The 140,335-nt window shown below is 51.5% G+C and overlaps 8 protein-coding genes and 1 pseudogene across 8 annotated transcripts; 6 read left to right on the forward strand and 3 right to left on the reverse strand.

Annotated features, from left to right (window-relative positions):
• Window positions 1-12,772: 12,772 nt before the first annotated feature.
• Window positions 12,773-18,696, forward strand: LOC129201200 (ubiquitin carboxyl-terminal hydrolase 42-like). The gene is made up of 11 exons (XM_054812355.1): window positions 12,773-12,871; window positions 13,999-14,545; window positions 15,642-15,842; window positions 16,269-16,379; window positions 16,455-16,557; window positions 16,709-16,776; window positions 16,912-16,982; window positions 17,489-17,571; window positions 17,819-17,930; window positions 18,258-18,398; window positions 18,592-18,696. The coding sequence occupies exons 1-11, from the start codon at window positions 12,773-12,775 to the stop codon at window positions 18,694-18,696; spliced, it is 1,641 nt and encodes a 546-aa protein (XP_054668330.1).
• An 8,469-nt stretch (window positions 18,697-27,165) lies between these two features.
• Window positions 27,166-43,814, forward strand: LOC129201201 (ubiquitin carboxyl-terminal hydrolase 38-like; annotated as a pseudogene).
• A 2,300-nt stretch (window positions 43,815-46,114) lies between these two features.
• On the reverse strand, window positions 46,115-46,831 carry LOC129201202 (olfactory receptor 14J1-like; the record flags this gene model as incomplete). The annotated part of the gene is made up of 2 exons (XM_054812357.1): window positions 46,115-46,150; window positions 46,370-46,831. Coding segments are annotated over 2 exons (498 nt in total), but the record flags the coding sequence as incomplete, so codon positions are not given.
• A 13,864-nt stretch (window positions 46,832-60,695) lies between these two features.
• Window positions 60,696-77,594, forward strand: LOC129201203 (uncharacterized). The gene is given in 6 exon segments (XM_054812358.1): window positions 60,696-61,595; window positions 63,834-63,868; window positions 70,322-71,348; window positions 72,184-72,211; window positions 76,455-76,506; window positions 77,477-77,594. Coding segments are annotated over 6 exon segments (2,160 nt in total).
• A 5,670-nt stretch (window positions 77,595-83,264) lies between these two features.
• On the forward strand, window positions 83,265-84,227 carry LOC129201222 (olfactory receptor 14A16-like). The gene has a single exon (XM_054812376.1). The coding sequence runs from the start codon at window positions 83,271-83,273 to the stop codon at window positions 84,225-84,227; it is 957 nt and encodes a 318-aa protein (XP_054668351.1). The 5' UTR covers window positions 83,265-83,270.
• Window positions 84,228-97,662: 13,435 nt separating this feature from the next.
• Window positions 97,663-98,580, reverse strand: LOC129201221 (olfactory receptor 14J1-like). The gene has a single exon (XM_054812375.1). The coding sequence runs from the start codon at window positions 98,578-98,580 to the stop codon at window positions 97,663-97,665; it is 918 nt and encodes a 305-aa protein (XP_054668350.1).
• Window positions 98,581-108,213: 9,633 nt separating this feature from the next.
• LOC129201204 (olfactory receptor 10A7-like) lies at window positions 108,214-109,767 on the forward strand. Its single transcript, XM_054812359.1, has 2 exons — window positions 108,214-109,090; window positions 109,733-109,767. Exons 1-2 carry the CDS (start codon window positions 108,214-108,216, stop codon window positions 109,765-109,767), a joined length of 912 nt encoding a protein of 303 aa, XP_054668334.1.
• A 4,409-nt stretch (window positions 109,768-114,176) lies between these two features.
• Window positions 114,177-129,115, forward strand: LOC129201205 (olfactory receptor 14A16-like). The gene is made up of 2 exons (XM_054812360.1): window positions 114,177-114,429; window positions 128,139-129,115. Exons 1-2 carry the CDS (start codon window positions 114,177-114,179, stop codon window positions 129,113-129,115), a joined length of 1,230 nt encoding a protein of 409 aa, XP_054668335.1.
• Window positions 129,116-134,580: 5,465 nt separating this feature from the next.
• LOC129201206 (olfactory receptor 14C36-like) lies at window positions 134,581-135,516 on the reverse strand. Its single transcript, XM_054812361.1, has one exon. The coding sequence runs from the start codon at window positions 135,514-135,516 to the stop codon at window positions 134,581-134,583; it is 936 nt and encodes a 311-aa protein (XP_054668336.1).
• Window positions 135,517-140,335: the final 4,819 nt, after the last annotated feature.

Consider the following 140,335-nt stretch of genomic DNA (forward strand, 5'->3'; position numbering starts at 1 on the left):
CTCTGGACTCACTCCAACAGCTTCATGTTTTTCCTGTACTGGGGACCCCAGAGCTGGACACAGTACTGCCGGTGGGGTCTCACAAGAGTAGAGTAGCGGGGCCGAATCACCTCCCTTGACCTGCTGGTCACGCTGCTGGTGATGCAGCCCAGGACACGGTTGGCTTTCTGGGCTCCAAGCGCACATTGCCGGCTCATGTTGAGCTTCTCATCAATCAACACTCCCAAGTCCTTCTCCTCAGGGCTGCTCTCAATCCATTCTCCGCCCAGCCTGTAGTTGTGCTTGGAATTGCCCTGACCCACATGCAGGATCTTGCACTTGGCCTTGTTGAACTTCATGAGTTTTGCATGGGACCACCTCTCCAGCCTGTCAAGGTCCCTCTGGATGGAATCCCTTCCCTCCAGCATGTTGACCACACCACACAGCTTGGTGGTGTCGTCAAACTTGCTGAGGGTGCACTCGATCCCACTGTCCATGTCACCGACAAAGACATTCAACAGTACCAGTCCCAGTACCGACCCCTGAGGAACGCCACTTGTAGCTGATCTCCACTTGGACATTGAGCCATTGACCACAACTCTTTGAGTGCGACCGTCCAGCCAATTCCTTATCCACTGAGTGGTCCACCTGTCAAATCCGTGTCTCTCCAATTTAGAGACAAGGATGTCGTGCAGGACAGTGTCAAATGCCTTGCACAGTTCCGGGTAGATGATGTCAGTCACTCTTCCCTTATCCACCAATGCTGTAACCCCATCACAGAATGCCACCAAATCTGTCAGGCACAATTTGCCCTTAGTGAAGCCATGTTGGCTGTCACCAGTCACCTCCTTGGCAGCTCCATGATCTTGCCAGGCACAGAGGTGAGACTGACCGGCCTGTAGTTCTCTGAGTCTTCCTTTTTTCCCTTGTTAAAAATGCATTTGATGTTTCCCCTTTTTCAGTCAAATAGGTCTGAGCTCCTTATCTAAGCTGCCATGTTAATAATGGAGAGAGAGGCCAGAAGTGAACTTTTCTGATGCTAAAACCTGGTGCCATTTGAGGTGCCACAGGTGGTCCAAGGCACGTGCAGGTGGCAGCAAGCTGTAATGGAACAATTGTGAGGGACAGGGTGGCATGTGAGGGCATCACCTTGGAGGCTGTTGGGGAATTCCTTTGGCCAACAGACATGACAGCAGATGCTGACATTCAGTACAAAGAATCCTGTCCCTGATCAGTAGGTTCAGGGCAACCTATAGAGGTGTTCCTCTGACCAAATGGAGGCATGTGCCATAGGGATGGCTATGTCTCCTTCTCTTCCCCATCAGCTGTATTTCCCAGGTCTGCCCTGACTATAACGTCTCATGGTCTCCTGTCAGGGCTGCACAGCCCAGCCCTGCTTATCTCGGGCATTGGTGAGGACAGCAGGTTTTGCTGGCTCTGTGGGCACCTCATGTCAGCTACCTCATCATCTACGTCTACAGCTCATATCATCATTGACATTGCCATCTAACACATAGTCCAAGCGCGTCTCTGCTATGAACATAGCGCGTCTTTGCATATATGGGCCCTTGGGACGTCAGAGGGGCAGACTGGGGACCTTCAGGAGGGATCTCATGAGCAGCAGTACTGATAGGCAGCAGAGCCCAGCACAGCTGGTGTTTCAGGACAACCTCCTGCAAGGACAGCAGTGGTGCATACAGACAGTCAGTTGACTCTCATAAAGGAATTCAATGGCACCAAGATGAGCTGTTGCTACTGAAGTTACAGTTAAAGAAGAAAGAAAGACTACGTGGGGCCACTGCAGAATTTACCAAGGGCAAGTGTCAATATGTCTGAGGTACAATATGCTGCCTTTGGCTCTGCCTTCATCATCCCAGGCCTTTGTGCCTTGAGGTACATGGAGAACAACCTGCAGTGGGTGGGGATCAAGTCAGGGCTCACCTGAGCACACTCAGCTCTTTACCAGTCCATGGGACCAGAGGGACTCCATCCAAGGGTGCTGGCCAGGAAGTCACAGTGACACTGCTCTGTGTCACTTTGGACACGTCATCCAGGGCACCCCCTGAGGACTTGCAAAAAGCAAACATTGCATGCATCTTCCAAAAAGGCCCCAGGGATGAGCTGGGGACCTGAAGGCTTCTCACCCTCCTTTTGGTTGAGGAATGCGTCCCAGAGTGTGTCCTCTTGGATCCCATTTCTGTGTTTCTGAAGGAGAGGGTGACTGCATTTACTCAGGTACGTCATGCCTGACCATCTGCACTGCTTTCTGAGATGAAAGGATTGTCTTTCCGAGTGAAGGGACAGCAGCGGATGCCATCCAGTTCATCTTTTTTACCCTCCTCATACTCTCCAAGAAGAACAGCATCCTCTCTTAACCCTTTCCCCACTGGTTATCCAGACAAGGGCAACAATGGTGTGAGGGGCCTCTTGGGAGCTTCACACAGGGCAACAGGAAAATTACTAAAACATAGGAGTGTGTGCTGCACTGCAGCAGGACACCCAGCGTGTCTCTGTGATCCCCATCCTGGGAGGTTTTCAGCTATCCTCCCCAAAAGTGCCACCAGCCTGGCCACGGGTAGGTGGGAGCTCGTATGGTTGTATGTTTTGGATGTGCGATGAAAACAGCCTTGGCAACACAATGACGTGTTAGCGATTGCTGAACGGTGTTTATTTTCTGTTTGTCAGGCTGCCCTGCCAGTGAGTAGGCTGGGGGTGGGCGAGATGTTGGGAGGGGACACAGCCAGGACAGCTGGGGGAATCTCAACTTAACTGCTGAAAGAGAGGTTCTCTGCTGCAGATTCAAGTCTTCAGGGGTAGGATCTGAAAACAACAGCTTTGAACTAGCAAGACTTTTAGCTCCTTTTCCATGCGTTCCCTCACTCCCCTGCTTTCAGTCATTGGCACCCAGAAGCATCAACCCCTTTAATTTGCTCTCCTCTGAAATATGACCGAGGAATGGGAAGAAAGGAAGAAGAAGGAGAGAGGAGGAGGTCATTCCCACTGTTTCAGTCCATACATGGCTGGATTTCACAGGTGCAATTCAAGTCAATTTTACCCCAAAACTCGACTGTTTGAAAGTGTTTGGCCCTGGCATGCTGAGCACCTCCAGGGCCCGGCTGTACAAGCACTGCAGTGACACGGCTGTGCTGGGCCTTTGTGTATCGGCCGGAGCCTGGCACTTGAGGGACAGGGTCTTGTGCTGTTGTGCATCCATAATGGATCAAGCTGGGAAGCGAGTCTGTGAGTCAGAACCAAGGAGGTCCATGGCCAGGCACGGCTGTGCCCATGGCTGTGGCTGGAGACCAGTATGCCCACAGCGTAGCTCAGCTCAGACTGACACTGCATTTCACATCCTGGATCCACTTTTCCCTCTTTGCAGGTACCACGTGCAGGTGAGCATCACCTCTGTTGGCACACCTGGCAGCTGTGCTAAGAAGCTGGCCCCAGGAACCAGAAGAAACCTCCGGGACTGTTTGCACCCTGCGGTTTCCCCTTCCCGTGAGTGTCAGGGGGAGCCGAGTCCCCGAGGGTGATGTGGGGTCAATGGACTTCCTCACATTTCTTAAATAAGGCTTTGTCCTCTTCCTCACCTGATTCCAGGTGTTAATCTCCCACCACAATGTCTCCCTAATTGGTCTCTCCTGTGACCCCCACCCACAAGAGCTCACCCAATATGCTGCCCATCCCATGGAGGACCTCCACACATCCAGGCAGCCCCCTCACACTGAGGGCATCCCCCTCCTGATCTTTCCAACTCATCCCTTCTGAGGAGCCTGTATCCATCCATCGCAGCACCTCAAGGGTTCTGACCTGTGCCACCGCACCTCAGCAGGTATTACATCGATTTCAGGGCTCTGTGACAGCGCACAGGGCTCCAGCTCCTCCTGTCTGTGCTCCAGGCTGAGACCATTGGTGCACACTGGGGCTGCAGCCCCTCAGCTTGGTGCCACCAGGGCCAACCTCAGACTTGCCACAGCTCTGGCGTCCAAGATCCTGTGCAAGCAAAGACTTTGCTTCAGAGCAGAGACATGCTGGTGTGGATGGCAGGTGGCAATGTAAGGCTGAAATGAGGGGGCCCACAAAGAGCGCAAACCCTGTGCTCCCCAGTGCCACAGAGAAACAGGTTTGGACTGTGCGGTCCTGGCAGGAGAGGGCTTTCCCGTCTGCAGTGTCTCTGCAGCCCCCAGGGCCTGTGGTGGAGGGGGAGACGGTCTCCAAGAAGGACAAGTTGCTGCTGAACATGTCCTTGCCTATGGACATCCTGTCATCTGGGCAGTCATGTGAAAGTCATTTACCTGTTCTGTGACTGTATCATCAAGGAGGTGAACAAAGGATGGGGGTGAGAAGAACCAGCAGCATTTGAAAGTGTTGGCACAGGAGCGGAGACCCTGCCGTGGTGTGCCCCGTACTCCTGCACTGCCTCATGCATCTGCTGGGTAGACACGGGACAGACATTGCCTCACTGCAGTGCTGGCGTTCGGTAACTTGCTCAGCAGCAGCAAATCTGTCTGAGATGCCGTTAGAGGTGTCTGTTATTTACCAGCTCTGAACGGGGATCGCTGTGCGAGAGATCCTCAAACGCCCTTCTCAGCCACCCTTGTGCTGGGCAGCTTTGGCATCTGAGGTAGCACGACAGGCCTGTGCTTGGCCATAAAGCTGAGCAGCTGCCCTGGCCCTGTCTGGGTGACCGCTCTAACACCGGAACAAAAAAAGGCGATGCTGAGACCTAAGTGTGTCTCTGACAGAAAAGCCACTGCTGGAAAGAGGTGTCCTTCCCCAGCCGAGGGAGGGAACATCAGTGATTGCTTCAGCCTGTTTCTCAGCAGGTTCCCCTGGAGCCCCAGGGACATTCTCTGAGGGAGCCCAGAGGGGGCAGAGAAAGTGCTGCCTTGGGCTGGTCCTCTGCTGCTGAGCTGGGCTGGGCTCCTGGGATGGAGGGAGCTCATGGCAAGCGGGCAGCGCTGCAGAGAGACAGCTCTGCCCAGGAGCAGCTCCTCTGCAAAGCGCAGCAGGGCTGAGGGCACTGCCTGCAGGCAGCGAGGGCAGAGGAGCGAGGAGAAGAGAGGTGGAGGGCGGTCAGCAATGGCAAGATGTATAGAGCTCACTGGAGGAGAAGCCTTCACACCGCTTTACATGGTAAGTCTTTGGCTGCAGGGCAATGCACGTGGGTATTCTGGAGAGATCTCCTAGGGCTGGAATATCCCATGGCTGGTGAAAAGGAGTGGGATGTTCTCCAGAGCAGTAATTCTGTGCCAAGCCATCAGAGGGACAGGGCATGGCATCTCCAGTGTTTTGGGGATGGCTGCAGGGTGTGAAGGCTGGTGTGTCATCTCCTCCAACGCAGACCCCTTCCTCTGAGCAAGCCCCCTTGCCTCCTCTCCCACCCAGCAAAGCCTCTGCCCTCAGGGCCGTGGGCTCCAAGGCATGACCCAGCTCCTCTGCAGCCAGAGCTCAGCAGAGCCGTGGGGCAGCTCTCCAGCCACGTGCCCAGTTCCCTCTGCAGAGCACCGGGGCTGAGAGCAGCTGCCCAGCAATGTTGGTGTCTGGGAGGTGGCGTGCACAGCTGGGTCAGGGTAACGCTGTCCTGAGTGCCCGGCTGCCTCTGCCCTGGCCTCTCTGCGCCAGACCCTCCCTGTATTTTGCCTTCTTTCTCCACTTGTCTGTGTTCTTGCTGTTGTTATGCTGGTGGTGCTGTCAGACTCTCTGGGGATGGGAGGTTCAGCTGCAGAGTCACGGGCTGATCTTGTGGGTCCATTCACGCAAATGTGTCCGTGGGAACAAGTGTCCCAGCTTTCATCTCGCCTGTGGAGCTCTGCTTAATGCAGCCTGTAGAGCCCGAGTATGAGCTGACTCTTACTTACTGAGACGCCATCTTTAGGGCACTTACTTATTTAGGGCTATATATTTGAGGTGTCCTTCCAAGCTTTGAGTTGCCCTCAGGGATGCAGAGGCCCTTCTCCCACGGCACATTCAGCCAGCAGCAAGCAGAGTTCCAGCAATGGAGCTGCAGAAGTAGCTCCTAGAACACAACAAGACTGTGTGTGTTTGTCTAGCAGGGGGAGGGTGTGTGAGAAATGGCTTGGATTTTTGTTAGAGAAGAGTGCTCTAACTTGTCACTGCCTTTTCCTCCTTGAAAAGATCCCCATGCCCAGAGGAAGGAAATGTCCAACAGCAGCTCCATCATCTCTGAGTTCCTCCTCCTGGCATTCGCAGACACACGGGAGCTGCAAGTTTTGAACTTCTGGCTCTTCCTGGGCATCTACCTGGCTGCCCTCCTGGGAAACAGCCTCATCATCACCGCCATAGCCTGTGACCACCACCTCCACACCCCCATGTACTTCTTCCTCTGCAGCCTCTCCCTCCTTGACTTGGGCTGCATCTCCACCACTCTCCCCAAAGCCATGGCCAATTCCCTCTGGGACACCAGGGCCATGTCCTATGCAGGATGTGCTGCACAGCTCTTTTTCTTTCTCTTCTTTATTATAGGGGAGTATTGTCTTCTCACCATCATGGCCTACGACCGCTACGTGGCCATCTGCAAACCCCTGCACTACGGGACCCTCCTGGGCAGCAGAGCTTGTGCCCACATGGCAGCAGCTGCCTGGGGCAGTGGGTTTCTCACTGCTCTGCTGCACACGGCCAATACATTTTCCCTACCCCTCTGCCATGGCAATGCTATGGACCAGTTCTTCTGTGAAATCCCCCAGATCCTCAAGCTCTCCTGCTCAGATGCCTACCTCAGGGAAGTTGGCCTTCTTGTGGTTAGTGCCTGTTTAGCCTTTGGGTGTTTTATTTTCATTGTGGTGTCCTATGTGCAGATCTTCAGGGCCGTGCTGAGGATCCCCTCTGAGCAGGGACGGCACAAAGCCTTTTCCACGTGCCTCCCTCACCTGGCCGTGGTCTCCCTGTTTATCAGCACTGGATCTTTTGCCTACCTGAAGCCCCCCTCCAGCTCCTCCCCATTGCTAGACTCACTGGTGTCACTTCTGTACTCAGTGGTGCCTCCAGCCATGAACCCCCTCATCTACAGCATGAGGAACCGGGAGCTCAAAGATGCCCTGCAGAAGCTGATTCAATCACTTGTCTTGCAGCAGGAATAAGATGCCCGTGTCTCTTCACTATTTATTTCAAACTCATCCATGGAACTTCCTGTACTTTGGGCATATTATTTGTGACAATTCTGCTTTCCCAGGAATCCCTGCAGCCGCTCAATTTCCCCAGAAGCATGAAGCCAGCCTGTCTCCCCAGAGGCCTTTGTACAGTTTTCTTGCATGATAGTATAGCTGACCTACTGTGTCACATCTCTGTAATTAAATGGATTTCCTCACTGCCCGTGTCTGGAGGTTGGCCTCTTCTTCGAAAGCTGAGGTCAGGAACAGGATGAAGAAATTGTCCCTACAAGCATGCTGCTGTGCTTGGGCTGTCCATGGGCTCAGAGCAGGAGGGCACAGGGTGCTGTGTCAGGGAATTGGCCTTAGCTGAGCCTTCACGTGTGGGTGCCAAGTGCCAAAGGAAATGATGAATGATCCACAGGTATCTGCCTGGCACTGTCTCCCTGTGGCTTTTGGGCACCTCTGCCCTGCTGAGCAGCACCGCCAGCCCGGGGCCATGCCACGATGACATCCCTGGAGAAGAGCAGGAGACCTATTCCTGCATGCACCAGTTTGGGCAGGCTTCTCTCTTGTTGGTGCGGCAGGAGCTGCCTGGGGAGCCCCCAGGCCAGGAGTCTTGCGCTCGGCAGAGGGACGGGCACAGAGGGGCTGCCAGCAATGGTCAATAAGGATCTCTTTGAGGGAAGAGCAGGAGACACAGAGAAATGCTGTCCTCCGTCTCCTCGTGCCATGACTGGCCCCAGCCCTGGGGCTGATGGGGAGGCTGGAGCCCTCTCTGCCCCCCGGGAGCTGCTGTGCCCTTCAGAGAGGCTGTGGCTGTGGGGTGAGCGCCCAGAACTCTGCAGCACCCTGCTGTGGGCACTGCCGTGGGCCAGCCCAGACTGGGCTTCTGGGCTGAGCTGGGCTGGGCTGGGGAGGGGTAGTGGAGCTGGGAAGAGCTGGGGAGGGTCTTGTTGGGGCTGGAAAGTGCCCGGGAGAGGAAACTACCAGTGTACAGCTGGCACTGTGTGAGCACGCAGGGTGAGCACTCACACCAGGGAGGGTTGTCGTGCACAGCCAGGGCTCACGAAAGGGATCAAAGACATGAAGGTGCAGGAGGGAGGATGCCGGTTGGTGCTCTCGGTGGCATGGACAGCCTGGGAAGGTGGCCCAGGACGTTTGCCAGCTCCCAGCCTCTCTCACTGGCCATTTCCAGCAATGGCTGCTCATTTCAGGTTTACGGGTCAGTTGCTGCAAAGGCTCCTCCATCCTCCTGCTGGACTCAGTGCCAGCCCCAGAGAAAGGCTGACTGTAAAGCCCCACGTAGGACACAGCTGGGGCTGGGAAAGGGTCGGGTACTGGGGGAGGCTGCAAAAGTTATGTCATGTCATGGGGTTATGTCTTGTTGTGTTTATGGGGGGACATTGAACTGAGCACTCTCACTGGGATCATAAAGCGGGGGGAGAACTTTCTCAAGCCTTGAATGCACCAGCAAGCTGATGACTCTCAGCCCTCTTTATAAATCTAGATTTACGCAGCCATTTCTAAAATACGTTTCCTATGAACACTTTGAACGAAGAAATTGTTTCCAGGACATGTTTATATTAAAACATTGTATGTCTACATTTCATCTAAACAGAGCTGAGAGCAAGGGAGGTTGGAGAGGTTGGATAGAGCTGACTACTATTTCTTTGCTATCAAGCAATGACCACAGTTGGTAGCACTTCCCTCTTATCATCCTTTTTTTTGAACTGGCCAAATCCTTATGGGGTATACAATGGTGTAACATCATGGCCCTCCAAGTGCCAGACTGTGACTGATAGACAGAGGCCCAGAGCCCATCTGATGAAAGGAAATGTCATGCCTATCTGACAACCCAATAAACTTCTCTAATGAAATGGCTGGCTTGGTAGATGAGTAAGGCTTTCGACACTGTCTCCCATAAAATCTTCATAGAGAAGCCAGTGAAGCACGGGCTGGATGAGCAGACAGTGAGGTGGATTGAAAACTGGCTGAATGGTCAGCCCAGAGAATGGTGATCAACGGCACGAGGTCTTGCTGGAGGCCACCCACCAGTGGTACACAGCAGGAGTCAGTGCGGGGTCCAGTCCTGTGCCTTCAAACCCAGACTTCACCGTAATTTTGTGATCTTGCGATATCCTTTCTGGGAAATGTGGACATTCTGGGAAAATGTGGGCCCCCTCTGGAATGAAACGGGAGACCTGGTTACCCAGGATATGGAGAAGGCTGAGGTACTCAACAAATTTTTTGCCTCCGTCTTCAGCAGCAAGGGCTCGAACCATGCTGGCCAGGTCACACAAAGCAAAGGCAGGGACTGGGAGAATGCAGAACCACCAACTATAGGAGAACATCAGGTTCGAGAATATCTAAGGAACATGAAGGTGGACCTGATGAGATGCATCCACTGGTCCTGAGGGAACTGGCAGATGAAGTGGCTAAGCCACTCTCCATCATATTTGAGGAAGACCTGGCAGTCCAGTGACATTCCCACTGTCTGGAAAAGGGGAAAAGTAACCCCCATTTTTTGAAAGGGAAAAAAGGAAGATCTGGAGAACTATAGACTGGTCAGTCCGACCTCTGTGCCTGGCAAGATCATGGAGCAGATCCTCCTGGAGACTATGCTCAGGCACATGGAAAATAAGGAGGTGATTGGTGACAGCCAACATGGCTTCGCTAAGGGCAAATTGTGCCTGACAAATTTGGTGCCTTTCTCTGATGGGGTTACAACGTTGGTGGATAAGGGAAGAGTGACAGACGCCATCTACCTGGACTTGTGCAAGGTATTTGACACTGTCCTGCACAACATCCTTGTCTCTAAATTGGAGAGATGGATGGACCACTTGATGGACTGGAATTGGCAGGATGGTCACACTCAAAGAGTTGTGGTCAATGGCTCAATGTCCAGGTGGAGAACAGTGATGAGCGGCGTTCCTCAGGGGTTGGTATTGGGACCAGCACTGTTTAACATCTTTGTCAGCGACATGGACAGTGGGATCGAGTGCCCACTCAGCAAATTTGCTGATGACACCAAGCTGTGTGGTGTGGTCGACATGCTGGAGGGAAGGGATTCCATCCAGAGGGACCTTGACAGGCTGGAGAGGTGGTCTCATGCAAAACTCATGAAGTTCAACAAGGCCAAGTGCAAGGTCCTGCATGTGGGTCAGGGCAGTCCCAAGCACAACTACAGGCTGGGCGAGGAATGGATTGAGAGCAGCCCTGAGGAAAAGGACTTGGGAGTGTTGATTGATGAGAAGCTCAACATGAGCTGGCAATGCACATCTGAGACACAGAAAGCCAACCATATACTGCACTGCATCAAAACGAGCGTGACCAGCAGGTCAAGGGAGGTGATTCTGGCCTTCTACTCTGCTCTCGTGAGACCTCACCTGGACTACTGTGTCAAGCTCTGGGGTCCCCAGGACAAGAAGGACATGGAGCTTTTAGAGCGAGTCCAGAGGAGGCCACGAAGATGATCAGAGGGCTGGAGCACCTCTCCTGTGAAGAAAGGCTGAGAGAGCTGGGGTTGTTCAGCCTGGAGAAGAGAAGGCTCCGGGGAGATCTAATTGTGGCCTTCCGGTTCCCAAAGGGGCCTACAGGAAAGATGGAGAGGGACTGTTTATCAGGGAGTGTAGTGATGGGACGAGGGGTAATGAGTTTAAAAGAGGAGAGATTTAGATTATATCTGAGGAAAAAATTCTTCCTTGTGAGGGTGGTGAGACACTGGAACAGGTTTCCAGAGAAGCTGTGGAGGCCCCCTCCCTGGAAGTGTTGAAGGCCAGGTTGGATGGGGTTTGGGCAACCTGGTCTAGTGGAGGGTGTGCCTGCCCATGGCAGAGGGGTTGGAACTAGATGATCTTTGAGGTCCCTTCTGACCTAAATCATTCTATCATTCTATGATTCAGACTGTGTTGAGTCCCGGGCCTTGGGGTCACGTCACCCCTCTGCTGCGTCTCAGTTCCTCCCTGCCCCCTCCCCGTTCCCTCTCTTTTTTCACTTCCCTCTCTCTTCCTCTCTATCCTTGTGCTCTGCTCCCTGTCCCTCCTTTCGCTTCTCCCCAAGTCTCTCTCTTTCTCTGTCATCCTACCTCTCCATTTACTTTCCTCATCACCTCTCTTTCCTGCTCCCTCTTCCTTTTTCTTTTCTCTCTCTCTGTCCTGCAGGTGATCGTGGTTCCTGCTCTCTTCGCTGCCCAGCAAATTTTAGAGTTCAAGCACTTCTTTCTCTGCCTGTCCTTTCCTCCCTTGCTCTTCTGTAGCTCCAGTCACTGGCCTGTGCTCCACCTAAGAGAACACACGGGTGTCTTACAGCTCTTAAAACATGAGGCCTCCAAGATACACAGCCGTGCACATGCACGCACACACACATATACATACATATACACACACACAGACACACGCACACTCTCTCTCTCCCTGTCCGTAGTGTAATTTTCTTTCCTTATCCCGTCCCCACGGTGCAGGCTGCCCTGGCTGCTGAGCGTGGGGAAATGGCAGCTCCCGGCATGCCCCGGGAACCAACATGGCCGCCTGGCAGTGCCCTGCCCCAGGACTATAGCTCCCAGCATGCTGTGGGAACCAACATGGCCGCCTGGCAGTGCCCTGCCCCAGGACTACAGCTCCCGGCATGCCCTGGGAACCAACATGGCTGCCCAGCAGTGCCCTGCCCCAGGACTACAGCTCCCAGCATGCTCCAGGAACAAACATGGCCACCTGGCAGCCCCCTGCCCCAGAACTACAGCTCCCAGCATGCCCCGGGGCACTCCTTCCTGCAGTTTGACCCTGCGGGGACACCATCCCCTGGCCCGGCCCCGCCCTGGAGACTCTGTGGAGCAGGGGCGGGGGGGGGGGGAGGAGGAGGAGGAGGAAAAGGAGGAGCAGGAGGATACAGCACATAGAAATTGTAGCAATGATGACATCCAATGGCAGGGTTACCTAGCAATTAACATAATCCAATGTAATTTATTCGCTGTTCTCACCCAAAATCAAATCCCCTTGAGGTACACGTAGGACTTCCCCACCTTCCTTTAACCGCTCCCAGTACAGCCTGGGCTCTGTCCCAGTACAAACCGGATCCTGTTAACACTTCCCAGTAAGAGTGGGCCCCTTCCCACTACAACCTGGATCCCCTTACCCCTCCCAGTACAGAATGGGCCCCATCCAAGTACAAACTGGATCCCTTTCACCCTCCCAGTCCGGACTGGGCCCTGCCTCAGTACAAACTGGATCCCTTTGAACCTCCCCACTGCAGGCGGGGACCCCTCCCAGTACAAACTGCATCCCTTTAACGCCTCGCCATAAGGAGTGGGCCCTGTCCAGTATAAACTGGATCCCCTGGCCCCCTCCCAGGACAGACTGGGAGCACTGGATCCCTTTCACCCCTCCCCGTACACATTGAGCTTTCTCCCAGTACAAACCTGTTCCGTGTAACCCCTCCAACTACATCCTGGGCACCCTCCCAGGACAAACTGGTTCCCTTTCACCCCACCCAGAACAGACTGGCCCCCTTCCAGTACAAACTACATCCCCTTAACCCCCCCAGCGCAGGTTTGGCCCTGTCCCAGTGCAAACTAGATCCCTTTCACCCCTCCCAGCACAGACCTGCCCTGTCCCAGTTCACACTGGAAGCTGGGTGGCCTTGAGGGGACACGTCCCCGTGCGGCCCCGTGACACAAAGGGGCAGTGATGCGGCACCCGCCCACCACTTGTGACCTCACCGGACCAGGGCTTGCTATCCTGAAAAGCGGGCCAGCCAAAGCCACTTGGGCTGAGCTGGCCTTCGGGGTAACTCGGCTCCTTCCGTTGCCACGTGCACACCTACTGTTTTCAACCATTTCTCGTTTCCTGCCCACTGCTCCTCAGCTTCCATCCTCTTGCAAAGGTAATTCGGACTGGACTTTCAGGACAGATGATTTAACAAGGTGGAAAGGTCTCATGTCCTAGCCGCAGCTCCATGGCCGTCTCTGGATAGAAGGTGTGACATTTCGACCAGATTCCTGACGTGCCAGAAGGAAGTGGAAGCGGCTGGTGCCACAGACCAGAAGTCTGTGCTGCATCTTACAACCGTTTGGTTGAGCAGGTTAAAAAGTCTGTCGTGTGAAAGCGTCGTCAGGCACGTGGTGTTTTGCTTTCATTTCTGCTCCATGAAAAGATAAGCTGGGAGCGCTTTACAGCCAGGCTGGTTTGGGGATGTGGGTAACTGTGGAGCTTTGTGTTCCAGCTGTAGGCTTTCCTTAAGGAAAAGGAAAGGCATGTCAGCCCTGCCTCGTATAACCCAGGTGAGGCTTGTAAATGGAGGAGCATGACCAGGACACGAGTCTCAGCAGTATCCAAGTGGGGAAGGGTTCACACTCTCTCTCGAGTATGAGACAGCTTTCAGCTCTACAAAGTCAGAGGAGTAGCAGCAGTTAACGTAGTAGTCACTGCAGATGTAGAACAAACTTTGGAGCTGGGTTCCAGAGTAGTAGTGTCTGTATCCAGGCTGCTTTTAAAGCTGGACAAATACCACTCTTCTAAGGGTGTTAGAGCATATTTCCCATCTTCACTGCTGCGAAACCTTGTTGAGGGACTTGTGGTTCTTCTGGAGAACCTTGCAGTGCTGCATGCTGTCCTGCGTGTAGTACTGACCTGCAATGGTGGGGCAGGAACAAGAAGGTGAAATGGTTTGAAGTGTCAAGGTGAGGTAAGGTGAAATCGATGAGTCTAATGGTGAGAAATGTCCCGACATCCCTAGTCTGAGGTGAGGATCTTGTCCTGTACTCTGCTGGTAGAGCAGAGATGTGAATGTACAGAGCGGCTGGAAAACAAGCCTGTTCATGGGAATAGACATACCTCAAGGCATTGATGAAACTTCAGCCTTGCTGTTACCTTCCCTGTGACGATTTTCACACGGTCTCTGTTTCTCCTTCTAGAGAGAATTGCTGAGGCTCTGGAGAATGGCTTTGCACTTCTGCAAAGTCATCCCATATGCCATACCTGGAGCGCTGGCACTTCTTGGCTGCTGGTGGATCTATTCCCAGAGAAAAAAGCTTGCAAGCTGTTCTGACCAACAAGAAATAGCCGATGAAGAAGAGCAGCAGGAAGAAGTGCCAGAGAAAGATTCAACACCCGCCACAGAAGCATGTGCTCCAGCGAGAGAGGCAGTCGTCGAGGAAGAGGAATGCCCTGAGAAGGAAACCTCGACCTCCCTGCCGTCAGCAGTGTCGACGACACCCTCTCTTCTGTGCCAAACTCCTGAGAGGCTAGATCTCTCTCAGGACCTTCCAGAGCTGTCGGTAACACCACCTCCGACCAGCACCCTTGAAGCTGACAGTGAGAAACCAGAAACACCGGGATCTCAAGATGAAAGCAGTGGCCCTGCTTGTGTCTCTCCCGCTCCGATCTCGGAGTGTCACGGCAGTGCTGCAGTGAGCCTTCCACAGGATTCAGGCTCCAGTGCCGACCAAGATCAGTGTGCAGGTGGGTATGCATTTGCTCTCAGACTTCCCACCGCTGTAGGACCCAGCGTGTGCTGGGTGATCTTCAGGGTCTCTTGCAAAGGGGTGAACAGGCTGGTCCCCTTTCAGCACAAAGTGAATTCTTGCCTAAAGCTAGGCGTGGGCTTGAGTAGCCCAGTGAAATGGGCCGTGCCTGGATGTAGGCCAGGCTGTTGAAGACCTTGCTGCTTTGAGACCTGCTCGTACAAAGGGTTTCTGCTTCAGTTCAGGCAGCCTCTGCTCAGCACTGGCTGCTTCTCTGTGTTGATGGGCTGCTGCTGAATGGGAGCTGGAAGGCAGCAGGTTTGTGAGGTGCTGCTGGATGAAGCAGGGAAGTGCTCTGAGGAACTGGGATCAAACCAGTTGATTGCAGACCAATTCTCCTGAAGCCTTTTTGCTTGGAAGGGTAGGTGCCTGCCAAGAAATGCCAACAGGGAGCACTGTTCCAGGAGTTCCCCCATCTGTCTCTGTGTTGCTGTGGCCTTCTAGATCCTCCATGGTGTGTGCCTGGCAGAATGCAACGCTGTCTGAGCAAATGTTAGTTGACCTGTGTCACCTTGGAGATGGATGTTAAAATCCTTGAGAAGACCCTGTGGTGCCAACAGCCCTTAATGACAGGATGTCTTCTGTAATTGCTCCAAAGCAGTTGGAACAAAGCTGCTTGTTGCAAGACATGGGGACTGAGTTTGCCAACAATGAAGGGTTAAAGCCACCAAACATTTTCACTCGTGAGAGTAACCACAGGAAGAAAATGGTTTTGCCTTGTTGTGAAGGCTGGTGTGACAAGAAGGTACAAGAGTGTGCTGTGGAGCTTCAAGACTCTGGAGGGAAAGGAAGGTAGCCCGAGGCACAGAAATCAGTGTGGGTTTGTTGGGCTTTTGGCAAAGTAACGGAGTGTTTTCCAAAGCTGTGTCTTGAGCAGTAAATTTCCATGGCAGTGTTAGGCTTCCCCCGATGCTTCTGTCTTGGAGGTTAGAGCTGGCTGTCTCCTGGGTGCACCTGTACAGAACTTGAGGTTTAACATATGCTTTTGTGCAAGAAAATCGTGTCATCTCTTTTCAAATGTCATTTCCCTGCAGTCATTGCCGAGGGAATGGCTGCACCACAAGGGATGCTCTTCCCCCCGGAGAAGATTTGCATGGAGTGGCAGCAACGACAGGGAGCTGGAGCGGGACTCCCCAACCTGGGCAATACGTGCTTCCTCAACGCTGTCCTGCAGTGCCTGACGTACACACCCCCTCTGGCCAACTACCTGCTCTCTGGGGAGCACAGCCGGGCGTGTGAGTACTTTTATGAACATCTCCTTGGGAATCTGCTGGGCACTTGCCAGATTCCCAGAATCTGGAATGTCACTTAGGAGAAAAGCAGCCCTTCTGTGTCAACCCCCTGAGTGGGTGTTCTTTGGACACTCAAGCCTAGAAGCCGCTTGCCCTATCGAGGTCTGTGCATCTTCAGAAAGGCACCTCTTGCTGGTCCCTATTCCTGCAAGTTAAACCCTCTTGGCTTACGGCCCAGAAAACTTCTGTCCGCTAAGCATCCCTCTGAAAGAAGGAAGTTTTCTGTGCACCAGAACGTCCGGGGCTTGTTGGGACGTTGTCACCTTGGGAGGAGTGGAGGCTGTTCTTATCACTTCAAGATCTCCATTAGGTTTCCCATCACTATGGATATTTTGCTAACCTGAGAAGCTTGCTTCCCTCTCTCTTCAGGTCATCAGGAAGGCTTCTGCATGATGTGTGTAATGGAAGCGCATGTTAACAAGGTCCTGCATTCCTCAGGCTCTACCATCGAGCCTAGGGCTATCATCAGTGTCCTCACACGTAAGTCATTTCAGGGGCTTGTAGAGGTTTTCTTCCGTTCTTGTAGGAGAGAACAACTAACTTCTTCTTTCTCAGGAATAGGAGAACATTTCCAGCTTGGCATGCAGGAAGACGCCCACGAGTTCTTACGCTCCACTGTCGATGCCATGCAGAGAGCTTGTCTGAGTGGAAGCAGCGAGTAAGCACAAGCAAATTACCTTCTCGGTGTTCCTGAGCCCTTTGGACTCCTTGATGTACTCCCACCAAGGAAAACCTACGCCCTGGCCTTTCAGACAAAGCAAAACTCTTGGAGGAGGTAACTCTCTGCCGTACCATTTTTTTTTTGCCAGCTTGGACTTCTCTTTGCAAGAAACTACCATCGTCCATCAAATATTTGGGGGCTCTCTGAGATCCAGAGGTACGTTTTTCCACAAGTGTTGCTCTCCTTGGAATTGTCTGTGCCCTTCTGTCTGCCTGTGGTAGGTGTGAAGAGCATAAACCATCACAGTCACTTGACTTCCCCGATCTCTGAGCATTTTGATTTGCATTCCAGTCACGTGCTTGAGCTGCAGAGCGGTTTCTGATTCCTATGAGGCCTTCCTGGATGTCCCGTTGGATATAAAAGTAAGAGGGTTTGTGATTCAAGATGTCCCAAGGCCCCTGTAGCTTTCCAGTATCGACGCAGTTGACTTAAAAATGTCTGCTGCGAAGAGAAGAGAGCTTGGTGGTGGGTGGGAGGGGAATGGACGGTGTCCTTGTGGGGAGGCCGTGGCAGTGGGCTCCCTGTAGGTGCTGGCTTGAAGCTGAACCAGCACGCATTATCCTCGCGGCACCCTTGACGTACTCTCATCCTTCTGCCCTTTGCCCTCCCTCAACAGCCGTCTGGCTCCTGGGCTGATGGCGTGTATTTTTGTTCATTACTGATGACCCTGCACACCATCGGTAGCTGAACTGAGCGGTGCCACAGAGAGGTCGCTCTCGATCGCCCCGGGAATCCCTGGGAATGGAGGGAAACGTTCAGCATCAAACCCTCTTTCTGCCTCCTCCTGGGCACTGCTTGTCGACTCCTCCTAAGTGTTGGGGCGAGGGCATTTCCCGCAGCTCAGTGCTCTCCTTTCTCACTCCTCCAGGCAGCCTCCTCTGTCACCGCAGCTCTGGAGGACTTTGTGAAACCCGAGCAGCTGGATGGCGAAAACTGCTTTCAGTGCAGCCAGTAAGACGATTACTAACGACATAGTAATACGAGATCCTGCATGAGGATGCTGCATGTCGTCGAGCATAAGTCATCTTGTCAGATAGCTTTAATGCACAATAACGAGATGCAGCTTTTTTTAATACGGCCTTGTGGTACTAAATAGCCTCCAAACAGCGTAAGGATGTGTGAGACATGAAAGCTTGTCTGTCCTTCTGGGGGGAAGAAAGGGCTCATTTCAGCACGTGGCTCTCTGCTTGGTTTCAAGGTGTGACAAGAGGGTTGCCGCCTCCAAGGGGTTTACAATCCATGGCGCGCCCAAGGTTCTCACGCTGTGTCTGAAAAGGTTCCAAGATGTCACCGGCCGGAAGATCAGCAAGGTGTGTACACAATCGGAGTGCTGCTTCCTCTTCCTGGAGCAGGAGATTTCCCAAAGCAGTGCGCTCTTTCTTTCACAAGTTCCTGTTCCTTTCTGGGGAGAGGAGAGGAAAATTCCCGTGGGAAGACAAGCATGTCCTCTGCTCCGACAGAGCTGCTTTGGCTGGGAACAGTTTCCTGCCACCCAAACCACTGCATGTTGCTTTAGGGAAAACCCAAGTGTTCACGAGCCCAAAAGAAGTGTGTAGACATCTCTAGCATGTGGCCTTGGAAGGCTATTTCATCAAATCTGCCAGGATCATTTCGGAGCCCTCTTGGTCTCTCTGTAGGTTGTGGACTATCCCGAGTGCTTGGATCTGCAGCCATACATGTCTCAGACAGCTGGAGAACCGCTGCTCTACTCCTTGTATGCCGTCCTGGTGCATAGCGGTGGCAGCTGTCACGTCGGACACTATTTCTGCTACGCAAAGGTAAAGAGCAGCTTCCTTCCTAACAAGGCACACCTAGCAGTGTTACTGGCAGCCAAGGTTTTGGGGGAGAAGGTCTCCTTAGCGGCTTGGATTGGATTTCTTTTGGCGTACTCTTGGTTCTGCAGCTTTCTGCCTGTGTTTTTGTGGAGAAACCATGCAGTTCATCTCCAGATACCCATGCCTTTCTTTGCAGGCCAGCAATGGGCTGTGGTACGAGATGGACGACAAGTCTGTGGATCCTTGTGGCATCGACACAGTTCTCAGGCAGCAAGCCTATTTGCTCTTCTATGTCAGGTAAGAACCAGTATTAAAATGTCTTCAGCAGATGTTTCCTTTTCATGGCTTTGCTGTTTTTCTTCTCATCCTCCCGAGTGTTTCTCTTTCTGTCAGAGGAGACAATTACTACCTGCATCATTCAGTGCTGTCAAACCTGCCCTACCCCACATCAGTCCTTATCTTTCCTTGCTGGGCTTTAGGCTGCTGCCCTGGTGTAAACTGCTCCTTGCCTGCTGTCTGAAGCTGGCCTCTGTAGAGAAGAGGACGTAAAGGGGGCCTACAGGAAAGATGGGGAGAGACTCTTGATCAGGGCGTACAGTGATGGGATGAAGGGTAATGGTTTGAAAGTGAAAGAAGGGAGATTTAGATTAGATGTGAGGAAGATCCTGGTCTAGCGGAGGGTGTCCCCTGCCCATGGCAGAGGCGTTGGAACTTGGTGATCTTTGAGGTCCCTTCCAAGCCAAATCATTCTTTAATTCTATGATTCTATGAAATGGAGGCCATAGGGGGTATAAAGACAAGGTCTTGCTGCGACAGGGGCAGACGTGTTGGGAAGACCCCCATCGAATTTCCCATTTGTAGTCTTGGTGATGTCTTCTCTCTGTGATAGAATCTGCTGCAAGAAAATGACTGAGCCCCAGAGGAGGCTGCAAGAACAGCCCTAACAGGAGATCACTCTTTTTTATCTCCAGGTGCCCTGATTTGGACATTGGAGAAAGGGCTTCTTCCTCACCGGCACCATCATCTGCCCATTCCCTCCTCAGCCAGTGGGTGGCCAACAGCAAGCAGGTGGGTTCTGTGGGACCACAGGGTCTGTCTCCTAGGACTCAGGTAACTCTGGGGGGTGGCTCAGGGCACCAGATGGACAGTGGATTTCTTTCTGGGATCTTGACATTGCTCTCTTTTCCCTCTCACACTGCAGCTGACTTCACGGCCCCAAGGCTGCTCCCTGTCAGAGCATGGATTCAGCCCTTCTTCCCACTGCCAGAGGAACGGTGCCAGAAAGAGGACCCGGAGCAGATCCCCACAGTGGGGCAATGATCTTTGCGGCTCACCTATGGACACCACCAACCATGAGCCCTCAGTGGGGAGAAGGAGGGGATCGAGTGCTCCAAATCGTTCCCAAGCCCCAAGGGACAGCACAGCTCCAGGGCACTCCAGCACCAGCTCCAAGAAGGCTCCCACACGCAGGGCTGCTCGGGAGCAATCCCTGCCCGTGCAGAGGGAGCGGAGCAGATCCCCATGGTGGGGTGATGAACTGCAGAGCTGGATTATGGACACCACCAATTCTGAGCCCTCAGCAGGGAGGAGGAGAAGAACTAGTCCACCAAGGCGTGACTGCACTCCCAGGGCTGCTGCAGCTCCTGGGCCCTCCAACACCAACACCCAGTTGACTCCTGCACCCAGGGCTGCTCAGCATCACACTCTGCCCAGGCAGAGAGAGCGGAGCAGATCCCCGCGGCGGGGTGATGAGCTCATGGACACCACCAACTATGAGCCCTCAGGAGGAAGAAGGAGGAGAACAAGTCCTCCACATCGTTCCCGAGCCCCAAGGAATGATGCAGCTCCAGGGCACTCCAACGCCCGCACTCAGGTGGCTTCCATGCCCAAGACTGCTCGGGAGCAATCGCAGCTGATGCCGAGGGAGCGGAGCAGATCCCCACGGCAGGGTGATGAACTCCGTCGGTGGTTCATGGACAATAACAAAAATGACCTGTCAGCAGGCAGGAGGAGGAGAACTAGTTCTCCAAGGCATGACCGCACTCCCAGGGCTGCCGCAGCTCCCGGTCCCTCCAACACCACCTCCCAGGTGGCTCCCGCACCCAGGGCTGCTCAGCAGCAAACCGTGCTGAGGCAGAGAGAGCGCAGCAGATCCCCGCAGCGGGACTATGATCTCTGCAGCCGGTTTGTTGACACCATGGATTATGAGCCCTCAGCAGGGAGCAGGAGGGTTTCAGCGTCCCCAAGACGCATTTCAGAGAAACGCTCAGGGCGCTGCCGTGGTGATGGGGGCAGAATGTGATCCTGGGTGAAGAAGGAGAACACCATCTTTCCTCTGCTGTGCCAGACAAGAGGAGCAGGAGAAGAAAAAGGAGGAGGAAGCCAGGAAGCACCAGCACTGCCCCCAGCAAGGGGCCAAGCTGCACAAAGGACACCAGCAGCCCACCCTGGCCCTCCTCCCAGGGCTGCCTCTGGCCAGGAAGAGCTCAGACACACCTTCCAGAGACTTGGACAGCTCTGCCGGCTGGCCCACCTGCCCACAGGTCCCTTGAGGAAGAGCTTTAATCCCTGTTCATCTGTTGGGATCCCCTTGCCACAGCCAAAATTAAAAACACTTGTTGGCCTTGCCTATGTCATTCGTGGGCTGTTTTCTTCTCTGCAGGTTTTGAGGCACTTGGTGCCAATACCCAGTGTGAGAGGTTTATGACTTGGGACTTTGAAAGCAGTCTGCTTGCCTCTGCCCATCTTGCATTTTCTTCTTTTTCAATGTGGAGTTCAAGTCACTCCAACAGAAATGGGCTGGAGGAGCTGACAGCGAGTGGGACTGAAACAGGCTGAACGGCCGGGCCCAGAGGGTGCTGCTCAGTGGCACCAAGTCTAGTGCGAGGCCAGGAACGAGCGGCATCTCCCAGGGCTCAGTACTGGGTCCAATCCTGTTTAACATCTTCCTTAACTACTGGTCTGGGTGATGGGGCAGAGGGCACCCTCAGCAAGTTGGCCGATGACACCAGCCTGGGAGGAGTCTATGGGAATGCTGGTGGCTGTAGCAGGGTGGCTCTCTCCCGGCCACCTCCTGTTTACTTTGCTTGAAACAGCTTCCTAACAGCAGCAAACATTGCCACCTCCTGCCCTCTCCCTTTTCAAGTCTTCCAAGGACACACGAAGCAACGCAGGTCGTGCTGCAGGTCTGGGAGGGACCCCAGCAGGATCTGCCTTGACTGTGAGAGTCGCTCGTTATTCTGGGTGGCTGTGACGATGCAGAGAAGTGGAATCAAAGCAGCAGTTTTGGTTAGCATGAGAGATTGTGGTGAATAAGGGAAACTAATTAGCGTAGAACAATTTTAAAACAGAATATATAACTTGGCAACATTTGAGTCAGGCCCCACAAACTCAGGCTTCGCCTGTCTCATGCTCCAGTACGAAAGAAAACAATTAGTAAAATAGTTGGAATGTAGAAACAGGATAAGAGAAGCCGTAAATTAGGGAATAGTCCTTGGGTATGAACTAGAAAAAGACACAAAGTTTGAGGCATCCTGTTAAAAGGGGCCCAATATGCCAACAAGCCTGGGACCATCTGGGCAGGACGGATAACAAGTTGCTGAGCTTGCAAAACGGAGATAATGAAGAAGAGGTCACCCAACTGTGTACACTGAAGAAGAGGAGAAAGAGGAAGATTTGAGGAGGATGACCCCTGACAACCACCTGAGAAAGAAACTGCGCAGGTGTATCAGGACATTAGCATATATTCATGAGTTCCTGGAATAATAATGAATATGTATTAACTTTATCGGAAACCTAATGAATATGTAACTCTTTTGTAGTATAAATCACGTATGATTTGTTTCTCGTGGAGACGCACGTTTGTGGAAATATCCCGGTGCGACTCCCAGCGCTGCAATAAAGGATACCTGCTTAATAGTCACATTGGCTATTGAGTGAATTTTTTTTTGATTCACGCCCCAGCATAGCCTGGGCTCCCTCCCAGTATAAACTGGATTCGTTTAACACCTCCCAGTACAGACTGGTCCATGTCCCAGTAAAAACTGGATCCCCTGGTCCTCTGTCCCAGTACAAGCTGGATCACTTTAACCCCTCCCAGTCCATATTGGGCTTTCTCCCAGTACAAACTGGTTCCCTTAACCCCTTCCAGTAAGACTGAGCCTACTCCTAGTCAGACTCAATCTCTGTAACCCCACCCAGTATGGACTGGTCCACTGTCCCAGTACAAGCTGGATGCCTTGAACCACTCCCAGTAGAGACTGGTCAGTGCCCAGTACAACGTGGATCCCCTGATCCCTCCCAGTACAGACTGGCCCTGTCCCAGTATGACCTGGATCCCGTTAATGCCTCATAGAACAGACTAGGCTCTGTCCCAGTAAAAACTGGATCTCTTTCTCCTTTCCCAGTGCAGACTGGTCCCCTGTACCAGGAAAAGCTCTGTCCCCCTGATCCCTCCCAGTACAGACTGGGCCCAGTCCTTGTACAAATGGGACCCCTTGAACCCTTCCCACTACAGACTGGGTGTCATCCTAGTACAAACTGGTTCCCTTGAACAGCTCCAAGTGGAGACTGGGCTCCCTCCCAGGTCAAACTGCATCTCTTTTACACCTCCCAGTATAGACATGGGCCCTGTCCCAGGCCAAAGTGGAACCGCTGATCCCTACCTGTAAAGACTGGGCCCTTTCCCAGCACAAACGGGACCCCTTGAACCCTGCCCAGTACAGACTGCTCCTCAGTACCAGTAAAAGCTCCGTCCTCCAGACCCCTCCCACTGCAGACTGGACACCACGCCAGTGGACACTGGATCCCTTAAAACCCTCCCAGTACAGACTGGGCCCTGTCCCAGTACAAAGGGGATCCCTTTGTTACCGCTCAAACGGCCATAAAAAACCCTTTCCAAACCGAAATGCAGTTGAGAAAGCCAACATTGGTTTATTCAGCGCTGGGGTGCATGGGGGATCTCTCCTCCTAACATGCCCACCTAGCCCACAAACATACACACATTTATAGTCTCCAAACACACATAGTTACAATTCCATCACCTAGTTACATAGTTACTTCATTATGATTGGTGGAAAACTTTCTCGCTTTGCTTTTAAAGCCACAGACTTCAAGAAATTCAGAGAGCATGCCCAGTGAGGGGTGGTTGTACCTTGGAGGCGGGTAGCTTTGACAATGGAGGTGTGCTTTGGTATTGTAATTAGATTATAATGAACAAAGTTCACTCATAGGACATGATTTGGACAGAAAATGAAATATTACTTGGCTCATGTACCAACTACCATGGTACCACCAAGCTCTCAGGTTCTCGTTCTTAAAATGTTTTTATTAGTTACCTGTTAGGTTGGGGCTGTACAGGGACCATAGTAGCAAGACTGGTTCCTAACAACACAATCATTCCACCATTACCTTACTATTGCTAATAATCTCGTCACCTTGTTTACAGAGACCATCCACAACCTATCCCATCACCAGAGATAAAAAAAAGTTAAACGCATCAGTTACACCTTTAACCCCTCCCAGTGCAGACTCTGCACCATCTCAGTACAAACTGCACCCCTTTAACCACTCCCAGTACCGACTGGGACCCCTCCCAGTACAAACTGGAACCCCTGATCCTTCCCAGTACAGCCTGGAGCTGTGTCCTCCTTCCCTGCCTTCAAGCACAGACCCCCCAAGGCCTCTTCTCCAGGCCCCTCTCCCCTCCCTGCTTTCTAGGGTCCAAAGCACTAGCTGTAGCATCTTTTCCAGTGCTCAACGCTTCCTTTCCAGGGCCAAAATGCTCATTTTTGGGGCCCAAACCTGTCTTTTATTACCCACAGCCTTTTGTGAGGGCCCACAGTTTCATTCTTAGGGCTTAAACCCTCAAGGCGGAGCCAGTCCCCTGGCAATGCCCGCCCAGAAGTCTATGGGGAGTCAGCAGACCCAGGACAGCCAATCGCATTTGCATGGGAGGAGGAAGGTGGGACAGACATCCCAGACAGCCATTCAGAGAAAAGATCACCAGAGGGAAGGGCGGGCACTGTGGGGGAGTGACCCCTCAGACAGCCAATCAGTGAGAGCAGCACCACAGGGAGGGACAGGCCCTGAACCAGGGCAGAGTGACAGCCCAGGGGATCAATCCAGGGCAGCATCACCATAGCAGAGGAGACTGACAGCCCTCCCGACCTATGCCGGCCAAGGCCAGTGTGAGAGGAAGGCGGGCTCCCCTGGCAGCCAGGCCCAGCTTCACCATGGTGCCCGTGGGGCCTGTCCTGAGGCTGAGCACCCCCCATCCCAGGCCTGGGGCCCCTCTTCCCCCTTCCACCCCTCTGCCCCCGTCTCCGTCTCCCCCCCTGCCCACCCACATGTTCTGGAAGGACACAGTAGGAGGCAGTCCTATTACCTTTGACAGGAAACATTCAGCTCTTCCAAGGAAAAAGAGAAAGGTTGGATGCAGCTCATCTGAACAACCAAAATCCAATGTTTTCCTTCTCCTCAGAGGTAAATCAGTGGGTCAGTGCCCACTGACTGCTTCCATTGTCCTTCTCTTGTCAAGTCCTCACGTCAGCCAGTTCTTTTCCTATAAAAACACCTGAAGAACCCTGTAATGTGAAAGCTGTTTCAAATCCTCCGGTATAATAAAGGAAAATTTGAACATTCTTAAATGAGAGGCAATGTTTTTCCCAAAGCTTTCCAAATTGTCCAAATTCTGCTGCCGCTGAAATTAGTGGGGGTCTTTCTTCAGCGGGAGCAGAATTGAAGAAGCCGTAACGCTTCAGCAAATTCTACCCCAAGCATTTTGCATGGGGACTGTGCAAATGCAATCCTAATGTCACAAAATGGCTGAAAAATGCAGCTGTACTGCTGTATACTTTTGGAAGGGAGTCTGTCTTATCCGGAGTGGTCAACATGGATTCACCAAGGGGAAATCCTGCCTGACCAATCTGACAGCCTTTTATGATGGCACGATTGGGTAGGTGGATGAAGGGAGAGCAATGGATGTTGTCTACCTTGACTTCAGCAAGGCTTCTGACACATCTCTCATCACATCCTCATAAGCAAGGCGTCCACCACGCCTCACCCTTACAGCACTGTCCTGTTGCTGTTACCAGTGATAGTAACACTAATTCCAAAACATCCTTGAGAGCAGCTTTATTCTTCCTCGGCACCAAATCTCAGCCTGCTCAGCCCTTGAAAGGACTACCTCAAATCTCTGCCACCCAAATCTCTCCAACCTTCTGTCATCTACACTCTTTTACCCCAGGACCCTTCTCCCCATCACTTCAGCACACTGCCTCGTCCCGGTTTCTGTAGCTGGGTGAAGTCAGGGAACTCCCTGGCACAACAGCCTTCCTTACAAAACCTTTTCTCCGTGCTAATCCCACTTGTATCACCTCCTGCCATGTACAGCTCCATCCTCCTGCAGAGCTCCACTGGACGGGCAGTTTTCCTGTTTCTTTCATGCCCATTCACCTTCACAACCTTTTAGTACTGCGTGCATATCAAACACTGTCTCAAGGAACACGTGAATCCCTGGTGATCAGCACAGCCCTCCTTGGTGAGCTCAGCACCAGGACACACCTTACAAGGCCACTGTGTCCCCAGCCCTCCTTGGTGAGCTCAGCACCAGGACACGTATCTAAGGCCATACTCGCCCACCCTTGGCTCATTGCAGACGCGGTCTGCGCACCTGCGTGGTCAAGGGAGGCAGCAGCTGCTGAGAGGGAGTGGGAGCAGCGGCTCCTGGCCGAACGGCTGCACTCCAAATGGGAGCAGCAGCAGGCACGGGAGCTCCAGCGGCTGCGGGAGCTGAACCAGCGGCAGCGGGCGGCGGAGATCCGCCAGCTGCTGCACTCAAAGGAGGCTGAGCTGCGCGAGGTGCAGGGGATGCTGCAGCAGCAGTGTGGCGACACCATCCGTCAGGCACGGGACCTGCAGCAGCAGCTGGCCAAGGAGGTGGTGAGAGGAGCCTGGAGCAGCAGCCAGGCCCGCGGGAAGCTCCAGGACATCCTCGGCAAGCTGCGCTGGGACACCAATGGCGAGCAGGCTGCCCGCATCCTCCGCCTGCAAGATGAACTGCTGCGACAGAGGAGACTCTTCCAAACTTACATCTTGGAGCAGTTCGAGGGCCAGCAGCCTGCTTCCTGCAAGGAGGCCAGGGCCAAGGCTACGGCCTGCCAGCACCTGCAGACCCTCCTGGGCACTGGGACCATCGGGCCCCGCTCTTTGGAGAGCCTCACGGCATCTCCCTCCTGCCATGCTGGCCTCCAGGAGGAAGGAAGCGGCGTGGAGGTTTTGCTCGAGGCTGTGGGGCAAGACTTGGCGCCGCACAGCTTGCACTCCCTGCCACAAGGAAGTGCCGGCAGCGGGCGGTCTGTGGCAGAGGTGGGCGTTCAGACCGAATCAGAGAATCAGGAGGACTGGCTGCTTGGGAGCAGTCACAGCAGGCTGCTGGAGCAGAACGCCCGCCTCCAGAGCACCCTGAAAGACCTGCAGAGGCGGTGCCGTGCCCTTCAAGAGGAGAACTGTCTTCTGAGGAAGGGAAGCTCTCCTGAAGTGCGGGAGGAGGTGGAGAAGCTCCAGCAGAAGAGTGCTAAGCTGCGTCTCCTTAGCAAGCAGCTGCAAGAGCGAGCCAGGAAAGTGCAGAGCATCCATCAGCTGATCAATGCTCGAGTGCCACTGCACATCTAAAGCTCCCCTGAGGAACTGTGTAGGACGTCGTTCCCTCAGCAGAGAGCTGGAGAAATGGGAGAGCCTGCTGGAGCTTTGCTGGCACGGGCCAAGCAGGATGACTTCTGACAGAAGGCTGCTGAGGAGCTTCAGGCTCAAGTGGCTGCAGATGAAGAGGGCTCCTGTTCTGTGAGCACCCACTGCCCAACTTGGTCCCCTCACATCTTGCTGAAGAAGCTCGTGGAGGAGGCTGAGGCCACTAATTCAGGCCATATTGTAGTTGTTGCCAAGGAGGAGTAAAACCATTCCCGAGCCAGGGCAGCCGGGAGGCCGAGCTGCGCCTCTCCGTCTCGCAGGTGACACAGGTCAGCGGGCTGCTGCGGAGCGTCTGGAAGGCTGAGCCCGACACGCTGCTGCCCTCCCTGCAGGAACTCTTTGCTGTCATCTCCACCGCCGGTGAGTACCGCCCGCCAGGAAACGCGGCCAAGGGGTGGTGGTGGTGGTGGTGGTGGTGGTGGGAGGGGTGTAGAGTAACGTGGGGGCTTGAGGAGAGCGACAGGTTTGCCAAGAGAAAGGAAAAGTTATACTGCTAGCATCGGTCGCTTTGCAGACATTGCCTTGGAACTGTTGCTTCCTGCCCAGATACTGAAAAGCAACTTTTTGGCCATGGAGAAAGCAAAGCCTTTTCTTCTCTTCTCCCCAACCCCCCCGAGAAGAGCTACAGGGGAAATGGTGATTTATTTAGCTGCAGAGCAGCATGGTTTTTGGAAAAACTCCTGTTGCAACGCTTTAAATGATATACTGGAGCAGAGTTGGAGTGTCCTGTTAGGAAAAAGTACAATTCAATACCAAAAGCTGCTCTTCCTCTTGCTCCCTCCAGAGGGGTAGCTTAGGTCTTGGAACTGTTTAGTCTACGAAACTGGGATATATGTAAAGAAGATACAAAACGTGGGTATCATAAGAAGGATTTGCTGTCTGAGTAATGTCGATGCGATTGTAAACAGGTCCTTTCTGACCTCAAAAAAATCTGTGAAGGACTGTATTAGCTCAGATTGGAAAGCGCCTTTGCTGTTGAGGCAGCTGGGCAACTTAACGTTATAACATTATATATTGCTATAACTGGCATGGTTAGCAGGCAGTTGTTGAGATAGGATGTGGGAATTATCAGCTGCGTTGGATCCTTAACATCAAGTATGATAAACAATTGTATGGTGGTGCTTTTTAGATAAAAAAAACCCCACTTCTCAGTTCTGTTGATGACGGAGGAGGAAGTTGGCAGATTGTCACTTTCTTGCATGGATATTAGGTGAATGAAAGGAGTTTGTAATTCAGCGCCTTCATCCATTGACGCTTTTCAATTTTGTTTTGCTTTGTAATAATAGAACGTTAGATGGAGGACAGACTTGTCTCAAAACTTTACAATTATAGTGATGTTGTAGGAGAGAAGATAAAGCCTATTTTTTCTATGGGGTTTTCTTTTTAGTTTCTTACACTTTGTCATGTTCAACCATTACAGATCCTTCATTTGAACCTTCTGTTGCACTGGCAAGTCTTGTGCAGCACAGACCATTACAGATGATTACAGTTCTCATCAGGAGCCTGACTACAGATCCAAATGTGAAAGATGCAAGTATGACTCAAGCTCTGTGCAGGTCTGTAAAGGCAGGAAAAGTCTCTTTTTCTTGCCTTTTTTTGAAGCTATTTGTCGCTTAGGTGCCATTAAAAAAAACCCCCATACAAACAAAAGCCATAGGAGAAAAAAACCCTCTTCAAATGGTATTCTAAGTTGTGCTGTTTGGCATGTGAAGGTACTATGTATTTATGATGCTATGGCTGTTACTGGCATGGTTTCAGTTGAAGGTTGCTGCCTTGATCGCTGATGTGGCTTCTTCCTCATGCTTTGTTAGGGGTAGGGTGGGTGAAGAAGAGGGTGAAAGAGAAACTAAGAGGAAGCCAGCAGTGTTCCTTTTAGATGCTATGTTTAGATCTCCCACCTTATGGGAGGTGGTATAAACAGGAAACTTCATGGTGTTTACAATCAAGCTGAGAAACAAGGCCTTGTTTTCAGAAGATCCACCTTTCTGCTTTTCCAAGAGGCAGAGTGGTGCTCTCGCATGATTGTCTTACCCATCATCTGGTTAGAAATGAGTTTTACTGCTTAGTTTTGAGGGTTTTAATCTGCTTAGATATCCTTGTGGATTTTTAGTAGGATTCACAGGGAACAGCCTCTGTTTCCATCTTCTCTCAAGGCTCCGGAGGTTTGTTGGATGTTCTTTGAATAGTAGAAGAATAGGAATGATGTAAAAACAATTGCATATTATGCTTCTTGTCACTAATGGAAACGTGAGTCAACGTCGAGATAAGTTGCGCTGTTAACAGACTGTGATTCAGATTGCAATCTTGGTTAGTATCTTCAGCTATGTGAATAATAGCTGTGCAGCAAGTTGACAATGGGGGAAAGATGAAGACCTTGAAGCTCGTTGAATTATTGTTTTTAAAGCCTATGGAAGAAGCTGTTACTGAGCAGTGAAGGGTAGAAAAATGAGTGGAGCAGTTAAACAGGAGACTGTTAGAAATTTGTGTTGTTTAAAAAAAGTAACTTTAAAAAAGTCTTTCAACTAAAATAATGTCTGCTGTATTATTTTTTAACTACATCCATTTGAGTCTAGTGTAATGCTTACACATTCATGTAGCGTAGCACTTGCGTATCTTGGTGAAATACTAAGGGTTTTTTTCACAGTGAAAACATTTCTTGTGTTTACATTAAATTGAGAAGCCATATTTCATTTGAAAACATAATGAGAAGCAGCAGCATTGATATTGTAATTTGGTGTAAGACATATCCTTCGGAGACTTTAAAATCTGTTCAGTCAAGCAGATTCTTTTAACTAAGCTGTGTGCCCAGTCTAAAATTCAAAGCTGGGAAATTCAGAAGGATTTGTGCATGCTAATAATTTGCCAGTAATGTGCTGGTGATTAATTTTCATGTTAGTGTAATTGTAACATTTACATTGCGGTACCCGCTTCAACCCAATGTGATTGTCTAATTGTAGCTTTAGAATGGCTTCTCTGTGCGCCTCTGCTTAGGGAAGTAATGCAGTGCTGAGCTTTGGGTGTAATAGGAGCTGTTATTAGCCCACAAGTGCTCTTTCTTCATACTAGCTGTCTGGTGGGGTTTTTTCCTCTTCTTTTTGAAAGAGCAGTGCAATCTTACTTGCCTCGTTCATTCTTTGAAGTAATACTTGATTTTAAGAGTCTCTAGTTCTGTTCCAAGGAGCTCACTTCTTAGGTACCCCTGGTTATTTCTGTTTGTAGATACTCTCATGTCAACACTGTATCCAGTTTCTTTTTCCATCTCTGGCAACCCCTTGCAGTGATTACTCTCTTCTGGCTTAGAGGAGTCATTGTAAAGAGAATAATGCAGCTGGAATGTCTGGAGCACCAAATGACAAGTTGTCATCAGGCTTGCATCATTCCCAGGTGATGCAGAGCTCCAGGCACAGCAAGGTCTCCTGATGGGAGGAAGCTGATCTTTGGTGACTGCAAATTAGAGACCTTGTTGCACACTTCCTGAGGACAACTTTCATGACCCTGCAGAGTCTGTCTAAAGTTGACCACAGATTAGTAAATAATCTGTAATTAGACTAATAAATGGAATCTTTTCAGTCAGGGGTTATATTAGGTACAGGTTTGTATAAGAAATGGCGCTTGCTTTTTGGAATCATTGAGCTGTTCTTAATTAGCTCACGTGTTTCATGAAACCTTCCCTGAAGCATCAGTGAGGAAAAGCAGAAAATTGTCGAATCTCTTCTATGATATACGACTACGTTAAGGGTCTACTACAGAGGCCTCAGAGGAGGTTGACTGCCTGTACTCACTATCCTGACAAGTACACTGCTTACTTGCACTTTGCTAAGAAAAACTCCAGACGTGACCAGGCCCTTTGCCCTGTTGCTAAAAATGTAAAATATTGTAAAACATGTTAAATGTTTGGATGGGGATGCTTTGTAGTCTGAGGAAAGAAGTTACTGTCTGAGGTTGCACAGCTAATTTTTTTCTCTCCAGAGATATCAGAAATATTGTCCTTGTTAGGCACATATATGGATAGCAGACCTGCTCGTTTTAGGGTGACATGAGGCAGAAGGTCCTCTTGAGGTCTTGAAGGTTTTTTAATCTGGTCAAACACGAAAAACATCCTCTATGTTTTCATTCATGCTCATCACGTCCCGTATTGTTATCTGCTTTTGTATTAAAAATGCAGTCATTGATTGCAACAGAGCAGGAGAGAAGTAAATGCAATGCAGAGAGAGGATTTAGTAACCAAAAGGTCTAATCTTCAGCTACTGGATACCAGAGTAGATGTTTTTAGGCCACTCTCAAGCATGTCTGCAAGTTTACTTCTGTTTCCTCTTCTGGCTTTTGTTTCTGCTCTTCAGAGCATTGGCTCTGCTTGTAAAGAGCAGAAACAGATTTGAAGGATGGGAATTCTCTCTTTGTCAAATATACAGAGAATGGGGCTTCTCTTTACAAGGTTAATCATACTGAAATGGTAGCCATTGTCCTCTTAGTAAGAGTGTTGAATAGTTTAGTGGTTAATTATACTGACTGGAGATGACACAGGATGGCCCATCACATAACCAGAGCAATGGGATGGAACACTGGGAGCTCCGGCTCCTACCCAAAAGCACTGGGTGTCATTTGGAGTTTGTGAGTCAGTGTGGCTGAAAGTGCATGTAGTATGAAGATGGTAATCAGGTATTTCAGAAGAGTTGTTCTAATGGAGGGCTCTACAGAATACTCTTGACCTGTCTCAAAAGATAATGAAGAAAACCAAATATATTGTCATTAGGCTTGAATTAACTGTGCAGGTGTTTGTGCCACTACTGAAAAATATGAAGCCTACAAATTGGAGAGGGGCAAGGAGGAGGTTTGAAGACGATATAGTACTGTGAGGTTCAGGGCCTGTTTTTAGGTTAAGCTTAATTCTTTGCAGGGCAAAGCAGTTTTGGCCTACTTTCTTGATTCCCTGTTTTAGAAAGTATATGGAAAGGGCGCTGAGAATAAACATGTTTGAATTTAACACCTTGGGGAAATGAGAGCTTTGTGTAAATTGTGAGCAATGATTATGATGTTGCCATGTGTTTTTTGTAGTAACATGAAAGAAACCCACTAAGATCAGTGCTGGATTGTAAAAAAGGGCAGTCCTAACGATTCCTTGTTTGAGATAAACCTTTGAATGTTATATGTGCAGATAGTATGTAATTCTAAGATATTTAAATTTTACAATGCGTGTACTATACATTTTTCATATCCAAAGTATAAACTCTGTGTAAGTTTTAGGTTGTTTATGGCAATACAACATGTCCACAATGCTTGTCTGGTGTTGCTAAAGACCGTGGTTTTCTTTTTAGTTTGGAATCTGAGGATGGAAACCCTGATTTCAGTCTGTTTGGAGCTCTTTTAATCTCTCGGAAGAATGTAGGGGCTGATAGTTTTGCTTCAGATAGGCATCATTGGTGATTCTCAGTTTGTAGTGATGGTGACTGTTTATTAGAATGGTTCCTTGTAACCTATTCGGTTCTGTGCTAGAATTTAGCCTCTGAAAAGAATTAGTCTTTAGGAGGAGCTTTTTCAGAAAAGAAGTAAAGAAATATACTTCTAACTTCCTATTTTCATTGAACTGTAGAATGGAATCATAATGGTACATAGATTGAGTGGAGCCTTTGGAAATGATCTGGTCCAGTCCTTCTCGAAGGAGGGTCAGCTTCAAAGTCAGACATTGTTGCTCAGGGCTTTGTCCATTTGAGTTAACAGCTTTCTGTAGGGATGGAGGTGCCTCAGCCTTACTGCATAACTTGTTTCAATGCCTGACCCCCCTTATGGTGAAAAATTTTTCCTTCCACTTAATTAGTGGTCCCCCATCTGGTTTGAAGAAGGAGGTCTTGTGGACAATTGAATAAAATCCAAACTATTGCTAAGTAAAATCTCCGAAGAACAAAGCCTAAATGTCATGTTTGAGCTGGTACTGCCTCATGATATTGTCTGTGACTTAGAATTGCTTCAGCTAACCCACCTGTCTGCTTTAAACATCAGTGTAAATTGTCCATGAATTTAAAAGTATGGCATACCCCTCTTTTCCGTTGCTGGTATTTCACTGTATTTTCTAGGCACAGATAAAGTCCCTTCACTTTTCCTTAGCTGTAGTGAAATTCTTCCTTTTGGGGCAGATGTGGACCCCAGGCTGCTGATAGCTATTATAAGATCCTTATAACACCTGCTGCAATGGATTTAAAATGACTGGATTTTACCTTTTTAGCTGAGAGTATTTGAGTTGGGTTCCAGGCGTGTGGTTCAAAGTTGAAGAGTCTTGCTTTTCAAGTTCAAACTTAATAGTCGGCTTTGGTCTGGTTTGGGTTAAAAGGTGGAGGAGGGGAGGTTCCCGGGTACAGACACTTTTTCACTTTCAGAAGTAAGTTTTTGCCACAACATAAAAACATTAGCTTAATGTCTATAAAACCAGGGTTCATATTCTTAAATAACAAGTAACAGTTATATACATAATATATAACTTTATATGCTTATGTATTTTGAGACAGTTGTATTTACTTTTAATGTAGTAAATCACTATTAATTACAGAGTTAAGTGACTTGAAGTAGAATCAAAATTATTTTACTACTTCACATTCTTGCCTTACTTCTTGTGAGTCTCTGCATAAGTGTGTAACTATCCGCGCGATATATAGAATCTTTTTGTTGAGATTAAAATTAGTGGCGTATTGGGGTTTTGATTTGTTTTATTTTTTTAATTTTTCATTAATATTTCAGAATGATTGCCTGGTTGTCTTGGCCTCTGGCTTAGCATGTGGAAACACAGGTGATTGCACTGCTGAAAGGCCTGGCTGCAGTCCAGACATTTATCATCCTCATTGATGTTACTCTGCTTACGATTGAATTGGTACGTTGGAAAAGAACATTCAAAATTGAAGGAGAGGGAAAGGAATTTGTAATAGCTGTAAAAGAACATTCAAAATTGCAGGAGAGGGAAAGGAGTTTGTAACAACTATGCAATTGTGTAGCATCTTGTAGATCGCAACAGATATTACATTATGATTCTGCAAAGATGATGTAAATGTATCTATAGCTTTCAGCTGCATGTAACAATTCTGTCTGTTTCCAATGGTTGTGGATTTGGAGATATGTTTACATTTTTACTGAAATTCTACTTTCTAGATTTACTGAAAGGAATGTGGGTTTTTTAGGTCTTTAATCGACTTTGGTTTCCTCTAGCGAGGCCTGGTGCCCTTGCTGTCCTTTCCCACATGTTGCTTAGTTTTCAGCATTCTGCAGAAGCTTTTCATTTGGTAAGTTACTAAAGAAATGGTTTTCAGTTCTTTGAAGTGTCATTCACATGTGGTTCCTAAGTGGCTGTAAAGAGTAACAGAGTTCCTGCGCTTGGAACGTCCTCATTGTTTCAAGGTTCTAGAATCCGGTTTCTCTGGAGCACTGACCACTAGGCTTGCTAACTTCCAGGTTGAGCCACTTCACCTGTAACCGGAAGCGACCACTGCTCTTCCTGGTATGTACATCTTTCTGGCAGTAGTATCTGGGCACCTATCTTTGAGCGTAGACTTCTGGAAATCCGTTTTATGTGGTGTGAAGTCTACTGATCGAGTTGGGCTACAAGTAGGCTTTCAAGCACAACTATCTGGGGGAAACAGATAACCAGTTATCTGCTATATATAACCCAGTCACCCTGGATAGACGCACGAGACCACGAAGTACTTCACTTTAAGCAAGCCACGCTGTGTTTCAATGTACATACGGGCAAACTGAAGGATGCTATTTTTAATGGCCGCTCTTCAAAATGGGGTTGGCCAGTGAAAGCGGTAGATACTAGGGTATGACGATGACTGTATTAGTACATACAGCAAGGCGTATAGTGCCTTCCCGGTTCTGATAGTCAGTGTTTAGCTTAACGTTTCAGTGAAATATGAGTCTTTCAGACTTAGCTGTAGTAACAGCCTGGCACACTGTTTCTCTAACCTATCTCCAAAGTTCTTGTGCCCGAAGGGATCACAAACCCTTTGATTAGCGTTAGAGTAACTGCCTTATGCCTGTTACACTGGTTTTTAATGACAGAAGTCTGAAGTTTCTCTCTCCTCCCTCCACTGCCCTAATCTTGGCCTAGGATAGACATTTGAGTCACAAATGAAGGAGCCAAGTAGCTTGCATATGCTCACAATGTAAATATTTCATCTATTTGCTGTCTTGCTTTTCTTCTTTGTTCCCGAGAGAGACAAAACATTCATGAGAAAAATGTAAAACATGAGAAGACTTGTTCTAGCAATAGGCGTTTGCTTTAACAAGGCAGATTTCTGCCATAGGTTGCGTGCAGCCCTGCATAAACACCTGTCTTCAGGACTTAATTGTGACTTAATTGTCCTTCCAAATAAACAACCGTCTTTACTATCGTTTTTTGAGCTACTGCTGTCATTTAGTATCCTGTAATATTTTCCGGCACTTAAGCTACTTGTTTATTTTTTTCTAATGATTGAAATAACTTTCTACTTGATGTTTTGATACTAATATAAAAAAGTCGCATGCATTTAAAAATGCTGATAGAGCTGTGATGAAGAAGGGAAGGAGGTAGAGTAAACATTTCTGATTTCTAGCTAATTTAAAAGAGTAATGAATCTGAACTAATTCTTAAATAGATTACCGTATCTGTGGTAAGGGGTTTTTAGCTGGTAGTAAATTACTGTGTTGGTTTATTGAGCCTGGCTCCCTCGCTAGGTGGAGCTGTGAGCCAGGTTCTGTCTTGTAAACTGAAATAGCATGAATGTCTTCATTGGCTTCAGATCCCAAGCATTAGACTATGTTTAAGGAAAATTGAGGTTTATTTTAAAAACAGTATCTGTGAAATTAGATCAAGATACTGCACTGTTAGTGGTGGCACGAATGCAAAATATTTGCTGTTAATAGCGGTAATAAGATGAGTACTTGGGATGCTAGACCGTTTAAAATCTTAACGTGCATTTTCTAAGTTCATAAAGTTCCAAAACTGGATATGTGAGCTAAAGAGAGCATTGAATAAGTAATTGTGCTGTTTGAAAATTGTCATAAGAAAAGAAGAACGTGTGTTTCTCAAGTCATTGTTTCTCAACCACTTCTTTAAGAACACAAGATCCCCTGTCACTTGGCATGTGTAAAACAGTCAAGTTGTTTGTAAAACAAAAACACTGGAAAAATGCAATTAACACCCTTTTTTGTTTGTTTTCCTATTCAGATTGTCCCACATGTGGTCCGTTTGGTTCACTCATTCAAGAGAGATGGCTCACCTTCCAGTACAGCCTTTTTGATACAATTGACTGAGTTGATCCATTGTATGATTTATCATTATTCAGGATTTCCAGAGCTCTGTGAATCCATTTTGGAAGCTGTTAAGGTATAGTAGGAATACTGAGAGGGTGGCCTGTTTTTGTTTTGTTTTTTTCAAATATGACAGTTCTAATCCCATAGATCTAAATTCTTTAGAACTTCTGCTAGGAGAAAAGAGCTCTCCACATAATCTAATGTTGATTCTAACTGTATTTGGAATAGGCTAGAAAAATTGTCCTGAGTGTCCATGATATGATTATAGCAGGCTTTAAAACAAGCCTGAAATGAGATCCTTTATGAAAAGTACAATCTAATTTCTTAAGCCTCATGTAACTAGTAATATACTTTTGTGAGGTTTATTCTAGGCATTTCATTTCAACCCAAGGCAGAAACTGTACCTCTTCAAGTATAAGTTCAGAGCACTGATAGTATTGAAAAGAAGTAGGTTCTGAGGAGTACTTGGCATGGTATTAATCTTTGGATAGCTCCAAAACACCATCATGAAGCACTACATCTTAATACTGCAGTCAGTATTGCATGCCTCTGTGGGTAAAGGATGCTGGCCTATGCTCTTTCAAAGCAAAATTCAGCTTTTTTAGATGAACATTTGAGTGCATGATGCACTTAAAATAAAAAGTACATTAAAAAACCCCACAACACCCCAAAACAGATAAAATTGAAAAAAAAAAATACAAACCCAAAACCCCGACCAAAAAATCTCTTGGGTATTACTGCCTGATTTGATAGCATTAGTATTGCAGTTAAATGCTTTGACACTTAAAAAGCCTATCAATTTAATTCCAAGTATTGTGGACTTTATTCTTTCATTCCTACATTTTGATTTGACAGAGCAGGAATCTATTTCTAGCAGAATATAGGATGCTTTGGGGGACTATTAAAGCTTGCAATTTGAGAGGTAATTTTTGGTGGCAGAAAGGATGCTGTGAATATGCTTCAGATCAAGGGTGGCCAGCAGCCCCTTATTCCTGCAATCTGAGAGTTGAGTAAAGAAAGCTTCGAAGAAGAGGGCTTGGGGGGGTTGTATCTTCTAGGCTATCAGGGGTAGCAAGACCTTGAAGGAGAATACGGGAGCAAGTGAAGAGAGAAGGTCCTGAATGGCAGGACCTGGTATAAAACCAAATACAAACCCCTATGAAGTGTGTTTCAATGTTTCTCTTGCAGGACATGCCCAGGCCCACTGAAGAACAGATTAAGGTGGCTCTCAATCAGAGCGCATGGACGTCGCAGTCCAGCTCTTCGCCATCTTGTTCATCTAGACCTTCTGGGAAATCGGAAACTGGGAAGACAGGTCTAATTGACCTAGGAAATACTTGCTACATGAACAGTGTTCTTCAGGCACTCTTTATGGCTACAGAGTAAGTCCTTTTGAACAGCTCTTTTCATTGCAAATTAACTATTGCAGTTGTTGCTTTCTTGCTTTTCACAGAGTATTCAAGTGTCCTGGGCGCTCTCAGCTTGCTAGAGCTGAGTGGATTTCTTTGCGCTCAGTTACTGATTGCTTTGTGGAAGTCCAGCTCTGTGAAACTGTAATTTTAGCCATTAAAAATCCTGATCCTTCTGTCCCGTGTCAAAAGACAAGTCCTTTTTTCCTCACTGTCCTTGCTCCCTTTGGTATTGTAAAAGTTTGTGGTGATGCTTTTGTTACAATTTGGAAGCTATTGAGAAAAGAATTGTCTGTCTATACTCCATTCTTACACATTGAAATAGTTAAAGAAATAGGAGTTTTGCAGGGTGAGTTCCTACTGTTCAGTAGTTTTGCAGCTGCGCTGGAGCAGAATTCAGGTCTTGAAGGGAAGCGTGACATGTTTTGCTTTCTTTCAAATTGAAGTAATTATCTGAGCTGGAATAAGTGCATTGTTGTTAGAAATCTAGCAAGGAAACTAATGTCTATCTCTTCCTTCAGTTTCAGAAGACATGTTTGATCTCTGCAACTACATGGATGTAACTTGCTAGTGGCAAAACTACAGCATCTTTTTGCATTTTTGGCCCATACCCAGGTATGTCAGTTCATTTAATCTGCTGGGTTTTAAGGCTGGGTCTATATACCAAAACTGAGGAACAAACATCATGCCATGGGAGTCCTCCTGAGTCTATGAAAAATATAAACATGATTGATTTGTCGGGGAATGAGTCTGTCGCCAAATGTTCAGGTGGTGTGGATGGACTTAGAGAAATCTGTATTTCCTAAGTGGAACATCTTGGCATTGTGTTGTTTTTGTAAAAAGCAGTAACAGGTTTTCTTGGAGAAGGCAAAATGGCAAAATCCAAATAAGGCCTGACTTGAGATATAAGCTGACTTTATGTAACTGTCTAGGATAAACTGTGACTTTCTGCAGTGATTTTTATGCTAAATTTTATTGTAGTTCAAATTCTAAAGTGAACTAAATATTTTGCTAGTGCTGGAAGGGCATAAGACACTTTTGTTCTCTTTGAGGAATAACCATAAACTTCTTGTGAAGGGGATGAGGCTGGATCACCTTAAAAGTAAACTGGTATTTATGAAATACTGTGTTCTTCTGAAAAAAGAAAACATTTTTTTCAAGCTTGCCAGCAAGAACAGTAGCTGCTATTACAAATAATATCTGATTTACACGCACTGCACACTTAATAGTTGCCTTCAGGAGCCACTGTTTTTATCTTTGTACTAGAGGTGATAACTACAAGATTAATGGTGCTCTCTTGCTATGATTAAGTGGCTTAAATGTCTCTGTGTACCACGTGTTTAGTACAGTTTCTCTAGAATGATGTAGTCCAAAGTTCAGTGGTCAAGATCAAACGAATAGGACCAATTTTTTAAGTAGTTCTTACGTAACCTTGTCTGTCCCTCTCTTATGTGAACAGAGAGGCGGCATATGCTCCTAGAATTTTCTTTGAGGCTTCCTGACCACCATGGTTCAGCCCTCGATCCCAGCAGGATTGCTCAGAATATCTCAAATTCCTGCTAGACAGGTACAGTTATTGTGCCACTAATGGGAATAGATCTATAGTCTTATCACATAATGTTGAACTCTTCGGAGCGGTCGTGTAAGGGTTCCACTGCACGAGTGGGCACCGGGAATCTTGGGCCTCATTCCTGGCTGTCTCTGGTTTTCTGTATGGTGTATGGAACACTTTGCTTCATGGGTTTAATCTGTGGTAAAGTCTGGATACCATCTTGTACCCGCATCACTTAAAGCAGGTTACAGTGGTAGTAATGTTTTTACAAATCTCCATTTGAGTGTTATGTTCGAGTCATGATCCTGTTGTAAAAGAATGTGGTTGCTGAAAGCCGTTTAGTTGTGCATCTGGGTGTTTCGTGTTGGTGGAGACAGCTATAGTTCTTACAGGTTAGATAAGTCACAACGAGATGTACATGCATTTATAACCAGTTGATAAACAAGCAAATTAACGGTGGCATGGATAATACAAAAGTACCTAGATCTATTAGTAGTTCTCTTGAATTTTGGATTGCTGAGGTGTGGCTTAAGCAATATTGCTTTATGGCACATTCCACTCCTGGACAAGTTTATCCCCATAGTGAAACAGTGGTGTTTTGTTTGTTTTGGTTTTCTTCCCAACTTGTGTTTCTTTTTTGTTTTTTGTTTTTTTCTTGTAGTTTCTTAACTTTCTTAGCTACAAAATCCTGACCTTTTCTTTGGAAATAGTCTGGCACTAGCTAAACAGCTACTTGTTCTCTTAGAAAATCTGACATACAGAACCAGTCAACTGGAGAACTGATTTATCAAGATAATGTAATGGTAAATAATAAAAACGTTGTCTGTTAGGTTTTTTAATACTTGCCAGTTCTCTCAGTATCTCCATTCTGTTCTGCTATATACAATGAAACCCACCTTAAATGCATTTGTGCTTCTCTCATACTCGGTCTTGGATGGTACTGACCTGTATGTTTCAACTTGCTTATATATAAAATAACAAATAGCTTTTTTGAATGTAAGACACTTCTAGCCACTGAACCATCTATATTTTTGAGCATAACTGGGAAAAAAAGTCTGAAATGGTGCAGCGGGATTTGTTTGGAAAATAGCACAGCTGTTTGGATCTATTTTTCTTTGTCTTCAGGCTGCGTGAAGAAGAGAAAACCTTGAAAACTTTGTCTTCAGCAAAGACTTCTGAAAGTAAACCCAATGCAAAGTCCCAGAAACAAGAAGCTGTCAATAAGGCAAAAGTATTTGCTGCAGCATCTGGTAAGGGAAGTGAAGAAAGAGCTCTGGTCGAGAAGATGTTTGGAGGAAAAGTGAAGACTACTGTACGCTGTCTGAAGTGCAAAAGCGTGTCTCAAAAGGAAGAAGCTTTCACAGATCTCTCTCTGGCTTTCTGTCCTGGAATGTACTGAAGGGAAAGGCGACAACGTGGTGCAAACTCAGACCTCACCGATGAGTCCTGCTGGGAAAAAACCTCTCAAGTTGGAAGCAAATGGTGGATGTGACCCAAGAACAAAGAAAGGAACCACAAAGGATTTTTCTGCTGAGCCAAAGTCTGAGAAGACTACAAATTCTGAACGCAACAAAGGTCAAGCTAAGAAGAAAATGCCTCAGAGGGTAGTAGGTGAAAACCCTCTGTCAGTTACAGATTTACTGCATTATTTTCTGGCGCCCGAGATCCTCAGTGGTGACAACAAGTATTACTGTGAAAAGTGTGCCTCTCTACAGAATGCTGAGAAAACTATGCAAATCATTGAGGAACCTGAATACCTCATTCTCACTCTTTTGAGATTTTCCTATGATCCAAAGTGTCACGTAAGGCGCAAAGTCTTAGCTAATGTGTCTCTGCCACTTGGTTTGAAACTACCAGTCCAAAGAGTAGCATCGTCTCCAGGTGTAGTTTCAAGAGGTTGGTCTGTTGGTGTCGAGGTGTCTGATATTGGAGAAAATATTGCTAAAAAACTAAAGCCCTCAGGTGCTGATGAAGTGACTCGCCCACGATTGGAGCCCTGTTTGTTAAGCTCCGTGGTGATGCATTCTGGTGTATCCTCTGGAAGTGGACATTACTCTTCATATGCTAGAAATGTTCCTGGGTCAGGGCCTTCAGGACCCTGCCAGCAGTCTACAGGTGATTCTTTAGTTTCTCCTCAGGCTCAGTTGTTGACAGGGGAGAGTCCTTCTACTGTTGTAGAAAGTGACACTGGTAAGTCAAGAGAATGGTTTCTGTTCAATGACAGCAGAGTGACATTTCCCTCATTTCAGTCAGTCCAGAAAATGACCAGTAGATTTCCAAAGGACACTGCTTATGTTCTGTTCTACAAAAAACGAAATAGCACCCGTGGCTTCAGTTCGGCAAACGGAGACCCTCCCCTCCAGAAAGACCTCGTGAATGCAATTATGAAAGATAACAAACGATACTTGCGGGTAAGATGTAAATCCTCTCCAAAGAGGGGTCCCCAAAAGGGGATGGGGAGCAGGACGGAGGCCCGGAGAGAAGAGAGAAGCACAGCCAGCTGAGCGGGGGATGCAGGCAGGAAAGAGGGGACAGGCTGCAGGAGAGAGAGGGAAACTCAGGGCAGGAAGCAGGAGATGGTGACAGAAAAAAGAGAAGGACAGGGAGCGGGAGAGAGAGATGTGGAGAAAGACAAAAAAAGCAAGAGGCTATAGGGCAGGGAAGGAGGGATTAAAAAAGATCAGGGAGCCAAAGAGAGACAAAAAGGGAAAGAAAAATATCGTGATGGGCTACAGAGAGAGAGGGAAGAATTAAAACATGGGGTCAGGGAGCGGGACAGAGAGCTCTGGGGAGAGGCCAAAAATAGCAATTTTGGGCAACTGACTCCATTTCTCGAGCACTGCTCAGGAACTGCATTACCGGGAGGCTCAAGAAACGTGCGGCCTGCCAAAGCCCTGTCCTGGGCCCAATCCTGCACCCTAACATTGGTGACAAACATCACCTTGCAGAGTGGCCGGGAGTGGGGGGAAAAAAAGCCCAACTGGGAGGAAAAAAAAATTGCCCATCTGTTTGTTTGATTGTTTTGCTTTTTACAAAAGGCTATTTAAGCTCTGAATGCAGCCTGGAAGGAAAAGGAACCTGGCGTCCCAGGCTGGATACATTTAAAGCCCAAAGCCACTCAACAGCCGCACAAACCATTGCTCCCTCCCACTGTGCACACTCTGCTGCCTGCCTGCAGGTACAGGCAGCTGCCCTGTTTCTTGAGCATTCCCCAGAAGCGGCACCACCAGGCAGCTCAGAAAAACTGACTGCCTGCAAAAACTTGAGAACAGCTTAATTCTGGGCAATTTTTCCTGTCTTTAGGGCTGCTGGTGAAAGACTCATCCGTTGAGAGATGGCTCAGGACCACGCCGGGGCAGCAGTGCTGCTTTCTGGATCCCGTGGCAGTAATGGGCAGAGGGACAGGCTGTCAGATGCCAGAGCAGGTACGTACGCAGGGTGTCAGGGTCATCCCTGCTTGTTTTGTCCCAGCGAAGCCCCAGCAGTGCCAGTGCCGTGCTGCAGCCCCGGGCTCAAGGAGCCGGGCATTTGTGCAGGCTGCAGCACTGGGCTTCCCCCGCTTGTCTCCAGCTCTGCTTTCTGCCAGCACCGGGGGCACTGCAGAATGGCCTGCCCGCTCCCCACAGCCGTCCTGACCCCCATCTGCAGCTCGTACGTGGTGTCCATGTCACACAGCTGATGTGGGGGTGGCAGGTCTCTCTTGGGGCACCCAGGGAATGGGGGAAAAGCAAACGCAGTCCCTCCCTTTTGATCTTTGTCCCAAGGGTGACCTAGCAGAGATGTACCCTGCGCTGAAGAGTGTCCCGCGGGAAGGTGACAGACGATTACAGGGCAACGCTGTGACCTGCCTGACAGCAAAGGTGCCCAGTGGCCGCAGAGCAGCCCAGGTGAGTTGGTTCTCTTGGCGGCCACCACAGCAGCCTTCCTGTACCCCTGGTTTGGGTGCGATATGGAGCAGCACATTGAAGTTTCTCAGGCATCCAGGCATGAGGATGGTTTCCCAGTGCCCCCGTGAGAGATCCTGCTCCCAGGAAGCGCCTCCCCATAGAGCTGAGGTTGTCTCCAGCCTGTATCTGGAGCTGGGCAGTGCTGCCTGAGGGGTCTCGCAGGCAGGACAGGTTCATCTGCCTGGTGGCTCTGGCACGGCAATGATGAGCTGAAGCCCTGTGGCCATGGCTGGCTGGTTCAAAGTGTCTGAGTGCCTCAGCCTTCTCCCTGGGACTGTTAACCCGGGCACTTTTTCAGGGTGTGAAGGTGGATGCCGGTCTTGTCCTGTTGGCTCTGTCCCACTCCCACGTCAAAGTTGTGATGTCTGAGATCTGGGGCCACCTGAAGGCTCTGGCAGAGATCTCCAGGGAGTTTGTGTTCCATGTTTTGATATCTTGGGGCTACAAAGTGCTGGGGTTCTGGGATGCTAAGGCTACAGTTGGCTAGGGTTATGGGGTGGCAGGCTTATGGTATGCCAGAGTTGAAGCAAGTGTCATGGTTTAACCGCAGACGGCAGCTGAGCACCACGCAGCCTCTCGCTCAGTCCCACCCCCGGCAGGATGGGGGAGAGAATAGCAAGGGTAAAAGTGAGTCAAGCAAAAGCTGTGTGCACAAGCAAAGCAAAACAAGGAATTCATTCACCATTTCCCATGGACAGGTGGGTGTACAGCCATCTCCAAGAAAGCAAGGATCCATCATGTGTAACGGTGTGGTGGGTTGACCCTGGCTGGAGGCCAGGTGCCCACCAGAGCCGCTCTCTCACTCCCCCCATTCACTAAACAGGGGAGAAAAGGCATAACGAAATGCTTGTAGGTCGAGATAAGGACAGGGAGAGATCACTCACTAATTATCGTCACGAGCAAAACAGACCGAACTTAGAGAGGGAATTCATCTAATTTATTACTAGGCAAAACAGAGTAGAGGAATGAGAAAATAAAATCGACTCTTAAAACACCTCCCCCCACCCCTCCCATCTTCCCGGGCTCAACTTCACTCCCGGCTTCAACCTTCCCCCCCTCAGCGGCACAGGGGGACGGGGAGTGGGGGTTACGGTCAGTTCATCTCACGGTGTTTCTGCCGCTTCTTCATCCTCAGGGGGAGGACTCCTCTCATCGTTCCCCTGCTCCAGCATGGAGTCCCTCTCACAGGGTGCAGACCTTCAGGAGCAAACTGCTCCAGCGTGGGGTCCCCCACGGGGTCACAAGTCCTGCCAGCAAACCTGCCCTGGTGTGGGCTCCCCTCTTCACGGGTCCACCGGTCCGGCCTGGAACTTGCTCCAGCGTGGGCTTCCCACGGGCCGCAGCCTCCTTCAGGTGCCTCCACCTGCTCCGGCGTGGGGTCCTCCACAGGCTGCAGGTGGAATCTCTACACCCCCTCATCCTTCCTCCATGGGCTGCAGGGGGAATCTCTGCACCCCCTCATCCTTCCTCCATGGGCTGCAGTGGGACAACCTGCTTCACCATGGTCTTCACCACGGGCTGCAGGGGGATCTCTGCTCCAGTGCCTGGAGCACCTCCTGCCCCTCCTTCTGCACTGACCTGGGTGTCTGCAGAGTTTCTTACAGCTTCTCACTCCTCTCTCCGGCTGCAAAAGCTCTCTCTGTTTTTTTTTTCCTTCTTAAATATGTTATCACAGAGGCGCTGATTGGCTCGGCCTTGGCCAGGGGCGGGTCCATCTTGGAGCCGGCTGGCATTGGCTCTATCAGACACAGGGGAAGCTTCTGGCAGCTTCTCACAGAAGCCACCCCTGTAGCCCCCCCTGCTACCAAAACCTTGCCACGCAAACCCAACACAAATGGTTACTTGGAAAGACAAATGCCATCACTCCAAATGTCCCCATCTTCCTTCTTCTTCCCCCAGCTTTATATGCTGCATATGATGTCATATGACATGGAATATCCCTTTGGTCAGGTGGGGTCAGCTGTCTTGGCTGTTTCCCCTCCAAACTTCTTGTGCACGCCCAGCCTCCTTGCTGTTGGGGTGGTGTCAGGATCAGAAAAGGCCTCGACTCCATGTAAGCCCTGCTCAGCAATAACAAATCCATCTCTGTATCATCAACACTGTCTTCAGCACAAATCCAAAACACAGCCCCATCCTAGCTACTCTGAAGAAAATGAACTCTATCCCAGCCAAGACCAGCACAGGCAGCTTCCCCAGGCTGTCCAGTGACCACAGGCACAGGCCAGACCCTGCTCTGCTGGGCCTTCACGTCTGTCCCAGGAGGACTGGCTGTGCGAGGACACTGCTGTGTGCCCCCACCCTGCACACTCACACACTTTAGCTGCTCATTGGTGTTTTCATCTGTGGGCCACATTCCTGGGCATGTTCATGATAGCGACTTTGGAGGAAGGCTTAAGGCTTCATGCACTGCCCTGAGGAGATCCCCTTTCATGATGGAACCACTCCTACGGAGGCCAGCTCTGTCACAGAAGTGCCCGTTGCCTGTCCCTGCCTGCGGTCCCAGGACGACCACGCATCAGGACTGTGACCAAGCTGCAGAGCAATCAGGCCTTCCACCAAAGCCAAGGGATCAGAAAGAGAGTGTGGAAGTGAAAAGAGAACAGCTCTGGGAGACCAAGTTCTTCCTGGCAGTGCTGCCATGCAAGGACTCTCTTCCCTGCCACCTCTGCACACAGAAACTGTCCCTGCACCTCAATAAAGCTCTTGGAGGAAGGATCTCAGAAAAAACCCGACCTTGCTGCAGGTTCCTTTATTTTACTTAAACACACAGAGAGCACGGCTCCTCGTTTACACAGCCACTCGGTCAGAAAAGCACAGCAGAGACTGAATTAGAGAGGGGATGACAACATCATTGCAAGTAAAACACCATCATCAACAATATAAATTAGAGACGACAGGCTGGGCCTGTAATGAGTTAAATAATAGTTGTTATGCAGCAGAAGATGGGCAGTTTTTTGCTTCTGAATATCATGCAGTGATCAGTTTCCACACTGCATCCTTGAGCTCCTTGTTCCTCATGCTGTAGATGAGGGGGTTCATGGCTGGAGGCACCACCGAGTACAGAAGTGACACCACCAGGTCCAGAGATGGGGAGGAGATGGAGGGGGGCTTCAGGTAGGCCACCATGCCGGTGCTGATAAAGAGGGAGACCACGGCCAGGTGAGGGAGGCACGTGGAAAAGGTTTTGTGCCGTCCCTGCTCAGAGGGGATCCTCAGCACAGCCCTGAAGATCTGCACATAGGACACCACAATGAAAACAAAACACCCAAAGACTAAACAGGCACCAGTCACAGTTAGCCCAACTTCCCTGAGGTAGGCGTCTGAGCAGGAGAGCTTGAGGATCTGGGGGATTTCACAGAAGAACTGGTCCACAGCATTGCCGTGGCAGAGGGGTAGGGAAAATGTATTGGCCGTGTGCAGCAGGGCATGGAGAAACCCACTGCCCCAGGCAGCTGCTGCCATGTGGGCACAAGCTCTGCTGCCCAGGAGGGTCCCGTAGTGCAGGGGTTTGCAGATGGCAACGTAGCGGTCGTAGGCCATGATGGTGAGAAGACAACACTCTGCTGAAATGAAAAAGAGAAAGAAAAAGACCTGTGCTTCACATCCTGTCTGGGAGATGGCCCTGGTGTCCCAGAGGGAATTGGCCATGGCTTTGGGGAGAGTGGTGGAGATGGATGCCAGGTCAAGGAGGGAGAGATTGAGGAGGAAGAAGTACATGGGGGTGTGGAGGTGGTGGTCGCAGGCTACAGCGGTGATGATGAGGCCGTTTCCCAGGAGGGCAGCCAGGTAGATGCCCAGGAAGAGCCAGAAGTGCAAGAGCTGCAGCACCCGTGTGTCTGCGAATGCCAGGAGGAGGAACTCAGTGATGGAGCTGCTGTTGGACAATTTTTCACTCTGAGCATGGAGGACTCTTGAAAGACATTGACAAGTTAGCACAGACTTTGTTGTTCCCATCCTATGCTGTTTTCCAAACATTACCCTATGTTTTTTTCCAAAAAAATCCCCTCAAAATAACTTCTGTTTAGTTGGCGGAACTTTGTTCAACTCCTTTTTGTCAGCTCAGGTTTGTGCTGCTGAGTGAGGGCACTTTCCTTGAAGGGGCAGAAATCCTCATCTTTCACCTTGCTCTCAGCCTGGACACTGGTGAGCCCTGAGGGACAAAAGGGCTCCTTATGCCCTAATGCAGAGTCAGGAGAGCTGGTCTGCCCACGAGTGACCTGCTGGTCACCAGGCAGGTGCCCTGTAATTTTTACACCTCTTTCATTGCAGGATGATCTCTACACACAATGTACTTGAAGAAGACACTGGACTGTTGTGAGCTCAGAAGAGTCCAGTTTCAAAGTCCATTTCTCAAACCTCTTTTTTTTTTTTTTCTCTGTGCACCTGAGCAGAGAGTGATGCCGAGGGGTGACCTGGCTCTCTGCTCCCTGGGGTTGTCCCTGCCGGGAGCCATTTCTCTGTCTCCAAGTCTCGTCCCTGTCAGTGCTCACAGACCCCATCCCACCTGCTCTGTGCTCAGCTCTGCCCTGAAGACACCTCCTGGCAGCAGGGCTCTGCCCAGGGGCAGCTTTCTGTTAGAGCATTCGTTCTTTAGAGGAAAGCTGAGATCACAGACCCTGCAAAGGTCTTCATCTTTAAGTTAGTCCCTACCTTGACCTTCCTCTTGAAATGCTGCCTCTACTAATGTCCTGCATGTCATCCTGAGCTGTGAAGAACCATGACTCATGCAGCACCCTCTCAACACCAGGACCCTGGCCTGCCAAGGTTCACTTCTTAACTCCCAGCTTCTCCCTGCACCGTCATGGGGAGCTCCCCAGGCAGGTTGAGTGCTGACCCTGGCAGGTGGCAGAGTCCCTGCCCCGGCACACAGCCGTAGTCTGGTCCAGGACAATCCTGGAAGCCCTGGCTGCACACTCACCTTCACACCTCTGCAGTTGTCCCTGTCACCCTGTCATGCCCTGTCCCTCTGATGGTGCAGCAGGAAAACCCTGCTCTGGAGCACGTCCTCCTGCTCTGTAGAAGAGAGAGATCCCATAGGCTGTGGGTTATGCCAGCTTTAGGAGATCCCTCCATGAACTGCAGCTGCATTGTCCTGCACCCAGAGACTTACTGTGTCAAGGGCCGTGAAGATTTCTCCTCTTCTGAGTTCTCAGCATCCTCCCAGGCCCATCTGCCTTTAGCCGTTCTCTTCCCCTCGGTGCCTGCAGGCAGTGCCCTCAGCCCTGCTGCGCTTTGCAGAGGAGCTGCTCCTGGGCAGAGCTGTCTCTCTGCAGCGCTGCCCGCTTGCCATGAGCTCCCTCCATCCCAGGAGCCCAGCTCAGATCAGCAGCAGAGGACCAGCCCAAGGCATTTTAATGACCCCTCTGAGGGTGGGATTGGTCCCTGAACCTCAGACACTGAGAGGAAATTGAAGAAACCTTTGAAGAAGTCCAAGTCAGATGCAAACTCCAAAGTTTCTTGGAGTGTTAACAGGTCCCACCGAGGACCATTACTGACGAAGCCTCCCCAGGGGCTGGTTAGAGCAGAAAGCTGGAGGCAGAGATGACAGGTAGACAAAGGCAATGTAAAGGTGGAAGAGATTCTGAGTAATCCTGGATGTGTTATATTCACCCAAAGGGAAGGCTGAATTCAGCAGGCCCTGGTCCTCATGGCTGACCTAAACTTTCCCAATATTGGCTGAAGGGGCACAGCAAGGTGAAAGCCATCCAGGAGGTTTCTGGAGTTCATTGACAACACCTTCCTGACAAGGGTGTCCGAGGAGCCAGTGAGAGGGCGCTGTCCTGCAGGACGTCATCCGTCGAAACAAGGAAGAGCTGGTCAGGGATGGAACAGCCAGGGGTGGGAAAGTAGAGTTGAGGTTCCTGAGAGAAGGGAACAAGGCAAAGAGCAGGACTTGAGGAGAGACAGCTTTGGCGTGCTGAGGAACCTGCTTGGAAGAATCCCATGGTTTAGGGTCCTGCAGAGAAGAGGGAAGAGCTGTTTGCTAGACAAGGATCTCCTCTTCAAGCTTCGGAACAGTACACCCAGACATGCAGGAAGTCAAGCAACATTGCAGGAGGCTGGACTGGATGAGAAAGGAGCCCCTGACAAAAATCCAGCATGAAGAGGAAGCCCAGAGAAGGTGGAAGCTGGCTGCCTTCCAGCCTCAGTGGTTCTGTGATTCTGTGATGGAGACAGCTCTGTGCGTGTGTGTGTGTGTGTTTTGGAACTGGAGGGGTGAGGGGATCCCAGGGCCAGCTCCTGCATAGATGGCGAGTCTAAGAGCAGCTCCTGGAGACATCACTACAGTATGCATGTCTATACAGGCCGATGTTTTCCATTAACAGCCTAGCACACAAACAGCCCAACCCTCGCTTCTCCTTTCTCCACTGGCAGTGGTCTGGCTTGGCCTAGAGACCTCCCGCGATCCCTTCCAGGGTGAGTGATTGTGCATTTCCTTCCACCACAGGTCTTCCCTTGATGGCAGCAGGCAGAGCACTCAGGTTCCCCATGATCGTGGAAGTGAGCAGACATAAGTCCACAGTGATCAGCTGTGGCTTTTTTGTCCCACTGAAGTCATTGACGCAGGGCTGCTAGGCAGGTAACCCCAAGCAGGCCTCATCATACCTGAGCTTAACCTTTGGTTTTCTTTTCCCTTCTTCTCCCTCCCAAGTTCTCCTCTTTGATCATCTTCATACCTTCCTCTACAAACAGCCCAACTCTGCCCTTTCCCCACCGGCCCTGGCGTTTCTGGCTTTGTACCCTCCTTGGATGTTTCTAAGATGGTTGTCGTGCTGATTCCCACATTGGTCTGTACAAACTAGGAACTCCTTTCATTAGCTGTAGTGTCCTGCAGTTTCTGATGCTGAGGTCTTGTGTTGATGGCTCACCACAATCAGGGCCAGCCATTGGCACACAAACAGGAACAGCTGGCAAAAAGGAGTTGCAGTCCAGGGGGACTTTGAGAAACTCTGGGATTTGGCCAACAGGAGCTAGTAAAGTTTTTCAAGGAGAAGTGGTCAGTCGTGCATCAGGGGGGAGAATAACCCCATATATCAGAGCAGGATGGGTCCTGACCGGCTTAGCAGTGACCCTGAGGAGAAGGGTCTTGAAAACACTTTCCCATAGCCCCTACAGACGCTGTGACAGCTCTTCATACTAGAGTCTTACAGAAGGCTTCACAAATAGTGAGAAGTGGGTGGGATGGGGAGGAGAATGGGCAAAGGCAAAACCTCATGGGTTGAGATAAGGAGAGTTAATTGGGACAGCAAAGGGAGAGGGAAATAACAACAACAGTACTTAACAGAATACACAAAACTGGTGATACACAATGCAGTTTCTCACCCAACGACCGTACAACTCAGACCGCACGCTCCGACTGGTCCCAAAACCGGACCGTCCCTGAGCCACGCGCCCTGGAGCCGCACTGCCCCTCCCCGACTAGCTCCCCTTTTATACTGAGCATGATGTCACATGGTAGGGAATACTCCTTTGGCTAGCTTGGGTCACCTGTCCTGGCTGTGTCCCATCCCAGCTTCTGGTGACAATTAACTCTATCCTAGCCGAACCCGGGACAGTCAGAAACTTCCCAGGCATTCTCACTTCTCAGACAAGTCCTTAAGTACTTAAGCATTCCTGAGCAGCAGCTTCCAGCTGCTCCGGTTGCCTCCCCTGCTCCTCCTGGCCAGGGCAAGAGATGGCTGGGGCTGGCATGCTCTGGAGGGGACTCCTGGGGGTCTCCAGAGGCAGGCAGTGGGGGTTCATGCCTGCTCTGTTTCCTTTTGTTGCAGCCCTCCTGCCCTTGGCGAAAGACACCGATCCCTCGGTCAGCTGTCTGGCAACTCAGACCGTCTTCATCCTGTCAAGTGAGGTGCCAACAGCACGATGGAGCCTGCGGTCGCTGCGCTGCTGGCCCTGCCAAGCCCTGCAGAGATGAAGTTGTTCTCTTGAACACGGCCACATTTGAATAGATTTTTCTCTTTTTTATTAGTAAAGCTGGAACAAAAAGCCCAGTCCCATGCTGTCCTTCCCATGGGGACCCCCCCCGAGTGTGCCAAGCAGACAGCGTCATGCCTGGTCTCTGCTGCTGCCTGCAGGACAGCACGCCTCGACCCAGGGTGTGCTTGCAACAAAGCCCCAGCTGCCCTGCCAGACCACAACACGCGGAGGGGAGGAGGGGAGAAGCTTTAGCCCAGCCTGCCCCTGCCAGGACACCTGAGGACGCGAAAAGGCAGCCGTGCTCTGCCAAGCTGGCAAGCCCTCATTGGTCCTGGCATCAAAATCCTCTCTTGTGCTGGGGAGCTGTGCTGGCTTTGGCTGGGGCAGAGTTGACTTTTGTCATAGTAGCGAGTATGGGGCTGTGTGTTGGATTTGTGCTGGAAACAGCGCTGATCACCCAGGGATGATTGAGTCACTGCTGAGCATACTCTAAATTTCTTTCTTCCCTTTGAGTTTTTCCTGCAGCTGCTTGCTCATCCATGCAGGCAACAACCTACGGGATCTTTCTCCAGAGTAGAGGAGGAGGAGGAGATGATCCAGAGCAGGGACTCCCTGCTTCACCGTCAGGGACAGAACATGACAACTCCCTTCTTATGGAAAGGAGTCTACCTGTCTTATCGGGAGTAAGATAAGAAGCAACAAAACCGAGTGGCTTAATCGCTCTTTGATGAGGTCAGCACCAGGACACACCTTATAAGGCCATGTGGACCCACCCCTCCTTGGTGAGGTCAGCACCAGGACCCACCTTATAAGGCCATGTGGACCCACCCCTCCTTGGTGAGGTCAGCACCAGGACACACCTTATAAGGCCATGTGGACCCACCCCTCCTTGGTGAGGTCAACACCAGGACACACCTTATAAGGCCCCACAGCCCCACCCCTCCTTTGTGAGGTCAGCGCCAGGACACGCATATAAGGCCATACGCGCCCACCCTTGGCTCATTGCAGACGCTGACTGCGCACCTGCATGGTCAAGGGAGGCAGCAGCTGCTGAGAGGGAGTGACGCACGACGTTGGTGGCTGTTGGTGGCCGTGTTTGGTTGCCATCCCTGCAGCCATGAGCCGGGACGGTGTGGGACGGGGGCCCGTGGCGCGCAGCCGCCCCTCATCCTGCCGGGGCCCGGTGCAGAAGGACGAGCAGAAGCAGCAGCGGGAGAGGCTGCAGGCTGAGCTGGAGGCCGAGCGACTCCGCTCCCAAGAGCTGCGCCAGCGCTTCGCCGCTGAAACTCGCCAGCTGAAGGAGGCGGCAGAGCGGGAGCAGCGGCTCCTGGCCGAACGGCTGCACTCCAAATGGGAGCAGCAGCAGGCACGGGAGCTCCAGCGGCTGCGGGAGCTGAACCAGCGGCAGCGGGCGGCGGAGATCCGCCAGCTGCTGCGCTCAAAGGAGGCTGAGCTGCGTGAGGTGCAGGGGATGCTGCAGCAGCAGCGTGGCGACGCCATCCGTCAGGCACGGGACCTGCAGCAGCAGCTGGCCAAGGAGCTGGTGAGAGGAGCCTGGAGCAGCAGCCAGGCCCGCGGGAAGCTCCAGGACGTCCTCGGCAAGCTGCGCTGGGACACCAATGGCGAGCAGGCTGCCCGCATCCTCCGCCTGCAAGACGAGCTGCTGCAACAGAGGAGACTCTTCCAAAATTACATCTTGGAGCGGTTCAAGGACCAGCAGCCTGCTTCCTGCAAGGAGGCCAGGGCCAAGGCTACGAACTGGCAGCGCCTGCAGACCCTCCTGGGCACCGGGGCCATCGGGCCCTGCTCTTTGGAGAGCCTCACGACATCTCCCTCCTGCCATGCTGGCCTCCAGGAGGAAAGAAGCGGCGTGGAGGTTTTGCTCGAGGCTGTGGGGCAAGACTTGGCGCCGCACAGCTTGCGCTCCCCGCCACAAGGAAGTGCCGGCAGCGGGCGGTCTGTGGCAGAGGTGGGCGTTCAGACCGACGAGAATCAGGAGGACTGGCTGCTTGGGAGCAGTCACAGCAGGCTGCTGGAGCAGAACGCCCGCCTCCAGAGCACCCTGAAAGACCTGCAGAGGCGGTGCCGTGCCCTTCAAGAGGAGAACTGTCTTCTGAGGAAGGGAAGCTCTCCTGAAGTGCGGGAGGAGGTGGAGAAGCTCCAGCAGAAGAGTGCTAAGCTGCATCTCCTTAGCAAGCAGCTGCAAGAGCAAGCCAGGAAAGTGCAGAGCATCCATCAGCTGATCAATGCTCGAGTGCCACTGCACATCTAAAGCTTCCCTGAAGAACTGTGTAGGACATCGTTCCCTCAGCAGAGAGCTGGAGAAATGGGAGAGCCTGCTGGAGCTTTGCTGGCACGGGCCGAGCAGGATGACTTCTGACAGAAGGCTGCTGAGGAGCTTCAGGCTCAAGTGGCTGCAGATGAAGAGGGCTCCTGTTATGTGAGCACCCACTGCCCAACTTGGTCCCCTCACATCTTGCTGAAGAAGCTTCAGACGATGGATGACCTGCTGACACCAGTCTCCAGAGAGAAGTGATTGGTATCAGGACAGAGATGATGTCTGTCCTGTCTTCCAATACCTTCTTATTAAATCTTTTCTCCTCTGTCTCTCACTCTCTGCCCTGTGTGTCTGTGAACTGAAAGGACGATGTGCCAGCTACTGGGGGGCTGGCGTGGGTGGACTGGGTGCCAGCTCCTGGAGTCAACCAGGGGGTGTGGGCACCCCTGGCTTGTGGTGCCAGCTACTGGAGTGGCTCCCAGCGCAGCTGCTGGAGCGAGTGGGGGGTCTCAGTGCAGCTACTGGAGCGAGTGGGGCTGCTTGATGTTGACAGTTTCCTGCCTCCAGCTTTCCTGCACCCACCTCAGGATCTCGGAAAACGACAAGAAGTGAAAGCAATGAACCCTGGCACTGCATTGCTCATGACGCGGCTTTTCCACTCAGAACAGTGGTTGCTCTGCATCATCATGGAGACTAATTGTCTGGTTTTGGGGGAGTGCCTTGGAAGCAATGCAGGGGCCCAGTTTAACGGAGTCTCACCTAGAGAGAGGGAGCCAGTCTGTGGCCCAAATGTCTCACACAACAGCCACCATGTGAGAGAAAGGGAAGCATTACGCTTGCTGTATTGTTGAGTCACCAACTCGAGTAATGATGAGACACCAAAGATAAGGAACTTTCCCCAGGTCTCACTAAGCATGCACTCACATTTTCCCATTGCCTTTCACCGAACTATCCAAAAACTCTCTCTACAGCAAGAAAGTGCATGTGCCCAGGACCGTTCCCTGGAATGGCGGCCAACTGGCACAATTACCCTTGTCATTTTCCATCTCAATATGAGGAAAAACATCTTCACGCTGAGGGTGACCGAGCACTGGAACAGGCTGCCCAGAGAGGTTGTGGAGTCTCCTTCTCTGGAGAGATTCAGAACCCACTTGGACACGATTCTGTGACACCTGCTCTAGGTGATCCTGCTTTAGCAGTTGGGTTGGACTAGCTGATCTCCAGAGGTCCCTTCCAACCCCGACCATTCTCTGAGTCTGTGATAACCCTCTGCCACGGCAATGCTGTGGACCAGAACCTACTCGCTGGCGGGGCAGCGCGAGGAGCAGAGAAGCCCTTGACGCTGTGCGAGCACTGCTCAGCAGTAACTAACGCATCCCTGTGTCACCAACAGCGTTTTCAGCACAAATCCAAACCACAGCCCCATCCCAGCACTCAGAGGAAATTTATCCCAGCCAAAAACAGGACACAGGTTCAGGAGCGACAAGTTGGGAGTTATGAATTAGAGAATTGTGAGTTAGAAACCTCATGAATTAAGTGGTGAACAAGTGAATTCCTGTGGGAGACGAGCCTGTACAAAGGGGACTGAGCCCTTATTTGCTGTGTTTGTTTTTTTTTTTTTTTTCCTTCCCTAATGAGCTCACCAAATAAGGTTGCATTTACAGAGTATGTTTTCCTCCTGCAAATGCGAGAGATCTTGCTGGGATGGGTGGAGAAGAGAGGGTCTCTCCCGTGATGCGATGCAGTAAACATGCGCACTGAGCAATGCAGGAAGCACAAAGCACTGGTCAGGCATTACAACACTGGAGCTGAGGAAAAAAGATAAAGCTGGAGTTCTGCGGAAACTGCATCTCTGGGCTCTGTCCCCAAGGCGGATCCTCTTTCTCCCTGTCCCCTAACCAGAGGTAGCTGTCCCATTCTGAAAGAGAAAAGATGCCCTTGGAATCCTCATGGCAGTGGCCCAGGGAGACCTGCGGACAGAGGGCGGGATGACTGTGGATGCCGGAGGCACGTCTGGCGCATCCACCAGCACCGGCACCATCGCTGCTGCTCCCGCCCCCGCTGTGCCCACCGGTAGAACCGCGGCCCCTCAATGTCGTGGCTGCAGCGGAGGAAGAGGCAATGGCAGGAGGTGCTGAGGCCGCTGACTGTGGAGGGATATTAGTTGTTCAACCTAAATAAGGAAGTTTTAATTAGAATAAACTGCTTAGGATTCTAATAGGGTGGGAATTGTGCTGTGTGCTTAGCTTTACTTAGCACGAGTACCTAGATTTGCTGAAGCGTGTAGGCCGTGATAGAAGTCTTTTTTCTCAGTAATTTTCCTAGTAGTTTTCCTAACAGGTAGTGCAGTGCTGTGTTGAGTCTTTGAGTATGGGAAAGTATTTTGATATCACACTAATGTCTTGGTAGTGTTTTTCCCAAGCCTGGGACTCTTCTGTTCTCCATGGTCCACCAGCAAGGGCCAATTCCTTATCCACCAAGTGGTCCGTCTGTCAAATCCATGTCTCTCCAATTTAGAGACAAGGATGTCGTGTGAGACAGTGTCAAATGCTTTGCACATATCCAGGTAGATGACGGCACTCTCTCTTCCCTTATCCACCAATGCTGTAACCCCATCATACCATTATAAAGGATCACCAAATTGGTCAGGCACAATTTGCCCTTAGTGAAGCCATGTTGGCTGTCATGTCAAATCACCATTGGACTAAAGGATGTGTGGACAGCGGGTGAAGGGCGCGTGAGGGGCGGGAGTATGGGTCCCAAGGTGTAATTACCCCAGGATTTCTTGGTTCTGGGTCTCTCAGCCCAGCCCGGGCTGACCCTGCTGCTGCACCTTTCAATTAAATCAATTCTTTCATAAAATCTGATGCCTGAGACCCTGCTGCAGGAAACCTAGGGTCGAGCCTGAAGAAGGAGGAAGCGCGCCCAAGAATAACTCTGTGTGCGCGCGCGTGTGTGTGTGTGTGTGCAACACCATGAATGGTGTGTGAATGCTCGGGCAGCAGCTATGCCTTTAACACTGACCCAGCGAGGGACCTGGGGAAGGGTGAGGGGCTGACCGGGGGGTCCCCTCGGGTGCCAGTGGAGTCCCCAGTGGGGTCCCCGGGGAGTCTCACTGTGACGCAGGGCCACCCTGGCAGGACGCCGATGGCCCGGCAGCTGCAGCCCAGTCAGCACCAGCGAGGTGTTGAGGCCGCAGCAGATGAAGCGAGGGCAGGGCGGGCAGGGGACCTGCCATGTGGGGGCACCGGGGACAGAGACGGGGACGAGGGCCAGGGGTTGGGCCAGGGGTGAGGACAGGGCCCCAGTGGGGACAGGGCACCTGTGGGGAAAGGGATGGGGATGGGGCACCTGTGGGGGTGACAGTGGGGACAGGGACAGGCACAGGACACCTGTGGGGACAGGGACAGGGACGGGGATGGGGATGGGGACAGGGATGGGGACAGGACACCTTTAGGGAGAGTCACAGGGACAAGGGTGGGGACAAGGCACCTGCAGGGGCAGGGACAGGGATGGCGACAGTGATGGGAACAGGGACAGGGACAGTGGGGGGACAGGAGAGGGATGGGGACATGCAGGAACCTACAGGGATGACACTGGGCTGAGGGAGAGGGTCAGGGATGGGGCCAGGACACCTGTGGGGACAGGGACAGGACAGTGATGGGGACAGGGACAGGGACAGGGGGTGGCCTGTGACCTGTGTGACCACCACGTGGTCCAGCCCCAGGTGGTTGTACCCCATGGACCAGGCCACCACCTTGAGGACAGGGTGGCAGTGAGGTGACATCACTGGGGAAACCCCCCAGGGTGGCAGGGACCTGCCTAGGGACACCTCTCTTACCTTGCTGAGCAGCAGCAGAGGGATGGGCACAGGGTGGCCAGGGCACATCCCGCATCGCTGTGAGAGTTCACAGGTCATGTGAAAGGGCATGTTTTGGGGTGAATTTAGGGGATTTGGGAGGTTCTGGGGGGGGTCGTACTGGTGAGGAGGGTGACGGTGCGAACGGGCTGGCAGAGGGGTGCGGGGCCAAGTGGGCCACATCCAGCTGCAGGTTGTACACCTTGTTTATCTTTGAGATGGCACGGTATTTCCAAATGATCTTCCTTTGAAGCAAGAATGAAATTCTACCCTGCAGCATCAGATTTGTTGTGAAATTGTCTGAGCAGCCAGGCATCAGGTTAGGAAAGCTAAAGCCCTGATAGGATTGAATCTGGCAAAGGACGCCAAGGCTGGGCGGAGGATGGATTGAGAGCAGCCCTGAGGAGAAGGACTTGGGCGTGTTGGTGGATGAGAAGCTCAACATGAGCCAGCTGTGTGCACTCACAGCCCAGAAAGCCAACCGTGTCCTGGGCTGCATCAACAGCAGCATGACCAGCAGGTCGAGGGAGGAGACACCCCCCCCCCCACTCTGCTCTCGTGAGACCCCCCCTGCAGTACCACGTCCAGCTCTGGGGTCCCCAGGACAAGGACATGGAGCTGTTGAAGCAAGTCGAGAGGAGGCCACGAAGATGATCAAAGGGCTGGAGCACCTCTGCTATGCAGACACACTGAGAGACTTGGGGCTGTTGAGCCTGAAGAAGAGAAGGCTCTGGGGAGACCTAATAGCAGCATTCCAGTCCCTAAAGGGGCTACAGGAAAGATGGTGAGGGACTGTTTATGAGGGAGTGTAGTGACAGGACAAGGGGTAATGGGTTTAAGCTGAAGGAAGGTCGATTTAGATTAGATGTTAGTAAGAAATTCTTTACTGTTAGAGTGGTGAGGCACTGGAAGAGGTTGCCCAGAGAGGTTGTGGAGGCCCCATCCCTGGAAGTGTTTAAGGCCAGGTTGCATGAGGCTTTGGGCAAGCTGGTCTAGTGGAGGGTGTCCCTGCCCGCAGCAGGGGGGTTGGAACTAGATGATCTTTGAGATCCCTTCCAACCCAAACCATTCTATGATGATTCAATGATGATGATCAGGTACAGGTGTGAGACACCACAGGACGATGGCCTGCAGTGGAGAGGATAGAGGGATGACGAAAGTCTGAAAAGCCCCCAACAGAGATGAACTCTTTCTCCCCTTGGCTATGGGTGTTGTCTCTGCCACTGATGCCTATGAGGGAGCACCTCATCCTTACAGCACTAGAGTCTCATGGCCTCCCCTTCCCCACCCAGGAGCCTGGGAGGTGTTGGACCGTGGTCCTGCCCTTGACATTGCCCATCCTCACATCAGACTGCCCCAGGAAGAGCCCTGAGCAATGTGTGAGGGACAGGATCTCCCTTCCCAGGGGCTGGGGGTCACAGCTTGTCCCTTTGACTTGATACAAGACATCCAGGATTACTCAGAATCTGTTCCACCTTTACATTGCCTTTGTCTACCTGTCATCTCTGCCTCCAGCTTTCTGCTCTAACCAGCCCCTGGGGAGGCTTCGTCAGTAATGGTCCTCGGTGGGACCTGTTAACACTCAAAGAAACTTTGGAGTTTGCATCTGACTTGGACTTCTGGAGAGGTTTCTTCAATTTCCTCTCAGTGTCTGAGGTTCAGGGACCAAACCCACCCTCAGAGGGGTCATTAAAATGCCTTGGGCTGGTCCTCTGCTGCTGATCTGAGCTGGGCTCCTGGGATGGAGGGAGCTCATGGCAAGCGGGCAGCGCTGCAGAGAGACAGCTCTGCCCAGGAGCAGCTCCTCTGCAAAGCGCAGCAGGGCTGAGGGCACTGCCTGCCGGCAGCGAGGGGAAGAGAACGGCCAACGGCAGATGGGCCTGGGAGGATGCTGAGAGCTCAAAAGAGGAGAAATCTTCACGGCCCTTGACACAGTAAGTCTCTGGGTGCAGGACAATGCAGCTGCAGTTCGTGGAGGGATCTCCTAAAGCTCGCATAACCCACAGACTATGGGATCTCTCTCTTCTACAGAGGAGGAGGACGTGCTCCAGAGCAGGGTTTTCCTGCTGCACCATCAGAGGGACAGGGCATGACAGGGACAGGGACGGCTGCAGGGTGTGAAGGTGGGTGTACAGCCCAGGGGTGCCCAGGACTGTTCTTCAGAGCAGGGTCTCTATGCCCCAGGGGTCTCATGTGCCATGACAGGGACTCTGCCACCTGCCAGGGTCAGCACTCAGCCTGACCAGGGAGCTCCCCACGGCGTTACACACCATGGAGAAGGAGTGGGTGGAAGAAGTGACCCCCAACAGGGTAGGAGCCTTCTGATATTGATTGAGAGGGTGCTGTGTAGGCAGGGCTGGTTAGTGCTCCAGATCACCACGAGGAAAATGGCGGAGGCAGCATTTCAAGAGGAAGGCCAAGGCAGGGACTACCTTCTCAGCTTTCTTCTAAGGGACAGGGGAGAGGAGCTGTCAAGTTTGAAGAAGTCACCGAGACTCCTGAACCCTTACACTGAGGGATCAACACAGCTGCCAGAAGCCTCCTAAGTGCCTTCACCCACTCCTCTACCAGCAGACAGCACCACCATCACCTTTGCTTGCAGCATCAGTGCTTCTCTGACCTACTCCTGCGGAGCTGCTAACAGGGAGGTGCCCTGGGCAGAGCCCTGCTGCCAGGAGGTGTCTTCAGGGCAGAGCTGAGCACAGAGCAGGTGGGATGGGGTCTGTGAGCACTGACAGGGAGGAGACTTGGAGACAGAGAAACGGCTCCCGGCAGGGACAACTCCAGGGAGCAGAGAGCCAGGCCACCCCCCGGGGCATCACTCTCTGCTCAGCTGCTTAGAGAAACAGAGAAGAGTTGTGAGAAATGGACTTTGAAACTGAATTCTTCTGAGCTCAAAAACATCCAGTTTCTTCTTCAAGTATATTGTGTGTGAGATCACCTCTGATGAAGAAAGGTGCAATAACCACAGGGCACCTCTGTGGTGACCATCAGGTCACTTGTGGGCAGACCAGCTCTCCTGACTCTGGATTAGGGATCAGGGAGCCCTTTTGTCCCTGAGGGCTCACCAGTGTCCAGGCTGAGAGCAAGGTGAAAGATGAGGATTTCTGCCCCTTCAGAGAAAGTGCCCTCACTCAGCAGCACAAACGTGAGCTCATAAAGAGGATTTAAATAAAGTTCCCCCCCTGACAGGAAAGAGAAGTAAATTTGAAGGGAATCTTAGGGAAAGAGCATAGGACAGGCTCAAAGTCGTCTGCCCTAACTTGTCAATGTCTTGCTGTCTTTCAACAGCCCCCCAAGCCCAGAGTGAACAAATGTCCAACAACAGCTCCATCACCCAGTTCCTCCTCCTGGCATTCGCAGACACACGGGTGCTGCAGCTCTTGCACTTCTGGCTCTTCCTGGGCATCTACCTGGCTGCCCTCCTGGGAAACAGCCTCATCATCACTGCCATAGCCTGTGACCACCACCTCCACACCCCCATGTACTTCTTCCTCCTCAACCTCTCCCTCCTTGACCTGGCATCCATCTCCACCACCTTCCCCAAAGCCATGGCCAATTCCCTCTGGGACACCAGGGCCATCTCCTACGCAGGATGTGCTGCCCAGCTCTTTTTCTTTCTCTTCTTTATTGTAGGGGAGTATTGTCTTCTCACTGTCATGGCCTATGACCGCTACGTTGCCATCTGCAAACCCCTGCACTACGGGACCCTCCTGGGCAGCAGAGCTTGTGCCCACATGGCAGCAGCTGCCTGGGGCAGTGGGTTTCTCACTGCTCTGCTGCACACGGCCAATACATTTTCCCTACCCCTCTGCCACGGCAATGCTGTGGACCAGTTCTTCTGTGAAATCCCCCAGATCCTCAAGCTCTCCTGCTCAGATGCCTACCTCAGGGAAGCTGGGCTAATTGTGGTTAGTGTCTGTTTAGCCTTTGGGTGTTTTGTTTTCATTGTGGTGTCCTATGTGCAGATCTTCAGGGCCGTGCTGAGGATCCCCTCTGAGCAGGGACGGCACAAAGCCTTTTCCACGTGCCTCCCTCACCTGGCCGTGGTCTCCCTGTTTATCAGCACTGGCATGTTTGTCTACCTGAAGCCCCTGTCTGTCTCCTCCACAACCCTGGATCTGGTGGTGTCAGTTCTGTACTCGGTGGTGCCTCCAGCCATGAATCCTCTCATCTACAGCATGAAGAACCAGGAGCTCAAGGATGCAGTGTGGAAACTGAGGACTGGATGATTTTCAGAAGCAATAAACTGTTCATCATCATCCCCATATCACTCATAATATAACTCATTGCAGCCCCAACCTGTCTTCTGAAGTTTTTGTTGCTTTTGTTTTGGGGGGGGAATTTCATTTTTTCTTTTGTTTTACTGATGACAATGTGGTCCACAAAGCAATGTCATTATTCATCCCTCTTCTGCATCAGGATCTACCTTTCCTGTGTGATCCAGAGAGTGTGTTAATGAGAAGCAAGGCTGTCTGTACATTTAAAGAAATCAAAGGACCCTGCAGTGACTGGTTTGTTTGAGATCCTTCCTGAGAGACCTTTCTGGAGCTGCAGGTCAGTGCCTGTGTGCACAGGTGGAGGGGAAAAGAGTCCCAGCACAGGAGCACTGCCAAGCAGCACCAGCGCTTGGTCTTTCCTGAGCTGCTCTCTTTTCACTTCCACACTCTCTTTCTGAGCTCTTCTTTTGGTGCAAGGCCTGAGAGCACTGGCAGCTTCGTTAGAGTCCTGCTGCGTGGCAGTCCTGTGATCATAGGCAGGGACAGGCAATGGGCACTACTATGACAAAGTTTGCCCCCATAACAGTGTTTCCGTCAGACAAGGGGACCTCCTGAGGCAGTGCCTGAAGGCGTAGGTCTTCCTTCAAAGTGGCTGTCAAGAACAAGCACAAGAAAGTCCCCTGGTGAGGAAAACACCAGTGAACAGACCAAGTGTTTGAATGTGCAGGGTGGGGGAACGCAGCAGTGTCCTCGCACAGCCAGTCCTCCTGGGATAGCCTTGAAGGACCAGCAGAGCAGGGTCTGGCCTGTGCCCGTGGTCACTGGACACCCCAAGGAAAGTGCCCCAGGGCAATCATCACAGACCAGCCCCTTGCAACCACCATTCCCAACACTGGCTTCTCACTCCAGCTCAGAGAGGTGGTTTGTCCCTCCTGTTCAGAAGGAGGACACTGCATGACTAGGTCAGAAGTCCACGTCTACATTTTACAGACGAGATAGAAGCATGCACATCATGTGCATGTGGGGACATGAACCTGAGTGAGCATGAATGCCATCAGCTGTTCCTCAGAGGTGCCATGAAGGCTTGTGGGACAGACAGTGTGTTGAGGTCACTTCACTGGGAGAGTAACTTCCCCTGGGAAACCACCTGAATGCAGCACTGGGATGGGCTTCCTTGGACCTAAGTCCCGGTGTCCATTCCTCATGCCGTGGGGCATCTCAGATGAGTGCAGGGCAGGGCGACACACTGCAGGGCTGAGGTGCCTCCCAGCCTCCTCCCGGAGTGGCAACAAGAGGCCAGAGAGACACTGTGACTGCTGCGATGCACTGCCTCTGTGTCTGCAAGGGAAGGACTCGTGGCTCTGAACACCCCTGTGTATATGAGGAGTCAATGAGGCCAACTCAGGTGCGGACATCTCACAGGGCCTTGACGTTTCTATTTGTGACTGCAGGAACAACCCCCAACTTCCCCTTGAGATTCCTCTCAGCCGCCTTGGACAGGCTCATTGCAAATACTCCTGTCTGCTCGCGTCACCCTTTCTGGATTGTGCCCTCAAACGTGTCAGAGCAATCAGAGAGGTTTTGGGATCCTCAGAAAAGGCAGACATCAAACATTTCTTCAAGAAGGGCAAGAAGGAGGACTGGGAGAATTACAGGCTGGTCAACCTCACCTTAGTCCCTCAGAAGGTGATGGGCCAAATACACCTGCAGGGATTCACAGGCACGTGAAGGAGAAGGAAGGGACTGCTGAACCCATATGGGTAGGGGCAAGAAGGGCATGTTTCGTACCTGGACCTTAGCAAGGGCTTTGACATGGTCTCCATAGTCTCTATACAGTCGGATTGGGCCAACCCTGTTGAATGTCTTTATTAACTCCCTGTATAATGTGACAGAGGGCATTTTCAGCTCCTTTGTGGATGATGCCAAACTGGGCAGAGCCTCTGAGCGACCTCATCAGGTTAACCCTGCCTTGAGCAGGATAGCCGGACAAGATGAACTTCAGGGCTCTCTTCCAACCTGAGTTATTTGATGATTCCATGAGTCTCTCCCTTGGAGAGCTTTTGGAGACAGAATCGACAGAGGAAGAAGACAAAACAAAGAGGCCGAAGTAGAGATAGAGAATGCAGCAGTAGAAATACAGCAGTTCCTCTGAGGAACATTTCTCCACTCAAATTGTTGGTAGGAAATCTACTGGATAAATTTGATGAAAGCAGCTTACTTTTACCTGCTCAGGTACTGGGCCACAAAGAGTGTGATGGTTGGGTACGGTATGATGTGGTCAATTGTGTATAAGTACCTCATAATCCAGTAGGAAGCAAATGGGGAGGTGAGGTCAGTTCTGCCTCTGGAGGTGATAGGCCAGCAGCAGGAACATGGCTGAGAAAGGGATTCTGAGGTCACTTCATTCTGAAATAGCTGATAGGCCAGACCTTGGCCCATGGCTGGGATACGTGCTTTAAAGCTCACATCTGCCAGTGTCTCTGACAGGCCAGCAGAAGGCACCTGGTTGGCACATTGTCTGTGAGATCCCATCTGCCAAAGGACCTAGGCTTAGTCCAGGAAGGGGGCTTATATCTTGGTGGTCATGTCTGTTCTGCCTGAGAACATGATGGGACAGCAGCAGGCACAGGGCTTGGTCGTGTCTATCATCTGAGAAGCTGAAAGGCTAGCAGCCTTGGGAGATCATGGTGAGGTTACTTCTGCCTGGTCAGCTGAAAGGCCTCAAGAAGACTGGTGGGTTCGGATGCCTGCCTGAAGGGTTGTTTCTCAGATGGTGGAGCTTTCCTTGGAGGTAGGAAACAACAGGAGAGAGAAACGCTGCCACACAGTGCAGCGTGGAAGGTGGAGACTGGACATGAGGAGGAAGAACTGTCACTCCAAGGGTAGTGCTGTGGTACAAGAAGTCATCCCGAAGGAGTATGAGATCAGTCCATCTCTCTGTGTTTCAAGGAACAGAGCGTGAGGGTGGACAGATGTCCGTGAATGTATGGAAATGCCAGGGTGAGAGCAAGGTGAGGAAGTGAGATGGGTGTCTACGGTGTGGAGGGAAAAGAAGCAGCTGTGGGACAGCGTAGGACAACGTGTGGTGGAGATGGCAAAGGGTGCTGGCAAGGCTGGAAGTCGCCAAGAGAACCCAAGTCAGTGTCCCCTTGGCAATCGCCTCTGCCACCAAGGCCTGTGAGGAGACATGTTGTCCTAAGGCACTGGGGGGGCCTCGTTGCCTCCTTGCACACCCCCAGTAAGGCTGGGAACTGCCATCCCGTTGTCCTTCACTCGGCATGACACCCCCCACATCCCACTGCCCCAGGAAGAGCCCTGAGCAAGGCGTGAAGGACAGGATCTGCCTTCCCAGGGGCTGGGGGTCAGGCCTTGGCCCTTCTGCTTCATCAGACAAAAGCAGGGCTTCCTCTGCATCTCAGCTGCCTGCACATTACCTTTGCCTGCCTGCCTGCCTGCAATCATGGCCTCCAATTATTCCTTCTAACGAGTCCTCAGGGAGCCTTTGCTGGTCATGGTGCTCAGTGGGACTCAATGCTTCAAGGTACTCTGGGTTTTTTCCTTTTACACTGAGTCTTTGAGAGGTTTGTGCAATCTCCTCTCAGTACCTGAGGTTTGTTACCTAGCACCAAATACACCATGGGACTCATTAAAATCAAGTAAGCCCTAACGAGCCATCTCTCTCCCTGTGATTTTCTTCAAGTCTTCAAGAGTTGTACATATAATTGGAGCTGTTTCCTAGTGTAGTTGTGGAGAAAGATTTCAAAGAACTTCTAACAAAGAGGAGGTTTTATTTCCAAGGGTGTATTTTACTACTTTTCAGTTTAGAGAAGAGGTGATGGCAGCATTCCCCAGTAGATCTTGCTCCAGGGTCTCTCCTAAGGATGCCTGGACAGGAGGAATTGCACTCCCTTGAGGTCTGACACAGTATGGACAACCTCCACCTCAGCTCCCCAGCCCCACCATTTCTCTCATTGGCCACCAGGGACTTTCCCTTACATCAGACTTCTCCACTGAATTCTGCAGCTGGATGTTACAGCTCCTTTGTACCAACCCACACTTGCTTTCCTTAGAGAAATGGCTGCACATATTATTTTTTTTTCCTATTTGCAAGCAAAGAAAAGTCAAGCACGATAAAGTTTCGTCGACAATAAAACACACTCTGCACCATATGCTTACTACAAGCTGCCTCTAATGACGTTGCATTTCTCCAAGGGATAATCATATGAGGAATGTTTTAGACAGGTAGGTGCCAAAAGCTAGATATAAACACAGCTAAAGAGTTGGCTAAAGAGCAAATTGGACTAGTGTCGTGATTTAATCTGGTCGGCACCTAAACCAACCCCACAGCTGTTCTCTAACTCCCCTTCCTGGGATGGGGGAGAGGACTGAAAATGGAAAAAAAGTAAATCTCTATGGGTTGAGGTAAAGACACTTTGATAGGACAGAAAGGGATGATGACGATGTTAATAATAACAACAATAATAACAGACTACACAAAACAAGTGATGAACAGCACAATTTCTCACCACCTGAAGTCAATGCTCAGCAAGATCCCAACCTGCCCCGTCTCCTGGCAAGCCCCCAGTTCTATATGGAGAATGATGTCATAAGGTATGGAATATCCCTTTGGTCAGTTTGGGTCAGCTGTCCTGGCTGTGTCCCCTCCCAGCTCCTTGGTGCCCCCCACCTTCTCGTTGGCAGGCCATATGAGAAGATGAAAAGTCCTTGACTGCTTGGCAACAACTAAAACCATCAGTGTGTTATCAACAATACTCTCCAAAACACAGCACTATCCCAACTGCTAGGAAGAAAATTAACTCTATCCCTGCTGAAACCAGGACAGCTACTTAATCACAGGGCAAGCATTTAACTCCCTGATGTCAAAACAGCAGCTTGGGGTGGGTGACAGGAATGTGAAGGAACAAAGAGTAAGGGGAGGCGAAAACTGGAGCATAATGGAAAAGGCCTTTGTCTAGACAGTCTGCTGGAAAGATGACTTTAGAAATGGTTGTTGTTATCAGGAGAGGTGAAAATATAGGAAAGATCAGGGAAATTAAAAACTCCATATAATGGGCAGAGTAGTGATGATGAAGGTACAGGGGAAGATCAATATTTCTTTTGAATATGCCTTTTCAAAGTTCACAGGCTTGGTAGAGGTCTCTTGTGAGTGAGGACGTGCAAAAGCTGCACCCGTCTTTGAAAGTGGCCAACATTGCAACCCAGGGAACCCCAGGCTGCACAAGCTCACTTTGGTGAGGAGTGTGCCATCAGGTAGAGTCTTCTCAGGTGACATATCTGGGCACCCAGATGAGAAGAATGTGTCCACGAGCCGTCAGCATGGACTTCCCAAGGGTATATCATGCCTCACCAACCTGGTTGCCTTCATGACAAACTAACTGCAGTTATGCATGAGGCAAGAAGAGGGGCCATCGTTTACGTCAGCTTCAGCAAGACACATGGCATGATCTCCCTCACTATTCTTGCTCCCACGTTAGGCCATTACAGTCTGGAGGGGCAGACAAAAGATGGGTAAAACACCAGCTGGATGATCAGGCTGGGAGCGCAGTGGTGAAGGGGTCATACCCTACGTGGAGGCCAGTGAGACATCCTGGGGCATCGTGGGGCAGCACAGGGGATGCTCCTGGGCCCTGTGCAATTTATCACCTGTATCCATGACCTGGAGGAGGCAACTCTCACCACGTGTGTCAATGACACTAAATGGGGGGGGGGGGGGGGGGATCGTTCCTGTGCCTTAGCAAAGCCGTTCAGGGGAAACGTGCCAGGCAGAAGGACTGTCCTGTCAGGAACTTCATGAAAGAGAAGACAGACAAAGGCCAGGTCCTGCACCTGGGACAGACTGACACCAGCAGTGGCCGGGGCTGAGGAATGCCTGGCTGGGGATCAGCCCTGCCTCAAAGGCCCTGGTGGTGCTGGGGGACAAACGACAACGATCGATCCCACCGTGTGACCTGCTAGCAAAGGCCACCAGCGGTGTCCTGGAGTGTGTGAACTGGAGTGTCAGCAGGAGAGTGAGGGAAGCGACTGTGTCCCCCTGCTTATGGCTCTGTAGACCACCTGTACGCTGCTGTGTCAAGTTTGGGGCCCCCCCTGGGGAGGGGGAGGAGGAGGAGGGAGTGAGCAGCTGTGTGCCTGCTGGGCTGTTGGCCAGTCAAGCCACCCCATGGAGGAAGATGTTGATAACTGGGAGCGAGCGCAGTGGGAGGCCTCCGAGATGCTCAGGGGCTGGAGCACTTGCCTGGGAGGAGAAACTGAGGGGAAGAACCTTGTTCAGCCTGCAGAAGAGGCGGCCTCAGGAACCTCGTAGCAGCCTGCCAGTCCCTACGGAGACTTTTTCGGGAAGATGGAGCCAGTCTGGTCACCATGGTGCTTGGCAGGGGGAAAACAGACAAGAGTTAGATGATGCAATAAGGCAGGTTCAGCGCAGAGATAAGGAAAATCTTTTTTCCCCTGAGGGCATCTGAGCATCAGAGCAGGCTTCCCCAAGACGTTGTGCCATCTCTGTCCTTGGGTGTTTTCCAGCCCCAACTGGATAAAGCCTTGAGCAACGCTGTCTGACTCCATACCTGATTCTGTTGTGAGCAGGACGCCAGAGCAGAGACCTCCTGAAATCCCAGGTGGTTTCCAGGGCAATGACGGAGAGAAAAAGAGGTCACCGCTGCCTCCTGCAGCATCAGGGACTGAGGAGTGTGCTCCTGCCTCTTGGCTCCTGACAACGGTAAGTGCCTTTTGGCCTGCCCTGAAATGCGGAGATAGTGTGGCAGCACAGACACCGCCAGCAGCAGCTGCAGGCATCTGTCCAGCTTGGCCGGGCTCACTGGAACGGGCTTCCTTCAGCTCTGAGAAATGCCGCCTGTGAGACAGTCACCGTATGAGAAGTTCTCTGGCAGTTTCCCGTCAGCAAAGCTGGCCGGAACTCTGCTCTACCTGTGATCTTGCAAAGCGCTGAGACATCGGAGAGTTACAAAGAATAGGCTGTATGTCTGAGGGCATTTTGAAATGACCAGGAAATGCTGGCATGTGGATAACCTGCATACAAATGGGTGCTTTGAGTTAAAGCCTTAATTTAACATACATGTGGGTATCTCACAGTTTTTTCAGAAAACAAAGGTATTTCTTTTTTTCGGTACACTTACATGAATCAGTAGGTAGATTAGAAAACAACCATGGTGACTTTTCCCTCACACCAACCCCAATGTTGTCTTGGAAACAAAGGTAACAAAGGAACAAACCTCTGTGAGATACATAAAACTCACAGGAAAAAGGCAGGAATGCCTTGGAAAAAGAATCAAACTACTAGGACCACATGTTTTTGTGAATCCAGATTTTTCTCTTGAGAAAACCCTTCTGTGTTTTTCATTTGGCTAATCTGAATGCTTTAATTACATGTTTTATGACCTGCTGTTCTCCTCAGTAATGCATCAGAGTTTAAGAAGACTTTGCAAAGGGAGTTAGCGATGGCTGGGGAGACACCGCCAGCATCCTCAGTCCTCTGCCTGGAAGAGCATATTCCTTCCCCATGTCAAACTGAGCTTCTTAAACATCTTTCAGCTGAGTCTCTTCTTCATAGGAAGACACCTGCTACTGCAGTGCTGCTTGCTTGGAGCTCACATCCTGCAAATGCGCCCCGCAAGAAGTCTTGATGCTCTGGGAAGGTGGGAAATGCAAAGGGAAGGCTCAGTTCCCCAGGCAGCAAGAGCATTGCTCTGCTTCTGCCAGGGCTTGCAGGGGAGAGGGAAGCATTGCAGGGCTGGGATCAGAGCGAATGGGCCCTCGGCTGGATTTGTAAGCTGTCAGAAATCCAAGTGACAGAGCAGGAAACTTAGGAAAGCTGAATAATTCAGGACTCATGGAGAAGTTACAAAAGTCTGACCTGTTCAGAAAAAGTGGGTATTGTCAGGACATGACCCAATTTTAATCACCTTCTTCTCTGTATGACTGAAAACTGCATGAAGCCGTTTGATTGCTTGCATAAACGTGTCTTTTAGCACCCTGAAAACTTGTGGTTGATGCAGATACTGCTGCTCATCTGTCTTGTTAAGAAGTCCCATGGATGCATCAGTATTACTCGATTCCTTGACGGACAGAAGCCTGTTTTAATTTTGATGGGATTCACCCTTCGTCATGTAAAAATGAATGATTCGGATCTAAATATATTCTCCCAGATCTTTTGTGTGGACACAGTATCAAGAGATGAGCTCTTACACATGAGGAATGCTGGGATTAATGTCTCTCAGTAAGGTCTAAGAATCAAGCCATGCCTTGCCTTGCTTTGTTTTGATTGCCTCTCCGTGCCCAGCCCAACCTTGCTTTCTCTTCCCCTTTTTCGTCCCTCTCCTCCTTTTCACCCTATGTCTTCTTAATGTTCTTACATTCAGTGCAGCTCTTACAAGGTCTGGACAAGGAACGTAAGCAAGACTGTTCTTAAAGGGGCTAGTATTGATCCATTCTCTTCCTTTTCTCTCATCTCTCACCAGATATTCTAGGTAATAAAATCACCTCTAAAAAAAGAAAGTCAAGTTTCTGTTATCCATGTGACAAAACCCAGACATTCAGGCTCAAGGATTCTGTTCTCTCCTCCCTTTACAAACCTCCCTGCAGCAAGCAACCCATGTTAGATTGCCAAACGTTCATGCATATCTTGGTCAAGCTTGCCTAACCCTGCAATCACGTGTCTGCTGATGTTTGTAATCTTTCTCCAGGCTTGGAGTGTACGTGATGGTGGACAAGCCATCAGCATCCTCTAAGAGCCTGTGGTTTGGCTTGCTCTGCATAGGGAAAATGCCCCAAAGAAAAGGCTTGGAGAACCACACCGTTGGATCTGGATTCATTCTCCTGGGATTTTCTGAGCACTCCAGCCTGCAGGGCCTGTGCTTCACCATATTCCTGCTCATCTACCTCGTGGCTCTCACAGGGAACAGCCTGATTGCACTCATCACAGTGCTGGACTCAAGCCTCCACAGCCCCATGTATTTCTTCCTGAGGAACCTGTCCTTCCTGGAGATCTGCTCCACGTCAGTCACTCTGCCAAAAATGCTGGTGGGTTTCCTGATAGAAGATGGCAGGATCTCCTTCCTTGGCTGTGCTGCCCAGCTCTATTTCCTGGTTTTGCTGGGCAGCATCAAATGCCTTCTCCTGGCTGCCATGGCCTACGACCGCTACATAGCCATCTGTGACCCCCTGCACTACACCCTCATCATGAGCAGGGGTGTCTGCATCAGACTGCTGGTGGGGTCGTGGGTGGTCGTCGTACCAGTGCAAGTAGGACAGACCTACCAGGTGTTCACTTTGCCCTTCTGTGCATCCCGGGACCTTCACCACTTTTTCTGGGATGTCCCCCCTCTGCTGGAACTGGCCTGTGCAGACACTTTCTGGAACCAAGTGATGCTGTACACCATCATCCTGGTCTTTGCGATCCTTCCCTTCTCCTTCATAGTTATTTCTTACATGAAAATTATCAGGGCAATTCTGAAAATACCTTCAGTTCTGGGCAGACACAAAGCCTTTTCCACCTGCTCTTCACACCTCGCGGTGGTGACGCTCTTCTATGGCTCAGCCACAATCGTCTACTTAAAGCGATGGTCAAGGGATTCTGTAGACCCTGACAAGTACCTTGCCCTGTTCTACACAATTGTGACCCCCATGTTTAACCCTGTCACCTATAGCCTGAGGAACAAGGAAGTGAGAATTGCCTTGAAGAGACTCCTATGGACAAAGTGATACTACAGAGTATGTAAAATAGCCCCAAATAGTCCCAAATGCCCCACTGGGGTACGTGGTTGTCTGAAAAAAGGCATCCCACATTTGCCCCAAAAAACCCCACATGGCCAGCCTGGCTTCCATCCTCCTCAAGAAGGGGGAAGGTGGCCTGAGGCATTCCTGGTATGTCATGCCCCACCGTGATTAATGCAAACCGCTCCTTCAAGCTCTGTCTGACCAATCTAAAGTTAAAGGGAAATAGTCGAATCGTGGTCAGTAGTCAATGAGGCCCAAAGGTGACACAACCGATGAAGAGATGACTACCCTCAGGTTTGAGAAATCACTTCCTAGACCCCATGGACTGTCTAGAGTGTCACTGCATGGAATCAACCTAAAAACATTAAAAGTCATGAAGGTCATCTTCCCCTGCTATGATGTCTTGCACTGAGTTGTGTAATGCTTCACTAACTTGACAGAAAGAATAAAAAAAAAAGTCACCGGGGGGAAAGTCCAGCACTGGGATAGAGTCCCAGGGACCCGTGGAGTGTCTTTTTGCCATGGTTTAATACCAGTCGGCAACTAAGCACCACACAGCAGCTTGCTCACTCCCCACCCTGGTGGGAAAGGAGAGACTCGGAAGGGTAAAAGTGAGAAAACTGGGGGGCTGAGATAAAGGCAGTTTATTAGGTAAAGCAAAAGCCGTGCACACAAGCAAAGCAAAACAAGGAATTCCTCCATCACTTCCCATCAGCAGGCAGGTGTTCAGCCATCTCCAGGAAAGCAGGGCTCCATCACGCGCAATGGTTACTTGGGAAGACACACACCGTCACTCCCAATGCCCTCTCCTTCCTTCTTTTTCCACCAGCTTTTATGGCTCAACACGATGTCATATGGTATGGAATATCCCTTGGTCAGGTGAGGTCAGCTGTCCCAGCCGTGTCCCCTCCAAACTTCTCGCTGGTGGGATGGTGTGAGGAGCAGAAGAGGCCTTGACATCGTGCAAGCACTGCTCAGCAGTAACTAAACCATCCCTGTGTTATCAACACTGTTTTCAGCACACATCCAAAACTCAGCCCCATGCAAGCTACTATGGAGAAAATTAACTCTGTCCCAGCCAAAACCAGCACACGCATTTATGTGCTGAATCTGCTTTGCCAGTCTGAAACTGTCTCTTTAAAAAATGAGCCAGTGGGGGGTTGTAGCCCAAATGCCTATGCAGCATGAAGTGGGTTTCCCCAAATGGAGCAGCTTTGCACAATGTCTGCTCCACGAGGGGAAATATCTCAGCCTGCAATTGCAAATGGCTGATGCTGTGGAGAACAAATGTGTTTCCTGAGACAATATTCAATAAGCAAACAATACAAAAAGATTGGGAAGGTGAATGGGTAGGACAGAAACAGGAAAATTGCCCATCCACTGGAGCTCTGCAGAAGGAGGCTGGAGTGGTGCCCAGCATGAGGTGCTACAGTGGGATCAGCACCTAGACAAGACTTTTGTAGGGAAGGCTTTGCAAAGGAATAGCCTGACCTCACCCACCTGAAAAATAGACGCCGGGCAGCGTATTGAAGTGATGGTGAGATATGTCCCGGGGTAAAAGACCTTTGATGAGAGAAGGCTGGAGAGCTTTGGGTTGCAGAGATTGGAGGTAGTCCTCTGGCAATCTGAGTAGACTAAGCTTTGGAAAGGAGGAAAATAAAGAAGCTCTCAAGGATGTTTAAGGAATTAGTGGTCCTGTCACTAATAACATGAACAGCACAGTGCTGTAAGGGAATTCCTTCTTTTTCTTCATTAGGATTAATCAAAGCACTTCAATTTCATTCCCAACATTCATTTCTACTTTACAAAAGAGCCATAAGTTCTCAGCAGTTAGCCTCTGGCATGAAGTTCTTAAAACGCAGTGCTGCTTCTCTCACTGTTACCATTTCAATATTACACTTCTTAGACAGTATTGCCCTTAAATTATCCCTGCTTCATCTCTCTCCTCCCTGTTGTGTGGAGGAGAGGGAGGTGGAAGAGGGGAGCTGTTGCTTTTTTAGCCACAGGCGGCCAAGGGACAGACCCCAGCTTATGCAAAAGCACAAAGGAAGACAACATTTCCACGTGGTGTACGCTAACACAACACCGCTACCTGCATTTCCAGTCTCTGATGTGCTAACTGTGCGGCAGGGAGCCTGGAAGCTCTGAGCTCCCTTCATCTGCCCTGCAATTCAGCATGTAAAATGAAACTAACCTCCTCAAAGAGATTCTTCTGGTTCTCTTCAGAACCTACAGCACCACATTTGCCAGGAGACTGGCCAGGACAGGGAAAGTGGACTCGCATTCCTCTGCACAGAAAGCTTAGGTGTTCCTGGGAATCTCGGGAGGCATGGCATACCGATTCCTGGGTTCAAGGAGCCGCTCAAAGGCTTTGTGTCCATTTCCATAACGGTGGATTCAATGCCTGGCACACGTGCAGCCTCTGTACTGGGATGCTGATGTCTATGGAGCAACCTGCTCCGACCTCCGAGCTGGCCCTGCTTGGAACCAAAGGTAGAACTAGAGACCTCCTGAGTACAGGAGCATTCCACCCTGAATCGTCCTATGACCCCCTGCTGCAGAGACCCCCACCTCCAGCTGAATCCTTTCTCCTGGGGCACACTGCAAGGCACAGGCTTATGGAAGGGTTGTTGGGAAAGGGAGCGCTGGGATCTCTGGTCCAGCCTCCCAGCAAAGGGTGGGGTATCGCCAGTCCCACAGTCAGCTTGGCTGGAAACTGAAGACCTCCAAAGATGGAGATCACAGAGAGTTCTGGGTGTCCTGCTGCCATCAGCAGCACCCTCTGTTCACTCTTTCTGAAGGCCCAGTGTGAAGGTCCCAGGAGGAAACTTGTGGCTGTTGCCTCTGCCAGGATTCAGCTGCCTTTGAGTGCCCTGCTCCTCACCTTCAGCAGACTAAAGAGACCCAGTTCCTTCTGCCTCTCCACACGGCTCATGCTTTAGGCCCCAAATCTCATCACGACAAACTGCCTCTGGACATTCTCCAGTTTCTCCATCCACCTTTCAAAATGGGAAACCCACTGGCTCATATGGCATCCATCATAACCCCATGCCCTTCTCCTCAGCCAGGCACATCATGGTCCTCATGCATGCGGTTTATTCTGCTCAAGATGCAGACCTTGCCTTTCTGTTGGCCAAAGGCACGAGGGTTTGAAGGTCCTGGACCTGTTCCGACATGAAATCACCCAGATCCTCAGGCTCCCCTGCTCAGATGTCCACCTCAGTGAGGCTGGGTTTATTGTGGTCAGTGTCTGTTTAGCATTTGGTGTTTTGTTTTCATTGTGGTGTCCTATGTGCAGATCTTCAGGGCCGTGCTGAGGATCCCCTCTGAGCAGGGACGGCACAAAGCCTTTTCCACGTGCCTCCCTCACCTGGCCGTGGTCTCCCTGTTTAGCAGTGTCGTGGTTTAGGCCCAGCCGATAGCTGGGTGCCACGCGGCCGCTCACTCACCCCTCCCCCAGCGGGATGGGAGAGGAGAAGTATAACAAAAGGCTTGGGTCGAGATAAGGACAGGGAGAGATCACTCACTAATTACCGTCACGAGCAAAACAGACTGAACTTAGAGAGGAAATTCATCTAATTTATTACTAGGCAAAACAGAGTAGAGCAATGAGAAAATACAATCAAGTCTTAAAACACCTTCCCCCACCCCTCCCATCTTCTCGGGCTCAACTTCACTCCCGGCTTCAACCTCCTCCCCCCTCAGCGGCACAAGGGGGCAGGGAATGGGGGTTGCGGTCAGTTCAGCACACATTGTCTCTGCTGCTTCTTTGTCCTCAGGGGGAGGACTCCTCTCATCGTTCCCCTGCTCCAACATGGAGCCTCTCCCACGGGCTACAGTCCTTCACAAACTGCTCCAGCGTAGTCTCTCCCACAGGGTGCAGACCTTCAGGAGCAAACTGCTCCAGCGTGGGCTCTCTCCCACAGGGTCACAAGTCCTGCCAGCAAACCTGCCCTGGCGTGGGCTCCCCTCTTCACGGGTCCACCGGTCCGGCCCGGACTTGCTCCAGCGTGGGCTTCCCACGGGCCACAGCCTCCTTCAGGTGCCTCCACTTGCTCCGGCGTTGGGTCCTCCGCGGGCTGCAGGTGGAATCTCTACACCCCCTCATCCTTCCTCCATGGGCTGCAGGGGACAGCCTGCCTCACCATGGTTTTCACCACGGGCTGCAGGGGGATCTCTGCTCTGGTGTCTGGAGCGCCTCCTCCCCCTCCTTCCTCACTGACCTTAGTGTCTGCAGAGTTTCTTACATCTTCTCACTCCTCTCTCCGGCTGCAAAAGCTTTCTCTGGTTTTTTTTCCTTCTTAAATATGTTATCACAGAGGCGCTGATTGGCTTGGCCTTGGCCAGGGGCGGGTCCATCTTGGAACCGGCTGGCATTGGCTCTGTCAGACACAGGGGAAGCTTCTAGCAACTTCTTACAGAAGCCACCCCTGTAGCCCCTCCCGCTACCAAAACCTTGCCACACAAAACCCAACACAAGCAGCAGTACCGTGTTTGCCCACCTGAAGTCCCCCCAATCTCCTCCCCGTCTCTGGATCTGGTGGTAGCTGTTCTGTACTCTGTGGTACCTCCAGTAGTGACACACTATTTACAGCATGAGGAACCGGGAGCTCAAGGATGCCCTTGAGAAAATGATTCCAAGGACATTTTGCTACAGTGACAGAATTACCACCTCTGTCCACAAATGATTCCCAGTGTATCTGATTCCAGCTTTTGTTTGTTTGTTTGTTGTGAGGTTGGGTTTTTTTGGTTTGGTTTCCTTTGGTTTAAACTGTAATTATCATTATTGCTGTTGATATTTTTCATTCATGGTTTTTATGTTTCTTTCTTCACAAATATTTGCATTTACGTCACTGTATCTGAGTCATGTACCGACTTTGCATGTATAAGTGAGCCTGGCTGCCTTTATAAAAGTATGTTTAACACTGCTCAGAGTTAGCGTGACTCGTAGCATCTCGATAATACAGTGGGATCTCCCCGGTGCAGTGCTTTCTCTCTGGGCTCTTTCTCCAAAGAGGCATGAGGAACTGCCCCACTGAAATTCCTCTTCCTCCATGTGTTTGGGAGCAAAAAGCTCAGTGTCTCTTTGTGACCTTTTAGAGACGAGACGTCGGATGGGATTTATGCGTCATCAGTCGGTGTCTGATGACAGGTAAGATGGTGAGTGTAACTGAGGGGTGTGCCCAGGGCTCTCACAGAGGTGACATTAAGGACACCCATCGTCTAGGAGAGGAATCTGGAGCTGCCTGGAGGGCGCAGTGGTTCTCCAGGAGCGGCATGTTCCCAGGGTTGAGTGGGTATGGAAGAGGTCGGCAAAGATGGGGTTGAGGCCTAAAGTACAGGACATGTGCAGACCTCCTCGGGGCACTCTCCAGTTCCTCCCCACCTCTCTACAGCAGCAATTCCCACAGAGGGACACACCGGTCCAGATGTCACCACACCACGGCTCACTGGAGGGGGATGAAAACTCAAGATGTCTGGGGTGGCAGAGCTTCTCCTACCACGGCCTCAGATGCAGTTGACCTTGTTCACGCTGAGCACGCACCACTGGCTTGTATGGTGTCCCTCGTAGTGCCTACAGCACAGAGGACCCAAATCCTTGCCTGCTAGCCAAATCATTGTATGCCCTTCCCTGCATGCAGTAGTCATGCCACTCTCCTCGAGCTGCATTTCCCTCTGGACACCTATCAGACAACTTAATGCAATTTCTGGTGCAATGATTGTGAGGCTTTTGGGGAGTCAGCAGTCCTAGGATGAAAGCAAGCACACATTCAAAATTCACCAGGATTCACACGATTTTGAAGGCTTTTGGAAGATGCGGGTATGAACATGTATCACAGTTTCTGCAGGGGCTATGGGAAAGCCCATACGTACAGTAGTGATGTCTCCAGGAGCTGATCTTAAACTCTCCATCTATCCAGGAGCTGGCCCTGGGATTCCCTCATCCTTCCAGTTACCCCATGGAGAAACACATACACACAGACAAACACACACACACACAAACACACACACACAGACAAACACACACACACACACACACAGAGTCATGTATTTGGTAGCGGGAGGGCTACAGGGGGTGGCTTCTGCGAGAAGCTGCTAGAAGCTTCCCCTGTGTCCGATAGAGCTGATGCCATCCGGCTCCAAGACGGACCCAATGCTGGCCAAGGCCAAGCCTATCAGCAACTGTGGCAGTGCCTCTGTGATAACATATTTAAGAAGGAAGAAAAAGAGAGCGACTGAGACTATTTGAGAGGAACAACTCTGCAGACACCAAGGTCAGTGCAGAAGGAGGGGGAGGAGGTGCTCCAGGCACCAGAGCAGATTCCTTTGCAGTCCATGGAGGTTGATGGTGGAGCAGATATCCACCTGCAGCCCACGGACGACCCCACACTGGGACAGGTGGAGACACCTGAAGGAGGCTGTGACCCTGTGGGAAGCCAGCGCTGGAGCAGGCTCCTGGCAGGACCTGTGGACCCATGAAGAGAGGAGCCAACGCTGGAGCGGTTATTCTGTCAGGACTTGTGACTCCGCTGGGGGACCCATGCTGGAGCAGTCTGTTCCTGAAGGATTGTACCTTGTGGAAGGGACCCACGCTGGAGCAGGTCATGAAGAAATGTAGCCTGTGGGAAGGACTCAAGCTGGAGAAGTTCATGGAGGATTGTCTCCTGGGAGAGGGACCCCACGCTGGAGCGGGGGAAGCATGAGGAGTCCTCCATGAGGAGAAAGGAGGGGCAGAGACAATGTGTGATGAACTGACCACAACCCCCATTCTCCGTCCCCCCATTCTGCTGAGGGGGAGGAGGTAGAGAAATCGGGAGTGAAGTTGAGCCCGGCAAGAAGGGAGGTGTGAAGTTGAGCCCGGCAAGAAGGGAGGTGTGGGGGAAAGGTGTTTTGAGATTTGGTTTTATTTCTTATTACTCTGTTTCACTTGGTAATAAATTGGATTATTTTTTTCTAAGTTGAGTCTGTTTTGCCCGTGATGGTAAATGGTGAATGATCTCTCCCTGTCCTTATCTCAACCCACAAGCCTTTTGTTATCTTTTCTCTCCCCTGTCCAGCTGAGGAGGGGGAGTGATAGAGAGGCTTTGGTGGGAACTCGGCATCCAGCTGGGGTCAACCCACCACAACGGCTCTCTCCATCGCCAAATCACAGAACCATTGAGGCTGGAAGGCAGCCAGCTTCCACCTTCTCTGGGCTTCCTCTTCATGCTTGATTTTTGTCAGGGGCTCCTTTCTCACCCAGTCCAGCCTCCTGCAATGTTGCTTGACTTCCTGCATGTCTGGGTGTACTGTTATGAAGCTTGAAGAGGAGATCCTTGTCTATCAAACAGCTCTTCCCTCTTCTCTGCAGGACCCTAAACCATGGGATTCTTCCAAGCAGGTTCGTCCACATGCCAAAGCTGTCTCTCCTCAAGTCCTGCTCTTTGCCTTGTTCCCTTCCCTCAGGAACCTCAACTCTACTTTCTCGCGCCCGATATTCCATCCCTGACCAGCTCTTCCTTGTTTCGACGGATGACGTCCTGAAGGACCGCCCCCCTCACTGGCTCCTCAGTCACCGTTCTCAGGAAGGTGTTGTCAGTGAACTCCAGAAACCTCCTGGATGGCTTTCACCTTGCTGTGTTGCCCATTCAGTCAATACTGGGATAGTGCAGGTCTGCCATGAGGACCAAGCTTCTTCCAGTTGTCTGAAGAAGGCCTCATCTACTTCCTCTGCCTCATCAGGAGGTCCACAGCAGACATCCACCAACCACAGTGTTGCATTAGGGGCATTGCTGCGTCACGGGGCTGCATTAGGAGGAACATGGGCCCCTCAAACAACCTGCCTTATCATCCCCCTCAACTCACATTGGTGTGGCCTACACACATGGGTGTGTCCCAGGATGTGGCTCCCCATTTTGGAGAAGTAGGGAGGAAGTGGGGAGTGTCAAGTGGAGGTCTGCCAAGGTGAGGCTTGGGACCTAGTGCACATGACCTGTGTGGGGTTGTCAAGGGACTGGGCGTTCTTTGGCCCAGCAGTGTGGAGGCTCCAGGCAGTACAGGAGTGGCCTGAGAGTGCTTGAAGAGTTGCTTCAGAGATGATAGAGCTTCCCTTTGTAGTGAGATAGAGCATGAGAAAGAAGTAATGCCACAAAGTGCAGCTGAGGAGGCCTAGTCTGGACATGAAGAAATGTCACTCAAAGGGCGGGGCCATGGTGTATGAAGTCACCCAGAGGGAAACTGGATCAGCCCAAGGCTTTGTGTTTCAAGGAACAGCCAGGGAGGGTGGAGAGATATCAGTAAAGGAAGGGAGATGCTGAGGTGAGAGCAAGGTGTGGTAGCAGGGTGGATGTCTACAGCCTGCAGAGAAAGAGGCACCAGGTACCTCCGTGCCTGGCAAGATCATGGAGCAGATCCTCCTGGAGACTATGCTCAGGCACATGGAAAAGAAGGAGGTGACTGGTGACAGCCAACATGGCTTCACTAAGGTCAAATCGTGCCTGACAAATTTGGTGGCCTTCTATGATGGGGTTACAGCGTCCATGGACAAGGGAAGAGCAACTGACATAATCTACCTGGAACTATGCAAGGCATTTGACACTGTCCCACACGACATCCTTGTCTCTACATTGGAGAGACATGGATTCGATGGATGGACCACTCGGTGGATAAGGAATTGGTTGGATGGTCACACTCAAAAGAGTTGTGGTCAATGGCTCAATGTCCAAGTGGAGATCAGTGATGAGTGGCGTTCCTCAGGGGTCGGTACTGGGACCGGCACTGTTTAACATCTTTGTCAGCGACATGGACAGTGGGATCGAGTGCACCCTCAGCAAGTTTGCCAACGACACCAAGCTGCGTTGTGTGGTCGACATGCTGGAGGGAAGGGATGCCATCCAGAGGGACCTTGACAGGCTGGAGAGATGTGCCCATGCAAACCTCATGAAGTTCAACGAGGCCAAGTGCAAGTTCCTACACATGGGTCAGTGCAATCCCAAGCACGACTATAGGCTGGGCAGGGAATGGATTGAGAGCAGCCCTGAGGAGAAGGACTTGGGAGTGTTGATTGATGAGAAGCTGGACATGAGCCAGCAGTGTGCGCTTGGAGCCCAGAAAGCCAACCGTGTCCTGGGCTGCATCACCAGCAGCGTGACCAGCAGGTCAAGGGAGGTGATCCTGCCCCTCTACTCTGCTCTTGTGAGACCCCACCTGGAGTACTGCGTCCAGCTCTGGGGGCCCCAGTACAGGAGAGACATTGAGCTGTTGGAGTGAGTCCAGAGGAGGGCCATGAAGCTGATCAGAGGGCTGGAGCACCTCTCCTATGAGGACAGGCTGAGAGAGTTGGGATTGTTCAGCCTGGAGAAAAGGTGGCTCCGGGGAGAACTTTCCAGTACCTGAAGGTGGCCTACAGGAAAGATGGTGAGCGACTGATTATGAGGGAGGGTAGTGACAGGACAAGGGGGAATGAGTTTAAGCTGAAGGAAGGTCGATTTAGATTAGATGTTAGAAAGAAATTCTTTACCGTTAGAGTGGTGAGGCACTGGAACAGGTTGCCCAGAGAGGTTGTGGAGGCCCCATCCCTGGAAGTGTTTAAGGCCAGGTTGGATGAGGTTTTGGGCAATGTGGTCTAGTGGAGGGTGTCCCTCCCCACAGCAGGGGGGTTGGAACTAGATGATCTTTGAGGTCCTTTCTAACCCAAACCATTCTATGATGATTCGATGATGATGATGAGGTACAGGTGTGAGACACCATAGGACGATGGCCTGCAGTGGAGAGGATAGAGGGATGAAGAAAGTCTGAAAAGCCCCCAACAGAGATGAACTCTTTCTCCCCTTGGCGATGGCTGTTGTCTCTGCCACTGGTGCCTATGAGGGAGCACCTTATCCTTACAGCACTACAAGTCTCATGGCCTCCCCTTCCCCACCCGGGAGACTGGGAGGTGTTGGACCCTGGTCCTGCCCTTGACATTGCCCATCCTCACATCAGACTGCCCCAGGAAGAGCCCTGAGCAATGTGTGAGGGACAGGATCTCCCTTCCCAGGGGCTGGGGGTCACAGCTTGTCCCTTTGACTTGATACAAGACATCCAGGATTACTCAGAATCTGTTCCACCTTTACATTGCCTTTGTCTACCTGTCATCTCTGCCTCCAGCTTTCTGCTCTAACCAGCCCCTGGGGAGGCTTCGTCAGTAATGGTCCTCGGTGGGACCTGTTAACACTCCAAGAAACTTTGGAGTTTGCATCTGACTTGGACTTCTGGAGAGGTTTCTTCAATTTCCTCTCAGTGTCTGAGGTTCAGGGACAAAACACACCAGAGGGGTCATTAAAATGCCTTGGGCTGGACCTCTGCTGTTGATCTGAGCTGGGCTCCTGGGATGGAGGGAGCTCATGGCAAGCGGGCAGCGCTGCAGAGAGACAGCTCTGCCCAGGAGTAGCTCCTCTGCAAAGCACAGCAGGGCTGAGGGCACTGCCTGCAGGCACCGAGGGGAAGAGAAAGGCCAACGGCAGATGGGCCTGGGAGGATGCTGAGAGGTCAAAAGAGGAGAAATCTTCACAGCCCTTGACACAGTAAGTCTCTGGGTGCAGGCCAATGCAGCTGCAGTTCATGGAGGGATCTCCTAAAGCTCGCATAACCCACAGCCTATGGGATCTCTCTCTTCTATAGAGGAGGAGGACGAGCTCCAGAGCAGGGTTTTCCTGCTGCACCATCAGAGGGACAGGGCATGACAGGGACAGGGACGGCTGCAGGGTGTGAAGGTGGGTGTAGAGCCCAGGGGTGCCCAGGACTGTTCTTCAGAGCAGGGTCTCTATGCCCCAGGGGTCTCATGTGCCATGACAGGGACTCTGCCGCCTGCCAGGGTCAGCACTCAGCCTGACCAGGGAGCTCCCCACGGCGTTACACACCATGGAGAAGGAGTGGGTGGAAGAAGTGACCCCCAGCAGGGTAGGATCCTTCTGATATTGAGAGGGTGCTGTGTAGGCAGGGCTGGTTAGTGCTCCAGATCACCACGAGGAAAATGGCGGAGGCAGCATTTCAAGAGGAAGGTCAAGGCAGGGACTACCTTCTCAGCTTTCTTCTAAGGGAAAGGGGAGAGGAGCTGTCAAGTTTGAAGAAGTCACCGAGACTCCTGAACCCTTACACTGAGGGATCAACACAGCTGCCAGAAGCCTCCTAAGTGCCTTCACCCACTCCTCTACCAGCAGACAGCACCACCATCACCTTTGCTTGCAGCATCAGTGCTTCTCTGACCTACTCCTGCGGAGCTGCTAACAGGGAGATGCCCTGGGCAGAGCCCTGCTGCCAGGAGGTGTCTTCAGGGCAGAGCTGAGCACAGAGCAGGTGGGATGGGGTCTGTGAGCACTGACAGGGAGGAGACTTGGAGACAGAGAAACGGCTCCCGGCAGGGACAACTCCAGGGAGCAGAGAGCCAGGCCACCCCTCGGCATCACTCTCTGCTCAGCTGCTTAGAGAAAGAGAAAAGAGCTTTGAGGAATGGACTTTGAAACTGGACTCTTCCAATCTCACAAAAGTTGAGTTTCTTCTTCAAGTCCATTGTGTGTGAGATCATCCTCCAACGGAGAGAGGTGTAATTAGCACAGGGCACCTGCGTGGTGACCATCAGGTCACTTGTGGGCAGACCAGCTCTCCTGACTCTGCATTAGGGCATAAGGAGCCCTTTTGTCCCTCAGGGCTCACCAGTGTCCAGGCTGAGAGCAAGGTGAAAGATGAGGATTTCTGCCCCTTCAGAGAAAGTGCCCTCACTCAGCAGCACAAACATGAGCTAACACAAAGGATTTGAACAAAGTTCCCTCCCAAAAATGAAAAGTAATTTTGAGGGGATTTTTTTGAGAAACAGCATAGGACAGGCTCAGAGAAGTCTGCCCTGACTTGTCAATGTATTCTCTTCTTTCAACAGTTCCCCAAGCCCAGAGTGAACAAATGTCCAACGGCAGCTCCATCACCCAGTTCCTCCTCCTGGCATTCGCAGACACACGGGAGCTGCAGCTCTTGCACTTCTGGCTCTTCCTGGGCATCTACCTGGCTGCCCTCCTGGGAAACGGCCTCATCATCACTGCCATAGCCTGTGACCACCACCTCCACACCCCCATGTACTTCTTCCTCCTCAACCTCTCCCTCCTTGACTTGTGCTGCATCTCCACCACTCTCCCCAAAGCCATGGCCAATTCCCTCTGGGACTCCAGGGTCATTTCCTACCGAGGATGTGCTGCACAGGTCTTCCTGTTTGCCTTCTTGCTTGGAGCAGAGTATTGTCTTCTCACTGTCATGGCCTACGACCGCTACGTTGCCATCTGCAAACCCCTGCACTACGGGACCCTCCTGGGCAGCAGAGCTTGTGCCCACATGGCAGCAGCTGCCTGGGGCAGTGGGTTTCTCACTGCTCTGCTGCACACGGCCAATACATTTTCCCTACCCCTCTGCCACGGCAATGCTGTGGACCAGTTCTTCTGTGAAATCCCCCAGATCCTCAAGCTCTCCTGCTCAGATGCCTACCTCAGGGAAGCTGGGCTAATTGTGGTTAGTGTCTGTTTAGCCTTTGGGTGTTTTGTTTTCATTGTGGTGTCCTATGTGCAGATCTTCAGGGCCGTGCTGAGGATCCCCTCTGAGCAGGGACGGCACAAAGCCTTTTCCACGTGCCTCCCTCACCTGGCCGTGGTCTCCCTGTTTATTAGCACTGCCATGTTTGCTGACCTGAAGCCCCCCTCTGTCTCCTCCCCATCTCTGGACCTGGTGGTGGCTGTTCTGTACTCAGTGGTACCTCCAGCCATGAACCCCCTCATCTACAGCATGAGGAACCAGGAGCTCAAGGATGCAGTGTGGAAACTGAGAACTGGATGGTATTCGGCAGCAATAAACTGCCCATCTTCTGCTGCATAACAGCTATTAATTAACTCATTACAGGCCCAGCGTGTCATCTGTAATTTATATTGTTGATGATGGTGTTTTACTCGCAGTGATGTTGTCGTCCCCTCTCTAATTCAGTCTCTGCTTTTCTTTTCTGACCGAGTGGCTGTGTAAATGAGGAGCCATGCTCTCTGTGTGTTTAAGTAAAATAAAGGGCCTTGCAGCAAGGTTGGGTTTTTTTCTGAGATCCTTCCTCCAAGAGCTTTATTGATGTGCAGGGACAGTTCCTGTGTGCAGAGGTGGCAGGGAAGAGAGTCCTGGCATGGCAGCACTGCCAGGAAGCACTTGATCTCCCAGAGCTGTTCTCTTTTCACTTCCACAATCTCTTTCTGATCCCTTGGTGTGTTGGGTTTGCGTGGCAAGGTTTTGGTAGCGGGGGGGCTACAGGGGTGGCTTCTGTGAGAAGCTGCCAGAAGCTTCCCCTGTGTCTGACAGAGCCAATGCCAGCTGGCTCTAAGATAAAACCGCCCCTGGCCAAGGCCGAGCCTATCAGCGCCTCTGTGATAACATATTTAAGAAGAAGAAAAACACTTAGAGAGAGAGCTTTTGCAGCCGGAGAGAGGAGTGAGAAGATGTAAGAAACTCTGCAGACACCTAGGTCAGTGCAGAAGGAGGGGCAGGAGGTGCTCCAGGCGCCGGAGCAGAGATCCCCCTGCAGCCCGTGGTGAAGGCCATGGTGAGGCAGGCTGTCCCCCTGCAGCCCATGGAGGAAGGATGAGGGGGTGTAGAGATTCCACCTGCAGCCCATGGAGGAAGGATGAGGGGGTGCAGAGATTCCACCTGCAGCCCGTGGAGGACCCCACGCCGGAGCAGGTGGAGGCACGTGAAGGAGGCTGCGGCCCGTGGGAAGCCCACGTTGGAGCAAGCTCCTGGCAGGACCTGTGGACCCGTCAAGAGGGGAGCCCATGCCAGGGCAGGTTTGCTGGCAGGACTTGTGACCCCGTGGGGGACCCACGCTGGAGCAGTTTGCTCCTGAAGGTCTGCACCCCGTGAGAGGGACTCCATGCTGGAGCAGGGGAACGATGAGAGGAGTCCTTCCCCTGAGGATGAAGAAGCGGCAGAAACACCGTGAGATGAACTGACCGTAACCCCCATTCCCTGTCCCCCTGTGCCGCTGAGGGGGAGGGAAGGTTGAAGGCGGGAGTGAAGTTGAGCCCAGGAAGATGGGAGGGGTGGGGGGAGGTGTTTTAAGAGTTGATTTTATTTCTCATTCCTCTACTCTGTTTTGCCTAGTAATAAATTAGATGAATTCCCTCTCTAAGTTCAGTCTGTTTTGCTCGTGACGGTAATTAGTGAGTGATCTCTCCCTGTCCTTATCTCGACCTACAAGCGTTTCGTTATGCCTTTTCTCCCCTGTCTAGTGAAGGAGGAGAGTGAGAGAGCGGCTCTGGTGGGCACCTGGCCTCCAGCCAGGGTCGACCCACCACACTTGGCTTTGGTGTAAGGCCTGATTGCCCTGCAGCTTGGTCACAGTCCTGCTGCGTGGTCGTCCTGTGACCGCAGGCAGGGACAGGCAACGGGCACTTCTGTGACAGAGCTGGCCTCTGTAGGAGTGGTTCCATCATGAAAGGGGATCTCCTCAGGGCAGTGCATGAAGCCTTAAGCCTTCCTCCAAAGTCACTCTCAGGAACATGCCTGTGCTGGTTTTGGCTGGGATAGAGTTCATTTTCTTCAGAGTAGCTAGGATGGGGCTGTGTTTTGGATTTGTGCTGAAGACAGTCTTGATAATACAGAGATGGATTTGTTATTGCTGAGCAGGGCTTACATGGAGTAAAGGACTTTCCTGATCCTGACACCACCCCACCAGCGAGGAGGCTGGGGGTGAACAACAAGTTGGGAGGGGACATGGCTGGGACAGCTGACCCCACCTGACCAAAGGGATATTCCATACCATATGACATCGTGCTTAACGTTATAAAGCTGGGGAAGAAGAAGGAAGATGGGGATATTTGGAGTTACAGCATTTGTCTTCCCAAGTAACCATTACATGTGATGGAGCCCTGCTTTCCTGGAGACAGTCGAACACCTGCCTGCTGATGGGAAGTGGTGAATTAATTCCTTGTTTTACTTTGTTTGTTTGCGCAGCTTTTGTGTTAGCTATTGAAATGCCTTTACCTCAACCCACCACTTTTCTCACTTCTACCCTTCCGAGTCTTTCCCCCATCCCACTGGAGCAGGGAGTGAGCAAGCCGCTGGTGGTGCTTAGTTGGCGGTTGGGGTTAAACCACAACACTCCTGTGATCACTGTCAGTGTTTTCTTACAAGGAACAAAATTCAAGTCATCATTTCTACCACCCCCAAAAGAGGCTCTTCACATGTGAAATCATTGTTGCAGTTTTAGATAAAGGTAAGGACATGCAGAAGGTCTAATCACCGCTACCAGGTGGGAGCTTCCTGCACGCTTCTCATTACAATGAAATTAATTCTGCATCCCAGGGATAAGCTTGGCAGAACACGGCCTGAAGGCCAAGCTGTACGTAGAGCATAGTAGAGGCCTGGGTCTGCTCAGGTTTTCTGTGACACTGATCACTAACTCCTGGATGTACCGTGGTCTGTACCATTTACCAGTACTCCTGTCTGCTCACGTCACCCTTTCTGGATTGTGCCTTCAAACGTGTCAGAGCAATCAGAGAGGTTTTGGGATCCTCAGAAAGGGCAGACATCAAACATTTCTTCAAGAAGGGCAAGGAGGAGGACTGGGAGAATTACAGGCTGGTCAACCTCACCTTAGTCCCTGAGAAGGTGATGGGCCAAATACACCTGCAGGGATTTACAGGCACTTGAAAGAGAAGGAAGGGACTGCCGAACCCACATGGGTAGGGACAAGAAGGGCATGTTTCGTACCTGGACATTAGCAAGGCTTTGACATGGTCTCCATAGTCTCTATACAGTCGGATTGGGCCAACCCTGTTGACTGTCTTTATTAACTCCCTGTACAATGTGACAGAGTGCATTTTCAGCTCCTTTGTGGATGATGCCAAACTGGGCAGAGCCTCTGAGCGACCTCATCAGGTTAACCCTGCCTTGAGCAGGATAGCCGGACAAGAGGAACTTCAGGGCTCTCTTCCAACCTGAGTTATTTGATGATTCCATGAGTCTCTCCCTTGGAGAGCTTTTGGAGACAGAATCAACAGAGGAAGAAGACAAAACAAAGAGGCCGAAGTAGAGATAGAAAATGCAGCAGTAGAAATACAGCAGTTCCTCTGAGGAACATTTCTCCACTCAAATTGTTGGTAGGAAATCTACTGGATAAATTTGATGAAAGCAGCTTACTTTTACCTGCTCAGGTACTGGGCCACAAAGAGGGTGATGGTTGGGTATGGTATGATGTGGTCAATTGTGTATAAGTACCTCATAATCCAGTAGGAAGCAAATGGGGAGGTGAGGTCAGTTCTGCCTCTGGAGGTGATAGGCCAGCAGCAGGAATGTGGCTGAGAAAGGGACTCTGAGGTCACTTCATTCTGAAATAGCTGATAGGCCAGACCTTGGCCCATGGCTGGGACATGTGCTTTAAAGCTCACATCTGCCAGCATCTCTGACAGGCCAGCAGAAGGCACCTGGTTGGCACGTTGTCTGTGAGATCCCATCTGCCAAAGGACCTAGGCTTAGTCCAGGAAGGGGGCTTATATCTTGGTGGTCATGTCTGTTCTGCCTGAGAACATGATGGGGCAGCAGCAGGCACACGGCTTGGTCGTGTCTATCTGAGAACCTGAAAGGCTAGCAGCCTTGGGAGATCATGGTGAGGTTACTTCTGTCTGCTCAGCTGAAAGGCCTCAAGAAGACTGGTGGGTTGGGATGCCTGCCTGAAGGGTTGTTTCTCAGATGGTGGAGCTTTCCTTGGAGGTAGGAAACAACAGGAGAGAGAAACGCTGCCACACAGTGCAGCGTGGAAGGTGGAGACTGGACATGAGGAGGAAGAACTGTCACTCCAAGGGTAATGCTGTGGTACAAGAGGTCATCCAGAAGGAGTATGAGATCAGTCCATCTCTTTGTGTTTCAAGGAACAGAGCGTGAGGGTGGACAGATGTCCGTGAATGTATGGACCTGCCAGGGTGAGAGCAAGGTGAGGAAGTGAGATGGGTGTCTACGGTGTGCAGGGAAAAGAAGCAGCTGTGGGACAGCATAGGACAACGTGTGGTGGAGATGGCAAAGGGCGCTGGCAAGGCTGGAAGTCGCCAAGAGAACCCAAGTCCGTGTCCCCTTGGCAATCATCTCTGCCACCAAGGCCTGTGAGGAGACATGTTGTCCTAAGGCACTGGGGGGGCCTCGTTGCCTCCTTGCACACCCCCAGTAAGGCTGGGAACTGCCATCCCGTTGTCCTTCACTCGGCATGACACCCCCCACATCCCACTGCCCCAGGAAGAGCCCTGAGCAAGGCGTGAAGGACAGGATCTGCCTTCCCAGGGGCTGGGGCTCAGGCCTTGGCCCTTCTGCTTCATCAAACAAAAGCAGGGCTTCCTCTGCATCTCAGCTGCCTGCACATTACCTTTGCCTACCTGCAATCATGGCCTCCAATTATCCCTTCTAACGAGTCCTCGGGGAGCCTTTGCTGGTCATGGTGCTCAGTGGGACTCAATGCTTCAAGGTACTTTGGGTTTTTTCTTTTTACATTGAGTCTTTGAGAGGTTTGTGCAATCTCCTCCAAATACACCATGGGACTCTTTAAAATAAATTAAGCCCTAACGAGCCATCTCTCTCCCTGTCATTTTCTTCAAGTCTTCAAGAGTTGTACAGATAATTGGAGCTGTTTCCTAGTGTAGTTGTGGAGAAAGATTTCAAAGAACTTCTAACAAAGAGGAGGTTTTATTTCCAAGGGTGTATTTTACTACTTTTCAGTTTAGAGAAGAGGTGATGGCAGCATTCCCCAGTAGATCTTGCTCCAGGGTCTCTCCTAAGGACGCCTGGACAGGAGGAATTGCACTCCCTTGAGGTCTGACACAGCATGGACAACCTTCACCTCAGCTCCCCAGCCCCACCATTTCTCTCATTGGCCACCAGGGACTTTTCCTTACATCAGACTTCTCCACTGAATTCTGCAGCTGGATGTTACAGCTCCTTTGTACCAACTCGCACTTGCTTTCCTTAGAGAAATGGCTGCACACAGGCACAGATTTTTTTTGCCTATTTGCAAGCAAAGAAAAGTCAAGCACGATAAAGTTTCATCAACAATAAAACACACTCTGCACCATATGCTTACTACAAGCTGCCTCTAATGACGTTGCCTTTCTACAAGGGATAATCTTATGAGAAATGTTTTAGACAGGTAGGTAGGTCAGTAGATATATAGATAGATAGATATAAACATAACTAAAGAGTTGGCTAAAGAGACAATTAGACTACTTAATGACAGGGCAAGCTTTTAACTCCCTGATGTCAAAGCAGCAGCTTGGGGTGGGTGACAGGAATGTGAGTGAACAAAGAGCAGGGAGAGGAGAAAACTGGAGCACAATGGAAAGGGCCTTTGTCTAGACAGTCTGCTGAAAAGATGACTTTAGAAAGGGTCATTGTATAATAGACAATAGTTAGATGATGAAATAAGGAAGGTTCAACACAGGGATAAGGAAAATCTTTTTCTCCATGATGACATCCAAGCATTGGAACTGGTTTCACAGAGACGTTGTGCAGTCTCTGCCCTTGGGTGTTTTCCAGCCCCCAATGGATAAAGCCTCGAGCAATGTGGCCTGACTCCACATCTGATTCTGCTGCGAGCAGAAGGCCAGAACAGACACCTCCTGAAATCCCATTTAAGAAAGTCAAAACCAAAAAGATGCAGCGGTTTCTTGTCCTCAAGGTCTGCATTTGATGACAGCAGGGAATGTTCTCAGGTTCCCTGTGACCATGGAAGTAAGTCAGGTTCTTAGTTTAGTCAGAGCAGCTGCAGCTCTCATGCCTTGCTCCAGGCACTGCTGCTCAGGTGCAGGCCTGCTTGACAGGTATCCCCAAAGTGTCCTGACCATTTCCTTTGCTTCACCATTCATTCCCTTGTCACTCCCTTCCCACCTCTCCAGTCCTACTCCTTATCCCCTCCCATGCAAAAAGACAACCCCTTTTATCCATTTCCTCACAGGCCCTGCACATTCTCCCTTTGAACCCTTATTTGGTGTTTCTGAGGTGGTTAAACGTTGCTTTCTGCCTTGATTAGCAACTACACTACACTAGTACTCTTTTTCTCATCTGTAGTGTCCTGTAGCTACCTAAGTTATCACCTTGTTAGAGGCACCATGGCTCAGGATGAACATCAGCACAGGTACTTTCAATGTTGGAGGTTCATTCCAGAGGGACCTTGACACACCTGGGGATTTGGCCAGCCGAAACTTGAAGATTTAGAAGGAAAAGCTGCAGAACAACTCCGTGCAGCAGCATGGGCAGTGACCACGCAGGCTAAGGGGTGCCTGGAGGAGAAGGGCCTGTGAGTCATGATGGCTGCCGTAGGAGCCAGTGGGCTTCGCATTCCAAAAGGAAAATGGAGAAAATGGAGAGTGTCCGGGAGAGGTCTGCCAAAATGGAGTGAGGAGCCTAAAGCCTGAGCTGTAGGAGAGTCTGAGGGAACTGGGCCTCTCTAGCTGGCTGAAGGGAAGGCATTGGGCAACCTCATAAGAGCCTGCACCTACCTACCTTGAGAGATGAGGGAGCCGAGCTCTCTTCTGCAGTGGCCAAAGAACTGACAGAGGAAACAGCCACAAAGTGCCTCTTGGGAGTTTTGGGCTGAGCCTTAGAAAAAATAACATGGACTAGAAGGAGCACTGCTGTGACCTCCACCTTTGGAGCTCTTCAGGTTTCAGCTCCGCAAAGTCACAGCTACGTGGAGGATGGACTAGAGTCCCCCAGCAGTCTCCTCCTGCCAAGCCTTCCAAGAGCTTGTTCCTTGGCACGTGCTGTACAGGAAGAGATTAAGCTGGAGGTGAGGCTCTCTACATCATAGGATAATTCAGGGTGGAAGGGAGCTCTGGAGGTCTCAAGTGCAATGCCCAGCTCAAAGCAGGGCCAGCTCTGAGATCAGACCAGGTTGCTCAGGAAATGTCAGCATCCACAGAGAGAATTTACACACAAACCAGGTCACCATTACAGAACTGGAGACGAGGCATCTCACCAGCTCCCTGAACACCGCTATCGGTAGGCCATGCCTCCTGAGATTCCTGGGAACATGCACCTTCTTTTCCAAGGAGTGGGTTCCTTATGCAAGTTCCCTGGCATATCTCCAGACCATGGAGTGCTTTAGACTGTAAACAGAATTGAAAGAAAGCCTCTGACTTGGGTACTATCAACCTCATTGCTCAAAGAGAGGGATATGGAGGCATCTCAGAGCTTCCACGTTCCTGCTACAGATTCAATGCCTCATAGGAAGGAGCTGAAGAAAACACTTTTGAACTGGTATAGGCTTTAGATCATTTCACATGTGAAGGCTCTGCTCTCTGCTTTCAATCGTTGGCACCCTGCTTTTCCTCACCTGCTTTTCCTTGCTCTCCTGCCAAAACCTGACCAAGTGATGAGAAGAAAGGCAGCAGAAAGGCCCTAGGCCTCCATGAATCAGCTGTGGTGTGGCAGCTGGAGGGCGATGGTGTCATTTCATTGTACACCCCACAAAGAATCCAGCTAGGAAGTGAATCTGCAAGTCTGAATCGACAAGGTCCATGGACAGCCCAGGCTGTGTCTATGGCTGTGACTGGAGACCCATACACCTGCAGTGCAGATCAAGCTGGGGCTGAAAGTGGGCTTCAATGGGCTCCTGGGCCCATGGACAGGGATGCAGGTGGAGGCTGCAGGTTATGCTGGTCAGGGCCATGAAGGCCGATGGATGCTCTCAGGGCCCTGACACTGCCCCCATGGCATCCCACCTGCCAGTGCCCGCAGGAGGCCAAAGTCTCATTCCCTCATGTGCAGGGTCTGTGCTCTGCTAATCTCCTTCCCCTCGTCCCTGGGGATGTGGGAGACCACATGGTCACTGCAGACCAGGCTGACACTGGTCTTCACAGCCCTGACCAGTTCTTCCTCTTTTGGGAGTACCCCATCCAGGTGAGCAGAAGACTGGATGGCCCATTTAGAAGCTGACGCACACACCCCCCCACGCCTCCATTTAACCTGTTGCGTGTTCCATAGAGAATGTCCATTTATCTGAGCTGCCCTGACATCACACAGGGCATCCCCCACTTCTCATCTTCCCTGCTGGTCTCTCCTAAATATGTTCTATCTCCACCTACCACAAAAGCCCTGGGAGCTGTCCATCCCCACCTCGGCTCTTCTTCCATTGACATCACATCTCTGTGAAAAAGTGTGACGAAGAAGGAGTGGCAGAGAGGTTCTGTGCTGACCGTAACCCCTCATTCACCATCCCCCCTGCACCTCTCAGGGTTGGGGCAGGTAGAAGAATTGGGAATGAAGGGGGAATGGTCTTTCATATTTTTGTCATATCAAAAGTCTGTTTTAATTGACAATAAATTAAATTGATTTTCCCCAAGTCAGCTCTTCTTTGCCAATGACAGTAATTAGTAAGTGATCTTCCGGTCTTTATCTTGACCTGTGAGCTAATCTATCTTATTGTCTCCCTTTGTCTTTTTGAGTTGGGGCTGTGAATGAGCATCTGAGTGGGTGTCTGGCTGCTGGCCAAGGCTAAGCCACTACAGAACCACCACATCAGGAGTGCTGTGTCCAGTTTGCAGCTCCCCAGCACAAGAAAGACCTTGACAGATTGGAGCAAGTCCTGCAAAGGCAAGAAGGATGGTTGGGGCCTGGAGACCATTATGGACAAGGAAAGATGGAGAGAGTTGGGGGTTTTTTTGAGAAATCCCTCGGAGTCAAACACTAGAAGAAAGACCCAGGCCAGTTGGTGGGATCTCAAACAATGGATTTTTTCAATATCTCTTGAGACAAGACCATGAACCCCTGATCTAGCTGGACCTGCCTGAGAATGGGCTTGGCTGAGAGACCAGCTGTGTCAAGAGCTATGGGACTTGGATTGTAATGAGTGTCAGTAGGAAACTCGTTTTCTTTTTATTAATAATGGCAGTGGAGTTGGGTATCATGAAGGCCCGGAGGAGGACAGAGGCGGCCATGCAGCAAAGGTCCCTCCTCAGGACTGAGGTGTATGGCCAGAGATGGAAATGGCCAGTGTGTGGGGCAGCCAGGGAAAATTGCCCTGCCGGGGCAGCGTCCCTAGGGCGTCCAGGGAAAAAGGCACAGACTGGGCCCCTCTCTTCTGCACCTTTGCTCCTTGCTTCCTTCACCGTGACCCTTGGCTCTGCACCGTGATCTGCACCCTGCCGCATGCCCCCACCCTGCACACTCACACAGCTTAGCTCTACACTGTGTTTGTTCTCTCCTGGGCACATTTCAACCCAGCCCAACCCCTCCCCAGCAATCCCTAATTCTCCTCGCCTCTTCCCAGTACAGTGGCCAAGTCTGGGCTGGCCCACGGCAGTGCCCACGGCAGGGTGCTGCAGAGCTCTGGGCACTCAGCCCACAGCCCCAGCCCCTCTGAAGGGCACAGCAGGTCCTGGGGGGCAGAGCAGGGGGTTCCGGCTCCCCATCGGTCCCAGGGCTTGACCTGGCCGCAAGGGCATGAGGAAACAGAGGCCACTCACCCTCTGGCTCTCCTCCGTTCCTACTGTAGGTGACCCTCCATGCTGACTGCATTTGCCCCCTTCTCTGCCCCCACCAGCCCCACTCTCCAGGACAGCATGGCAATCCTGGCGCTGGAGCTCCTCAGCTAACAGCTCTCCAGTCTCCCTTCCCTGTGCCAGCGGGGCTCCCGCTGCCTCTCCTGTGATCGCAGAGTCCTCGTTTTCCTGTGAATGCCTGGAATTAACACTTTACTTTAAAAGGTAGAAGGGGACGTTCAGAGTGATGGCATTTGTCTTCCCAAGTAACCGTTACACGTGATGGAGCTCTGCTTTCCTGGAGATGGCTGAACACCTGCCTGCTGATGGGAAATGGTGAAGGAGTTCCTTATTTTACTTTGCTTGCATGCACGACTTTTACCTATTAAACTGTCTTTATCTCAACCCACAAGTCTTTGCACTTTTACCCTTATGATTTTCTCCCCCATGCTGCCGTGGTTGGAGTGAGCAAACGGCTGTGTAGGGCTTGGTTGCTGCTTGGGATTAAACCATGGGACAAAAGTGCTTTGATTTCTCATTCATTCCTGCCCCCCTAAGGGTTGACTTCAGACAAAAAGATGCTGCTGGTTAATTTATTTTGCTTAAATGCAGAGAGAGTCTGGCTCCTCATTTACACAGACACTGTGGGTCACACAAGACAGGTGGATACCTAGGACGGAGGGGATGAATAAAGACATTTCTTTGCAGACAGCATCATCAAAAGTGGAAAAGGAAAAAAAGAGAGAAAATAAAAAAGAATAAACGAAGAGAAGGAAAGACAAGCTTAGACTGTCAAGATATATATTGGGATTGATTTGCAGAGGAAGGTACACAGTCTCTGGCTGTTAAATACCATCTAATCAGTTTCCTCAGGGCATCCTTGAGCTCCGGGTTCCTCATGCTGTAGATGAGGGGGTTCACTGTTGGATGTAGAACCATGAACAGAACTGCCATCGCCAGATACAGGAATGGGGAGGAGATGGAATGGGGCTTCAGGTAGGCCATCATCATAGTGTTGATAAACAGGGAGACCACGGCCAGGTGAGGGAGGCACATGGAAAAGGCTTTGTGCCGTCCCTGCTCAGAGGGGATCCTCAGCACGGCCCTGAAGATCTGCACATAGGACACCACAATGAAAACAAAACATCCCCAAACAAGAAAACCACTAACCACAAGAAGCCCAACTTCCCTGAGGTAGGCATCTGAGCAGGAGAGCTTGAGGATCTGGGGGATTTCACAGAAGAACTGGTCCAGGGTATATCCTTGGCAGAGAGGTATTAAAAATGTATTGGCCGTGTGCACACTGGCATAGAGAAACCCACTGCCCCAGGCAGCTGCTGCCATGTGGGCACAAGCTCTGCTGCCCAGGAGGGTCCCGTAGTGCAGGGGTTTGCAGATGGCAATGTAGCGGTCATAGGCCATGACAGTGAGGAGAAAACACTGCTACAACTAAAAAGAGAAACCAAAATATTTGAGCAGCGCATCCCAAGAAAGAAATTGCACTCTTGTCTCAGAGGTAATTGGCCATGGATCGATGATGCCATGATGGAAGAGCAGTGGAGACAGAGCCCAGGCCGAGGAGGAAGAAGTACATGGGGGTCTGAAGGCACTGGTTGCAGGCTATGGTGGTGATGGTGAGGCCATGGGAATAGCTGATGGCATTTGTGCTCACTTGGGTTCATCTCCCCACACACACACACTGTGCATGCTTATGTCTCATCTGAAGCATGCAAACTTGGACTTCTGACCTTGTCATTCAATGTCCCTCTGGGGAGGGAAGAACAGCCTCTCTGAGCTGGGCTGAGAGGCCAGTGCTGGAAATGGTGCTTGTTATTGGCTGCTCTGTGATGGCTGCCCTGGGGCAACTTCCCCGGGATGTCCAGCGAATAAGGGCCCAGAGCAGACTCTGCTCTGCCGGTCCTCCTTCTCTCTCTCAGGAGGCCTGGCTGTGCAAGGACACTGCCGTGTGCCCCCAACCTCCGCACTCACGCACTGTAGCTGATCACTGGTGTTTTCCTCTCCCTGGCACTTCCCATCCCAGCCCCTCCCCAGCTCTCCCCATCTGCCTGCCCTTGCCCCAGCACAGCCCAGCACAGCAGCCCAGGTTGGGACTGGTCCCACAGCAGGAAATGGAGGTCGGTGACTGTGTCTCTGGCTGGCATGCTGACAAGATCCCCACCCCAGACAGCCTGCAGCCCCCCGTGCCAGTCCCACTCCCCAGGACAGCACAGAGTCCTGGCCCTGCGGCTCCTCAGGCAGCTCCTGCGGCCCTAAGGATAGGGCAGCCTGCCCGGTCGAAGGATTTCTCTTGCCTTGCACACACGTGGTGCCCTGCTCTTCTCCCAGGACATTCCATTTCCCCACAGAGCCTTTCCCCAGGTGAGCATGTCTGTGTTGGCCTGGCCGGCCATTCCCACACCCTCTCCTCATGCTCCCCGCAGCCCCTGAGCTGGTGGTGCTGCTCTGCAGAGCGCGTGGGCTGCGGTGCCCGGCGCCACGGGCTGACTCTGCAGGGCCGGTGCCGGTCGGGCTGCGTGGCAGACCTAGCTCAGGGCTGTCACTGCCATTGACTGCCTCCCACACAAGTTCTTCTGAGGCCATGGAGGGTGCGCAGAGGTACCCTGCCTCACTTCCAAGGCCATGAGATGCATTTTGGTGCTGCAATGCATCCAGCCTATGACATTTCACTGAGGGTGATAACGCATCACTCACCAGACTGCTTTCCTTGTGCCCGTTGTGTCCCCCGCGTTGCAGAGCTCGGACTTTCCTGTTCACACCCAGATTTGGCACTTTACCTCTGGTCTCCACCTTGGACAGGCTCACACTCAGTGGGGCTCCATCCACCGCTGACTCCCCGGCACACGCTGTCCCTGCAGATCCCCTGTGCTCTTCTGGCAGCTCCTGAGTCCCTCCAGAAAAACATTCACTTGCCAGCAGCCCTGTGAACTGCTGTAGAGCCCCAGGCAGGTGAGTTGGGAACCATTCCCCATCTGCATGGGTGTTGGCCACCAACAAGCAACACCGGTACCAGACCTCAGTCCCTAGCAGACCACACTGGGACCTTGATCTCATCCTACGGAGCCCACAGAGAAACAAGCAAAGCAACAAGCCTCTCTGCAGAGTCTATTCTTTGGGCATGTTCTTGAGACCAGCTTCTGAACACCTAAGCCTTCGGGCACTGCCCTGAGAAGATCCCCTTGTGTGATGGAAATGCTGCTATGGAGGCCAGCTCTGTATCAGAAGTGCCCGTTGCCTGTCCCTGCCTGCGGTCACAGGACCACCACACAGCACGACTGTAACCAAGCTTCATGAGCCCCCAGGCCTTCCACCAAAAAAGGGCTCAGGAGAGCATGGAAATGGAAGGAGAACAGCTTGGGAAAGACCAAGTGCTGGTGCTCCCTGGCAGTGCGGCTGCGCTGACGCTCTTTTCTTCTTCCCCTCTGGACACAGACTCCCCGCAGCTGCAGAGCAGGTCTTGGAGGAAGGACCTCAGAAAAAAGAGTCAATGCAGGGCACTTTATTTTGTTTAAACACCCAGAGGGTATGACTCCTCATTTGCACAGCCTCCAGGTCACACAAAAGCTGGATAGATTGTGAATTAGAAATGGGTCAAATAAAGACATTTCTTTGTGGAAAGCATTCAGATAAGTAAAACAAAAAACAAATAACCCAAACTTCACACACCCCCCACAAACCCCCTTCCCCCAAGACCAAAATGATCATAAAAAAAACTTCCAGGAGACTGGCTAGGCCTCTAATGAGATATATTATGAATATTCTGAAGAAGAAAACAGGCATTTTATTGTTTCTGGAAATCATCCAGTCATTAGTTTCCTGAGGGCATCCTTGATCTCATGGTTCCTCATGCTGTAGATGAGGGGGTTCATGGCTGGAGGCACCACTGAGTACAGAACAGCCACCACCAGGTCCAGAGATGGGGAAGAGATGGAGGGGGGCTTCAGGTAGGCAACCATGGCAGTGCTGATAAACAGGGAGACCACGGCCAGGTGAGGGAGGCACGTGGAAAAGGCTTTGTGCCGTCCCTGCTCAGAGGGGATCCTCAGCACGGCCCTGAAGATCTGCACATAGGACACCACAATGAAAACAAAACACCCAAAGGCTAAACAGGCACTAACCACAAGAAGGCCAACTTCCCTGAGGTAGGCATCTGAGCAGGAGAGCTTGAGGATCTGGGGGATTTCACAGAAGAACTGGTCCACAGCATTGCCGTGGCAGAGGGGTAGGGAAAATGTATTGGCCGTGTGCAGCAGAGCAGTGAGAAACCCACTGCCCCAGGCAGCTGCTGCCATGTGGGCACAAGCTCTGCTGCCCAGGAGGGTCCCGTAGTGCAGGGGTTTGCAGATGGCAACGTAGCGGTCGTAGGCCATGACAGTGAGAAGACAATACTCCCCTACAATAAAGAAGAGAAAGAAAAAGACCTGTGCAGCACATCCTGCGTAGGACATGGCCCTGGTGTCCCAGAGGGAGTTGGCCATGGCTTTGGGGAGAGTGGTGGAGATGGAGCCCAGGTCGAGGAGGGAGAGGTTGAGGAGGAAGAAGTACATGGGGGTGTGGAGGTGGTGGTCACAGGCTATGGCAGTGATGATGAGGCCGTTTCCCAGGAGGGCAGCCAGGTAGATGCCCAGAAAGAGCCAGAAGTGCAAGAGCTGCAGCTCCCGTGTGTCTGCGAATGCCAGGAGGAGGAACTGGGTCATGGAGCTGCTGTTGGCCATCTGCGGCTGCTGCTCACAGAGGTCTGTGCATGGAGGAAAAGACAGGGAAGAGTTAGAATAGAGCTTAACCTACTGCATTTCTCATAGAAACCTCCCAAAGCGCTTTACCCCTTTCAGGAAGACCTTTGGCAGGTGTCTTTGCTACATTCAGGTTGGTGCTGCTTGTGGGTGCCATAGGAGCAGGGAGCTCTTCTGGGGGCTCTGGAGGACTTTGTCCCGCTTACAGCAAGAGCTAAACAGGAACATAGGGTGATATCAGGTTAAGTCCACTCGTAATTGATTGTTGGTCCCACTACACCCAACTGCAGAGTAGAGCTGTGGGCATTTCGGTTTGCTTACTTTGTTCTGTTTGCCTATCCACACCCGAGGGATTTTTTAAAGGCATAAACCCTTGGCATTTCTTCTGCGCTCCAGGGGAAACCTTGTGGGTTCTGAGAGACAAAGGAACTGCTCCTCAATACAGAGTGAAGAGAGTCGATCTGTCCATCAGCCCTGGTCTCAGCTGGCCTGCGCTGGCACCTCTTTGAGCTGGAGGACGATTGCACCCAGATGTTCCTCTGAGAAGAAACTGGACACTGGAGGATCTCAGCTCTCCCCTCCTAGGCAGGGACACAGAGGGCTCATTGCAGCTGCCTGTCTTCTCCATGGGACTGCTAGGTGACACAGAGATGCCCTGGGAGAGCTAGGCCCTTTTGGAGGGCAGCCTGCAGCCAAGCAGGACCCACTCCCACCCATTCCCCCCAAGAAAATACCTGAATGTCATAAATATGAGGGGTCCTGCAGGAAGAGTAAGCTCACTCCTGGCCCCATACACCGCAGTGCCCAGAGCCCCAAACATTAGGAGAGGACGCGGATGCTTTTCCTCCATGGATCCATCTGCATGAGACAACATGCAGCACTGGTGTCTGAGCTGCACCCTAGTCCTCGCCCCTCACACCAGCGATTAACGGGGAAGAACAAGGGCGGCAGGGACAAGAGGGGAAAATGCCAAAGTACTCCTGCCAAGGGAGTCAGGAGAGGGAGACACAGCTGGACGCTTGAGTGTTTCTCCTCTTTGGTGGTTGGGCCGCTGGGAAGGAAACGCATGATCAAGTCCCTGTGACATTAAGGGTGGGAATATCTGCTGGGTGGGAGAGGAGACCAGGGAGTTGCTCTGGGGAAAGTGTCTGCACTGCAGGGCATGGCAGGGAGATGCCAAATGCCCCCTCCATGGCATTTCTGGGAGCAGCTCCCTCTCACTCCCTGCCCATGTCACCAGGTGGAAGCTGGCTGCCTTCCAGCCTCAATGGTTCTGTGATTTGGCGATGGAGAGAGCCGTTGTGGTGGGTTGACCCCAGCTGGATGCCGAGTTCCCACCAAAGCCTCTCTATCACTCCCCCTCCTCAGCTGGACAGGGGAGAGAAAAGATAACAAAAGGCTTGTGGGTTGAGATAAGGACAGGGAGAGATCGTTCACCATTTACCATCACAGGCAAAACAGACTCAACTTAGAAAAAAATAATCCAAATTCTTACTAAGCGAAACAGAGTAATAAGAAATAAAACCAAATCTCAAAACACCTTTCCCCCACACCTCCCTTCTTGCCGGGCTCAACTTCACTCCCAATTTCTCTACCTCCTCCCCCTCAGCGGAACAGAGGGATGGAGAATGGGGGTTGTGGTCAGTTCATCACACATTGTCTCTGCCCCTCCTTTCTCCTCACGGAGGACTCCTCATGCTTCCCCCGCTCCAGCGTGGGGTCCCTCTCCCAGGAGACAATCCTCCATGAACTTCTCCAGCTTGAGTCCTTCCCACAGGCTACATTTCTTCATGACCTGCTCCAGCGTGGGTCCCTTCCACGAGGTACAATCCTTCAGGAACAGACTGCTCCAGCATGGGTCCCCCAGCGGAGTCACAAGTCCTGACAGAATAACCGCTCCAGCGTTGGCTCCTCTCTTCATGGGTCCACAGGTCCTGCCAGGAGCCTGCTCCAGCGCTGGCTTCCCACAGGGTCACAGCCTCCTTCAGGTGTCTCCACCTGCTCCGGCGTGGGGTCGTCCGTGGGCTGCAGGTGGATATCTGCTCCACCATCAACCTCCATGGGCTGCAAAGGAATCTGCTCTGGTGCCTGGAGCACCTCCTCCCCCTCCTTCTGCACTGACCTTGGTGTCTGCAGAGTTGTTCCTCTCAAATAGTCTCAGTCGCTCTCTTTTTCTTCCTTCTTAAATATGTTATCACAGAGGCACTGCCACAGTTGCTGATAGGCTTGGCCTTGGCCAGCATTGGGTCCGTCTGGGAGCCGGCTGGCATCAGCTCTATCGGACACAGGGGAAGCTTCTAGCAGCTTCTTGCAGAAGCCACCCCTGTAGCCCTCCCGCTACCAAATACATGACTCTCTGTGTGTGTGTGTGTGTTTGTCTGTGTGTATGTGTTTCTCCATGGGGTAACTGGAGGGATGAGGGAATCCCAGGGCCAGCTCCTGGATAGATGGAGAGTTTAAGATCAGCTCCTGGAGACATCACTACTGTACGTATGGGCTTTCCCATAGCCCCTGCAGAAACTGTGATACATGTTCATACCCGCATCTTCCAAAAGCCTTCAAAATCGTGTGAATCCTGGTGAATTTTGAATGTGTGCTTGCTTTCATCCTAGGACTGCTGACTCCCCAAAAGCCTCACAATCATTGCACCAGAAATTGCATTAAGTTGTCTGATAGGTGTCCAGAGGGAAATGCAGCTCGAGGAGAGTGGCATGACTACTGCATGCAGGGAAGGGAATACAATGATTTGGCTAGCAGGCAAGGATTTGGGTCCTCTGTGCTGTAGGCACTACGAGGGACACCATACAAGCCAGTGGTGCGTGCTCAGCGTGAACAAGGTCAACTGCATCTGAGGCCGTGGTAGGAGAAGCCCTGCCACCCCAGACATCTTGAGTTTTCATCCCCCTGCAGTGAGCCGTGGTGTGGTGACATCTGGACCGGTGTGTCCCTCTGTGGGAATTGCTGCTATAGAGAGGTGGGGAGGAACTGGAGAGTGCCCCGAGGAGGTCTGCACATGTCCTGTACTTTAGGCCTCAACCCCATCTTTGCCGACCTCTTCCATACCCACTCAACCCTGGGAACATGCCGCTCCTGGAGAACCACTGCGCCCTCCAGGCAGCTCCAGATTCCTCTCCTAGACGATGGGTGTCCTTAATGTCACCTGTGTGAGAGCCCTGGGCACACCCCTCAGTTACACTCACCATCTTACCTGTCATCAGACACCGACTGGTGACGCATAAATCCCGTCCGACATCTCGTCTCTAAAAGGTCACAAACAGACGCTGAGCTTTTTGCTCCCAAACACATGGAGGAAGAGGAATTTCAGTGGGGCAGTTCCTCATGCCTCTTTGGAGAAAGAGCCCGGACAGAAAGCACTGCACCGGAGAGATCCCACGGTATTATCGAGATGCTACGAGTCACGCTAACTCTGAGCAGTGTTGAACATACTTTTATAAAGGCAGCCAGGCTCACTTATACATGCAAAGTTGGTACATGACTCAGATACAGTGACGTAAATGCAAATATTTGTGAAGAAAGAAACATAAAAACCGTGAATGAAAAATATCAACAGCAATAATGATAATTATAGTTTAAACCAAAGGAAACTAAACCAAAACCCCAACCTCACAACAAACAAACAAACAAAAGCTGGAATCAGATACACTGGGAATCATTTGTGGACAGAGGTGGTAATTCTGTCACTGTAGCAAAATGTCCTTGGAATCATTTTCTCAAGGGCATCCTTGAGCTCCCGATTCCTCATGCTGTAAATAGTGTGTCACTACTGGAGGTACCACAGAGTACAGAACAGCTACCACCAGATCCAGAGACGGGGAGGAGATTGGGGGGACTTCAGGTGGGCAAACACGGTACTGCTGCTTGTGTTGGGTTTTGTGTGGCAAGGTTTTGGTAGCGGGAGGGGCTACAGGGGTGGCTTCTGTGAGAAGTTGCTAGAAGCTTCCCCTGTGTCTGGTAGAGCCAATGCCAGCCGGTTCCAAGATGGACCCGCCCCTGGCCAAGGCCAAGCCAATCAGCGCCTCTGTGATAACATATTTAAGAAGGAAAAAAAACCAGAGAGAGCTTTTGCAGCCGGAGAGAGGAGTGAGAAGATGTAAGAAACTCTGCAGACACTAAGGTCAGTGAGGAAGGAGGGGGAGGAGGCGCTCCAGACACCAGAGCAGAGATCCCCCTGCAGCCCGTGGTGAAAACCATGGTGAGGCAGGCTGTCCCCTGCAGCCCATGGAGGAAGGATGAGGGGGTGTAGAGATTCCACCTGCAGCCCGCGGAGGACCCAACGCCGGAGCAAGTGGAGGCACCTGAAGGAGGCTGTGGCCCGTGGGAAGCCCACGCTGGAGCAAGTCCGGGCCGGACCGGTGGACCCGTGAAGAGGGGAGCCCACGCCAGGGCAGGTTTGCTGGCAGGACTTGTAACCCTGTGGGAGAGAGCCCACACTGGAGCAGTTTGCTCCTGAAGGTCTGCACCCTGTGGGAGAGACTACGCTGGAGCAGTTTGTGAAGGACTGTAGCCCGTGGGAGAGGCTCCATGTTGGAGCAGGGGAACGATGAGAGGAGTCCTCCCCCTGAGGACAAAGAAGCGGCAGAGACAATGTGTGCTGAACTGACCGCAACCCCCATTCCCTGCCCCCTTGTGCCGCTGAGGGGGGAGGAGGTTGAAGCCGGGAGTGAAGTTGAGCCCGAGAAGATGGGAGGGGTGGGGGGAGGTGTTTTAAGACTTGATTGTATTTTCTCATTGCTCTACTCTGTTTTGCCTAGTAATAAATTAGATGAATTTCCTCTCTAAGTTCAGTCTGTTTTGCTCGTGACGGTAATTAGTGAGTGATCTCTCCCTGTCCTTATCTCGACCCAAGCCTTTTGTTATACTTCTCCTCTCCCATCCCGCTGGGGGAGGGGTGAGTGAGCGGCCGCGTGGCACCCAGCTATCGGCTGGGCCTAAACCACGACACTGCTAAACAGGGAGACCACGGCCAGGTGAGGGAGGCACGTGGAAAAGGCTTTGTGCCGTCCCTGCTCAGAGGGGATCCTCAGCACGGCCCTGAAGATCTGCACATAGGACACCACAATGAAAACAAAACACCAAATGCTAAACAGACACTGACCACAATAAACCCAGCCTCACTGAGGTGGACATCTGAGCAGGGGAGCCTGAGGATCTGGGTGATTTCATGTCGGAACAGGTCCAGGACCTTCAAACCCTTGTGCCTTTGGCCGACAGAAAGGCAAGGTCTGCATCTGGAGCAGAATAAACCGCATGCATGAGGACCATGACGTGCCTGGCTGAGGAGAAGGGCATGGGGTTATGATGGATGCCATATGAGCCAGTGGGTTTCCCATTTTGAAAGGTGGATGGAGAAACTGGAGAATGTCCAGAGGCAGTTTGTCGTGATGAGATTTGGGGCCTAAAGCATGAGCCGTGTGGAGAGGCAGAAGGAACTGGGTCTCTTTAGTCTGCTGAAGGTGAGGAGCAGGGCACTCAAAGGCAGCTGAATCCTGGCAGAGGCAACAGCCACAAGTTTCCTCCTGGGACCTTCACACTTGGCCTTCAGAAAAAGTGAACAGAGGGTGCTGCTGATGGCAGCAGGACACCCAGAACTCTCTGTGATCTCCATCTTTGGAGGTCTTCAGTTTCCAGCCAAGCTGACTGTGGGACTGGCGATACCCCACCCTTTGCTGGGAGGCTGGACCAGAGATCCCAGCGCTCCCTTTCCCAACAACCCTTCCATAAGCCTGTGCCTTGCAGTGTGCCCCAGGAGAAAGGATTCAGCTGGAGGTGGGGGTCTCTGCAGCAGGGGGTCATAGGACGATTCAGGGTGGAATGCTCCTGTACTCAGGAGGTCTCTAGTTCTACCTTTGGTTCCAAGCAGGGCCAGCTCGGAGGTCGGAGCAGGTTGCTCCATAGACATCAGCATCCCAGTACAGAGGCTGCACGTGTGCCAGGCATTGAATCCACCGTTATGGAAATGGACACAAAGCCTTTGAGCGGCTCCTTGAACCCAGGAATCGGTATGCCATGCCTCCCGAGATTCCCAGGAACACCTAAGCTTTCTGTGCAGAGGAATGCGAGTCCACTTTCCCTGTCCTGGCCAGTCTCCTGGCAAATGTGGTGCTGTAGGTTCTGAAGAGAACCAGAAGAATCTCTTTGAGGAGGTTAGTTTCATTTTACATGCTGAATTGCAGGGCAGATGAAGGGAGCTCAGAGCTTCCAGGCTCCCTGCCGCACAGTTAGGACATCAGAGACTGGAAATGCAGGTAGCGGTGTTGTGTTAGTGTACACCACATGGAAATGTTGTCTTCCTTTGTGCTTTTGCATAAGCTGGGGTCTGTCCCTTGGCCGCCTGTGGCTAAAAAAGCAACAGCTCCCCTCTTCCACCTCCCTCTCCTCCACACAACAGGGAGGAGAGAGATGAAGCAGGGATAATTTAAGGGCAATACTGTCTAAGAAGTGTAATATTGAAATGGTAACAGTGAGAGAAGCAGCACTGCGTTTTAAGAACTTCATGCCAGAGGCTAACTGCTGAGAACTTATGGCTCTTTTGTAAAGTAGAAATGAATGTTGGGAATGAAATTGAAGTGCTTTGATTAATCCTAATGAAGAAAAAGAAGGAATTCCCTTACAGCACTGTGCTGTTCGTGTTATTAGTGACAGGACCACTAATTCCTTAAACATCCTTGAGAGCGTCTTTATTTTCCTACTTTCCAAAGCTTAGTCTACTCAGACTGCCAGAGGACTACCTCCAATCTCTGCAACCCAAAGCTCTCCAGCCTTCTCTCATCAAAGGTCTTTTACCCCGGGACATATCTCACCATCACTTCAATACGCTGCCCGGGGTCTATTTTTCAGGTGGGTGAGGTCAGGCTATTCCTTTGCAAAGCCTTCCCTACAAAAGTCTTGTCTAGGTGCTGATCCCACTGTAGCACCTCATGCTGGGCACCACTCCAGCCTCCTTCTGCAGAGCTCCAGTGGATGGGCAATTTTCCTGTTTCTGTCCTACCCATTCACCTTCCCAATCTTTTTGTATTGTTTGCTTATCGAATATTGTCTCAGGAAACACATTTGTCCTCCACAGCATCAGCCATTTGCAATTGCAGGCTGAGATATTTCCCCTCGTGGAGCAGACATTGTGCAAAGCTGCTCCATTTGGGGAAACCCACTTCATGCTGCACAGGCATTTGGGCTACAACCCCCCACTGGCTCATTTTTTAAAGAGACAGTTTCAGACTGGCAAAGCAGATTCAGTACATAAATGCGTGTGCTGGTTTTGGCTGGGACGGAGTTAATTTTCTCCATAGTAGCTTGCATGGGGCTGCGTTTTGGATGTGTGCTGAAAACAGTGTTGATAACACAGGGATGGTTTAGTTACTGCTGAGCAGTGCTTGCACGATGTCAAGGCCTCTTCTGCTCCTCACACCATCCCACCAGTGAGGAGGCTGGGGGTGCACAAGAAGTTTGGAGGGGACACGGCTGGGACAGCTGACCTCACCTGACCAAGGGATATTCCATACCATATGACATCGTGTTGAGCCATAAAAGCTGGTGGAAAAAGAAGGAAGGAGAGGGCATTGGGAGTGACGGTGTGTGTCTTCCCAAGTAACCATTGCGCGTGATGGAGCCCTGCTTTCCTGGAGATGGCTGAACACCTGCCTGCTGATGGGAAGTGATGGAGGAATTCCTTGTTTTGCTTTGCTTGTGTGCACGGCTTTTGCTTTACCTAATAAACTGCCTTTATCTCAGCCCCCCAGTTTTCTCACTTTTACCCTTCCGAGTCTCTCCTTTCCCACCAGGGTGGGGAGTGAGCAAGCTGCTGTGTGGTGCTTACTTGCCGACTGGTATTAAACCATGGCAAAAAGACACTCCATGGGTCCCTGGGACTCTATCCCAGTGCTGGACTTTCCCCCCGGTGACTTTTTTTTTATTCTTTCTGTCAAGTCATTGGTCAGACAGAGCTTGAAGGAGCTGTTTGCATTAATCATGGTGGGGCATGACATACCAGGAATGCCTCGGGCCACCTTCCCCCTTCTTGAGGAGGATGGAAGCCAGGCTGGACATGTGGGGTTTTTTGGGGCAAATGTGGGATGCCTTTTTTCAGACAACCACGTACCCCAGTGGGGCATTTGGGACTATTTGGGGCTATTTTACATACTCTGTAGTATCACTTTGTCCATAGGAGTCTCTTCAAGGCAATTCTCACTTCCTTGTTCCTCAGGCTATAGGTGACAGGGTTAAACATGGGGGTCACAATTGTGTAGAACAGGGCAAGGTACTTGTCAGGGTCTACAGAATCCCTTGACCATCGCTTTAAGTAGACAACTGTGGCTGAGCCATAGAAAAGCGTCACCACCCCGAGGTGTGAAGAGCAGGTGGAAAAGGCTTTGTGTCTGCCCAGAACCAAAGGTATTTTCAGAATTGCCCTGATAATTTTAATGTAAGAAATAACTATGACACTCCTTTTGGTCAGTTGAAGACCTCTATAGGATGCCCTGGAGCTAAGGTATAGTTACAGTTTCAGTTGTCATAAACGTGGGCATCTGCTGTCATTTCACCTGGCCAAAGAAATTTCCCACCAGCCTCCAAGGTGATGGCCCCAGATGCTGCCCTGTCGATAGGAAGTGCTCCATTAGATCTTGCAGTTACCAGCACACATCTTGGTCACCTCTGGCATCTCAAAGATAACCAGGTGTTGTGTCTCAGCAGCTCACTCATGGCCTTTATCTTCATGAATTATCATGGGAGCTGGGACAAGCAGCTCACATGCAGGTGCCTGTTTTGTGCCCACCTTAACTGAGGCAAGAGGAATCCGACATCCTGAGGGTTTGTGGCAGGGAGCTGAGTCCCCATCCGGCCCCAGGACTATAAAACTACAACTAAGATGCGTCTAATGACTCGGGTGCATCCCTTCCCTCAGCAGAGGTAAAGGACATCCCTCCTGGTCGCTGTCTTGGTTTCCTGTCTCTAATGATGGGACATGAAAAGGTGAATCTTGGACATGACTCAGTCTGTTTGGAGAAATGACTCTACTGGAAAGAAGTGTCTCTCTCCAGCGGAGGGAGGGAACATCAGTGATTCCTTCAGCCTGTTTCACAGCAGGTTCCCCCAGAGCCCCAGGGACATTCTCTGAGGGAGCCCAGAGGGGGCAGAGAAAGTGCTGCCTTGGGCTGGTCCTCTGCTGCTGAGCTGGGCTGGGCTCCTGGGATGGAGGGAGCTCCTGGCAAGCGGGCAGCGCTGCAGAGAGACAGCTCTGCCCAGGAGCAGCTCCTCTGCAAAGCACAGCAGGGCTGAGGGCACTGCCTGCAGGTAGCGAGGGCAGAGGAGCGAGGAGAAGAGAGGTGTAGGGCGCTCAGCAATGGCAAGATGTATAGAGCTCACTGGAGGAGAAACCTTCACAGTGCTTTACACAGTAGGTCTTGAATTTTAAGAGATCATCAGGATGTAGGTCTTTGGCAAAAAAGTCCTTCACAGCTCCTGTGAGGTGCCTTTCAGCCTGAGTTATCCTTTGATCCCATCTGTGATCCTTTCCTGTCTAAAATAGGGAAAGCAGCGCCTGTTCTTTCTTGGAGCTCCTTTCCTGAAAAGGGTGAGAACGCCGGGCAGGAGCACAGCATGGAGAAAGGGGCGTGGGACAATCTGACAGCACCAATGGAGTTCCTTCTGCTGGGAATGGGGAATGTGGCCTCACTCCAGACACCGCTCTTCTTCCTCCTGCTCCTTATCTACTCAGTGACTATGGTTAGGAACATCCTGATCTTTGTGCTGGTGGTGGTAGACCGGCACCTACACACCCCCATGTACTTCTTCCTGGGCAATCTGTCCTCCTTGGAGACCTGCTACAGCTCCACCATCCTGCCCCGGCTGCTGGCCAGCTTGCTGAATGGGGACAGGATCATCTCTGCTCACAGCTGCATGGCTCAGTTCTACTTCTTTGGCTGCTTTGCAACTACAGAGTGTTACCTGCTGGCCACGATGTCCTATGATCGGTATCTGGCCATATGCCAGCCCCTGCTCTACGCAAGCCTCATGACCTGGAAGGTCTGTCTCAAGCTAGTGGCTGCATCTTGGCTAGGGGGACTGCTGATATCCGTAGTAACTACCTCTTTCATATCTCACCAGAGTTTCTGTGGCCCCAAGGCAATCGATCACTTCTTCTGCGATTTTACCCCATTGCTGGAGCTGGCCTGCACTGACGTCACAATGTTCACACCAATTGCATTAATAATCGCTCTCCTTGACCTGGTCTTCCCGTTCCTGTTCACACTGGGCTCCTATGTGCTCATCATAGCTGCCATCCTGAGGATCTCATCTCGCATAGGCAGGCAAAAGGCCTTCTCCACATGCTCCTCTCACCTCACCGTTGTCACCATTTTCTACGGCACTCTAATCATTGTCTACCTGCTGCCCAGAACAGCCCCTCTGAGGCAGCTCAACAAAGTGGTGTCTTTTTTCTATACCATCCTCACACCCCTGGTCAACCCCCTCATCTGTAGAACAGGGAGGTCAAAGGGGCCCTTAGGAAGGTGCTCAGGAAAGCCCTGGCTTGTGCCCAGAGCTCCTTGTAGGTGAGTGACACTAGGGACAATCCACTTGCAGGTCTTTCACAAGTGCTGCATACTGGGTGCATCTCCAGAAGCGTGCGCTACTGTCTACTTGCAAATTAGGATGAGGATGAAGAAGAAGGTTCTTAGGAGGAAATATTCTTCTAGAGGAGAGACTGTGAAAAAGGTCATGGGTTTGCTTTTCTCTTCATAATAAACGGGTTGGTGATCTTACCTGAATGAATTGTTGAAATGGTGCATTGGGTCTGACTGAGATGGAGTTCATTCCCCCCACAGCAGCCCCCTGTGCTGTGCTGTGTGTCGGTAGCGAGCAAGGTGTTGGTAACACACCAGTGTTTTGGCTGCTACTGAGCAGTGCCAGCACACACCAAGGCTGTCTCTCCAACATTTCTTCTCCCGCTCAGCAGCAGGCTGAGGGTGGGCAAGATCTTGGGGGGGGACACAGCCAGGAGAGCTGACCCAAACTGACCCAAGGGATATTCCATACCATGTGACGTCTGCTCAGCAATAGGAAACTGAGAGACAGGGGGAGGAACAGGGTGGGGGTATTTTTTTTTTTCTTTTTACAGCGTTTGTCTTCCTGAGTAAGGAGTACGCGTACTGAAGCCCTCCTTCCCAGGAAGTGGCCGGACATCTCCTGCTGATGGAAAGTAGAGAATAATCTTTTGCTTTTTGCTTTGCTTCCACGCAGCCTTTTGCTTTAGCTACATTAAACTGCCTTTATCTTGACCCACAAGTTTGGGGTTGGTTTTTTCCATCTTAATTTTCTCCCCTCCCTGCTTTGCTGAGGAGGGGAGTGATAGAGCGGCTTGAGGAGGAGCTGGGGAAGAGACAGGAGGAGCTGGTGCCTCCCAGCACTGTGACATTTTTTGATTAAATGAGATGTGGTGGGACAGCTTGCTCACCTGGCATCACACACATCCCCGTCACACTGCCCCCAAGAAGAGCCCCGAGCATCCTTTGAGGGAAAAGTTCCCCTTTCCCAGGGGATCAGGGCTTGGCTGTCTGGCTTGGTGAAACACAGCAAGGACTGACTTGGCACCAGAGCCACCCCACATTTGATTTTCCATCCTTAACTGGCACCTCTAACTTCCTGCTTCACCAAGCCCCAGGGATGGTAACCTGGTCTGGTCATCCCCTCCATGGTCTCTTCAGTGATGGCCCTCAGTGGGGCTCACTCCATAACAGGCTCAGAAACTTGGTTGGCTGCTGGCTTTCACTTCTCTAGAAGCTTGTTCAAGCCACTGTCAGTAGCTGCAGTTCAGGAACTTGGCAGCAGAGGGCTCGTTAACATGCAAAACGCCCCAACAAGCCAAGTCCCTGGGAATAATTTTCCTTAGGTCTTCAATTCTGTGTGGTTCATTAGAGCGATTTCAGGAGTGTAGTTAAAGTGAAAATATCTCGGGAGTATGTAACAATAAGAATGGATTTCTTCTTTTCCCACTTTGACTTTTCCTCTTAACAGATTCCGTTATATCAGCAATCTCCAATTGATATTGAAACTGAACATCTCCTAAGGGACTCTGAGTATGTAGGGGAGGCACGACCCTTTACGTTAGACACTCTGTGGGGAGTCTTCCTGCTTAAGTCCACCCCCACCATTTCTCTCATCAGCCACCTGGGACTTGCAGCAGCCTTGGTCAGGTCTGAGCTTCCACCATTAAGTCTGTAGCTGCATGTTTCAGCCTGTTGGCACCAACTCCACCTTGCTTTCCTTGGGGAACAAGATGCTCTCAGAGACAGAAAGACATTTAATTGCCAACAAACAAAATCAAAGTAAGATAGAGTTCAATAAAGAAGAAAATACACCCCTCAGCTACATATTAAGTTCATGTTACCTCCTCTGAAGTACACTTTCCACAGTGGATAGCTTTAGACCAATAGAAAACACATTCTTTTATCAAGCGCAGAAGCATAGTCCTCCTGCTAAACTCCCTGCTTGGAATCTGTTTGCTATTATTTGCTCTTTGCACACAGCGAGTCACATGCTGAAGTCATGAGCTCCCTTGACTCCCAGAGGGAAACCAAGTGACAAAGTGAATGAAGTGCTCTCTTTTGCATAGCCAAATCTGCACTAATCCCAACGTATCTGGGTCACAGGAATGTCTTCAAGCAGAGTCTGCAGCATCTAGACCCACTTGTTTTGCACTCCCTGTAGGGGAAATTACGTGTGACTCCATTGTAGGTGAAGGCAGGGGTGAGAGCGATCACATCTGATGCTGGGTGCACCTTGGGTGCAATTGCCCAGGCTTCTACATCCCGAGACTTCCTTGGTTGCTTAGTAAAGACTATGCCAGCTTCCCCACCCTGAATGTGGGTTCCTCGTCTCCCACCACAATGGCACATTTACTGGCCCCTCCTGTGACCCTCACTCACAACTGCTTACAGAATCTTAGAATCCCAGAATGATAGGGGTTGGAAGGGACCCCTGCAGATCATCTAGTCTAACCCCACTACCAAAGCAGGATCACCTAGAGCACGGTGCACAGGATTGCGTCCAGGCACATTTTGAATATCTCCAGAGATATTCACAGAGACCCCACAACCTTTCTGGGCAACCTGTTCCAATGCTCGGTCACCTTCAAAGTGAAGGTTTTCCTCATATTCAGATGGAACTTCCTGTGTTCCAATTTGTGCCCATTGTCCCTTGTCCTGTCACTGGGCACCACTGAAAAGAGTCTGACCCCTTCCTCTTGATTTAGATTTAGGGTTTAGCCTGGATATTAGAAAAAATTTCTTCACCAAAAGGGTTATCAACCACTGGAACAGGCTGCCTAGGAAAGTGGTTACATCACCATCTCTGGAGGTATTTAAAAGACATGTAGATGGGGTGCTTAGGGACATGGTGTAGTGGTTGGACTGGCAGTGTTAGGTTAATTGTTGCACTTGATGCTCTTAATGGTCTTTTCTAAATGTAAATATTCTATGATTCTTGATATCCACCCTTTAGATACTTATAAGTATTGATAAGATCCCCTCTCAGTCTTCTCCAGGCTAAAGAGACCCAGCTCTCTCAGCCTTTCCTCATACGAGAGATGCTCCAGGCCCTCATCATCTCTGTAGCCCTCCACTGGACTCTGGGGAGCCCAGAACTGGACACAATATTCCAGATGTGGCCTCAGCAGGGCAGAGCAGAGGGGGAGGAGAACCTTCGCTAGGTGCAGGACCCTACACTTGCCCTTGTTGAATTTCATTTGGTTCCTCTCCGCCCAACTCTCCAGCCTGTCCAGGTCTCGCTGAATGGCAGCGCAGCCTTCTACTGTGTCGGCCACTCCTCCCAGTTTTGTATCGTCAGCAAACTTGCTGAGGGTACGCTCTGTCCCCTCGTCCAGGTCATTGATGAATATGTTGAATAAGACCCGAACAAGCACTGACTCTTAGGGCACACCACTAGCTACAGGCCTCCAGCTAGACTCTGCATTGCTTATCACAACCCTCTGGGTCCTGCCATTCAGCCAGTTCTCTACCCGCCTCACTGCCCACGCATCCAGTCCACACTTCCTAAGCTTGCTAACGAGGATATTATGAGAGATTGTGTCAAAAGGCTTGCTGAAGTCAAGGTAGACAACATCCACTGCTCTCCCCTCATCCACTCAGCTGGTCATGATATCACAGAAGGCTATCAGATTGGTCAGGCATGGTTTCCCCTTGGTGAATCCATGCTGACCACTCCCGATAGCCGCCTTCTCCTCCACATGCTTATTGATGACCATCAGCATGAGCTGTTCCATCACCTTTCCAAGGATGGAGGTGAGGCTGACTGGCCTGTAGTTTCCTGGGTCCTCCTTCCTGCCCTTTTTGAAGGCTGGACTGACATTGGCTTTCCTCCAGTCCTCGGGCACCTCTCCTGTTCTCCATCACCTTTCAAAGATGATGGAGAGTGACATAGCAAGAACATCTGCCAGCTCCCTGAGCATTCGTGGGTGCATCCCATCAGGGCCCATGGATTTGTGGATGTCGAGTTTGCCTAGATGTTCTCTAACCCGATCCTCCTCGACCAAGGAGGAAGGTCTTCCTTTCTCCAGACTTTCTCTCCTACCTCCAGGGTCTGGGATTCCTGAGAGCCGGCCTTAACAGTAAAGACAGAATTCAGTAACTCCACCTTCTCTGCATCCTCTGTCACCAGGGCACCCACCTCATTCAGCAGCGGGACCACATTTTCCCTAGTCTTCCTTTTGCTGCTGATGTACTTGAAAAAGCCCTTCTTGCTGTCCTTGATGCCCCTTGCCAGATTTCATTCCAAGCGGGCCTTAGCCTTCCTTCTTGCATCCCTACATTCTCTGACTATATTCCTCCCAAGTGGCCAGTCCCTTTTTCCACAATTTGTAAACTTCCTTCTTCCCTTTGAGTTTTTCCAGGAGCTCCTTGGTCATCCATGCAGGTCTCCTGCCTCCTTTGCTTTATTTCCTACTCTTTGGGATGCACCCATCTTGAGGTGGGAGGAACTGGTGCTTGAATATTGACCTGGTCTCTTGGATCCTCTTACCTTCTAGAGCCCTAACCCATGGGATTCTCCCAAGCAGGTTTTTGAAGAGGCCAGAGTGAGCTCTCCTCAAGTCCAGGGTTGTAATCCTACTGATTGCCCTGCTTCTTCCATGCAGGATCCTGAACTCCCCCATCTCATGGCCACTGCAGCCAAGGCTGCCCCCAACCTTCACATCCTCAACCAAGCCTTCTTTCTTTGTTAGTACAAGGTCCAGCAACACCCCTCTCTCTGTGGTCTCCTCCACCACCTGTGTCAAAAAGTTGTCCTCAATGCTCTGCAGGAACCTCCTGGACTGAAATTAAGATTTCTTTCTTGAAGAATGTCCAGCCTTCCTGGACTCCTTTGCCCTTCAGGACTTCCTCCCAAGGGACCTCCTGTGGGTTTGTGGTGTGCATGGGAGCTGAGTCCCCTTCCAGCCCCAGGATTGCAAGCCCAGAAATGACATGCATCAATTGACTCAGCTGCATCCCCTCCCTCAGCAGGGGTAAAGGAGATCCCTCACAGTCACGATCTAGTTATCTTGTCTAATGATGGGACAAGGAAAAGTTAGTCTTAGACCTAACACCGTCTCTGAGAGGAGAAAAGCCACTGCTGGAAAGAAGTGTCCTTCCCCAGCTGCGGGAGAGGGCATCAGTGATTCCTTCAGCCTGTTTCACAGCAGGTTCCCCCGGAGCCCCAGGGACACCTGGAGGGAGCCCAGAGGGGGCAGAGAAAGTGCTGCCTTGGGCTGGTCCTCTGCTGCTGAGCTGGGCTGGGCTCCTGGGATGGAGGGAGCTCATGGCAAGCGGGCAGCGCTGCAGAGAGACAGCTCTGCCAAGGAGCAGCTCCTCTGCAAAGCGCAGCAGGGCTGAGGGCACTGCCTGCAGGCAGCGAGAGCAGAGGAGCCAGGCAGAGAGAGAAGGCAGTCTGGAGTGGGAGGACAGCTAAGTGTTCACTGTTGGAGAAAGCGTCGCAGTCCTCTACATGGTAAGTCTCTGGCAGCAGGATACACAGCTGTGGTTCCTTGAAAGATCTCCTAAAGCTGGCACATACCACAGCCTATGGAATCTGTCAGGAGGGTCTCTCGGTGTTTCTCAAGCTAAGAGGAGGATGATGTGCTCCAAAGCAGGGATTCCCTGCTGCACTTTCAGAGGGACAGGGATGCAAGACTTTGGCAAGGCTTTTGTTTCCCTTCTCCCAGGGACGGCTGCAGAGATGTGCAGCCAAGGGTGCCCAGGGCTGTCCTTCAGAGCAGGATTCCTGCACCCCCAGGGGCTGTGTGCCGGGCCAGGGACTCTGCTGCCTGCCAGGGTCACCCTCAGCCTGCCCGAGGAGGTGTAGGTTGAAGAAACGACCCCTGGCTGGACAGGGTCTTGCTGCTGTTGAGAAAGTGGGTTAGGGCTGCTCACAGCTCCAGATAATTTCCAAGATATTTCCGAAGACACGTATAAAAATGACATCAAAGCTGCATTTTCCTGAAAGGGAAGGAATCTGTTTGAGTTTCCCACTCTTGGCAGGCTGTGTGGGCAGTGGGAAATGGGAACTTATTTCTTTATCCTGGAGAAAGCACTGAGACCCCAGTTCTGGTTAGCACTTGTCTGAGCTGCTCCTTTCCCCTGCACACACAGAGATGTCCCTGGGCTGTGCCTGGCTGCCAGGAGGTGTCTGCAGGGCAGAGCTGAGCACTCAGTGGGTGGGATGGGGTCTGTGAGCCCTGAGAGGGAGGAGACCAGGGACAGAGAAACTCCTGGCAGGGACAGCTCTAGGCAATAGACACATGGGCAGAGAGTGAGAGGGAACTGCTCCCAGAAATGCCAGGGGAAGGGGAAGAGGGTATTGGGTACCTCCCTGCCATCCCCTGCCATGCCAGACACCTTCCCCAGAGCCATCCCCTTGTCTCCCCTCCTACACAGCAGAGCACAAGGAAAAATAGCATAGATTTTCTACACAGTAGTCTAACGTAAATATTTAACTGTTTTTTTCCCATGGACAGTGATGATGCCCAGCAGGACTATATGTCCAACGGCAGCTCCATCACCCAGTTCCTCCTCCTGGCATTCGCAGACACACGGGAGCTGCAGCTCTTGCACTTCGGGCTCTTCCTGGGCATCTACCTGGCTGCCCTCCTGGGAAACGGCCTCATCATCACTGCCATAGCCTGTCACCACCACCTCCACACCCCCATGTACTTCTTCCTCCTCAACCTCTCCCTCCTCGACCTGGGATCCATCTCCACCACTCTCCCCAAAGTCATGGCCAATTCCCTCTGGGACAGCAGGGCAATTTCCTTCTCAGGATGTGCTGCACAGATCTTTTTCTTTCTCTTTTTGATTACAGCAGAGTATTTTCTCCTCACCGTCATGGCCTACGACCGCTACGTTGCCATCTGCAAACCCCTGCACTACGGGACCCTCCTGGGCAGCAGAGCTTGTGCCCACATGGCAGCAGCTGCCTGGGGCAGTGGGTTTCTCACTGCTCTGCTGCACACGGCCAATACATTTTCCCTACCCCTCTGCCATGGGAATGCTGTGGACCAGTTCTTCTGTGAAATCCCCCAGATCCTCAAGCTCTCCTGCTCAGATGCCTACCTCAGGGAAGCTGGGCTAATTGTGGTTAGTGCCTGTTTAGGATTTGGGTGTTTTGTTTTCATTGTGGTGTCCTATGTGCAGATCTTCAAGGCCGTGCTGAGGATCCCCTCTGAGCAGGGACGGCACAAAGTCTTTTCCACATGCCTCCCTCACCTGGCCGTGGTCTCCCTGTTTATCAGCACTGCCATGGTTGCCTACCTGAAGCCCCCCTCCATCTCCTCCCCATCTCTGGACCTGGTGGTGGCTGTTCTGTACTCAGTGGTGCCTCCAGCCATGAACCCCCTCATCTACAGCATGAGGAACCAGGAGCTCAAAGATTCCCTGAAGAAACTTATGAATGGATCTCTCTGAGCCACCCATTTTCTTCTGCTAATCTCATTGCACTTGTAATGTAACTCAGTATAGGCTGAGACTTTCTTTGATAGTTTGTTTTTAGCTGTTCTCAGTTGCAATAACACTGTCCACAAAAAGTGTCCTTCATCCCATTTCTGTTTCAGTATCCACCAGTTGCTTGTGACCCACAGACTGTGTAAATGGGCAGGTGTGCTCTCTGGGTGTTGTAAAGGACCCTGTAGCAACTTGTTTGTCTGAGATCCTTCCTCTGTGACCTTTGTAAAGCTGTGGGTGAAGTACTTGGTGCAGAGGTGGAGAGGAAAACCAGCCCTGGCACAGCAGCACTGCCAGGGAGCACCAGTTCTTGGTCTTCCCAGAGCTTCACTTTGCACTTCCACTCTCTCCTTCTTAGCCCTTGTGTTGGTGTAAGGTCTGAGTGCTCTGGCAGCTTGGTCACAGTCCTGTGGTGTGGCAGTCCTGTGACCACAGGCAGGGACAGGCAGTGGGCACTTCTGTGACAGATCTGACCTCCATAACGCCATTTCCACCATCAAAAAGGATCTTCTCAGGGCAGTGCCTGAAGGTTTTGGTCTTCTTTCAAAGTGGCTCTAGAGGATATGCCCCGAAATATGCCCAAGAGAGGAAAACACTTGTGAACAGCGAAAGTGTGCGAGTGTGCAGGTTTGGGGCACAATAGCAGTATCGTGGACGCTCATGGGAGAATTCGGTAATTGGCACTGAAGAACGTCTCCTCACACAGCCAGGCCTCCTGGGAGAGACATGAAGGACCAGCAGAGTAGAGTCCGGTCTGTGCCTGTGTTCACTGGACACTCCATCCAAAGCACACACCATGTGGGCTCCTATGATGAAAATTACCTCTACCCCAGCCACACCCGGTACACCGAATCTCCTCTCCCATGGCATTCCTGGTAGCAGTCCATCTCATTCCCTGCCCAGTGCAGACCAACCATCTGCAATACAAATATGAGCAACAAATGAAGTCCTCCCAAGCCTTGCACAAGCAGTCAAAGAGCAAAGACTTGCCTCAGGGAGCTCCTCCCCTCACACATCTTGATGTGCTTCCTCAACCAGTGTTTTTTGGATCCATGAATAGTGAATGGTGAAACATGGTCATCCCCTGAGGCTGAGATGAAAAGTCTTGAGAGCTGCTTAACTTAATACTACTTGTTGCTTTATGCTAACAAATCCAAACAAATTGAATACCATGTAAATATCATTCAAGAACATGTCCATACCTAACACCAAAAAACTCGAGAACAATCTCTGCTCAGGGGTCTGTCAGCTGACTAGTCATGGCTATGGGCTTAGCTACCAGATCTCAGAGCTCAGGCACAGCACAGTTTAATGATATTAGCTGTGGTGAAAGGGTAAACTGCTGAGCCTAGACTGTCAGATAGACTGTCTCCTGAGAAAAGACATGAGCGGGAGGCCCTAAGGAGAAGGAGAATAAAAATTAACCTGTGTCTGGCAAACGGAGGGGAACATCTGGACCGCAGAAGGTCATGTTTTAACGACCTGACTGCATATGCAGAACAATGCTGCATGACTGGGAACACTTGAAAGGAATGGAACGTGATTGGAGAGGGCTAAAGAGTAAGTGTGTGCTATTGGGTGATTATGCTTAGCTATATATAAACTTTTCAAGCTGTAGATAAACTCTTGAAAACCCCCTATAGATACCTTCCTTCCGTATGGAGACGGGGTCTCCCAATCATGAAATAAACCTTTTTTAATTCTACCCTTGTGTCCCTTTCCTCCTCCCTCCTCAGCTGATGAATATCCCAACTTGCTTTTGTGACAGTGCCCCAGTTTTACGCACTGTCCTACGTGCAGATCTTCAGGGCCGTGCTGAGGATCCCCTCTGAGCAGGGACGGCACAAAGCCTTTTCCACGTGCCTCCCTCACCTGGCCGTGGTCTCCCTGTATGTCAGCACTGTCATGTTTGCCTACCTGAAGCCCCCTTCCAACTCCTCCCCATCCCTGGATCTGGTGGTGGCAGTTCTGTACTCGGTGCTGCCTCCAGCTGTGAACCCCCTCAACTCAGCATGAGGAACCAGGAGTTCAAAGATGCCCTATGGAAACTGGCTCAATGGACGTTGTTGCACTAACAATAACCTGCCTCCCCTTCTCTGCACATTTCCCAGAATTTATCTTAGGCCACGAGTCTGCTGTTTTCCCTTGTGATAATCACACTTATAGATATTTTCCTGGGTATATACTGCTTCACTTGAGTGTTGATGCTGTTGTTTCTGACCCTTGCACAACACTGTGTCAGATGTGGCCTTTCCAGTAGCAGATCTTCAACAAAAGGGGATCTCCCAGGTGCAGCGTCTGAAGGCTGGGCTTTTCCTCCAAAGCTGCTGCCAAGAAAACGTGCAAGGAACTGGTCTTTTAAAGAGTTGATTCTCCTTATGTTCTCAATGTTTTGGGGGTTAAGCTCATGGTACTATTGAGTTCCACTGGACCAAATGTTAATCACAGAATCACAGAATGGGAGGGGTTGGAAGGGACCTCTGGAGATCATTTAGTCCAAGCCCACTGCTAAAGCAGGAGCACCTCTCTGGGCAACCTGTTCCAGTGCTCTGTCACATCTGCTCTGGATTTCAAAGCTCTCTTCTTGGTGTCCAGTGGCAGTGGAGATGGTCCATGAGCTTCACATTATCTCCTCATGTTTCTTCATGTATGACAAGACTGATGGCATGTAGCAAACTCTCTGGAAAAGAATTTGAAGGGATGAGGAGAGGCCAGTGTGTCCCCAACATGATGTCCACAGTGTGGCTGGATCACAGGTGGTCCTCCCCTAGGGACTTTCCCAGCAGCAGAAAGTTTATTAGTTAAAGCAAAAACTGTGCGTGCAAGCAAAGAAAAATGCGGAATTCATTCACTACTTCCCACTGGCAGGCAGATGTTCAGCCATTTCCAGAAAACCAGGGCTTCATCACATGTATCAGTGACTTGGGAAGAAAACACCATGACCATGAATGTCCCCCTTTCATCCTCTTTTCCTTGAGTTCTTATTGCTGAGCACAATGTTGTATGGCATGGAATATTCCTTTGGTCATTTGAGCTCAGCTGTCCCAGCCGTGCTCCTGCCAACTTCTTGCACATCTCCAGCCTGCTTGTAGAGGGGGTAGAGTGTCAGAAAGAGAAAGCCTTCATGCTCTGCAAGGACTGCTCAGCAACAGCCAGAACGCTGGTGTGTTATCAGCGTTGGTTTAGTAACAAATGCAAAGCACAGAGCCCTGTGTGCTGCTGTGAAGAGAATTAACTCCATCCTAGCCAGACCCAGGATGGAGTTGCAGGTCATACAGACAGGGTGAGGAATGAACTAAGCCTTACTTGAATGACATGAGGAAGTCTGTGGATCACAGGCGCTGGCTTTTATGGAGGAATCAGTCTCCCTGGTATTCAAAGGTTAGGTAAGACAGCAAGATGCAAAGAGTCCAGGAGGTTTCTCTCAGGTTTTGTGGACAACTCCTGAGCACAGCTGCCAAGCAGGCCACCCAGTCTGATGCTCACTTGGACTTAATACTCCCAAAAGTGGAAGAGCTGGTCAGGGATGTGAAGACCAGTGTCATCCCTGGCTGCAGTGACCATGAAATTGCAGTCTCTCAGATCCCCAGGGAAATGGGGAAGGAGACTAGCAGCGCACAGACCTTGGACACCAGGGAATGAGAATCTGGCCTATTGAGGGCATTGGCAGGGGGGATGCCACGGGGGCAGTGTCAGGGTCCTGAGAGCATCCATCGGCCTTCATGGTCCTGAAGAGCATAACCTGCAGCCTCCACCTGCATCCCTGTCCATGGGCCCAGGAGAACACTGAAGCCCAGGACTGAGTTTCAGCCCCAGCTTGATCTATGCTGTAGGTGTCCCGGTCTCTAGACACAGCCATGGACACAGCCTTGTCTGTCCATGGACCTTGTTGATTGGGACTTGAAGACTCACTTCCTGGCCTGATTCTTGATGGGGTGTGCAACGGAATGACTCTGTGGCCCTCTGAGAGCCAGACCCCAGCTGATGCAGAGAGGCCTATGGCCTTTGTGCTGCCTTTCTTCCCATCACTTGGTCAGGTTTGGGGAGGAGAGATAGGAAAAGCAGGTGAAGTTTTTGGGTGCCAGCTATTGAAACGGGGAGCAGAGCCATCACATGTGAAATGATCTAAAGTCTATGCGAGTCCAAAACTGTTGTCTTCAGTGTTCTTTCTCTCAAGCCTTAAATGTTCTCCAGGAACCTGGAAGCTCTGAGATCCCTCCACCTCCCTCTCTATAGTTATTAAGTTGATAGTACCCAAGTCAGAGGCTTTCAATTCTGTTTACAGCCTAAAGCACCCCATGGTCTGGAGGTAAACTAGGAACCTTGCATAATGGTCCCACTCCTCTGGACAAGAAGGTGGATATTCCCAGGAATCTCAGGAGGCATGGTGTAGAGAGGTCCAGTTCCCTCAGACTCACCTCACAGGTCATGCTTTAGGCCCCTAGCTCCATCTTGGCAGATGTCCTCTGGACACTCCCTATTTTCTCCACTTTGCTTTTGAAGGCTCACGTGGCATTGTCCTGGTGCACAGGCCCTTCTCCTCAGGGCACTCCTTAGCCAGCCAGGTCTCTACCCATGCTGCTGCATGAGGTTGTTGTGCAGCTTGTGGGCTGAGCTAAAAATAGTTTAATAGGTGAGAGAAAAAAGAAAACCTAACATAAATGAAAACCAAGAGGCAACGCAAAGGCAATCACGTCTCACCTGCCACAAGCAGACTGACACCCAGCCAGTCCCCCAGCAACAGACACCTTGAATGACAAAAACTCCACCTCTTTCTTCCTCTGCCCCAGCTTTTATTGCTGAGTGTGACGTCATATGGTATGGAATATCCCTTTGGTCAGTCGGGGTCAGCTGTCCCGGCTCTGTCCCCCTGCAAACTTCTTGCCCACCCCCAGCCTACTTGCTGGGCAGGAGCAGAATGAGAAACAGAGAAAGCCTCGAAGCTGTGCAAACGCTGCTGAGCAGCAGCCAGAACACGGGTGTGTTATCAACACTGCTTTAGGCACAAATGCAAAACATGGCACTATAAGGACTGCCACAAAGGAAGTTAACCCCATCCCAACCAGACCCAATACACTTGAACTGGAGGTCCAGAAATGGACACAGTGGTGTAGAGGTGGCTTGACAAGTGATGAGCAGGGGGAGACAATCGCTTCCCTCATGATTTGGTGAGGCTCCTCTTTATACACTCCAGGACGCTGCTGGCCTTCTTTGCTGCTAGGTCACACTGGATCATGTAGATCACTGCTGGATTGTGTTTTGCCTACTCTCCTTCTTCTGTCTCATGAAGTTCCTGACAGGACACTCTTCCCACCTGCCCTGAACCTACTGATCGGGTTTCTCCCAAATGCCATCCTAAGGCACAAGAATGATCCTCCCAATATAGTGTCATCAACAAATGTGGTGAGAGTGGCCTCCTTCGGCTCATGGATACAGTGGGATGTGAAGGTGACCAATGTTCAGTGTGGGAAAACTGTGCAACAACCTGGGCCTCCCCAAGCAGGGGTGAAAAAGAAACAAAGTCCAGAGCATCAAAAAAAATGTTTTAACAGGTAGGTCTCAGTGGCAGAGGCAAAGCCCAGAGCCAAGGGGAAAATGATCTTGGTCCTTTTGGCTCTGTCAGCCTTGCCAAACCCTTGCTCATCTCCACTGCAAGCTCTCGTATACTGTCACATGCCTGCACCTTTTTCCCTTCAGGCTGCGGACACTCATCTTTATTTCCCACCAAGGTCTCACCTCAGCATTTCTGTTACCTTCACTGATGTCGCTCTACTCTTGCTGCTTTTTCTTGAACCACAAAGCCATGGGCTGATCCAGACACCCTCTGGGTGATCTCTTGCACCCCAAGGCTACCCTTTGAGTGACATTTCTTTTTCAGCACATCCAGTCTGAACCTTCCAAGCTGCACTTTGTGAAGGTTTGCTTCTCTTCCCACTACCAAGAAAAGCTCCATCATCTCTGAAACCACCCTTCCAGCAGTTTTCAGCTGCTACTGTAGTGCCCTGAACCTCTGCTCCACCCAAGTCCCTCAGCTTCTCCACAGAGGCCCCAACCCCCTTTCCTGGCAGATGTCCTCTGGGGCTGCTCCAGTTCTTGCCCACTCCTCCAGGCTGGCAACCCCATGCCCAGGCACACGAGTCCAGATGTGGCTACACCAGCGCTGCGTCAAGGGGGGTGATAACACCCTTGCCTGGGTGGCCACAGTCCTCCTAATACAGCCCTGTGTTCAGCTGGCCTCAGTCACTGTTTATAGTGTTTGCTCCATCAAATGGCATTTTAAATGATACTTCACAGAGTCTGCGTGCCTTTCTTACGGGGGACGTAACCTGTTTGAGCAGCCAGGAATCAGGTTTGGAAAGCAAAAGCCCTGATACAATTAAATCTGGCCAGGGATGCCAAGGACAACAAGAAAAGTTTCTATGGGTACATAAAAGGAAGACGAGGGAAAATGTTAACACTAACTTCAGTAGCAACAGCTCATCTTGGTGCCATTGAATTCCCTTATGAGAGTCAACTGACTGTCTGTATGCACCATTGCTGTCCTTGCAGGAGGTTGTCCTGAAACACCAGCTGTGCTGGGCTCTGCTGCCTATCAGTACTGCTGCTCATGAGATCCCTCCTGAAGGTCCCCAGTCTGCCCCTCTGACGTCCCAAGGGCCCATATATGCAAAGACGCGCTATGTTCATAGCAGAGACGCGCTTGGACTATGTGGTAGATGGCAATGTCAATGATGATATGAGCTGTAGACGTAGATGATGAGGTAGCTGACATGAGGTGCCCACAGAGCCAGCAAAACCTGCTGTCCTCACCAATGCCCGAGATAAGCAGGGCTGGGCTGTGCAGCCCTGACAGGAGACCATGAGACGTTATAGTCAGGGCAGACCTGGGAAATACAGCTGATGGGGAAGAGAAGGAGACATAGCCGTCCCTATGGCACATGCCTCCATTTGGTCAGAGGAACACCTCTATAGGTTGCCCTGAACCTACTGATCAGGGACAGGATTCTTTGTACTGAATGTCAGCATCTGCTGTCATGTCTGTTGGCCAAAGGAATTCCCCAACAGCCTCCAAGGTGATGCCCTCACATGCCGCCCTGTCCCTCACAATTGTTCCATTACAGCTTGCTGCCACCTGCACGTGCCTTGGACCACCTGTGGCACCTCAAATGGCACCAGGTTTTAGCATCAGAAAAGTTCACTCCTGGCCTCTATCTCCATTATTAACATGGCACCTTAGATAAGGAGCTCACACCTATTTGACTGAAAAAGGGGAAACATCAAATGCATTTTTAACAAGGGAAAAAAGGAAGACTCAGAGAACTACAGGCTGGTCAGTCTCACCTCTGTGCCTGGCAAGATCATGGAGCTGCCAAGGAGGTGACTGGTGACAGCCAACATGGCTTCACTAAGGGCAAATTGTGCCTGACAGATTTGGTGGCATTCTATGATGGGGTTACAGCATTGGTGGATAAGGGAAGAGTGACTGACATCATCTACCTGGAGCTGTGCAAGGCATTTGACACTGTCCCACACGACATCCTTGTCTCTAAATTGGAGAGACACGGATTTGACAGATGGACCTCTCAGTGGATAAGGAATTGGCTGGACGGTCGCACTCAAAGAGTTGTGGTCAATGGCTCAATGTCCAAGTGGAGATCAGCTACGAGTGGCGTTCCTCAGGGGTCGGTACTGGGACTGGTACTGTTGAATGTCTTTGTCGGTGACATGGACAGTGGGATCGAGTGCCCACTCAGCAAGTTTGACAACAACACCAAGCTGTGTGGTGTGGTCAACATGCTGGAGGGAAGGGATTCCATCCAGAGGGACCTTGACAGGCTGGAGAGATGGTCCCATGCAAAACTCATGAAGTTCAACAAGGCCAAGTGCAAGATCCTGCATGTGGGTCAGGGCAATCCCAAGCATGACTATAGGCTGGGCAGGGAATGGATTGAGAGCAGCCCTGAGGAGAAGGACTTGGGAGTGTTGATTGATGAGAAGCTCAACATGAGCTGGCAGTGTGCGCTAGCAGCCCAGAAAGCCAACTGTGTCCTGGGCTGCATCACCAGCAGCGTGACCAGCAGGTCAAGGGAGGTGATTCGGCCCCGCTACTCCGCTCTTGTGAGACCCCACCGGCAGTACTGTGTCCAGCTCTGGGGTCCTCAGTACAGGAAAAACATGAAGCTGTTGGAGTGAGTCCAGAGGAGGCCATGAAGATGATCAGAGAGCTACCTAAAGGGGCTACAGGAAAGCTGGAGAGGGACTGTTTATCAGGGAGTGTAGTGATAGGACAAGGGGTAATGGGTTTAAACTAAAAGAGGGGAGATTTACATTAGATATTAGGAAGAAATTCTTCACTGTAGAGGGTGGAGAGACCCTGGAAGAGGTTGCCCAGAGAAGCTGTGGATACCCCCTCCCTGGAAGTGTTCAAGGCCAGGTTGCATTGGGCTTTGGGCAACGTGGCCTAGTGGAGGGTGTGCCTGCCCATGGCAGGGGGGTTGGAACTAGATGCTCTTTCAGGTCCCTTCCGACCAAAGCCATTCTATGATTCCATGATTTTTTTGCAGCTGAGCTGAGGCAAGAGGAATCCCACCTCCAGTGGGTCTGTGGGTTGCACTGGAGAAGCTGAATCCCCTCTGGCCTCAGGAATACTGATGAGAGCTGAGATGCCTTCATTGACTTGGTTCCATCCCTGCCCTGCACAGAAGGAAATGATCCCCTGCCTGTCACTGCCTGTGTGTCCTGCCTGACAATGGGGCAGGAATGGGGGTTTCCAGAGGGGAACATGGACACCTCCTGTAGATCTGCACACCCTGGAAGAGCAATTCCCATCGCAGGAATCAGCCTGTCCAGTGCTTAGGGAGGGACACTGGGTGATTACTTCAGTCTGCTTCAAATTCTGCTCCCCAGGAGAGACCCTGCTGCCTTTCGTGAGCTGTGAGCCCTGGAGGCCCAGGGACACCTCGAGGGAGTCGGGGAGGGTGGGGAGGGGGCAGAGAAAGTGACACCTTGGGCTGTTGTGCTGCTGCTGAGCTGAGCTGGGCTCCTGGGATGGAGGGAGCTCATGGCAAGCGGGCAGCGCTGCAGAGAGACAGCTCTGCCCAGGAGCAGCTCCTCTGCAAAGTGCAGCAGGGCTGAGGGCACTGCCTGCAGGCAGCGAGGGCAGAGGAGCGAGGAGAAGAGAGGAAAGAGGCAGTCTGGGGTGTGAGAATGTTGCGAAGTAACAGGAGGAGAAATCTCCACAGCACTTGGCACGGTAGGTCTGTGGCAGCAGGACAAAGCAGCTGCAGTTCCTGGAGAGACCTCCAAAAGCTGGCACATGCCACAGCCTGTGGGATCTATCAGGAGGACGCTCACAACGTCTCTGGTGTGGAGGAGGAGGAGGACGTGCTGCAGAGCAGGGCTTCCCTGCCACAGCGTCAGAGGCACAGGGCATGACGGCTGCCTTCTGCCAGGAACGGCCGCAGGGGTGTGCAGGTGGGTGTGCAGCCAGGGGTGCCCAGGGCTGTCCTTCCGAGCAGGGTCCCTGCACCCCAGGGGCTGTGTGCTGGCACAGGGACTCTGCCGCCTGCCAGGGTCACCCTCAGCCTGCCCGGGGAGCTCCCCATGGCGCTGTGGGGAGAAGCTGTGGGTGGAAGGAGCGACCTCTGTCAGGGCAGGGTCCTTCTGCTGTCGAGAGGGTGCTGCGTGGGTCAGGGTTGCTCACAGCTCCAGGGTAGCCCTGGGGATTTCCAAGGGGTCTTTTCAAGATGGTGTTCCCTGTAAGGGAAGGTGTCTGTCTTTTGAGGTTTCTCATCTTGGTCGGCTGGTTGGGCAGTGGGACATTTCCAAGGGGGCTTTTGAATCCAGAGATCAAAGGAGGGTCTCCTGTATGGCTAAGGAGCTTTCCTCATCTGTGATTCAGTGTGCAGCTGTGGGGGCTACAGACAGCACCAGCATCACCTTTCCAGTCTCATCAGGCTTTGTGTGACCTTCTCTGTAGCCCCTGCACACACACAGAGAGGCTGCAGGGCAGAGCTGGGCACACAGGGGCTGGCATGGGGTCTGTGAGCAGAGAAGAGACGTGGGGCCAGAGAAAGAGCTCCTGGCAGGGACAGCTCCAGGCAGGAGAGATGGGCAGGAAAGGAAGGAACTGCTCATGGAAACCCTGTTGCAGGGGAGATACGGGCACCTCCCGGCCACCCCTTGCAGTGCAGACGCCTTCCCTGAGAAACCCCCTTCATCCCTCCCACCCAGCACATTCTTGGCCCTCACGGCCATTGGGGTCTAGGGTGGGAGTCACCTCTCTGTCCAGCAGACCAGCAGAAGAGGCAAAGGGCATCCCTCCTGCCACATATTTATTTCCCGCTGACCAGCAATCGGATGGAAGGCAACTGTCCTGCAGTATCAGTCTCTGGGAGGTGACATGCACAGCTGGGTCAGGGTAACGCTTTCCCGAGTGCCCGGCTGTCTCTGCCCTGGCCTCTCTCAGCCAGACCCTCCCTGTGCTTTTCCTTGTTTCTCCCTGTGATTGTTTTAAAGTTACCTTTTTATTGCGGTCAGACTCCCTGGGGGTGGGAGGTTCAGCTGCAGAGTCACGGGCTGATCTTGTTCATCCATTCATGTGGGCATGTCCTTGGGAACAAGTGTCCCAGCTTTCCTCTGACGTGTGGGGCTGTGGGCAATGGAGTCTGTGGGGCTGGAGAATGAGCTGGATTTCCCTTAATCAGGTGCTGTCGTTAGGACACTTGGCTAAGTCCTTGGGGTGTCCTTCCAAGGTGTGAGCTGCCCTCCAGGATGCAAGCCTGCCCCATAGCACCTTTGTGTTATCTGAAAGCCCCATGGAGAAATGCCGAGATGCTACAACCAAGGAAAAGCTGTTGGGTTGGTGAAATGAGCCGCATTTCTTCTTGTCTAGAAGTGGGGTGCTGAGACCTTGAGAAAGGGTGAGACAATTTGTGGTCTGCACTGGATGCCTCTGCTCTCAGCAGTGTCTGGTTGTATGACATAACCTAAGAGTGTGGTCACTCTCCACCTCATGAAGGTACAAGCTGGGAACAAGACGGAGGGACAGACCAGCTCCCCTCACTCTGCTCTAAGCCACAGGCAATCCTCTTGCCTCGCACGACTCACTCTGTGCTCCCTGAGTGCAGCAGAAATGCTGAGGGTTTCTGACATCCAAGAACACCTCTCGAATGTCTCAAACTGCCTTCTGCCATCCTAGTTCCTTAGTCCGCAGAGTGCAGATGCTGACAGGCCCTTTTTCGTTAGGAGCGGATTCACCTGACAAAGCCAAACCCAGGACTGGCCCCTGTCCCCACCGTTCCCATGAACCCACTGCTGCAGAGCAGGGCTGACTCCTCGGCAGCCAGCGGGCAGAGGCTCTGCTCCTCACAGCAAAATCAGCCAGCACCAACCAGAGCTGCACCCATGGAAGTGTAGGAGGTCTCCTGGGAAATGAGAAGGTCTGTATGCAGTAGGGGCAGAGTCTATGGGTAATGGATTTCATTTTGCTCAGAGAAGTCTCCGCTAACTGACTGTGTTTTCCTCCTTGAACAGTTCCCCAAGCCCAGAGTGAACAAATGTCCAACAGCAGCTCCATCACCCAGTTCCTCCTCCTGGCATTCGCAGACACACGGGAGCTGCAGCTCTTGCACTTCGGGCTCTTCCTGGGCATCTACCTGGCTGCGCTCCTGGGAAACGGCCTCATCATCACCGCCATAGCCTGTGACCACCACCTCCACACCCCCATGTACTTCTTCCTCCTCAGCCTCTCTGTTCTTGACCTTGGCTGCATCTCCACCACTCTCCCCAAAGCCATGGCCAATTCCCTCTGGGACACCAGGGTCATCTCCCACTCAGGATGTGCTGCACAGCTCTTTCTGTTTGTTTTTTTCATTTCAGCAGAGTATTGTCTTCTCACCGTCATGGCCTATGACCGCTACGTTGCCATCTGCAAACCCCTGCACTACGGGACCCTCCTGGGCAGCAGAGCTTGTGCCCACATGGCAGCAGCTGCCTGGGGCAGTGGGTTTCTCAATGCTCTGCTGCACACGGCCAATACATTTTCCCTACCCCTCTGCCACGGCAATGCTGTGGACCAGTTCTTCTGTGAAATCCCCCAGATCCTCAAGCTCTCCTGCTCAGATGCCTACCTCAGGGAAGTTGGCCTTCTTGTGGTCAGTGCCTGTTTAGCCTTTGGGTGTTTTGTTTTCATTGTGGTGTCCTATGTGCAGATCTTCAGGGCCGTGCTGAGGATCCCCTCTGAGCAGGGACGGCACAAAGCCTTTTCCACGTGCCTCCCTCACCTGGCCGTGGTCTCCCTGTTTATCAGCACTGGACCTTTTGCCCACCTGAAGCCCCTGTCTGTCTCCTCCACAACCCTGGATCTCGTGGTGGCAGTTCTGTACTCGGTGGTACCTCCATCTGTGAACCCCCTCATCTACAGCATGAGGAACCAGGAGCTCAAGGATGCAGTGTGGAAACTGATGACCGGATGTTATTCAGAAGCAAAAAACTGCCCCTCTTCTGCATAGCATTTATTTATGATGTAACTTATTACAGGTCCAGTCTGTTGTCTGCATTTTTTGGTTTTTGGCATGGTGTTTTACTTGTAATGATGTTGTCATCCCCTCTCTCATTCACTGTCTGCTTTCTTTTCTGACTGAGTGGCTGTGTATATGGAGAGCCTTGCTCTCTCTGTGTTACAATAAAAAATAAATAAAAGGGCCCTGCAGTGCCTTTCTGAGATCCTTCCACAAACGAGAAAATTTTGAGCCTTAACTTCATTGTGCAGGTAGGATTTCGGGAAAGGCAAAGGTCACCTGGGAAAGTCAAGAGTGAAAAGATGAGCTTTGATCACCTGTTAGAGACCCGTTAGAGATGACCTTTAGGCTGAACAACTGAAATGCCAGCCTGCTGCTGCTGCTGAACAGGGAGGGTGATTTAATAACAGCAGGCACAGGTGGGGCTGAGGGACTCAATGCCTTCTGTGCCTGAGTCTTTACTGAAAAGGTCTCCAGGCCTCTGTGCTCAGGGAAATGGTTCAAGGAGGAGAAGAGCATCTATGGGCAAGAACCTCCTGAACTCCAGCAAGGGCAAGTGGCAGTTTCTGCCCCTGCAGGGGACTCACCCTGGCAATGGCACAGCCTGGGGGCTGCCTGGCTGGGAGCAGCCGTGTGGGAAAGGTCTCGGTGGGCAGGGAGCTGGACAGGAGGCGGCCGTGTGCCCTGGCAGCAAGGGAGGCCACCAGCATCCTGGGCTGTCAGAGCAGGAGCACGGCCAGGAAATTGGGGGAAGGGATTTTCCAGGTTACTGCATCCTGATTTCAGATCCCCAGTAGAGGAAGGACGTTGGCAAGCTGTAGCAGGTTGAGCAAAGGGCCCTCAAGAATGTCAGGACGCTGCCTATGAGGAGAGGTTGAGGGAGCTGGGCTTGTCCTGCCTGGAGAAGGGAAGTTCTTGCAGAAGCATTGCACCATTCCCAGGAAGTCCGAGTCAGGCTCATGTGCGTGGTACGAGACGTAAGGACAAGAGGCAATGGCCCGAAACAAGAGAGGGTCAGGCTGCATATAGGGAGAGAGTTTTCCAGCATGAGGATAGTCAAATGCTGGAAGCCATTTCCCAGGGAGTGTGCACCGTCTCTGCCCCAGAAAGCAAACAGGATGTGTTTGGATAAAGCTGTGAGTAGTTTGGTCTGAACCTTCTTTGAGCAGGAGGTTCAGACACCTCCCGAGGTGCCTTCCAGCATGAATGAGACACCTGAAGGAGCTGTGACCCCATGGGAAGCCTGCGCTGGAGCAGGCTCCTGGCAGAACCTGTGACCCCATGGAGAGAGGAGCCCACATTGTAGCAGTTTTTCTGGCAGGACTTGTGACCCCACGGGGGACCCATGCTGGAGCAGTCTGCTCCTGAAGGACTGCACCCTGATGAAGGCACCCACGCTGGAGCAGGTCATGAAGAAATGTAGCCTGTGGGAAGGACCCACATTGGAGAAGTTCATGAAGGACTGTCCCTGAGGGGAAGGACCCCCCGTTGGAGCAGGGGAAAAATGTGAGGAGGATGGAGCAGCAAAGACAACATGCAATGAGCTGACTGCAGCCCCCATTCCCTATCCCCCCGTGCCACTTGGAGAGAGAAGGCAGAGAAATCAGGAGTGAAGTCGAGCCCAGGAAGGGGGGAGGGCTGGGGGGAAGTGTTCTGAGATTTGGTTTTATTTCTCATTATCCCACTCTGATCTGATTGGTAATAAATGACATTAATTCTCTGAGTTGAGTCTCTTTTGCCTGTGATGGTAATTGGTGAGTGATCTCCCTGTCCTCATCTCCACCCACGAGGAGGGGGAGTGATAGAGGGGCTTGGTGGGCAGGTGCCTTCCAGCCAGGTTCAACACACGACAGAAGCAGAACATTTCCTTCTCTTTAAATTGTTTCCTTAATTTCTTTGTTGCTTCATTTTAATTTTGGACATTTTCTGAACCGTTCTGCCATAATCAGGCCTCTAACATTAACAACAATATATCTGTGTCTCACGTGGAGTTCAGTGCCCTAAAACCTCCCTGCCCAGGACTCTCCTTGCCACTGCTCGCCCCTTCACACAGCCAGTCACACTCTGAGGGGCTGAGCTCTCTCGACTGTTACAGAGAAGAAGGGTGACCATCTTCAGTGAAACGCTCTGCTTCTCCATGGCCAACATATCTGTGTTTCCAGCACTTCTGGAAGGAGTCCCTAAATCAGCAAGACCCACTGCCTTCACATTCCCTCGGGGGTATGTGGATTGGCGCTCTATTTTAGGTGAAGAAAGGGACGAGGTTGTCCTTACCCAACACCAGGCACCTCAATGCAGATGTCTAGACTTGCCTTTGGAGTAAATGGAGAGAAAGAAGTTGTCTCAGCCGAGATGCCTGGAGATTTCCTGGTGACCAGCTAATGCTCCAGAAGGGAGCCCTGGGTCACATTTCCAAGCACCTTATGGGCACTTCTGTAAGCCAGGGCAGCTCAGACAGCAACAGCCTCTCTATGTGGGCAAATGAATCCAGACCTGAATGTAGGTCTTAGTCTCGAGTTGAAAATTATTCTAAAAATACCTGAAAATAATCTTCCTTTTCAGAATATCAGCTATTTGGGCTCAGTTCTTTTTTCTTTTCTTTTTTTTTTTTTTAATTTGGGAGGACCACATGAGTACACTACAGTAATTTCCCTCTGCCAGCATATTCATATGCAGTTGTTTATCAAAATACTTTTCCTACCAGTGCTCTGGTTGGGGAAATTTTGTTCTGAAAATATACTATATCGACATATTGACATACTTCCCATCTCTTCTTCAGCCTCTCTGCCCTTTCTCTTTCCTCTACCTGTTTTGTCTTTATAGAGAACTCCAGGTAAAGATTTATTGAGTAATTAAATGTGGGAGATATTTCTGGGCATCATCTAGTCCCCCCCCACACCCCTTACTCAATGGAGGGCTCCCACCACTTCAGTGTCATCCACGAACATGCTGAGACTGAACTCTGTCCCATTGTCCAGGCCATCACTAAAGGGGTCAGACAGCATTGCCCCCAGCACTTCTCAGTGAGGGATGCCTCTAGAAACTGGCCATCGGTTGGACTTTCTAACAATGATTGTTATGTCATTCCCCCCCGCCATTGCCATGACATTTCAAAGACAAAGGACAGCGGCCTTGCGATGACACCAGCCATTTCCCCCAGACCCCTCGGGTGCATCCCCTCTGGTCCCATGCACTCGCCTGTGTCCAACTGGCACTAGTGCTCCCCAGCTGCATCTTGCTCTCACATGGGTGAAGCTTTGCTGCCACAGAGGCTGCTAGGAGACTCAAGGACCAGGGAGACCTGGGGAAAGATCCTACCAGGAAAGGAGTAGGGACGTGTGGCAATGTGATCCTCAGCCTCTTCCATGTCTCTGCAAGGCCTTTTTGGACTCACTGGAGGTTAAAGTAATTGAGTCTTGCTTGGATGTATCTGCACCTCACTGTCGGGAGGTTATCTCGGGCCAAGTTAGCCTCAGAACCACACTTGGGACTTCATCTTGGAGGGGTTTCGCTTGGAAGGCAGAGCCCAGGAGTGAGGAGTTCACCCTCACGGTGAAATCTTTGTCCTTATCTCCAGGCTGAACGCTCATTGTTTTTTTCCTCCCAACATGCACCATCATTAAGAGCCTGGCTCCGCATTCTGCGTGACCTAATTGTAGGTACGAGCAGGCTGGGATGAGGGCCCTCCCAGCCTTCCCTGCTCTGGGCTGGACAAGCCCATTTCCCTCAGCCTCTCCTCACAGCAAAGTGCTTCAGTCCCGGGTTGTCCTGAGGGCCCTTTGCTAAACCCACTCCAGCTTGGCAATATCGTTCCTGAATTGGGGGTCTGAAATCTGGATGGAGTATTCCAGAGAATTCTTTGCCCTCAGTCTTCTGGCCATGCTCCTGGTTGTACAGCTGGTGGCCTCCCTTGCTGCCAGGGCACAACGGCTGCCTTCTGTCCAGCTCGCTGACCACCAAGAGCTTTCCCACAGGGCTGGTCTCATCCAGGCAGGTCCCAGGCTGTGCCATTGCCAGGGTGAGTCCCCTGCAGGGGCAGAAACTGGCATTTGTCCTTCTGGGATCTCATGAGGCTCCTGCCAATACGTGCCGTCCTTCTCCATGAACCCCTTCATTGAGCACAGAGACCTTGACAGTAAAAACTCAAGCAAAAAAGGCATTGGGTCCCTGAACCCCATCCGTGTCTCCTCTTCATGAGATCACTGTCCTCGTTCAGCAGTGGGCTGAACTACTCTCCTACTTGAGACAGCCTCTTCCAGGTCCTGGAACCTACCCAACCCTGTCCGCATCCCATGTGAGGTTTAGCAGACATCCCTGCTCCAGGTCTGCCAGGGTCTGGACAAGGAGAGGTGTCGAGCAGGTCTGGTTATTCCCCCCGTGCAGGCACTGAGCCCAGCAGGAGGAAGGAAATGGCCGTGCAGCACAACTCACCCATAGACCTGTGCAGAGCGGGCAGTGCTGGAAGTGGCCGATTGCGGTTTAACCTGGCAGGCAGCTAAAGACACAACACAGCTGTTTGCTCACTGCCCCCACCCAGTGGGATGGGGGAGAGAATCAGGAAAAAAAGGTAAAATTTGTGGGTTGGATAAAGACAGTTTAATATGACAGAAAAAGTAAGCAAATAATAACAACAACAACAACAACAATAAAAAACAATATACAAACCAAGTGATGCGCAGCACAATTGCGCACAAGCCCCAGACCACAGAGGCCCAGCTAGTTCCCGAGCCATGGTCCCAGCTGTCGGCCAGCTTCCTCCATTTATATAACAAGCATGATGTCATATGGTATGGAATATCCCTTTGGCCAGGTTGGGTCAGCTGTCCTGGCCATGTCCCCTTCCCAGCTCCTTGGGCACCACCAGCCTCCTCACTGGCAGGCCAGTATGGGAAGCTGAAAAGTCCTTGCCTTGGTGTAAACATTGCCTAGCAACAACCAAAACATGTGTGTCTTATTAGCATTATTCTCATCCTAAATCCCAAACACAGTACTATGCCAGCTACTAGGAAGAAAATTAACTCCATGCCAGCTGACTCCAGGACACAGCTTAGTGAGGCCACCAGTGAAAGCTCACTCTGGTCTCATTCTCTAACACATCGCCACATGCCCACCTCCCCTCAGCCCATGGAGAAACCAAGCACAGCAGCACGGGCTCGTGGGGGCAATTTCTTCAGCCTGTTCCTGACCTCAGCTTTGGAAGAAGAACCCAGCCTCCAGACCCTGGCGTTGAGAAAATGCCTTTTTATTACACAGATGTGAGAAGGGAGGCCAGCTGGGCCATTGTGCCAGACACATGTGCAAAGACATGTGGGTCAGAAAGACTGCGTTTATGCCTCTGGAGAAGTGGCGTAGATGCATACGTTCCTTGGAAAATATAATTATCCTAGATAAAACAACCAAAGCACAGTGGGTTCCCCCGATATATTGGAAATACCTTGTGAAGACACACAGGCAGCTTATTCCTTCTGAAAGACTACTGATTGAAACAGCTTCTTCAGTGCGTCTTTGAGTTGCTGGTTCCTCATGCTGTAGATGAGGGGGTTCACAGATGGAGGTAAAACCGAGTACAGAAGTGACACCATGAGATTCAGGATCGCGGAGGAGACAGACGGGGGCTTCAGGTAGGTGAACATGCCAGTGCTGATAAACAGGGAGACCACGGCCAGGTGAGGGAGGCACGTGGAAAAGGCTTTGTGCCGTCCCTGCTCAGAGGGGATCCTCAGCACAGCCCTGAAGATCTGCACATAGGACACCACAATGAAAACAAAACACCCAAAGGCTAAACAGACACTAACCACAAGAAGCCCAGCTTCCCTGAGGTAGGCATCTGAGCAGGAGAGCTTGAGGATCTGGGGGATTTCACAGAAGAACTGGTCCACAGCATTGCTGTGGCAGAGGGGTAGGGAAAATGTATTGGCAGTGTGCAGCAGGGCATGGAGAAACCCACTGCCCCAGGCAGCTGCTGCCATGTGGGCACAAGCTCTGCTGCCCAGGAGGGTCCCGTAGTGCAGGGGTTTGCAGATGGCAACGTAGCGGTCATAGGCCATGACGGTGAGGAGAAAATACTCTGCTGAAATGAAAAAAACAAACAGAAAGAGCTGTGCAGCACATCCTGAGTGGGAGATGACCCTGGTGTCCCAGAGGGAATTGGCCATGGCTTTGGGGAGAGTGGTGGAGATGCAGCACAGGTCAAGAACAGAGAGGTTGAGGAGGAAGAAGTACATGGGGGTGTGGAGGTGGTGGTCACAGGCTATGGCGGTGATGATGAGGCCGTTTCCCAGGAGCGCAGCCAGGTAGATGCCCAGGAAGAGCCCGAAGTGCAAGAGCTGCAGCTCCCGTGTGTCTGCGAATGCCAGGAGGAGGAACTGGGTGATGGAGCTGCTGTTGGACATTTGTTCACTCTGGGCATGGGGAACTGTTCAAGGAGGAAAACACAGTCAGTTAGCGGAGACTTCTCTGAGCAAAATGAAATCCATTACCCATAGACTCTGCCCCTACTGCATACAGCCCTTCTCATTTCCCAGGAGACCTCCTACACTTCCATGGGTGCAGCTCTGGTTGGTGCTGGCTGATTTTGCTGTGAGGAGCAGAGCCTCTGCCCGCTGGCTGCCGAGGAGTCAGCCCTGCTCTGCAGCAGTGGGTTCATGGGAACCAGGGGGGGACAGGGGCCAGTCCTGGGGTTTGGCTTTGTCAGGTGAATCCGCTCCTAACGAAAAAGGGCCTGTCAGCATCTGCACTCTGCGGACTAAGGAACTAGGATGGCAGAAGGCAGTTTGAGACATTCGGGAGGTGTTCTTGGATGTCAGAAACCCTCAGCATTTCTGCTGCACTCAGGGAGCACAGAGTGAGTCGTGCGAGGCAAGAGGATTGCCTGTGGCTTAGAGCAGAGTGAGGGGAGCTGGTCTGTCCCTCCGTCTTGTTCCCAGCTTGCACCTTCATGAGGTGGAGAGTGACCACACTCTTAGGTTATGTCATACAACCAGACACTGCTGAGAGCAGAGGCATCCAGCGCAGACCACAAATTGTCTCACCCTTTCTCAAGGTCTCAGCACCCCACTTCTAGACAAGAAGAAATGCGGCTCATTTCACCAACCCAACAGCTTTTCCTTGGTTGTAGCATCTTGGCATTTCTCCATGGGGCTTTCAGATAACACAAAGGTGCTATGGGGCAGGCTTGCATCCTGGAGGGCAGCTCACACCTTGGAGGGACCCCCCAAGGACTTAGCCAAGTGTCCTAACGACAGCATCTGATTAAGGGAAATCCAGCTCATTCTCCAGCCCCACAGACTCCATTGCCCACAGCCCCACACGTCAGAGGAAAGCTGGGACACTTGTTCCCAAGGACATGCCCACATGAATGGATGAACAAGATCAGCCCGTGACTCTGCAGCTGAACCTCCCACCCCCAGGGAGTCTGACCGCAATAAAAAGGTAACTTTAAAACAATCACAGGGAGAAACAAGGAAAAGCACAGGGAGGGTCTGGCTGAGAGAGGCCAGGGCAGAGACAGCCGGGCACTCGGGAAAGCGTTACCCTGACCCAGCTGTGCATGTCACCTCCCAGAGACTGATACTGCAGGACAGTTGCCTTCCATCCGATTGCTGGTCAGCGGGAAATAAATATGTGGCAGGAGGGATGCCCTTTGCCTCTTCTGCTGGTCTGCTGGACAGAGAGGTGACTCCCACCCTAGACCCCAATGGCCGTGAGGGCCAAGAATGTGCTGGGTGGGAGAGACGAAGGGGGTTTCTCAGGGAAGGCATCTGCACTGCAAGGGGTGGCCGGGAGGTGCCCGTATCTCCCCTGCAACAGGGTTTCCATGAGCAGTTCCTTCCTTTCCTGCCCATCTCTCCTGCCTGGAGCTGTCCCTGCCAGGAGCTCTTTCTCTGGCCCCACGTCTCTTCTCTGCTCACAGACCCCATGCCAGCCCCTGTGTGCCCAGCTCTGCCCTGCAGGCTCTCTGTGTGTGCAGGGGCTACAGAGAAGGTCACACAAAGCCTGATGAGACTGGAAAGGTGATGCTGGTGCTGTCTGTAGCCCCCACAGCTGCACACTGAATCACAGATGAGGAAAGCTCCTTAGCCATACGGGAGACCCTCCTTTGACCTCTGGATTCAAAAGTCCCCTCGGAAATGTCCCACTGCCCAACCAGCCGACCAAGATGAGAAACCTCAAAAGACAGACACCTTCCCTTACAGGGAACACCATCTTGAAAAGACCCCTTGGAAATCCCCAGGGCTACCCTGGAGCTGTGAGCAACCCTGACCCACGCAGCACCCTCTCGACAGCAGAAGGACCCTGCCCTGACAGAGGTCGCTCCTTCCACCCACAGCTTCTCCCCACAGCGCATGGGGAGCTCCCCGGGCAGGCTGAGGGTGACCCTGGCAGGCGGCAGAGTCCCTGTGCCAGCACACAGCCCCTGGGGTGCAGGGACCCTGCTCGGAAGGACAGCCCTGGGCACCCCTGGCTGCACACCCACCTGCACACCCCTGCGGCCGTTCCTGGCAGAAGGCAGCCGTCATGCCCTGTGCCTCTGACGCTGTGGCAGGGAAGCCCTGCTCTGCAGCACGTCCTCCTCCTCCTCCACACCAGAGACGTTGTGAGCGTCCTCCTGATAGATCCCACAGGCTGTGGCATGTGCCAGCTTTTGGAGGTCTCTCCAGGAACTGCAGCTGCTTTGTCCTGCTGCCACAGACCTACCGTGCCAAGTGCTGTGCAGATTTCTCCTCCTGTTACTTCGCAACATTCTCACACCCCAGACTGCCTCTTTCCTCTCTTCTCCTCGCTCCTCTGCCCTCGCTGCCTGCAGGCAGTGCCCTCAGCCCTGCTGCGCTTTGCAGAGGAGCTGCTCCTGGGCAGAGCTGTCTCTCTGCAGCGCTGCCCGCTTGCCATGAACTCCCTCCATCCCAGGAGCCCAGCTCAGCTCAGCAGCAGCACAACAGCCCAAGGGGCCACTTTCTCTGCCCCTCCCCACCCTCCCTGACTCCCTCGAGGTGTCCCTGGGCCTCCAGGGCTGACAGCTCACGAAAGGCAGCAGGGTCTCTCCTGGGGAGCAGAATTTGAAGCAGACTGAAGTAATCACCCAGTGTCCCTCCCTAAGCACTGGACAGGCTGATTCCTGCAGTGGGAATTGCTCTTCCAGGGTGTGCAGATCTACAGGAGGTGTCCATGTTCCCCTCTGGAAACCCCCATTCCTGCCCCATTGTCAGGCAGGACACACAGGCAGTGACAGGCAGGGGATCATTTCCTTCTGTGCAGGGCAGGGATGGAACCAAGTCAATGAAGGCATCTCAGCTCTCATCAGTATTCCTGAGGCCAGAGGGGATTCAGCTTCTCCAGTGCAACCCACAGACCCACTGGAGGTGGGATTCCTCTTGCCTCAGCTCAGCTGCAAAAAAATCATGGAATCATAGAATGGCTTTGGTCGGAAGGGACCTGAAAGAGCATCTAGTTCCAAGCCCCCTGCCATGCGCAGGCACACCCTCCACTAGACCAGGTTGCCCAAAGCCCCATGCAACCTGGCCTTGAACACTTCCAGGGAGGGGGTATCCCCAGCTTCTCTGGGCAACCTCTTCCAGGGCCTCTCCACCCTCTACAGTGAAGAATTTCTTCCTAATATCTAATGTAAATCTCCCCTCTTTTAGTTTAAACCCATTACCCCTTGTCCTGTCACTACACTCCCTGATAAACAGTCCCTCTCCAGCTTTCCTGTAGCCCCTTTAGGTAGCTCTCTGATCATCTTCATGGCCTCCTCTGGAATCGCTCCAACAGCTTCATGTTTTTCCTGTACTGAGGACCCCAGAGCTGGACACAGTACTGTCGGTGGGGTCTCACAAGAGCGGAGTAGCGGGGCCGAATCACCTCCCTTGACCTGCTGGTCACGCTGCTGGTGATGCAGCCCAGGACACGGTTGGCTTTCTGGGCTGCTAGCGCACATTGCCAGCTCATGTTGAGCTTCTCATCAATCAACACTCCCAAATCCTTCTCCTCAGGGCTGCTCTCAATCCATTCCCTGCCCAGCCTGTAGCTGTGCTTGGAATTGCCCTTGACCCACATGCAGGACCTTGCACTTGGCCTTGTTGAACTTCATGAGTATTTCATGGGACCACCTCTCAAGCCTGTCAAGGTCCCTCTGGATGGAATCCCTTCCCTCCAGCATGTTGACCACACCACACAGCTTGGTGCTGTCATTAAACTCTCTGAGGGTGCACTCGATCTCACCATCCATGTCGCCAACAAAGACATTCAACAGTACCGGTCCTAGTACCGACCCCTGAGGAACGTCACTCGTAGCTGATCTCCACTTGGACATTGAGCCATTGAGCACAACTCTTTGAGTGTGACCGTCCAGCCAACTCCTCATCCACTGAGTGGTCCATCTGTCAAATCCGTGTCTCTCCAATTTAGAGACAAGGATGTCGTGCAGGATAGTGTCAAATGCCTTGCACAGCTCCAGGTAGATGATGTCAGCCACTCTTCCCTTATCCACCAATGCTGTAACCCCATCACAGAATGCCACCAAATCTGTCAGGCACGATTTGCCCTTAGTGAAGACATGTTGGCTGTCACCAGTCACCTCCTTGGCAGCTCCATGATCTTGCCAGGCACAGAGGTGAGACTGACCAGCCTGTAGTTCTCTGAGTCTTCCTTTTTTCCCTTGTTAAAAATGCATTTGATGTTTCCCCTTTTTCAGTCAAATAGGCCTGAGCTCCTTATCTAAGCTGCCATGTTAATAATGGAGAGAGAGGCCAGGAGTGAACTTTTCTGATGCTAAAACCTGGTGCCATTTGAGGTGCCACAGGTGGTCCAAGGCATGTGCAGGTGGCAGCAAGCTGTAATGGAACAATTGTGAGGGACAGGGCGGCATGTGAGGGCATCGCCTTGGAGGCTGTTGGGGAATTCCTTTGGCCAACAGACATGACAGCAGATGCTGACATTCAGTACAAACAATCCTGTCCCATGATCTCTATGTTCAGGGCAACCTATAGAGGTGTTCCTCTGACCAAATGGAGGCATGTGCCATAGGGACGGCTATGTCTCCTTCTCTTCCCCATCAGCTGTATTTCCCAGGTCTGCCCTGACTATAACGTCTCATGGTCTCCTGTCAGGGCTGCACAGCCCAGCCCTGCTTATCTCGGGCATTGGTGAGGACAGCAGGTTTTGCTGGCTCTGTGGGCACCTCATGTCAGCTACCTCATCATCTATGTCTACAGC

This window comes from Grus americana, unplaced genomic scaffold (genome assembly GCF_028858705.1).
Source record: "Grus americana isolate bGruAme1 unplaced genomic scaffold, bGruAme1.mat scaffold_848, whole genome shotgun sequence".
NCBI classification, from domain to species: Eukaryota; Metazoa; Chordata; class Aves; order Gruiformes; family Gruidae; genus Grus; species Grus americana.

Coding starts and splice junctions, on each gene's coding strand:
- LOC129201222 (XM_054812376.1), top strand. CDS start 83,271: ATGTCCAACGGCAGCTCCATCACCCAGTTCCTCCTCCTGGCATTCGCA.
- LOC129201200 (XM_054812355.1), top strand. CDS start 12,773: ATGCGGCACCCGCCCACCACTTGTGACCTCACCGGACCAGGGCTTGCT. Junction 16,983..17,488: donor ATGTCCCGTTGGATATAAAA/GTAAGAGGGTTT, acceptor TCACTCCTCCAG/GCAGCCTCCTCTGTCACCGC. Junction 17,572..17,818: donor AACTGCTTTCAGTGCAGCCA/GTAAGACGATTA, acceptor CTTGGTTTCAAG/GTGTGACAAGAGGGTTGCCG.
- LOC129201206 (XM_054812361.1), bottom strand. CDS start 135,516: ATGTCCAACAGCAGCTCCATCACCCAGTTCCTCCTCCTGGCATTCGCA.
- LOC129201221 (XM_054812375.1), bottom strand. CDS start 98,580: ATGGCCAACAGCAGCTCCATGACCCAGTTCCTCCTCCTGGCATTCGCA.
- LOC129201204 (XM_054812359.1), top strand. CDS start 108,214: ATGGAGAAAGGGGCGTGGGACAATCTGACAGCACCAATGGAGTTCCTT. Junction 109,091..109,732: donor CCTGGTCAACCCCCTCATCT/GTAGAACAGGGA, acceptor TTCTTTTTACAG/CGTTTGTCTTCCTGAGTAAG.
- LOC129201205 (XM_054812360.1), top strand. CDS start 114,177: ATGATGGGACAAGGAAAAGTTAGTCTTAGACCTAACACCGTCTCTGAG. Junction 114,430..128,138: donor TGGGATGGAGGGAGCTCATG/GCAAGCGGGCAG, acceptor CTCCTTGAACAG/TTCCCCAAGCCCAGAGTGAA.